The 113,819-nt window shown below is 37.1% G+C and overlaps 2 protein-coding genes across 2 annotated transcripts; both read right to left on the bottom strand.

The window, feature by feature from the left end:
- Positions 1 to 20,397: 20,397 nt before the first annotated feature.
- LOC149828991 (beta-glucosidase 13-like) lies at positions 20,398 to 46,939 on the bottom strand. Its single transcript, XM_090017189.1, has 18 exons — positions 46,889 to 46,939; positions 46,740 to 46,792; positions 45,650 to 45,828; positions 45,428 to 45,444; positions 44,767 to 44,827; positions 36,971 to 37,056; positions 36,811 to 36,880; positions 36,612 to 36,670; positions 34,834 to 34,909; positions 33,269 to 33,346; positions 33,055 to 33,142; positions 30,000 to 30,252; positions 27,228 to 27,343; positions 25,578 to 25,798; positions 24,765 to 24,796; positions 24,427 to 24,529; positions 24,231 to 24,339; positions 20,398 to 20,672 (listed from the first exon to the last, which is right to left on the bottom strand). Exons 1-18 carry the CDS (start codon positions 46,937 to 46,939, stop codon positions 20,504 to 20,506), a joined length of 1,821 nt encoding a protein of 606 aa, XP_089873315.1. The 3' UTR covers positions 20,398 to 20,503.
- Positions 46,940 to 65,822: 18,883 nt separating this feature from the next.
- LOC149828990 (beta-glucosidase 12-like) lies at positions 65,823 to 94,495 on the bottom strand. The gene is made up of 10 exons (XM_090017840.1): positions 94,435 to 94,495; positions 91,702 to 91,779; positions 90,636 to 90,723; positions 83,203 to 83,455; positions 82,112 to 82,227; positions 81,266 to 81,486; positions 80,287 to 80,318; positions 79,972 to 80,074; positions 79,778 to 79,886; positions 65,823 to 67,609 (listed from the first exon to the last, which is right to left on the bottom strand). Exons 1-10 carry the CDS (start codon positions 94,493 to 94,495, stop codon positions 67,441 to 67,443), a joined length of 1,230 nt encoding a protein of 409 aa, XP_089873966.1. The 3' UTR covers positions 65,823 to 67,440.
- Between the last annotated feature and the right edge of the window lie 19,324 nt (positions 94,496 to 113,819).

Below are 113,819 nucleotides of genomic sequence, written 5' to 3'. Positions count from 1 at the left end.
TCTGATCTTTGCGTGGTAGCACTATTTGTATGTATTAATGCATCCTAACGGCACAGTTCCAATAATTATCCACTGAATATGTGAACCGAGAAAGTGTTTGGTGTGCTTAGATCAGAGGAGTAAGCTGGTAGCCTAATCTGCTATAGCACCGGTGATCATCCTCTTCAATTGGTTTGGAATCCAAGGGCTAGGAAATCAATGTGGATTTGATAATACCTACCACCTGGTTGAAACTGGATCCAATCTGATATGAACATTTTTAGCCTAACATTGCTCACGCACGTGGGTTCAATCTAGTGGGAGTATTTTTCCATAAAATGCAAAGGCCAAGCTGAATATTGCTCAATAGGTTCAGACACATGTCAGCGTCAGAGCAAGTCAGGCCATCCCAACGGGCTCATAAGGACAGGCTCTAAATTGAAGGAAAAGGGTAGGACACACCTCTCTAGATGCTTCTCTCTCCTTTAAGAAGGAACTCGAGCTTTTTTTATTTTTAATATTTTAGACTTATGAAGAGTTCAATTCAGGATAGGACTCTGGTCTCCAATCCTAGTTTAGTTCTGGTTGCTTAGTAAGCTATCTTTTTTGGCAACTAGATAATGTTTTGAGTTTATTGAATACTTTTAATTTTATTAAGGTCAATCCTCACAGGAACAAGGTCCACTGAAGATCACCACAAGAGTCGATCCTTCGAGAACAGGGGTCAACCCTCAGGCTTGCCCACCATCTGCAAAACAGTAGGGGTCGACTCTTGTTCAGCAGGGTTCTAACTCCTACCCTTTGTAGAATAGGGTAGCTCCATAAAACACCCAAATGATCCGTAAAACTCTTTAACTCCATTCCAATTATATCACGAACAATTTCACATGCGTTATCCATAATAATCACAGGCTTAACACAAAATTTAAGCAATGATAATATGTATATGAAATTGGGCTACCTGAGCTACAACATATGCATATCCAAACCCAAAATTCATATCTAACAAGCTTTCAAACACATAATTCATTGGCCAATAAACACATTATTTTTAGCATAACTTTACTCAAAAACTAAAATATCAACACAACTAGAAGCATGTAAAACCAAGAAACATGCTCAAACATTCATTCCCATATAAAAATTTGCTGCACATTCAGTTTTTGAAAATTTTATCTTTAAAACATGAGTTTTTCTTAAAAACAACAATCTTGATTTCAAATGAAACATTATTGAAAACAACCAACTAGTTAAATCATAATTTTTGTACATGTATTGGTCACAAAAACAGATTTTCAAACATACTTTGCAATAAGAACGAGCTACAAAAAATTCTATTTATCTAACATGTACAGAACCATATTTATAAACACTTTGGAAACAAGAGAGAGTTACATAAATCGGTTTGTAAAACTGTTACAGAAAATCAATTTATGAACACTTTATGCAACATCAATTTGCATATACATTTTTCCAATAACTACAAAAACATATTTCTTTATTCTTAAAACATGACTTGAGGAAAGATTTGATAAAACACAGAGTTAAATTACAAATCTATGAAAAAAAACATGAGTGCGAAACAAAAGGACAACAAACATTAGTTCAACCAACCAATGCACAACTCTTTGGGACTGGTTCCATTAAAACTCAAGCATAACAGTCCAAAAATCGCACATAATTCATCATATTCATCACAATATTCACTCAGAAGTCAACTCTCCCAAGTACAGGAGTCAACTCTGAGCCAAACAGAACAAAAACAATATCCAGGAATCAACTTTCCTGGTTCAAGAGCCAATCCTCAGGCCAAACAACACTTAAAACAACATATAGGAGTAAACTCTCCTGTCCAAGAGTCAACTTTTCACTTCAAGAGTCAACTCACTGCATGCAGAAGTCGACTCTCAGAGTGCAAGAGTTGACGTTCAAACAAAAAGAATCAACTCTTTCACAACAAGGAGTAGACTCTTTCCAAAGGAGTCAACTCACCAAGTTGTAGGAGTCAAATCTTGGATTGCAGAAGTCTACTTTCCTGCCTTTACACCACCAAATAAATAAAACAAAGAGAAGTTGACCCCTATTCTGCAGGAGTCGGCCCTCGGGTCAACCAAAATCTATAATTTTGATAGGAGTCAACCCTTGAATAGAAAGAGTCGACCCCTGAGACCTTCAAGTTTGGTTCTACCATTTTCCAAACTCTGAAATCTCTGGGTTCGAAACACCCAACTCGCTTGAAACTCAACCCCAACACAACTAATGCTATTTCCAAACAAAAAACACCTCAATAAGCACTATAATATCATCAACAATCACATTTTTCCAACAAATTAAAAGCATTCTAAGCATGATCCTAAGCATGCTAATTCATGAAAATACATCACACATAAAAGACATGCTTTTCCATACAAATCACCACAAAATTACTTGTAGTCCTAGCATGCATACTATATACGAGGAGAAATCATGCACCTACATGACACACATTCATACCTCTTGAATCATTATACACATATCATAAAAACATATTTCTAAATACACAATCGTGCCTATGCATGCCACTACTACTATGGAAGAGATTGAGCTCCTACCACAGTGCTGCAACTTGTCCTCCACTTTAGAGACACTAAAAACCATAAAAGACGATGAAATGAGAAAGGGAAATGAAGAAGATCAAAAAGGAAAAAAACTTAGCAAGGAAAAGGAGAGGGCCGACCTACTTTGGTCGGTCCTTTCTCGAATCTCCTCCACGCAACAACACACCACCAACAACTGCTGGATGACAAAGGGAGGTGGTGCATCTCGACTAGGATGGTGGTGAAGTAAAATGGGTCATCCACCAAGAGGAAGAAGAAGGTGACAGTGAGTGTAAGAGTTCAACAAGAAAAAGAAAGAGAGATGTGTGGCCTTAAAGGGGGTTCAAATAGGGTTCCACATGAAATAGGTATGGACCTAGATAGACTGATTCCCAAAAGATGAAGATTTGGTTGGGTTCCAACCAGCCAAAACCGTGGGCTCCTAGTTAGCCCACTAGTTGGGTTAACTAGGTCCCAACCTAGTTGACCTAATCAACTAGAAGACAACCCAAAAAGAAAACTAGCAAAGTGGCACGGTCCAGCTGACTCTGGCAAGTCTAACCTACTGAGGTTGGCTAAGCTGGGTGGCAACTGCAGCGGCTGCTCCAGTCAAAATGACTAAAATGCCCCTAAAAAGAAAAATATGTTTATTCTATTCTTTTTATAAAACAAAACTACCATAATGCCATCAAAACAAAACAAATAATTCTAGATATGTCCTCTCATGAAGTTGACTGACCCGGTCAACTCTGGGTTGGATGATTATGTACTTTGGGATGAAAATACCCTGAAAACAACCCATAATTAACCGAAATACCCCCAAAACTTGTCGTATCTCAATACAACTCCGTTTTATACAAAATAAAGACAGTTTTTCTCAAAATTTTGATACAAATGCATCCCCAAGCTTGAAAATCATAAAATATGCATAAATTATTATTACATAAATTAGGAAAAACACCAAAAATGTTAGATATTACATAACTATTGAGAATCACTTTCTTTTCATACTTTTTTGATGTTTTTTGTAGATCAAACCTTATGAATATGATCATGGTTTGTTTAGTAGAAAATGAGTTTTGAATCATGTGATTGGGACATGTAAATAGATTTTGTAAGAGCTCAAAAAAACAATAGCCTACAATGCACTAAAAATTTGTGATTCAAAAAATAGTATTTTTAAATCAAAACAACCCAACCCAAGTTTTAATATTTGGCAAACAAACCATGATGAACACATCTATGTGGTCAGATTGAGTTGATAAAGCTTGAGCCTATGATTTCTAGCTCAATAGTTTTGTGCCTTGAATACCACTAAATATTAACCCACTATATATATATATCACTCCCATTCTCCTCAATGAACACCCTTAGGATTTGGTATATTCTAGGATCATAATTTTGACAAAACATTTATTTACTTGATATTTGGTTGTAGAAATGATATTCAAGATCACTTGATGTCATTGCATAGTTGTTTTTGAGCCATGTCTTCTATGTTGATGGTGATGCTCTATTTTTTTGAATGAAAGTTAATTTTATTCAGATCATAACTTCAAATGATAAGATGTCACTTGCAGCAAGTATAGAGCATTAAAAACAACATAAAATATCAAATAAATAATGGGATAGAAAGTATACACCATGTTCTTGGTTCACCCAACCAGTTAGCATTCTTGTTGGGCCATTTAAGCTTAATCATTTCCTTAAATTTTTCCTTGGTAATCACCATCAACGCCTCAACTGGAATAGCTTCGCCCCTGAATTTGTGTCTATTCCTTTCCAACCATACACCTCACCATGCAAGGAGTAACCAGTAACGCCCTGCAAACACCCATAGGTTTTGTATTGTTTTTCCAAAATAAGGGGAATTTTTTTTGGTATATAAGCATTATGCAAATAGATGTATGTTGGATTTCTCTTATTGCCCACATAGGTAGCATCTACTTGCCATGTAAAAACCATGATCATTCAAAGCTGAATCTGTTTTGACTCCCTCATTTAATTGTAGCCATCCAAACAAACTTACTCTTGTAGGTAGACCCTATCACCACAAGGCATTATAGGCTACAAAATGAAAGGTAGGGGATCTAAAGGTTTGTCATTCCAATACGCTAATTTTCCAACCTGATTAGATAAAGAACGAAAAAATCATGTAAAATGAAGGGTAAGGGCCTCTCTTCTAGAATCTTATTTGGCTGAACTGATCAACAAAAGGCTTTATAACGATGTGATTGCTTCATCTTCCTTCAACTTCAACATTAAGAATAGACAAAACTATCATATTATTTTATCGACTTCAACCACATGAGAGGGTAACATGTCCTAAATGAGCACTAAAGGCTTCAATTTAGAACTGATTATCGCACTATAAGAACCATCCTATCAAAGAAGGGGATCAGATCAAGTGATGATGAAAATCAACATCAACAGTGATTTTCAATATCCACCAAACTGATGAGAGCTAATGTTATTAAGTGATGAAAATTAATTGATAATGTAACGTTCTTTTTATGAGGACAAGGTCGTGTGAAATTTGTGGTTGAGAGTTGAAAAGTCATAAGGAGTGTGCGTTAGTGCTTTAAAAGGAAAAATGCGTGAGTGGGTAACTATACCAATAAAAGGGTTAGTGGTGCAAATACATGGTGGTGACTTAATGGTTGTATGCCTATAAAAAGGCATTAGAGGTGAGTGTAGAGGTATGTGTCATTTGTGCTCTTTGTTTCCTTATTCTCTTTTTGTTAATGCATTGAGGTATTTTAGTGTTTCTCTTGTATGTATGAGTGTGGTAGAGCTTGTATTTTTCTTTTTCTTTCAACATTTTTGGTATCAAAGCCTAGTGACGATGAAACTGGGCATAACACTATGGTGATGAAGGTCATAGGTAAAGCAGAAGATCTTCAATTGGTGCAGAGAGGTAATCATTTTTGTGGTTCATGATGTCCAATGATATGAACACACTCAACCCCACACAATCTTTGGTTCTTATTTTTAGTGGAGAAAATTATGAATTTTAAAGTATACATATTCTAACATTCTTCATCTCACAAGATCTTTGGGATCTAGTATAGACTGGTTCTCTAGGAATAAAGAGTTCTAAAGTAGAGGAGAAACTGACAGATGCAAAGGAGATTCGAAAAGGGACTCTAAGGCTTTACTTGTGTTGAATAATAGGATTTTTGAGTTATATTTTATGATTTTCAAGTTTGGGGTTGCGTTCATATCAAAATTTTGAGAAGAACTGTCTTTGTTTTGTAGAAAACAGAATTGTATTGAGGTCAGAGCGGTTCTGACAAGTTTTGGGGGTATTTCGGTTAATTATGGGTTGTTTTGAAGGTATTTTCATCCCAAAGTACATAGTCATCCAACCCAGAGTTGACCGGGTTAGTCAACTTCATGAGAAGACATATCTAGAATTATTTATTTTGTTTGGATGAAATTATGGTAGTTTTGTTTTAGAAAAAGAATAGAATAGACACATTTTTCTATTAAGGCAAAAATTTCACGATGACAAGAAGGTAACCATGGTGAAACTCCAAACTTTACATAGGAAATTTGAGACATTGTTTATAAAAGGTAATGAGTCTGTACAATATTTTTTCTATAGAATTTTTATTATTATTAATCAAATGCAAACTTTTGGAGAAAATATTATTGATCGATAGATTGTCAAAAAAGTTATGAGTTCTCCTTCAAAATTTGATCATATTGTCACTACTATCGAAGAATTTGAGGACTTGTCAACTTACTCTTTTAATAAACTAATGAGTTCTTTAATGTCTCATGAAGTAAGAATGAACAAATGAAGAATGCAATACTGAATCATACTATTAGGATAAAGCAAAACAAAAAGCAAACTTTGTCAAAGAAAAACATGATAGTAACTTATTTTTTATTTTCTTAAATTCAAATAAAAGTATTGGTGATGCATGATTTCTAGATAGTGCATGTTGTAACCACATGATATGCAAAAGGGATTTATTTTGCGGCATGAATGAATTGGTAAAATTGCAAGTTAGGCTTAAAAATGATAAGAGTGAGAAAAATGAAGGTAAAGGTAGCATCACAGTTAAAACCAAATCAGGTGATGAAAAAAATTAATGACTTCTATTATATTCTTAACTTAGCTTATAACTTGCTCAATGTGAGTTAGTTGATTAAAAAAGGTTATTTAATAATATTTCATGATAATGTGTAAAAATAGAAGTATAAAATCTAATGTTCTACATATTAAGATTCACATAGCTGACAATAAGAAGTTCCCTCTTGATATCTCACATCTTGATGAGTATCCTTTTGCTGCTAATGTAAAGAATGATTCTTAGTTATGAAATCTATATTATGGTCATTTGCACTTCAAGGGTTTGGAGTTATTAAGTAAAAATTAGATGGTACATCATTTGTTGTCTATTATTTTTTTATAATATGTGTGAAGGTTGTGTTTATGGCAAGCAACATAAATGGTCATTTCCTATTAGATGAGCTTGGAGAGCCAAAAAAGCCTCTTGAATTATTTAATGCTGATATATGTGGACTGGTACAAACTCCATCCTTGAACAAGAATAAATATTTTTTATTATTTACCTATGACTTTACCCGTATGAGTTGGGTATTCTTTCTTGTTGAAAAGACAAAGGCATTTGAAAAATTTTAGGAATTTAAAGCGCTTGCTGAAAAAGAAAGTGGGCATGCTATAAAAACTCTTCAAACTGATAGAGGAAAATTTTTATATGATGAGTTTGGTTCTTTTTGCAAGCAAAATTGTATTTACAGGACTGTAAAAAAATACTAGAACAAAATGGGGTTGTTGAGCGAAAAAATTGAACAATTATAGAAATGGCTTGAAGTATGCTAAGTGAGAAGAGACACTCGAATCATTTTTGGGCTGAATTAGTGGCATCATTAATTCATCTTTTAAACATATTACCAACCAAGGCAGTGTGCAACATGACCTCATATGAAGCCTGGTGGAAAAGAAAACCTGATATAAGCTTTCTAAATTTTTTTGGTTTTGTTGTTTATGCTTTGATTCATTCTGATGATGATTGTGCCAAATGGATAAAAAAAGTAAAAAATGCATATTTGTGGGGTACAATGCTGAAATAAAAGGTGATAAGTTATTTAATCCTATTACTAAAAAGTTGATTATTTGAAAAGATGTTTTTTATGAAAATAGTTGTTGAGATTGAAAAGGAGAATCAGTTCAACATTTAACATTTTTGGAGGATAAATTTAAGTCTACTCCATCAAATGAGAATATGTCATTCCATTGGTTTTCATTTCCTTCATCTTCAAGGACATCATCTAGTGATTTGAATGACCCTAACAACAACACTTCTCCATAGAATGTAAGACCCATGAATTTTTTGAGAAAAATTCAATTCATGATAAGAATTACATATGTATTTTTGAGGGCATACATATAACAAATATGCATATGAGACCCTAGAATGAATATATATATATATATATATATATATATATATATATACACATATATACATACATCGTAATGATATTATACCGAATCCTTAAGTTTTTATTTAAAATGCATAGAAACATTTGAATTGATCTACAGAAAAACTTAAATGCCTAAGTTCAATGTATTTTAAGAAATTCTGACAAGAATCGAGGTTTTTAAGAGAATGCTTGAGTTTTTAGAAAGTTTAGAAAGACACTTTCAAAACCTAAATGCAATTTCACACAAAAAAGATGGAATAAATAAAATAATGAAGGTTAGTAGGACCCTTCATGAATAGTACGTGAATAGTGCCTTAGAGGGGCACTATTGAAAGATTTTTAAATTAATTCAAATGAAATAAGCCTATTTGGGCGTTTTGGCCTAGAGGGTTTATTTACAAAAGTGCCATTGCCTAGAAGGGTGTGACACTTAAGTGAATGAACCACACAACCCTTCATTTTTCAGATTAAGTCTCAACCGTTGGATTAAAACCCTAACTTATAAAACCTTGAGAAAGAGAAAGAAACATCATTTTTTCTCCTCTCTTTTTTTTTCTCTTTCCCCTTCCTTTTCTCTCTTCTCTCTCCCACCGAATTCATGAACCTCCATTAGACCTACCTTGAGCTTGTGTATAGGGCTGAGTACCGAAGAGGGACTCCTCTCTACACTCTAAGCCAAGAGTAGAGTTCGGTTTCCTCCATTCCACGCATCAAAGGTGAGTTTTCTTCTATTCTCCATTTTCATTTTCATTCTTTTTCTTGAAGTAATGTATTCTCATTTCTTGTGTATACATGAAACCAAATCTTTACTTTATTTTTCGGTGTTGTATGTTATCACATGACAATAACACACACACACTCATGGTTTAAAAAAAAGGGTATGAATTTAGGTAATTGAAGCATTCGGTTGGCGCATTTTTATTTTTTTATTTTTTGGCTATTTGATGGCCCTAACCAAGGTTTGAACATTCGGTTCAGACCTGGTCCGATAGTCCAGTCTATACTCAATTTTCTATCAATAAACGAGTTTCTCAAATCTAGAGTTGTTAGAGACACCTCTGATAAATTGACTGTATCTTCCTAGATACTGGTCGGTTTTTGGTGTTCTTGGACATTCTAGAAAGCTCAGACTCAAAACTCTAACTTTGTAGTTACTTGGTCTGATTCGGTCTATATGATCTTCTAAAATCTTTGTCAAAAATATAATTTTTGTATGCACTGGTTCTTTCTGATTTTTTGGGTTGTCAGAGACAACTCTGCTAAATCGACCGTATCGGCCTAGATACTGGTTGGATTTCAGTGTTCTTGGACATTATGAAAAGCCAAGACATAGACTCTAACTTTATAGTTAAAGTCTTGGCCTGATTTGGTCCGTATGGTCCTTTAAAATCTCTATCAAAAATATAGTTTTTGCATGCACTGGTTCTTCCCGATTTTCTGAGTTGTCAGAGACAACTCTGCTAAATTGACTGTATCTCCCTGGATATAGGTCAGTTTTCCATATTCTTGGATATTATGGAAAGTCAAGACGAAGTCCTACAACTTTGTAGTTAAGAACGTTTCCTGATTTGGTTCGTAGGGTCCTTCAAATCCCCTATCAATATGTTGAATATTCGGATTTTTGTTAGTCCTTGTTCAGTCCAGAATGCCCTGGAAAACGTCCTGTATTTTCGAGATTTCTCCTGACTCCCTCAATAAAAATTTGATTGGTTTTGATTCTGTGATAAGTTAAGAGATTTCTCTACACCTTTTGTGTTTAGAGTCAGGGCTGAATCTTTGCCTAAATATCTCAAAAATATTGAACTTTCTGCTGTTGTAGGAAGTTATATTTTTTTTTATCTTGTTTGGATCTTTCTCATTTTTGGCTGAGTTGGGTGCAGCCCAACCGAGGTCCCTAGTTACCCAACTCACTAGGGTCTGCTCCAATGTGTTGATATATGCAAATATATATATGTGTGTGTGTGTGTGTGTGTGTGTGTGTGTGTGTGTGTGTGTGTGTGTGTGTGTGTTAAAGTACAACAGACCCGAGTCAAACCATTTCTTCAAATAACCATAGAAATGCATGCGCTTTCGGTAGTAGCTTTTTCGTTGCTCCCAGATCTTAGGGTTTAGTTGGAAGACATGGATTGAGGTCTGAACCATGTGGTTCAGATTTGATCAGTCCATTGGACAGGCCCTATACTGGTTCAAACCCATTCAGTTCAGACCAGGGCACTTAAGCAACCAGTTTGGGCGGTTGCTGCACAACGGGTGCACCATTCGGCTGGACCGAGTTGGGTGCACCAGCTTGCTGTCCCGAAGGCAGCCAAACACCTTGAAGATGTGCTCAGTTCGGAGGTCCGTCAGTGGGAGTTGGCTGCAATCGAAGTTACAAAAATATATTTATAGAGATATGTTATTGTGAAATGCGATGACAAGGGAAAATCATGTAGGCTTTGGCAAATCGGTTTGCATGCAAACCGATTCGATTTGTAGCCTCTGAGTGTTGACATTTTGATTGTGTAGGCTGAGTGGGTGAGCTCAGTCTAGTGGGTTAGACCAAGTGGAGGTCTGCCCCTCCTTGTTGCCGCCACTGGGTTACATGGTACCATATTGTTCTTGTACACTACATAGACGAAGTATCGGTTGACCCGTGGTGAGTTAGTGTGGGTGATGGACCCACCTCATGAGTCGAGCTTACTTATATTAAAAATATGGGGTTACACGTCTTTCATATCTTGTATGATACGTTTCATAAATTCTCATATTAGGGTTCTGACACTGGTTCGAAAGCTTTGGAATGTTTGAACTCCGTGGCGAGTAAACTTGAGCGATTGGACCCATGTTGTGAACTAAGCACACTTATCTAAGAGTATCACACCCTGAATGTTAAATGATTGTTATCGCCTTCATCGTCGAAGTACTCCTTTTGGTTTGTAGAGCTAGAGCTCTTAAATGTTCGAGTGTGACCTCAACATTTTGATCATGTTGCCCTATGAGAAACACAAGGCCGGATGGACCTAAGTACCTCAGAAGGAGGGAATGTTGTTATATATGCCTAATTAAGATTAACAGTTGATTTATGATATAATGATTTTCATCATCATAATTGCTTAAATTGTTCAGTTGCTTATTTACATAATTGCTTAAGGGCTAAAATGCTCAAGTACACTTGGTTATGCATCTAGATGCATATTTGCTATCTAATGATGTTATTCATTATTTAATATCAACCCTGTGTTTTAGGGTTGTATGTTTATGCTCTTAGTTATAATTAATGAGATGTTCATTATTGCCATTGATTGCTGATGATAATTATATAGTCATGCTAGCCATTTGATAGTAATTCGTACTGCTTCTTCACTTGTCGCAGTTACACTTGTTTAATTACTTCAAATATGCTACCTGTCTCACCACGATGCACATATATGCCCACTTGTACATATGCATTGTTTGCGATATTTTATCTGTTCTGTCATGATATATTCTCTTGTGATGTTACCTTGGTTATTTATGTTATTGGATGCATATCATGTTATAAATGCTATGTTTTTCGCAAATGGATAGTCGTGGATGATATCTCACCACCTCGTAAGAGTACTGACCCCGTTTTATGAGGATGTAGGTGCTTGACTTCTCATGGTATGATGAAGCTCGATGTGCGACGGAGGACTGAACCCACACTCTAGAACTCGAGATCTTGGTAGTTGTCTTTTTAAAAGGGAAATGATGTATATTTCTCTTGTATCATTTTGTAAACTTTGATAATAAAAATGTTTCATGTTCTTGTTGTTCACCCTGTAACTCACCCATAATTTCTAACCGATTTCCCTTATATTTTTTTGCTTTGCGCAATGTTTTAAAAAAAAAAATTACTCTAAAAATTTAAAGGATTTTCCAAGTTGGGATTTTGGGGTGTTACACAGAAGGTACAATCTTTATGTGAAATTTATGAATCATGCAATTTTGCTTTTATGGCTGTAGAGCCTACATGTTATGAAGAGGCATGTGGAAAAGAAGAGTGGGAAGAGTTTATGAGAGAAGAAATTATAGCTATTTAGAAGAATAACACATGGGAGTTTGCAGACTTACCACTTTAAAAAGATGCAACAAGTGTGCAATGGGTCTACAAAATGAAGTGCAACTCCGATAGAAGTGTAAACAAATACAAAGCAAGGTTAGTTGTAAAGTGACGTGCACAAAAATCTGGTATGAATTTCTTTAAAACTTTCTCTTATGTTGCTCAAATTGAATCCATTAGACTTATATTGACATTAGCAGCTAAGATAAAATGACAAGTTTTTCATTTTGATGTCAAGTCATCTTTTCTAAATGGTTTTTTAGAAGATGTGTATGTTAAGCAACCACAGGGATTTGTTGTTGATAGAAAAAGAGGAGAAAGTTTATAAGTTGAAGAAGGCACTCTATATATGGTTTTAAGGAGACACCAAGAACATGGTATGGGAGGCTTGATTTATATTTATAACAAAAATATTTTCGTCGAAGTAAAAATGAGCCTACATTATATGTCAAATTGGAAGGTAATAATGTTTTCATTTTTTGTGTTTATGTGGATGATATTATACATATTGGTTCTTCAAATCTTCTTGTTGAAAAATTTAAGAACAATATGATACACAACTTTGACATGACTCATTTGGGGTTCTTGCATTATATTTTTGGACTTCAAATTCATCAAATAATTGATGATATTTTAATTTCTCAAGAGAAATATGCACTTTGATCTTCTTAAAAGGCATTGATCATGCATATATTTTAGGGTTATTTCATATTAAAATATGCATGATTTCATGAGAAAATGTTTTAAAAACCCAAATTTATGTTAGTTTTGAGTAAATGTGCTAAAATGATAAAAAAATAGAAAATGCATGAAAATTAGTTTTATTTTGCAATTTAGTGTATATATTAGTGTTTGTCATTAATACATAAGATCTAATTCTTAAAATAATAAAAAAATTAGAGTTAGAATAGGCTTAGAATAGGTTTTTATAAAATATAGTGAATTTGAGGTATTTTGCAAATAAGTTTCCTTTAGGAGAGGTTTGAAAATAGATTTTTCAGAAAAAAGGACTTATAAAAAAATGTTCAAAAATTATAAATATGATACGTAGGGTTTGAGAGGGGGGTCTTTTCCCCTTTTGCTAAACCCTTCTTTCCTAACCCTTCCTCTCCACCTCTTCTTCTCCTTCTCCCTCTGTCTCTCATTCTCTTTTCTGGTGGAGATCTTCATTAGAGCGATGGCGTAAAGGTGGAAGTCCAACCTTCTCTTCCGAACCCAACCTGATACGATAAGTAATGTTCTTCTCCTTCTTCATTTCGTTTTCTTTTCTTTCTATCTTCTCCTTCTTTCTTCTTCATCATCGTCTCTCGTATCCTCTTTCAACTCATGCTGTAGGAATAGTTTATTTGAAAGAAAAATGGAAAAAAAGTTTGCATCAGTTTTTTATTTCATCTCACCGAATGTCCTGTTTGATTTCTACATCGTTGTCATTCATTTTGTTTCATCACATGAGCATAGCATCTTACCTGCATTCTGCATATTAACATCATCTCAAGTTTTCTGTTGCATCGCATCTTGCATCCATGCATAGCATCATTTCATTTTACATCACTGCATCTTTGCATCCACTGTGAAAATCATATTTTGGATCTGTCAGAACTCCTCAAGGCTTGCCGTGAAAACGTCATTGCTGGAGGGTTATTCCTCACAGTGAACCTCTACCGGATTTTTGTTCCTCATGATTAACCTCTGTCAAAATCAAATCTAATCCACTGTGAGATTCAGGAACTATTGGAAATCCTCAGATCTGTCGGTGGATTCAATTTCTCTACCGGATTCAATCCTCTGATCTGCCAGAATCAAATTTCACAATGAATCTCTGGTTCACCATGAAATACCTTGCAATCACTGTTGTTGAATGTTCACGACAATGTTTTGATTTGCATCTGTATTTGATTTGCTGTGAATATCAGTTTTTCATCACCGTGAAATAGCTATCGTGAAATCTCTGTTCACGGCTGCCCCTTTTCCACGGTATTGCACTTCACGGTATTGAAAATCATTTTTACGGCAGTTTCTATTTGTCGTGAACATATTCATGACATTGTTGTTTTTAAAAGTTCATTCACGACAAAGTGGGTTTAAACCTTTTTTCAAGGCAGTTGTTGTGAAAAAAAAATCGTTTTCAAGGCATTTGTGCTTTTAAAGTTCATCCCATGGCAGGCTTATTTTTAAACGTCTTCACAGCTGAGCACCTGATCATCATTCACTGCAAATGAAACCCTCTGCCAGCCGTAATCTGCAATCAAAGCTACCTGCCGGAATCCCCTTGTAGCTGCCAGAGTTCCCCTTGCATATGTTGTGAAATTCGGCAGCCCATCTTCACACCAATTCATTTTCACGGCTGAGCATTTTCTCAGCTGAAACCCATTTCACAGGCTATGGGTTTTTAAAACAAATTTTCACGGGCCTGTGTTATTTCTAAAACTGAATTTCATAGCAAGTGTTTGTTTTTAAATTTGAGTTTCACGATGTGCTTTTTAAAAGTGACTTTCATGGATGTGTTGATTTTTAAAACTGAATTTCACTAGTAATGTTAGTTGTTAGTTAGGCAATTAGTTAGCTATTAAGAGAAATAATTAGCATTGATTAGTTGTCTTGTAATTAAAGTACTTAGTTACTTTGATACTAGATTTACTTAGTTAATTGAGTATTAATTAGTTGTTAGTTAAGTACGATAAGTAGCAGTGTTAATTAGTTTGTAATTAGTTAGTTAGTAGTTAGATTTACTCAGAAATCATTTTCATATAAATTTGTCATGTAGATTTTTTTCATGAGTTCTTTCATGTTTTTAGCATTTAATTAGTATAATCTGCTTAGTATAATTTTTATTTCTATCTCTTGTACTGCTCGTGTTCGTTTGACTTGTGCAAGATCGCACAGGAATGAAGCGAAAATGATCGAGTGACACTGAAGCACACGAGTAAAAGATTTTTGTTTTCATTTTAGAATTAGGAATTTAATTCTGGGTTTATAAATAATGTCTTTTACGCCCTCTGTGTAGGGTATTCATTCAGTGTAATAGCCAAGTAGTTTACTTTTCTTCGTACTTTTTATTTTCGGCAATAAAGAATAGTTTAGTTGTTTGTTTGAATATGAAATATTCTTGTTCTCTAAGTTTGACCCGTTCTCATCCACTAGTGAGAACCGATTTTTATTATTTGATGTCTGATTTTCACATGTTCTCCATTTAAAAATCTTTTCAAAACTACAACAGATTTCAAAAAGACATCAGGCACAATATGTCAAATTGCAAAGAGAGTTCTATTCCAATGAACACTAATGATAAGTTGTCATCAAATAATGGAACAACATGTGTAGATCCAAGATTGTTCAGAAGCATTGTTGGTAGGTTAATGTATTTAACTCTATCTCATCCATATATCATGTTTTCTGTTAGCTTGTTCTCAAGATCCATGCATGATCTTTCAAAGCATCATCTTGGAGCAACCAAGCATATTCTTCGCTACACTCGTGCAACCAACAATTATAGAATTTGGTATAAATCAGTTCCTAATTTTAACTTAGTTGGTTTTACTGACAGTGATTGGGCTTGGGCTGGTTTTGTAGATGACAAGAAAAGCACAAGCAGATATGTTTTCAATCTTGGTTTAGGTGCCATATCATAGAGCTCAAAGAAACAGTCTTCTATAATGTTATCATCATCCAAAGCCAAATATATTATAGCTTCCGCAGCAGCTTATCAAGCTATATGGATGAAAAAAAGTTTAGAAGATGTGCAATAATCTTAAGTTTCAACAAAAAAAATTTATTGCGACAACATGGCTACAATAGCAATGACAAAAAATCTTGTTTTTTATTGTAGAACCAAGCATATCGAGCTCCACTATCATTTCATTTGAAATGTTGTTGTTGAATATTTAATTGTGTTGAAATATTATTCTACAAATGATCAAGTAGTTGATGGTCTCACCAAAGCGCTTTCATATCCAAAGTTCATCAAATTCAAAGATTCACTTGGTGTCTCTAGTTTTGCATCAAAGGGGAGTGATGAAAGTTAATGTTGTTAACTCATGAAAATTAATTGATAGTGTAGCATCCTTTTTATAAGGACAAGGTCATGTGAAATTTATGGTTGACAGTCAAAAAGTCATAAGGGGTGTGCGTTAGTGCTTTAAAAGGTAAAACATGTGAGTGGGTAACTATAGCAATAAAAGGGTTAGTGGTGCAAATACGTGGTGGTGTCTTAATGGTTGTATGCCTAAAAAAAGGCATTAGACGTGAGTGTAGATGTGTGTGTTATTTGTGTTTTTTGCTTCCTTATTCTTTTTTTGTTAATGCAATGAGGTTGTTCCGGACCGATCTTTCAGAATGAGACATGTGCAGTGTGGAGCTCTACTGAGTGAAAAATGCATTGAGTGTAGGAACACGTGGTATGCATTCACTTGATCGGTGACGTGCGGTGGTAGCACAACATGCAATAGGCATCGGTATCGTCATTAGTACATCACTGTGTGGCGGCACAGACATGGAGCATTGTTTGGTTAAGTAATGCCAGTGGATCAGAGGATGTTTGCCTTTGGAGATTTGGTTAAGGACCTCTCGACTTGCAAGAATGTCCCACACATAGCGGTTGAATGCACGGGGGTCCGTGTGGGTTATGGCTAATTTCCCTAGGGATCACATTAGGTGATTCCAACTGAGTATGGTGACTCGGGGCTGGGCGAGTGAATGACTAGGCGCCGATAAATGAGTCTGGGTGGTGCTCTTCTCTATGGTGTTCAATCATCAACTGGTCTTCGGACTGGGGGCCACAAGGTCTTGTTCCTTTAGTGGCAAGGTTTTGCAATGTCGTGCACATGAAGTTGCAATACGCTTCATGGCACACAAGGCTAAGGCAAAGTTTGTGCCTCTTTCAGAAGTGATAGTTGGTATGGGACGACTATGCACTAAGCGGCATAGACTACATGGAATGCGCATTTGAAAATACGCTTGATCAACTTCTGCTAGGCAGCTGCGCAGGGGGTGGGGTGTAGGGCCAATGAAAATAATTCAACACATGGAAAGGTGTTGGTACGCGGCCTTTGGCCATTAGGTTGGCCAACTTGGCACGTTGTGGGTTTGCGAAGCATTTTATACCCGTGACAAAGCGATAGAAATGCTTACGGCGGTAAGGAAGGACCATCGCGCCACACTGGCTTATTGAAAAAAGTAAGTCTGTGACAAATTGGCATCAGAGCAGAAAGATTTACAAAGACCTTTTTGTTCATTGTGTGTGACACTAAAGAGGACAATGATGGTTTATCTTGGTTACACAAATTTTTGCAACTGAAGTGTGGTTGACCGAGCACAAAAGCAAGATGTTGGCAGGATGGTATGTGACATCTTGTCGATGATAAGCAAAAGTGTAAGGTTGTTATTCAGTTGGCTAAGGAAACATAGATAAGCTAAAGATTCCTACCAGTTGTGCGTTAGGCTCACAGGTGGAGCGTGACGTTTGCCTTGTGCATGTAGAGAATACATGTTGGATTCAGCTGGATGGATTTACACCTTGGGTATGGTAGACTCAACTAAACTTCTAGATTCTCTCCCAAGATTGTGGGTTAACGGAGTATCCACATTGAGCAAAATGCTCATTGTTTTGGTCTCTTGAGTTGGCAGATCCTCAATAGATTGTGTGTGCAAAAAAAGTTATTATTCATGGCTCATTGTTTCCTGCGAAAATGATTTGCTGACCCTAAGAGAGAGTTACAGCATGCTCGCTCTGAGAGAAAATTTCCAGCATTGGGCCAAAGGTGCCCACATGAGGACGAGTGCCTAGGAAGATGCATTGAATGACCACTTTGGGGTGATACGCAAGAAGACATTCTCCACTTGAAGACTAGTTTGGACCATTGAAAAATTGAAAGTTGGTGCTTAAGAGAGTTGATATCCCTGTGACACGCATTTGTGGTCATCTTTCTCTGCGAGGACCACGAAAGGCTTGGAATTGCCCTTGTTGGGGTTAGAAGGCACCCCAGCTATGAGCATAAGATGACAAGTTTGTCAAACGGGCGAGGATGACCCATTTATGTTTGAGACTGCACTGGGGTCTCATGAGCAAAGAATACTCGATGTTGATAAAGCAGAAGACCGTTGTCTAAGTGATCAGAGACGCATTAAAGGTATGAGACTTGGCGTGTTAAATATTGCAACGATGGTGGATGCAATCCAAAACAAGTTGAATAGGCTGAAGAAAAGAGTAAACCAAAGATAAGTACAAAGGAAAACTGACATATCAGTGAAGACTGTATTCTTACCTACACCAGCATTGTTGAGAACGACAATGGTTTTGAGTGGGGGAGAATGTCTCAGGCTAATCTTTAAGAATGAGATATGTGTAGTGCGGAGCTCTGCTAAGTAGAAAATGCAATAAGTGTAGAAATGTGCGGTATGTGTTCGCTTGATCGGTAACGTGCGGTGGTAGCACGACATGTGATAGGCATCAATATTGTCGTTAGTGCATCATTGTGTGGCAGCACAAACATGGAGCATTGTTTGGTTAAGCAGTACCAGCGGATTAAAGGATGTTGCCTTTGAAGATTTGGTTAAGGACCTCTCGGCTTGCAAGAGTGTCCCACATGTAGTGGTTGGACACACGGGGTTGCGTGTAGGTTAGGGCTAATTCTTCCAGGGATCACATTAGGTGATTCTAACTGAGTATAGTGACTCGAGGCTAGGCGAGTGAATGCCTAGGCGCATGTGAATGAGTCTGGGTGGTGCTTTTTGCTATGGTGTTCAATCATCAACTGATATTCGGACTGGGGGCCGCAAGGTCTTGTTCCTTCAGTGGTGAGGTTTTGTTATGTCGTAAGCATAGAGTTGCAATACACTTTATGGCACGCAAAGCTAAGGCAAAGTTTGTGCCTCTTTTGGAAGTGATAGATGGTATGAGACGACTATGCACTAAGCGGCATAGACTACATGAAATGTGCATTTAAAAATGTGCTTGATCAGCTTTCGCTAAGCAGCTGTGCACGAGGTGGTGAACAAGGCCAATGAAAATGATTCAACACATAGAAAGGTGTTGGTACACGACCTTTGGCCGTTAGGCTGGCCAACTTGAGCAGTTTGGTGTGTTGCGGGTTTGCAAAACATTCTATGCCCGTGACAGAGCGATAAAAAGGCTTGCGACAGTAAGGAAGGACTGTCGCGCCGCACTGGCTTATTGAAAAAAGTAAGCCCGTGACAGAGGTATTTTAGTATTTTTCTTATATGTATTTGTGTGGTAGAGCTTGTGTTTCTTTTTTTCTTCCAACATGAACATCCTGTCCTGACGGCATCTCCATACCACCAAGACATTGAGGGAGCCCAAAGGGTGCTCTGTACCACCAAGATGTGTGGTGAATATTGAGAAATCACCATTTGTGATGATTTTCAATGTCACTTGATAATATTCCATAAAAAAATCACCAAGTGAATCTTAGAGAGAGCAAGCAATTTCGGAGCCATGAGGAGTGCACCAAGATATTATATGCACATTCGGAATACTACACTTGTTTTGATGTCCAAGATGGAATGGAAGGTTGGCTGCACACTTGGATAACCCGCGGATCAGGTATATCTAGTATAAGTAAAAAAATTCAGGTTTTTCATGGGGTTGGAATAGTATTTTGGACAGTATGACTATCATTAAACAAGAGGCTCAACAGAAGATTCATAATGGTCGGATGGTTAGTTTCTGGTTCGACCCTTGGGTGGGCCGCTATTCCTTGGCATGTCTTCTTGAAGACAAGGCTACTCATGCCATGTTGAAGAAACAACCTTTTTTCCATAATTTAATTTAGGATTCGACATATAGGATATTGATCAAATGCATTTCTCAAACAATGCCAACTTTGCAGATGTCAAAAAAAAGAGAAAAAAAGAAGAAATGAACCATACTAATATTTTGGTGCTACTGAAGGCACAAAACTATTGAGTATAAAACACCTTTTCATATTCTTTAGATTCTTTTTGTATATTGGACCTTATGGATGTGATCTACAAAGTTCTTTAGTACAAAATGTGTTTTGAATCATGTGATTCTGACATGTAAGTTTTTATTGGCTTCAAATTGCAATGGCAGACAATGCGCTAAAATTTCATGACTTAAAAAATCATATTCTTAGTAGCAAACAAACTATGCTAAACACATCTATGTGGAATTAGATTGAATTGATAAAGCTTTAACCTATGATTTTCAGCTTAATAGTTCTACCTTTAATAGCAGCAAATATTAACCCTATATATATATATATATATAATTGTAAGAATTCACAATGCACATACCACTCAGATGCTCAACTTCAAACACGAGAGAGAGAGAGAGAGAGAGAGAGAGAGAGAGAGAGAGAGAGAGAGAGTTTATTGACTAGTATGCTGGCCAGGATAACACTGTTCTGTGCATACATTATTTTAGTACATAACTAGTGCACGTGACTGGTTCCTAGGCTTGGAGAAACTTATGGAGCCAGTATGCTGAAAGCTTGGGATGCCTCTTCAATCCATTATTGTAGTCGATGAAAACCAGCCCAAATCGAATAGTGTAGCCAGAGTTCCACTCAAAATTATCAAGCAGGGACCATGCGAAGAATCCCCTTACGTTCACTCCTTCCCTGTAAAATAGATCACAATCACAAAGAAAATTACTATGCATGGAGATTAAATATTACTGAACATTTGACTATCCCAACAGTTATGCCAGGAAATTCCAGCATGCCATTTAGTCATCCTTTGTAACCTTTCATTTATTTAGATCCAAAGATAATGTATAATTGTATATCATTTGGAATGTGGTTTTCAGTCCATTAAAAGAGTAACAGCTAGTTAATCTCAATAGAGCGCAACCTTTAAAATGCTAATCATAATTTTCTTTCTGTAATTAAGAAACTTGTCCTAACCTAAGCTTGAACGATTAGCAAATTTCTTTAACTACAATTTTTATGGACTATTTGAAGGATCTCTTATGGCAACCAAACATGAGCTTTCGCCGTGTGTGTGTGTGTGTGTGTGTGTGTGTGTGTGTGTGTGTGTAGTTATAGGCTTAAGTCATAATTTCCTCTCAATATTATTTGAAGTTGTTCAAAAAAGAAATGTTGATGTGTTTCAGAAGCTCCCATTGGTTAGAAATTAGAACATTCATTATATTATAAAATAACGTACCAACTCTTGTATTAGTGGCCAGAAAAATTTGACCCCAATTAGGAGGACATTTACTAGCACATATTTAGGCATTTCGATGAGTATATAGGTTAGAGGCTTTACAAAAATCTATGCATGCCTATAATTTGTTTGAATTATCTCTAATAATTCTCGGTCTTATTCTCATTTTGTATATGGATCGCCAATGAGTTCCCTGCTTTTAACTGATTGAGGCCAACTATCTTCACTAGACAAGCCAATTGTAATTTCATGCTATGGATGCCCAAGAAATAGCCTTCAATCATTGGCCTTTACTTGACCAAACCTTGAGCATGAAAGGCACTGGATCATATCCTTGATCATCATTAGCAATTGTAAATACTTGATCAAGGGCATATATAAGCATCCTATGAGACCTGGTGGATAGAAAAAATGGTACTTGGAGCCTAAAAAATTTATGAAAATTGTACACCCCTAATTTTGAAACTTATAAAAACATATCCATACATCGAAATCAAATGCTCCAAGAAACTGATTCCTATAAAAACAAGCATATAGATCACATCTGTATGGTTATACAACAACAACAACAACAACAACTACGCCTTCATCCCAAAACAAATTGGGGTCGGCGATACGAACCAACAAAGAAAATCATTCTGGGTCTTCCACATGAATCCTTCTCCTCCATTCATTTCTATCCAATGCCATGTCCTCGGTGAGGTTCAAAGCATTCATATCCTTTCCTATCACCTCCATCCATGTCTTCCTAGGCCTACCCTCGACCTCTTTTAACTAATATATTTTCCCATTTCTCCATCCTTCTAACTGGAGCATCATTAGGCCTTCGTCGAATATGTCCATCCATGTCTTCCTAGGCCTACCACCGTAAACGATTCTTTCTCATCTTATTTTCAATGGGTGCAATGCCTACCTTCTTACGTATCTCCTCGTTCCAAATCTTATCTTTTATTGTATTTCCACACATCCATCTCAGCATACGCATCTCAGCTACACTCATTTTTTGAATATGATGTCTCTTGGCAGCCCAACATTCCGCACCATATAGTAAAGCGGGCCTAATAGCCGTCCTATAAAACTTTCCCTTCAACCGCAATGGCATTCTACGATCGCACAACACTCCAGTTGCACTCTTCCATTTCATCCACCCAACCTTTATCCTATGATTGACATCTCCATCAATTTCTCCATACTTTTGAATGATAGATCCCAAATATTTGAAAGAATCATCCACCGGTATTTCTTGCTCACCAAGCTTCACTACACTCCCATCTCTATTTCGTTGCTTACTAAACCGACATTTCATGTATTCTGTCTTACTCTTACTCAACTTAAAACCTCTTGCTTCCAATGTCTGTCTCCATAATTCTAACTTAGCATTAACCCCAACTCTAGACTCATCAATCAAAACAATATCACCAGCAAACAACATACACCACGACACATTTTCTTGAATTGATCTCGTAAGCTCATCCATCACTATAGCAAATAGGAAAGGGCTTAAAGCAGATCCTTGATGTAACCCAACCGTTATAGGAAAATTGGTTGTCACCCCTCCACAAGTGCGGACATTGGTTACTACTCCTTCATACATATCTTTAATTATACTAATGTACTTGAGAGAAACACCTTTCTTCATCATTGTCCACCAGAGAACGTCCCTAGGTACTCTATCGTAAGCCTTCTCCAAATCAATAAAAACCATATGCAAATCTTTGTTCCTCTCTCTATTTCTCTCAATAAGTTGTCTAAGAAGATATATAGCTTCCATAGTAGATCTTCCAGGCATAAAACCAAATTGATTCTCCGATATCATGACAACCTTCCTCAACCTAGACTCAATCACCCTCTCCCAAAGTTTCATAGTATGACTCATGAGTTTTATACCACGATAGTTTGTGCAATCTTGTATATCACCCTTATTCTTATATAGAGGCACCAAAGCACTCTTCCTCCACTCATTAGGCATCTTATTAGTCCGCCAAATCTTGTTAAAAAGATTTGTCAACCATTCTAAACCTTTCTCTCCCAAGCATTTCCAAGCCTCGATAGGTATACCATCTGGGCCAACTGTATGGTTATAAATTAAAAAAAAACACCAGAAAACCAATAAAACGTCCATTGGAGAGATTTTGGAGGGTTTTCCATTGGGAAGGTTTTTATTTCCCTATATATATATATATAGTAAGGGGTAAGTGCCTGCACAATGACAAATATCATGAGATTTATAAAAATCTCGTGATAATATAGCGAGAAATTGCCTGAATGTTTTAAACAACAATTTCTTGCAAGATTTTCAAAATATCGCAAGATTTATGAAAAAACATAAATACTGCAATTTAAACATGATATTTACGTTTTAAATGGCTATTTATCATGAAAAAGCCATGCAATTTTTTTTTAATAATTTTTATTAATATTTTCTTATAAAGATATTTTTTAATTAATTTATTTATTTATTGCCAAGATTTTGCCAAAAAATGCAAGATTTATGAAAAATTTTCAATTTCTCGTGAGTTTTTGAAAAATGAGATTTAATGTTTGCCACTATGAGTGCCTGATGCTTTTTTGTGCCTTCCACCTGCCTACCGAGATTGGAAAAGATTGTTTCTATTTTTTCTAAAATCTGACCATAGAGATGTGATCTACATGCTTGATTTTATGGGAATCGATCGTTCGATTCCAACACCAAGTTAGGTTTTTATAAGAGTAAAAAATCAATGATTTACAATTTTAAAAAATATTTAATGTTTAAAAAATATTTTTTCTCAAAAAACGTGATCCAAGTGTGATTTTCTAGTAAATCAATCAGGCATAACACATCTATACGGTCAGATGTTTTGAAAAACAACCTGAAAGCCCTATCCAAGCGCAATAGGCACAAAAAGCATCAGGCACCTACCCTTTTCTCCCTATATATATATATATATATATATATATATATATATATATATATATATATATAGATAGAGAGAGAGAGAGAGAGAGAGAGAGATTTAGCTTTGTTTTACCTTATAGCCTCATGTAAATAATAAAGATGTTTAGAGTAATATTCAATTCTTATTGGGTCCTTGAGTGCTTCCCCTAGAGAGAGACTATCGTTCTTGGCCTCTGAGAAACCTGTGAACATTATAAAAAAAGAGTATCAGGGAAACTGAATCTCCAATTGCCCAATATCCTAAGAAGGGCTGAAAGAAAATAACCAACCATTTTCTGTGATGAATATTTTTGGGCTGTTGTATCTTTTCTTGACATAGAGCAGCAGTTGCTTTATTCCCTTAGGGTACATATAGAGCCAAGTGGAAGCCGCCTGTACATTAATATCCCCCAAAGTGTGAAAACAATTTTTACTAGCTACTCCACAATAAAGTTGCAACTAGGTTTGCAAAATCTAATTGAATGATCAAGCAAGTAAGATTTGCAACATCTAAATGAATGATCAAAGTGAAAGAACTGAAAATATTTTCAAATTTTATTAATGATGATGAGCTAATGGGCCACATGGTATCAATAATTCTTGCATATATTGTTGGTTGAAATCATACCCGAGGACCAATGGCCACACCATTCCTTACACCTGCCACAGGGTTTTCAAATGTGAGTACATGAGAGTAGATAAATAATGCTTGTATATACTAACTAGATCTAGGGCATGCCCACATATTTAAGTTGTGGCTGGGGTGCTTATATTAATAATAGGCAAGCGTCCTAGGGAACAGTAGGCTCCATCCCCAAGACACGTGGCAGCTATTTTCTGGGGTGAATCAAACTGTGTAATGATGTCCTTTGTTAGATAGGAAGATGATGTGGTTAGGCTAAAACCGATGTTTAAGGTTTACCCTCAGTTATTCGTTACCTTACTAGTTGATCCTTTATCAACCCTGTAATTTCTTCCTTCTATTATTCTTATTAATAACACCACTTTTGCTTTTCCTAGAAAAAAAGACAAAAAAATTAACATTCATGTTCTGTAGAAATTATCATAATTTTATTATGATGTTTCCACAGTGCAATATTTTTGAAAGTGATATAATCGGCAAAAAATGTGATGTTTTCCAAAATTAACATCACCTATTTTTTAAAAACTATGATTTCATAATGACATTAATGCCAAAAAACACAAGATTTTTAGATTTTTTTGTTATTTTTCTTGTACTTTTATATTTTTCTATGTTTTTTTATTTTATATATGATCACATTTTCTAAAGTATTCTCAAGGAAAATTTCTTTCTGATACAATGCTTGGTGGCTTGGTTCATATACCTGCTGTTGAAAGGCTAATTATTGCCCTTTAATTAGAACCAGTATCACTATTGCATGATCCTGCGTATTGTCTACTACATATGTTATATGCATACCTGTAGTATTAGCTCTTGAATCAGTGGCATAGCTAGGAGCAATGACATTATAATTTGAGGGGTAGTCTGAAGCATAGTAGGTTGTGTAGTAGTTCAATCCAATGAAATCATAAGACCCGTTTATAAGTTGTGCCTCTTCTTCTGTGAATCTCGGGAGACGTTTTTTCACGAGTAGCCGCATGCTTCTTGGATAGTCACCCTTAGTCAGTGGATCCATAAACCTACCAAAATTCAAAAATCCAGTAAAATCATGAAGTTAAAAAATCTTCGATCAGTCTTAATTAGTTGCACTACGTGGTTAAAGTTCATTTGCTTTGTAAATGGCCACATGCTTTACCAATCAATACAAATTTGGTCAAGTCAATTCAAAAGTGTTGCTAGTCATCATTTCACTGATATATATATATATATATATAGAGAGAGAGAGAGAGAGACAACCAGCCAGCCCAAACATGATTTCAACCTAACAACAGAAAGGGTCAACCCAGTTGAACCCAAAGAGAACAACAGCAGAAAAATAAAAAACAGAACAGAAACAAGCAAAAGCAAAATAAATGAAAAACAAGCGGTTCACGCAGGAGCCGCAAAACCAATAAGGTTCAGAGAGAGCGGAGCGACAACAGAAGGAGATGTTAGATCAGAAAGATAAATATGCAGAATCGTGTAAACATCCACTAGATTTTTTTGCGCAAGATGATTAATGTCGACCGAAGATTCTCAAAAAAGAGCATCATTGCTCGCCATCCAAACAAACCACCAAGTGGTAAACAATCACGACCTCCAGATTAACAGCCAGCATGCAAAAACAGTGCAAAAGTGCTAAAAAGCACAATTTTTGTGCCGTTTCAAGCTTTAGAGGCAGTCCATAACCACCACTAAAAGTCCAAGTTCTGCTAGGACCTTTAGCGGTGGTCGAAACTGTCCCTAATGGCCCCAGCATTAAAATTTTTATTTTTAGAGGCAGTCAAAAACCGTTGCAAAATCCCTTTTGCGCAATTTTGAAGCTGTTTCATTGTTTTTCAGGAAAAAATGCCGGGCATCCATCACACGCATGATGGACAATCCAGCAAGGCTCCACTTGTAGCTGCGCTCCTATAGATTGCGCAGCTACACCACTATATATATATATATAGTAATGGGTCGGTGCTAAATGGGTTTTTCACCTTCTCCATGCAGTTCCGGCTCTACAAATGTGTTGGGCATGGTCGATTTGCTAAGAATCCACACCTGGATCATGTGTCTTCTGTGAAAAAAATGATGTTTGGAGCTTCAAAAATCTACAAAGATTTTGGACCATTGATTTTTCGAGCTTTATAAAAACCCACCCATGTATTGAAATCAAACGCTTCAAGTGCTAATCCCTATAAAATCATGTACATAGATCTATGGTAAGAATTTAAAAATAAAATGAAAAAAGCTCAAAAAACTATTTAGCACAGACCCATTACTCTCTCTCTCTCTCTCTCTCTCTCTCTATATATATATATATATATATATATATATATATATATGAATTGGTTCTTTCTAACCGTTCATAAGGTATGGACTATACAGATTTTCAATATTCCATAAATCAGACCCAGACAAGGATGGATTTTGCTGATGAATGCCCTGCATAAGAGAGAGAGAGAGAGAGAGAGATTCACTCACCACCCTAACATAAAGTCAACTGCTCGCTGTGCTGCGTTTGCATTGGATGTTGAAGGTGAATATGGTGTAAACCAGTGCGACACCAATGTAATCCCTATTTCTCCCTTTTGCCATTTCTGCACAAAGTTTAGCGTAATTTATCATGAGAGCAAATTTGGAGCTGTTCTTTGGGGTTCTCTGTTCATTTCGATGTGCTCTATTACTTTTTTTGTTCCATTTGCTTGTTTTCCATTCAGTTTGAAAGGGGAAAGGTTATCATGCCTAACGTTTTCCATACCTAATTCTTTCACATCTTATTGCATTTTTTTTATTGATGTTTCAAAAAAAAAAAAAATTTACCCATTAAGTGATTGTTTTTTTGGATAATTCAAGAGAAAACCCCCATCACCAACTGCACATTTGGCTGGCCTTCAGTTGGTAAAACCCTTGAGGTCTCCCGTGCTCTGACCTTGCAGCAATGGATGTCACCCGTGGGTTTCAAACTTGTGATGTTTTGTCAACTTGGTGACATTCACCAGTTGATGTGTTGCCAATACTTCTTAATTTGCATAGAAAAAACTCTTACAAGCATGGGGTTTTGCTATAAATTCTACATAACCTACTATTCATGAACAATTCTTTATATGTAACATCAATTATGGAGTCTAATTTCCAACATATTGGATATTTCCTGGTGAACAAAAGTCTCGCAATAGCATGTATTTGTATTTGAATATGGTGGGAGATCGTGCTTAAGTCCAATTTCATGGACCTTTCAAGTCAAAATTCAACTCTTTAGATGTTCTTTTTCTTGCTCCCCCCTTGTCAAAAGGAGGGCATGCAAAAAAAAAAATGCAGACTCTTATGTCATCAGGGGTGCCTAAGATGCCATTTATCTATGATGGACATTTTTTGGGAAATTTTAAAAAATACACCAAAAGTATTAAGTTTTTTTTTTTTGAAATGCAAGCTGGGGTTAGGCAGGCCCCTACTAATTATACAATGATACCATTGGGATTTGAACTTGCAACGTCCCAACACAAGGTGACGTGCAGTAGCTGCTCCTACCATGCAGACAAGCGGAGCCCCCCCCCCGTTAGTACACCAAATGTATTAAGCTGTAATAGAAAACACATCTAAATGTTGAAAATTGTTAAAAACACTTCCATCAAAGTTATTGTTGAATTTGTGTTGAGATTGCCATTTTGCCTTGAAAGGAGCGTTTTGATAAAAACAGTAGGAAATTTTAAGGTAAGTAAATTTATCATCCAAATTCAGCTTGGGTTTGAGATAACCCAAGTGAAAATGCCAAAAAAAAATGGTTTGATTAACGGAGCACAAATTTAGGTGTATTTTTAACAAATTTAAAAATCTAGTTATATTTTTTATCAACGCTGATAGTTTAGGTGCATTTTAAAAACTTTTCCTTTTTTTTTTTTTTGAAGAAATGAACATTTGTTCATAAGGGAGATCCTTATAACCATCCCCTATAAATAATGACTTATATTAAAATTTGAGCTTTTCCATAATCATCTCCATCTTATGGGCCTATAGACAAATCCATCCCTGTTTTTTTACATTTTTCAAAATAATCCTTACCATTTTCAATGATAAGATGGTTATGTCCTTTAAAGGGTGCTTTTGGAATGGTTAATGAAAAGTATTTTTTTTTTATAGGCGAGCTGGGGTTAGGCAGACCCTTACCAGATATCTATTAAGCCCCATGTGGCAGAGGGATTCGAACCTGGGCCTTCAGCTTGGCACAGGACCCGGCTTACCACAAGGGATACCGGGTGAAATAATTTTTTTAGGAATGGTTCTCCTCTACGTGGGATGAAGGTTTTTGGAATAGCCATGACCCTTCCTACTGGTAATACAAAGCAGATGAGGTCATATTATAGGTAAATTAAATGACTCGGGGTATATTTGTGTGAAGTCATTAGAATAAGAGAACTGAAAATATGAGAACTACTAATGAATTTTTTGTTCTTTTCTCTTAAATCTAAACATAAAGATGTGACCTACATGCTTGGTTTTATAAAGACCAGCTTTTGAATCATCCTATTATAATGCATAAACTAGATTTTTAAGACTTTAAAATTAACGGCTCATAATCTTCATAAATATTCAAGCATTCAAAAATCACATTTTTCATTGAAAATGCACGATCCAACGGTTGATTCTTAATAAATTTACCATGCGGAACACATCTACATGGTTGGATAGGCGTTGGAAATGCTCATATTTCTAGTTCTCATATTTTAGTGACCCCTCACAGTAATTTCTCATTTGAGAATCACAGTGCCCAAGTTAAAATGTGCAGCTAAGATCTGCATTTATAATATGGCCGGAGCCATGTAATCCGACTGATCTGCCCTCTTTTTTTTTTCTTTTTTCTTTTAAATGAAAAAGAACCCGCTCCCGCACAAGGTCACTTAAATAGACCTGCCCCTCTTCCCCTCTAGGGAGGCAAACCCCGGGTGGGGGACCTATGACCACCCTGTCTTACATGGCCCACATACCCGTGTGCCAGCGAGGTTTGATCAGGCGCCTTCATCTCAAGGCCTTCACAACCACCCCACTGGCCACCCCTGAGGTGGCGATCTGCCCTCTGTTTTTAAGCATGCCTAGACTATATTTGGAATACTTGTGATTGTTTCTAGATGCTTTTTCTAGGAATGAAAATACACATGACAACCACATTGCATCACTTGGATTTAGAAGGGTACACTACTCCCAATTAACATTAGCAGTAAAGAATGCTTTAGAAGAGATGTAACAGTCAGGCGATACCTGGTACTTCTGTTTGTAGACTTTCACTGCATGAGCATGCGCCAAGAGCAAATTATGAGCAACAGTATATGGCTCTGTTCCGGAATTCCCGGCAGTGCAATTGCCCAAGACCTTGGTGCATCGTCCTGGTGCAAACGTGCTAAGAGCATAGCCACCATACGCAAATGAATAAGGTTCATTGAGAGTAATCCAGTGTTTTACTCTATCTCCAAACTCTCTAAAGCATAGATCAGCATAGCTCTTGTAATCCTCACTGCATAGCAAAAAACCAATCACTTTTTGATACACACACACACACATATATATATACAAGGGGCGTAGCTAGGATTCATGTGAGGGGGGGGGGGGGGGGGTCTGGGTTTCGGAGGCAGCGCCCCCGAATTTTTTTTGAGATAAAATAAAAAATGGCTACAATTATTAATAAAAAATTATTTCATATGGACAAATCAAACTATTGCTGCAGTCAGGGCTGGGCTAGGACTAGGCTTTTAAATATATTTTTTTTTAACTGGGCCGGGAGGCAGTACTGGGCTACAGCCCAGTTCTGCCCCCCCAGCTCCGCATATATATATATATATAGAGAGAGAGAGAGAGATGGGTCTGTGCTAAATGGGTTTTTTTGCTCTTCCAGTGTTTCTTTTGCAGTTTCGACCCCATAAATGTGTTGGGCAGGGTCGATTTACAAGGAATCCACACTTGGTGCTAAATGGGTTTTTCTGCTCTTCTGGTGTTTTTTTTTTTCGAAGTTTCGACCCCATAAATGTGTTGGGCATGGTCAATTTACAAGGAATCCACACCTGGATCATGTGTTTTCAATAAAAAAATGATATTTGAAGCCTTGAAATTTACAAAGATTTTGGACCGGTAATTTTTTGAACTTTATAAAAACCCACCCATGCGTCGGAATTGAACATTTCAATAGTTTAGGTATTGTGTCAAAAGTTAGTGTCGTCTACATCATTGTCTTGAGTCATATAGCTTGCTTCTGGTTTGGAATTTCACAAATAAGATCCAATGAATCCAACACAAGCAAGTAATCCGATATATATTTCATTGGTTTTAAACTTGAGTTTTTGTTAGACCAAATATAGGTCATAATCAGGCCAAATCCAATCCTTTTATAGGCATACCTTTATTATGGACTACAATTACCATGCTTTTTAAAATCTTGGAGGCTGGCTTGAGAATACTAAAGGAGCATGCTTCTTTCATATTTCCAATGTTTTATGTGCTCTTCTCTTATCATCAGATTTAGATATATACTGTTTGGATCTAATAGTATCGTTAAATCCAGCTCCGACCTAAGTCAGAATTTCTCAATTAATGACATAAGCACAAAAAATTAAGGGACTTGATCAATAATAATCCACTTTAATATGATAAAAAAAACTGTGTCCTTTAAGGGGGCGTTTGTTTTTCTTCTTGTTTTTTTTTGGGGAAAAAAATTAAACTTTAAGGGGGTTGTTAAATGTATGGGTGTAACGGTCGGGTCTTCTAAGACCTGATTCTGAATCAGGTCTAAAAGTAAGACCCAAACCTGACCCAATCTAATTCGGCTTCGGGTATAGCTAGAAACTGTGAACCCATATGGGTTAACGGGTTTGGGTATACGTCAGGTCAAGTCTTTAGTAGACCTGTTTTGTTTAGAGTCAGGTTCAGGTCATAATGGGTTTGTGTTTCAGCTTGGGTCTTGATATGATCAGTATTCTTAACCTAATCACCCACTAATAAAAAATATATAAATTAATAGAATAAACTGTTAAGAAGATTATATGCTAAAAGAATAGAAGCTTAATAATTATTCTAAATAATCACAAAATCTAAATATAAAAAGAATATGTCCATTCTAACCAAACATTTTAAGTTGAAATAAAAAAAACTAATGATATATCATATTCAAAATGTACCAAATTCAAATCAGTTCTCGTGTATTATTATGAGATTCACTTCAATCTTACAATTTTCACGACAATGCGGAATAGGGAAGTATATGAAAAAATGAATTAAAGTTTATAGATTATTAAAATATAATGCATATTAATTCTTAGTTTATCATCTTTAAATGTTTAATTGAATATATAATATTTACCAATTAGAAACTTTCATATGGATTAGGTATGAAGTGGGTTTGGGTACAGGTCAGTTCAAGTATACAGTCGAGTCGCATTGGGGTTCAGTTGTATAATCGGTTTGAGTACAAAGCGGGTTTGGGTACATAATCGGGTCACGTTCGGTTTGGTTTTAAAATATGGGGAACCATTTGGTGTCCAGGTATATAATCGGGTCAGGTTCGGGTCTTCATTTACAATACACTAGACCCAATCTGTTTCCACTACAGGTCTATATTTTAGACCCAACCCAAATCCATGGGTCCACTGATATCAGTTCGGGTCGGGTATAATCGGTTTTGGACATCGGGTTGTGTCCGGTAACCCACCCAGTCATACCCCTAGTTAAATCCCACAAATGGAAGCCACTTTCCATTGAAAGGGACACCCAAGAGGGAAAGTGCTTCTTCGTGGGGGAAGGTGTGGACTCATTTCAATAGGAAGAGATGTCTCTTGTGTTTATTTATTTATTTAGTTTTGGATAAAAAAGCTAAAGTTCTCTTTGCATTTATTACTTGAACCCCACCACATATTTCTTATGGACATGTTTGTTTCACGCACTTAGGAAAGAGACCATCTTTGCTGTGAAAGAGTCTCTTTCATAGGAAAGAGTAAGAAACAAATGGCCCCTTTGCATAGTGATTTGGCATTGCATCTCAACATGGAAAAATCTGAAAAATAAATGTTAAAAAAAGAAAAGGAACTGGTGGGGCCTATTTACCAAATGGTTTTCTTAAATGAACATGAAACACTGGCTTTATATGAAAACTTTTTCTTTCGAACTGAAAATAGACTTGATTTCATGGATGCATGTATACTTGCATATATAGGTTTATTTATTTTGGGAAGGCAATGATAGTGAACCTAATTTCACAAGTTGGGTTGAGTAAGGATAACATAAGAAGTAGGTTGTTTTGCAATGTGAAAATGGAAATGAAGGAACTTACACAATCTTGGCATTCAGAAATCCACCATATTCACTCTCCAAGGCTTGAGGGAGATCCCAATGGAAGAGTGTCACATAAGGCTTCAATCGTAACCATACAACAATCATTTTTTAAATTAGTTGTTAATCAACAATTCCTCTCTCTCTCTCTCTCTCTCTCTCTCTCTCACACACACACACACACACACAGAGAGAGAGAGAGAGAGAGAGATGACCTTTTGAGAGAAGGTTATTGATAAGGTTATTGTAATAGGCGATCCCCACCTTGTTTACACCACCACTTATCTTGCCAGCTGACAAAACAAATGCAAGTAAATAAACAATTAATAGTATACTTCCAACAATAAAACGTGAGATTTTAATTTATCAGTGGGTCAATTTAGGTGTTTAGTGATAGCGAAAGCTGTGCTATTGATCAATGCAATGGTCTTTCCACAATGTTTAAGTAGATAGACCAACTAGAAACCTTCGAATTTCCAAGTAATTGAATTTTCATTGAGATTTGTGTACATTTATCAATGAAAACTTGTTAATTATTAGTGAATTTGCATTGTAGATATTGTGATAGAATAAAACTGATCGCTGCAATCTATAGTTGAGTCCCTTCATCAAGAGTGTGATTGAGAAACTATTACAATGGTTTAACATTAATTACTAACAACATTAGTGTTAGACAGCCCTATGTTAAACATGTAAAAGTGAAGTACTGAATCAGGTAGCACAAGAGATCATCTTTAAGCTTTTGAATCAATTGAGCTTTAAAAAAGAGACATGAATGCTCGTTGAAAATGGGGCTGGTAAATGAGCTGAACAAACCAAATGGGAGGTGTTTAGCCTCGCTTCATTCTTGTAGTGAGCCGAGCCGAGCTCGAGCTCGAGCTAGCTCGTTCACGAAAAACATACTTTTTAAAATGGAAAATATTAGAAATTGGATTCTAAAATACTTATCCAAGCACAAACCCACTCACTAACAAAATAAATACTTCTCAAAGCTGTAAGCGACTGATTTTTTTTTTGAAAGAAATAAGCGACTGAATTTGAACTTTATACTTATTTCTTGTAAGCCAAACTTCAACCATCTGTACTCTATAATCTAAAATATATGTAAATATATTTATTACTAGCTAACGAGCTTATACCAACCAAGCCAAGCTGAGCACTCATTGTTCATGTTTGGTCATTAAACATTGGCTAGCTGATGGCTTAATCATAAAGTATTTTTTTTGCAATGACAGTTAACACCCTTGACCTTCTCAAAATTCCATGATTATGTACCCTCTTTGCGATGAGATCAAATGATCTCATGTCACATAGCTTGCATTCTCGTGACCAATCTCATGTAGGGGTATCAATGGGTCGGATTTGGCTCGGACCCAAGTGGTCCGAACCCAGATCTGACTTCGAGGTGTTGGTACCGGGTCTGATCTGGTCCGCCATAAGAAAAACCATACCCAAGTCCTACAAGGATTACATGAACTAGGCCTGGTACATATCCAGTCTAATAATAAATTTTTTAATCTTAAAAAATCAAGGGGTCTTAATCAGAACTCGGGTCAAACCTAGGTCTGGTATCAAATTTCACAAACCATACCAGGCTTCATATATATATTGATCGGGCCCTTTGGTTCCGGCCTGATTTCTAATCGGATCTCCTTCTTTACCAAAAACCACTGACCCAGTTCAAACCCGTCCATACAATGACCTTCTCTCTAAATCGACCTCAACCATGGAGCACCTTTCAGTTTTTGTTCAAATTAGAGGTGAATTTAATGTTGCTTACATGGTAATATTCTGCTCCAAGAGATTGAGAATCGGTAAGCATCCAACCCTATGTCTTTCATCAATTCGATGTCTTCCTGCAAATCAAAGCATAAATTGAAACTACAGATTCATGCCAGTTCAAAAAGGTCATTACGTGATCCTTCAAATGAGCTACAGCCATAGTGACAAATAACGCAAGATTTATGAAAATCTCGCGACAATATGGCGAGAAATTGCCTGAAAGTAACGGCAATTTCTCGCAAGATTTTCAAAATATCGCAAGATTTGTGAAAAAAATAAATACCGCGATTTAAACAGGATAATTACATTTTACCCTTTTTAACGTTTGTCACTATGGCTACAGCTAATGCTAGAAAAGACTACTACATATGTGCAACCAAATCCAAAGAAACCAGAGTCCCAGAAAACTCCCTTGTAACCATTAGGGACACAACTGTTTTTAAGTAATCATGATTATGTTTCTCCTTCACTTAGCCTACCAAGGCTCGGTTCATCTGACAATAATTAGGCCCTGTTTGGAATCTTCCAGTCGGTGGTAGCTAAGGATGCAGTTATGGAATTCCCAAAAATTTGTGGTTTTAGCAAATCCAGGTGGTTGTTTGGGATAAGTGAAACGGATCAGCTAAGGTTTTCTTATACTTTCATTTGTGCAGCTGTTTGGAATGCAGCTGAAAAGTTGAAATTATAACTAGAAGAGCATTGGGAAGGTCGTCCGATTAGGCACCGGTGTGGGAACTGGAAGTTCCAACAAATAATCTTTCTCATGTGCTATCATTGAAAAAGCTAGGGAAAAAGGAGTTTCTTTCTCCTGAAAAAGCTATAGCGGCGCTTTGGAAAGGTTTTTCATTTTTCTAAAATCTGACCATACAGATGTGATCTATTATATGCTTGATTTTATAGAAATTGGGTATTTGATTCTCTGATTCCGACACACAAGTTTTTATAAGATTTAAAAATCAATGGTCTACAATTCACACGTGTAGATAATATGCCTCTAAAAACCGGGCCAACCATATGCCCAACTTTGGTTGGACTTGGTCAGGATTCGCCACCAGTTTTCCCAACTATGGTTCTGCAAACCGTTAATGTTAATGGGAAAGAATCTTTGGATCCAAGATCGGGTACATTTCTTATGATGAAGGACCGATCGGATCACAAAAGTAGGTCTCCGGTTACAAGATCTCCTGGTGGTACTTCACCGATGTGATCTACACTATTCATTTAGTGAAGATTGACATTAAAATTGCCAAAATCCCACTTGTGTGCAAGATCTTTTGGCGATTCAAAAATCAAGGGTCCACAAAACACAAAATTTTATGATGTAAAAAATCATATCTTTTCGTTGAATCCATCTACGAGATCACATTTGTTCAAAATAACTTGTCATCATAAGGTTCAAGAGAGGTATGAAGATAAGAGATGACATAGTGGATGCAGTGGAACCAAACCCAGCTCCACACACCACACACACACAAGCTGGATCAGGTGTGATAATGTCTTATAGCCATTTTTTGGAGATATGGCATCCTCATTGTACATTGTAACAATTTTGAGGAAGCAAAAAGATCTTTTTCTCTCTTTTTTGCTTCTATTTTCTCTTTCTTTTTGTTGAAAAAAGGGATGGTGACAATGATGGCGATGAACGGTGACAAATCAATATCACCGATTTTCGATGATATGGCATACGACCTGATCCGATCCATACACACACAAATTGAAGCAAAGCCATATAAATAAAACCAAAAAACATGTTTCCTTTCAATCAATCTAGTAAACCTTGTAACGATGGTATTGATCTACAGCTGCATCGCCATTTGATCTATCACTGATCTTCTCTGCACAAAGACACACAGCACATCCATCCATAAGCAAAACCCACTTGAGCCAAAGTAAGCATTTACGCTTGCAAGTGCATGCAGAGATGACCAGACATACATGGTTGTGGGGGTTAATTGCACTGGTGAAGAAGACATACCAGGATACTTATGGGTAAAAGTGTCCCAAATGCTAGGACCTCTCCCACCTTCATCTGCAGCTCCTTCATACTGAACCCACCATGCTTTTATACTCAATCAAAACACAGTTTACGAAAATGATGAAAATTAAATAGAACAATAAAGAAAAGATTGGGAAACCTGGTATGCTGCAGATGCAGTTCCAAAAATGAAACCTGGTGGAAAACTCTTCCTGTTAAGTGTTGAGACATTTGAAGCATCATGGGCTGTGATATCAAGGGGAAAGTATAAGAAGAAAAGCAATAACAAAAGCAAGGAGGAGAAATTGGATGACATTTTTGAAACTTCTGGTGAGTTTGTACTCTAGAGATGGTGCTAATATGCATATTTATAGAGTTTTAAGAAGTGTAGTGTACAGTTTTATGAGGGTAATTTACAGTATACTTATCATCTGACAAATCATCTTTATTTTTTTATTTTTTTGATGACGAAGGAAAACCCTCAACGAGTACCGGGTCACATCTCATGACAAACCATTCATTACTCATTGTCTTCTCCAATGCGGACAAAACCATATGACAAATGTCAATATATTTAGGATTCTTTAAATACTCATTACTCATTGTCTTCTCCAATGGGCGTTTTGAATTTCAAAATAAAGATTGGCTCGCCTGTGGATTCTTTAAATATACTGATTTGGTTTGTCTAGAACATGTCCCGTCCAGGCATGTCCATTTGTGAAATCACAGTTGGTAAACTATCAAGTTGGTACCACAGAGCTCGAAAAAGCAGCGTAAACCTAAAAGAAATGAAGCCGAGATGTTGAACACCAATTGAGTTAGAACTGTGGTCTGGAACATTTAAATCCGTCCAAGAATACAAAGGTCATAGAATCAACTCATTTTTTACCCATGTGGTCAGGCGGGTCTTGTGTCAAGTTGAAGTTACAAGATCAAATCTTGCTGGTGCGTGGGGGCTGTTGTTTTATCGCAGTTGGGACACGTAAGACTGGGTGATCGTGCCCTCAACTCGGAGTTTTACTCTAAGATGTAAGGTAGTGGCCACAAGAGGACAGTGAAAGAGATGTCTCTCTTGGGCCGAAGGGATTTCTCTAAAAGGTGTTTCAAAAACCAACCCCCTTATAGGTATACAAAAGGAGCTCTATTGAGCCAGGATAGCACAAGTGAACATACATGTGTGAACATATGATTTTTTGGGTTTACATAAAATCATCACTGTGTTGTGTAAGAGGGTTGTGAAAAACTGACCATCCTTGACGATTTGAAGCTAACAACACATGCTTCAACCCACAAAATCCACACTTTCACATAATTAAATCCCTACATTGGTACTGCAACAAGTCCATCACTGTCGTTCGTCGTGTGCGTGCATTGTCGTGGAAATCAGACACCTTCAAAAACTAGAAAAACATAAAGAAAAAAAGGGAATTTAGCGAAGAGAGGTCAGTTATATATTTATTTTTCTAGGGAACAAACAATGATTGAAATCACTGTTTGTAAAACCAGAACAAGGGATTTTTTCCTGTAATAATAAAAAAAAAAATTAAAGATTAAGGGTCGAGAATACCCGGTTTCTCAGATTCAGTGGATGGCACCCTATAATGACTGCCATCAGAAATAGAAAGAGAAGAGAGAAAGAAAAATCCAATGCATTGCTCTCACCAAGGTTTTTCCTGCACATAAAAAAAGCAGTGATGCCAGAAGTTGTCGAGCCTACGCCGGCGAGCAAGCAGCCTTCCTCTTGGTCCTTATACTATGTGAATCACTGGAAAATCCTCAAGAGAAGCCCAAAAACATAAACGTAGTAAGTGGGTTTCAAGAAAAAACTGCAAGCATATGAAACTATTGATAAGTTTAAGGCAAGATTAGTTGCAAAATGCTATTCTTAATGAGAATGAATCAATTATGAAGAAACTTACACTCTTGTAGCCAAATTGGCCTCTATTCATATTATTTTGGCATTTGTAGCTTATTTTGATCTTGACTTATATAAAAATTATCTTCTTGAATGGTGAATTAAATAAAATTATTTTCATGCAACAACTAGAAGGTTTTAAAATTTAAGGTCAAGAAGATAAAGTATAAAAGTTGAATAAATTCTTGTATGGACTTAAGAAGTCACTAAGATAGTGACACTTACATTTCATACTATTATAACTAAATTGCATTATGAGGCAAATAATTTGGACTGTGTATATGTCAAGAATAGTGAGAGTAAGTTTACTATGTTACCCCTTTATGTCAATGGCATTCATTGCAGAAAATGACATAGACATGATAAATGAGACCAGGTCATGGTTAAGTTCTCGATCTGAAATGAAGAATATGGGTGAAAGTCTCATATATCTTTAGAATTAAAATATAAAAAAATAAAAAATCAAGATTGTTATGTCTAAGTCAAGAAAAATATTTTAACCACATTCCAAGAAGATTTGGAATGAAAAGTACCAAGAAAAAAGGTACTCACATAGTAAAATCCTAAAGCTAAGTAAGAATGATTGTCCAAGATATGAATAAGAAAAGTTGAATGTTCTTTATACTTTGATAATTAAAAAAATGCTTTGCACTATACCTGATTTAAGCTTTGTTGTAAGTTTACTGAGTAGATATCAAAGCAATCTTGGGCTTTCTTATTGGAAAGCAATGAAAATAAATTTTTTGATATCTAAAGGCAACTAAGAAACTCAATCTATGTTATCAATCAAATAAACTAAAGTTTGTGGGTTATTCAAATGCTAACTTCGCTGGAGATAGAGATAAAGCAAAGTGCACATCTGATTATGTATTTATGTTATGAGGTGGGGCAATTAAATGATCATGCAATAAGCAAGAGTGTGTTGCACAATATACACAAGACGTTGAATATATTACTTGTAACATAACAACCACCTTTGGTATGCGAATAAATTGCTTTTTAAATGATTTTAAATTGGATATTCCAAGAGATCCAAATCAACTTCATTATGATAATAAAATTGCTATAAGATTGATTCAAACACGAGCAAATTGCTTAAAAAGTAAGCATATAAAAGTTAAATATTAATATATTTAAGATATGCTTATAAAGAAAGAAATAACAATTGATTATATTCCTTCAGGTGACATGGTAACAGATCGGTTAACCAAGTCAGTTACCGAAGATATTTTTACTAGACATAAAAATATAGGATATATCATTTATGGCCAAGTGAGAGATGTAAGGTAGTGGATATAGGAGGACCGTTGGGAGGCCACTCTAACGGCCACTCTCTCCCGATAGTCATAACCATTAAGACATGTAATAATTATAAATCAAACAGTTAAACTAAATTAATAGATAATTAATTTAAATATAAAATACAGTTACATGTCATAACAACAAGAGATATGCCTCTTGGCCTGAAGGGATTTCTCCTAGGGACGTGACCCAAAAACCAACCCCTTACATGTATACAAAAAGGGGCTCCAATGAGCTAATATAGCACAGGTGCACAATTTTTTGAGTTTACAAAAGATCACTTTGTTGTGTAAGAGGGTTGTAAAAGCCCGACCATCTTTAGCAATTTTGAGTATAACAATGCATGCTTCAGCCCACTGAATCCACACTTTTGCATAATTAAGTCCTTACAACAAAGAAGTGGACCCATTAAGTAACCTGTTATCATTTTAGGGTTTTTTTTTTGCCATAAAAAAAACTCATTTTTGAGTTTTTTTTTAATATTTTTTATTAACAAAGTGGGATTAGTCGGACCCCAACCAGTTACAGAATAGAAACGCATGGAACCTTACAATTAGTTTTCAACATCCCCATCCTTTCCAAACCATGGGCCACAAGATGGAACGTTTTATCAACCCGTGGGCACTTGAATTTATCAAGGTTCAATAACCTATCTTATTTTTGGAAGGAAAGGTTCAACAACCTGTCAACGAACGCTGACTCTTATCTTTGAAGTTTTCACATATTCTAAATTTTAAGTTTTGTTATTTAAAGAAGCACCTATCATGCTTATATACATATAAATATATGCATATGTAGTTTTCAAATCCTGCTCACGATCTTTTGAGAAAAGAAAAGAGCGTTCTCATATATAATTTCATGAAGGGCATATAGTACCCTGATCACGTGACAAGTAACCAGGATGACAGTGGATCGGGAAAAATCAGGCCTGCCTCACCTCGCCCCGTTTAGGCCGGGGATGGACATGAAATGAAGATGGAAGCGGGGATGGAAGTTAAAATCAAAACTCGTGCAGGGATGGACACGGGGATGAACTTATGCTTTCCCTTGCCCCCGCCCCGTCCTTGATCTCCGTTAGTAAAATAACTAAAATACCTTTAGGGATGGCAGTGGACCGGGAAGAAATGGGACTCCGCCCCACCTCACTCCGTTTAAACAGGAAATGGAAAACATGAAATGGTGATGAAGGCGGAAAAGGAAGTTAAAATCAAAACTCATGCAGGAATGAAAGCAGGGATGGAGGGCAAAATTTTGAGACGGGGCAGGGGTTAAGATCTTGTCTCCTGCCTCTGCCCCCCGTCCACTGCCATCCCTATGCATGGCAAGCCAGCACACACATGAAACACATGTGGGACACGTAAGATGAGCAAATCGTGCCCCATAGTGATCAGATGCAGTCTACTGATGTCAATGATAATTTGTAAATGTGTCTGATATCGTACTTGTCTTGTGCCTCATTGGTTTCAATTATGGACAATCCTCTTTTTGTGAAAGAAAAATTGTATTAACTTAAAGGCATGGACATGGGGATATCAACCAGCCCAAAACGGATCAGATGTGGCCAATACTATATCTAACTAATTCTATTGGTTAAATGGATTCGAATTGGGATGATGAAAAGCTCATACCATTTGTGATTTTCTACATGTGAACGGATTCGGGTATCTGTCAAATTTGATATGGATCAGATTCGGTACCACAATATCAAATTCGGCATGCTAGATTTAATAAGAGTGGACCTTTGAATAGTAAGTATTTTGTCTACCATTGATTTTTGAAAGGACAAAAAATCCTGCATAGAAGTCAGATTTTAGCAATTGAAATGTCGATCTTTACTAAATGAATTATGTAGATCACATCTTTGGAGTCCAATTTGATTAAAACAACTTGCATCAATGAAATCCAGAGGGGTATGAAGACATGGATGACATAGGTGATGAGTGTAACCAATTTGGGGGGAAAAATACCATTGCTTGGGATTATGAGGTGTGTGTCATCGGACAATATAGCTACAGGTAGTTGGGAACATTGTCCATTTTTCCTTGTAATCTCAATAGATACTGGTATTTAGCCAAGCTTGGTTGACTGGATTGAGATGATTAGTGGGTGCTATCAAGTTCGTTGAGCAGCAGTCGTTAAAATTTCTTCAACTTGTCTATGTGTATTATTGAAGACGGGAAAAATTTGTAGTCCCAAAGGGGTTTGGTGCAGTTGGGAAGGGTGGAGGGAGGCTAGGCTGCTAGATGGGGCGGTCAAGGTTCCATTCGCATGGGCGTCACACCCTTTACATTCATCTGAAGCAAGGCAACTCCCTGGGGACAAGTGGTGTGCCGATGGTGGTTTTTGTGTATTTTTAGGAGACTATCTCATATCTTGGAGGTGTAAGAAACAACATAAAGTCTTTCTGTCATCCACCAAAGCTGAATATCGAGCAATAACCACAACAACTGGAGATTATCTGGTTGATGAGTCTTTTCAAAGATATGGGCTTAGTCATCTCTAGTCCTTCTAAGATGTGTTGTGACAATAAGAGTGTTATCTATATTGCAAGCAACCACACCTTCCACGAACGAACTAGGTACATAAAGATGGACTGCTACTATGTCTGAAAAGAATTTCTATGAGGAACTATTGAATTCCCTACATGACTTTGGTATGTTAGCTAGCGGGCTTTTTCACTAAAGCCTTGCCTTCACCTCATTTTGTATCTCTTCTTAGCAAACTTTCGGTGATTACACTGTAAGTTTGAAGGGGAGAGTTAATTTATGATGTATTGTAAATGTACTATGTACATTTACATATATATAGGAAAACTTGTATCTTCGAACAAGTTTTCCTTCGAACTCGTTCGAACGCACAATATAACACCGCGTGTTCTTTTTTCTCTCGAAAAAAACAGAATTAGCGGTGGTTTTGAACCGCCACTAATTCACTGTTTTATGCCTAGAGATTTAGAGGTGGTCAAGACCAAAGTTACAAGTCGAGGAAGCGGGAGCGGGAAGCGATACAGGAAGCGAGGCACTTTCAAAAATTTAGGAAGCGGGGAAGCGTGGGACTACTTAGAAGAAAATTCCGAACCGTCTCGGAAGCGACCTAGGAAGCAAACCGGAAGCGAGGAGGAAGCGAAAAAATAGAAAAATGGGGAAGCGAGGGGAAGCGTGGGCGAAGCGCGGGAGAAGCGCAAGGGAAGTGTGGGGGAAGCGTGCATCCCATAAAAGGGAAGTGCGCTTTCCAAAAAAGGGGGATGCATCTCCTCACGCTTCGGAAGCGCGACGTTTCACGCTTCCCTTTTTACTTAGGCGCTTCTGGTAACTCTGGTCAAGACTGCCACTAAAAGTCACGATCGCGCAAAAAAATACGACAAAGCATTGCCGTTTGATCGCATGTGGTCAACGGTGACACTTCGTCCAACGTATCTTCAAACACTATGCGTTTGAAGATACGGGTTACTATATATATATTTTGTTCTTTTATGTAAACTGAAATACCCATCAAGGGTATTTCTGTCTTCACTTATGTAATATGTGTCAGTCCACAAGGGGTCCACAAGGGGTTGACTGAAAAATTATTTTTATTTTATTTTTTTAAAATATTGTATTCAATATAGCTGTTGGGCCAGTCCAACTAGACGTTGAACTGGTCCCAACGGCTATATTTATAGCTGTGGACCAGCCCATGTGTCTTCAAATGTGCCTATTTAAAGACACACTATACCTTGCATTTAGCAATGCTTTTTGAGCATTTTTCTTAAGAGAATTTATAGTTTTCATATATTGTGTTGGCCCTTAGTGGCTCTTGTTCTACTGAGTTTGTTCTCATCTGGTGATTGTATTGTCCCTTGGTGGACTAGTGCTTGTGCACTTCTTTTGTATTGTTTATTAACCCTTATTGGTTGTATTGTTTGTTAACCCTTATTGAGTTCTCTATTGTACTTCCGCTTGTTTCCTTGCAAAGGCAATGCTAGATAAAATACATTGTGAACTAGAAGCTAGTGAGCAGTTTCTCTCTCTCATTTGGTTTGTTGGACCGTAGCATTTATTGATGCACACGAATATTTGTGAAATCATTATTTCAACTAGGGGTGGCAATTTCTGACAGGACCCACCAACCGGACCCGCCAACCCGCCTCTTAGGCGGGTTCGGGTTGGGCTTAAGCCAACCCGTTTAATAAACGGGTTGACCCGCGTAACCCGTTTATTAAACAGGTCGGGTTCGGGTTGGGGTATGCCAACCCGCCAACCCGACTGACCCATTTAATAAACGGGTTAGGCGGGTGGGTCAACCCGCCAACCCGTCTGCCAACCAGCCAATCCGACCCGTCAACCCGACCCGCCAACCTGACTACCTTCCAACCCGATCCGTCAACCCGCCAACCCGACCTGCCAACCTGACCCGCGAACCTGAAAACCCGTTTACCCGACCCAACCCATTTATTAAATGGGTTGGCGGGTCGTGTCGGGTTACCCGTTTATTAAACGGGTCGGGTTCGTGTTTGCCACAGCTGACCCGTTTAATAAACGGGTCAGGTTCGGGTTGAGGTATGCTGACCCGCCAACCCGACCAGATTGCCACCCCTAATTTCAGCTGATGTTTTCACCATTTATTGGATGATAAAACATTGGGTCAAGTTGATTTCTGTATGTCCTTTTCTAAGCATTATTAATTCTAGTCTATTAAATACTAAAAGTTAAATATTAAACATAGCCTACACATATAAAGTAGGGGGGGTGGCTGCTTACCTTCAAAAATGGTCGAACAATGGACACACGAGCCGCAGATCGCAAGTGCGATCAACAGTGCCTGCATCACACAATAAAATGAGTTTTTTTGCACAAGTGCCACTAGCATGTCAATTATTCTTCTCAAAACGTATTGATTGAAATAAAAGTAAGAGTGGAACAATATATTATTGCACCAGTCATATTGGGTCTGCTCTATCACAAACTCCACATATCAGAGCAACATACGAGTCTCGTTGCTAGAACGGAAAATCATTACACCCATTAAGTACAGAAAGATAGGTAGTCCATCAATGATACACATCATGGCAAATTCTGCCTGGGCCCTCTGGAACTGCATACTTTGCCTATAGCCAATGCATTTGGATCTTAGTGTCAGAGGTAGGTGTTGAATCATAGATCACATAGTTTCACAATCGTCATCATGATATAATACACGATAGAAAACAGTAAATACAATGTATACAGCATGATTAACAAACAATCAAAACCAGGGAGCAAGCATGACCGGTTCCGCATAAAACCAAAATTCAGACAGCAGCATATGAACAAACATATACATGAAACACAATAAACATAAAAGATCCCATCCATGAAAGCCATCAACTCATCATCCGTATATATCTGCCAACTCTATAGAAGCTCAAGGTGGGTCCTATACCTTTTCTGCAAGATTTCCTGCATTCAGAATAGAAGAAAGAGTTAGCAAAATTGTTAGGCATATCCTAAGTAATGGAAGAACGATCAAAGTTGTAGGACTCACGACTCCCACTAGTGCCCGACCAGAAATATGATGCCTCTGATTAGGTAGGAAGTCTCACACTACCAGAGGAAGGAAGGACACATCAGAGCTAAATTGTTGTCATTGTCTTCGTCCCAGTACCATCATCATCACCTCCACTACAGGAATCACATCTGCTCCATGAGAGACTACTATTGCTTCCTACATTCTCATGCTCCTCAGAATCCCTGCTTCCCTTCATAACCTCCCTCATAGGTGAAACTGATTCCTCACCCACTGAACCAACAAGGACCAAGGCCTGAAGATCAGCCACATCCTCTCTAAAACTCAAAGAAGTGGCTCAGGTAAGTATTTCTAACCATATTTGTGCATTTCCTAATGACACAAGTATTTGTCATTAGCAAATTGCTAACGACACATCTGAGTGTCATCAGCAGTTAGGCAAAAAACTGTCTTAAGTGATGACGACACCTTGGTTCCCTAGAATTGTCTTGAACACTTTGGAATTGTCATCAGGAAACCTAACATCGATGATTCAATATCGTTAGCAGTCGAGGGTTTTCGATGTTCCATGCCCTTTTTTGCCAGATTTTCTATAATATCCTAAGTTTTCTTGGTTCCTAAGCATATCTAAATTGGTTCTAAACTACATTTTTTACATTTTTAGATCCAAAAAACAAAGATTTCATGCTGATTTTGAACCAAAATCGATTTGGGGCAATTATCCGGGAACCACAGCCCCCTGTGAAACAAGTGGATCCATTTCACTAAATTGTTGGTATATTATGAGATTTTTGGAAGATGCTCACAAGTTGTGAGCCATTTTATTTTCTTCTAAAAGATTTTAAATTTCATATTTTCTATGATGTCTCTTGTAGGCTCAATAAACAAAATTATCGCTTCTTTTTCATCACATATGAGTATAGTATTCTTTGGGATTCAATTCTATCAAATACATGGTTTATCCAATTGATGTTGCTACATATGCATGATTCTTTTAGTCCTATCTTTATCACGTGGAGGATGTTGTACTCTAGTTCTCTAGTCAAACTTCATTATACATAACTTATTCAAATTAACCAAGAGTTTCTCCAATTCAAATGAAAATCACGTAAAATAAAAGTGTTCAATCAGATTTACTTTGGAAGGGTTATTGATTTAATGTATCACTCGATGAAGGTGATACTCTGCCAGAGAGTCCATATGGTGAGGTTCGAATTTTGTGACCCACCGATTGAACCAATCCAGTGGTGGTTCAGAAGCCATGATATCCTTTGTATTATTCTATGAAAAAGATAAAAAATGGAAAAGAATAAAAGAAGATAATGCAAGAGGATGTCATACCATATCACCTTCCTAGATTCTATGGTACTCGTGCACCATCCTGAGGACATTAAAGCGCAAAAAGATATGCTTCTCGGTCTTCACCATGGTTGAGGGCAGAAAATATGCATGAACATAAGAGATTGGGCAAAAATAGGGCTTTCAAACGATTTAGAAGCAATAGGAAAGCCTAGCCCTTTTAAAATCTCGCAAAATGTTCTAATGACACATTGATTGTCATCAGCAGTTGCCCAGTGTCATAAGAAAATAACAAAAATGTTGTTAACAAAGGAAGCATAGTCCTGCTAGAACTCTGAGACTGGGGTGTGTCATCATTAATTTGCTAACGACACATTGATTGTAGCCATCAGTTTGCTAATGCTGTATTGATTGTCATAAGCATTTTTATAATGACACATTGATTGTTGTGAGCATTTAATTCTTTAGGATGATTTTTTTTCCCACAAGGGAGCCCCTTTCAGTGGTCATTTCAGCATTCATGCATTGCATTTTGCATTTTTCTAACTTGTTTTCTCGTAAGAATCCAAGCGGCCCTTAGAAAAGACTACACAATCCTAATTTTTATGATCATCCTTTAGATAGATGAACATTAGGTTCATAGGATGTCCCATTGATTAATAGAGCAATTCAAAGCCCATTTTAATGAGCGTGTAAACTATCCCTACCCTTTTTGTTTTCTCCAAAGTACATTTTTAAATAAAATATCATTTCAAAATGTCTTTGTCTTTATGTTTTTCTCTTAAAAGCATGTCTATATCTTTGTCTTTTTAAGAAGTCTCTATATTTTGCAAACTTGTATGCATACTTCTGTGTGTTTCATCTTTTATCTAATCTCACTTAGCAAAGACTTTCCGTTCATAGTTGTTGAGTTCAATGGAAAGCCCTCATGTGGAGCAAGGTACTGTCTCAGTTTTTTGTCTAACCTCATTTAGCAAAACTTCTCTGCCTATATAGATATGCACCACAAAAAGTCCCTCATTTTGAGCAATGTATGCACCTTTAGCTATAATCATGCACTGTCAGCCGTTAATGTCTGTCTCTTTGCGAGACTTTTTTAGAGATAACTTTGTCAGAGTTAATCTTTTGCTCTTTTCAAAGTCGGTGTCTACTTCTTTGTTATCGATCAAACTTTACACAGTCGACAACAAAAAGGGGCATCTGTAGATGCCCCATTTTTTACCAAGGAATTTCACATGTCAAAGATCCCATGTTTTCAACTTATTTCAAAATAAGGTAAACTTTGATCCAATTTTTTGCCTTTAAAATGGTTTATTCATGGTTTTTTTATCAAAATAAAAATTAAACTAGAAGATCCAAGCTATCCAACAAGCCAAAAATCAAGTCAATCTGACATTAGGATCAGAAGTTATGGTCAAAACAAGTTATCATCTTCTTACGAAACATAATGTGTCTTTAGCATTTTCATCGATCGTTGTCAGAAGTTGGCCTTGTCCTTGATGTATCATTAGGAATCTCTTAATGACACATAGTTTATCATCAATAGTTTGCTAAGTATATGATGTGTCATTAACTTGTTTCCTAACGACACATGGATTGTTGTTAGCAGATGTGTCATTAGCACTATGTGTTGTCAACAGTTCTTTTGAATTCAAAAAGTATGTGCCATTTAGAGAAACCAGCCTAAAATCCTATCTCTATTTCCCTAAAAAACCAAAAATCAGACCTATCATGATCCCAAACCACCTAGAACCTATCTAGCCCCTAAAATCAGGGTAAGAGGATTCTTGATCAATCAAAGAGGCCTATTTGAATGCTAGCCAATAGGATCTCTCAATGTCAATTTTGGAAGTTTACATATCCTAGATTTGCAGGAATCATGTCTGGATCTACTAGAAAACCTATAAATTGGGGTCCACCCCCCATTTCTGTATTTAGATTTCAAAACCTAGCAGCACCTACACTCTGCCCAAATCCCTGCACTACTAGACCAAGCAAACCTAGCCTAGTTGGTCCCACTTAGCCTAGCCTAGGACTCATATCTCCTATCTCACCTAGCTTGTGGAACCTGTGCCTAGCCGGAGTGTTGTCCAAGTTCCATCATGCTCTTTATCATCATAGAAAAGGGCTACCTAAGCTTGAGGTGAGATTTAACTTATTTTTTATGTTTATTTCATTAATTTCATTTATTTTATAAGTATAGAACTTTCTAAGCTTTGCATATTGTGCTCATTTATACTTTTTTTCAATTTTTGGTGGCCCACACCACCAAGCGCGCTTTTCTTAAGATCTTGCGTACGAGGTCCATGCACTCTAAAAAATTGAAGTCATGTTGAGGATTTTGAGCTCCTAGTGTAGCTGATCCTTGCTCAACGGAGGAGGAAAGTTGTGCAGCTTGAAAAACAGACTCCACGACTCTGAAATTTTGATCTGGTTTTTTATTTATTTTCTTTAAAAAATATTTTAAAAAACCTTATTTTGTTTCTTTTCAAAATTTGGGATCTATAGTAACCTATCCGAGCTGAGAATTGGCTTTTAAATCTAACCTCTAGCCCCATGATAGGAACCTAACCGGGTTGGGCCTTACCCCATGTGCACCTTTCATTCCTATTTTCATTGCTTGGTGTATTTATGAGATCTCCTTTCTTTTATGCATGATTATTCCTTTTTTCTCTTTTCTTCTCTCTCTCTCTCTCTCTTTTCTTCTTCTACAGTCTCTCACTCCCTCATTTGTTTTTTTAATCCTCTCACTTGAATGTCTTTGAGTCTTAGGCCTTCTCGAATCATTGATTTATTTATGTGATATATAGGATCATTCACTTATAAGTTTCATTGTGAACTAATATCCCACGGTTTCACTAGAACCCCACTAACTTTGTTATTTCAAACTATGGACGATCTAAATGAACCACGATTCTCTACCTCACTGCAGATAGCCTTTTCAAAGATAATTCTATTTATTTGCATTTTAAAGAGAATTGTCAGGATTTGAAAGTCATAGCTCTTTAGAAATGATAGGATAAGGCATCTCATAAAACTTGAGATTATTTCAAAAGTTTTTTTAGAAGTGCTCCTTCCTCTAGTTCAAGAATGAAATTTTTCCAAAATTAACTAGGTCAAGAAGATAATGACTTGCTTGATGGCAGAATGGGTCCTTCCAATCAAGATAATGCCCAAATCATAAATTTTGAAATCAAGAGATTAGTAGACTTTTCATGAAAACAACCTTTTTGAAACATCAATGCAAATAATTTCTTTTGAAAGATGTTATTTTTTTGGAAAAAATTTGGGATATTTTTAGCAAAAATCTTTTTGGAACAAAAAGGATTTTAGAATTGAGCTTAGATCTTTAAAATTTCTAGAGGATTAATTCCTTTAGGATTTTGTTAGATTTTCAATTTTAAGGAATTTTAAGATTTTCCTCATGTTTTGGGGATTTTTATAATTTCCAATTTTTATTGAATTTTGATAATTTTAAATTTTTAGAGAATTTTCTAGATTTTAAATTTGTAGTGATTTTGAAATTTTTAAAATTTTAAGATTTTTAGGAATTTTTTATTTTTTTTAGAATTAAATATGTATTGAGTTAGATCTCCTTATCAGATCTCAGGAATGGATGTTTCGGCTCTAATCACATTGGGTTTCCATGAGCCTAGATCAATGGAAAAGGATTCATTCACTCTATAATAGTTTTAATTACATGGGTTTTTTCCATCCTGTATCTATAGAGGAAGAGGAACCAATTTCCTTGTCCTTCTTGGATGCTCAGTCCTTCGAACTCAAGGACTTAAAATTTGAATCCATAAGTATCCTAGATTCCTCTTCTGGTTGGAGGAGTGATTTGATATGTAGACATTTCTAAAATTTTCTCTTCATTTTCTTTTCCTTGCTCTAACTTATTTTGAGAACATTCTGCCATTTTTTCTCCTATTTTGAGACCCTAATTAGCCTTGAAAATTTTTCTTTTTCCTTTATCTGTTTACTTTTTCTGCCTATGACCATGGTTCCAGAATTTTTTTCTCGACTTTCTGTTTTTTACATTTCTTGTTCTTTATCACCATGTCATAATATAAACTGTCCTGACTTTCTAAAATTTGAGTTGTTCTTGCTGCCCCAATCTTTTGAGCAACTGAGAATGGTGACAACTCCATTTTGAACTATTAAATATAGGACATTGGTGTAGGAAATTATTGGCTTAGGCACACTCTTGTTGAGAAAGTTTAAAGGAAAATCAGTTAGGACATGATAAATTGGATTGGCGAGGCCATTGGATTCTCTTGATGGGAACATAGATTCCAAGATGAAGTGTTGGTCACGATTTGAGTGAACTAGTTTTTGTTGTCAAGCTCACCATAGTTTTTACTAGAAGAATAGGAAATGTTGATTTGATGGGGTGGAAATGACAAAGGCATTGATTCAAAATGAATTTTGGGAGTAGGATTTGGAGTTGGTTACAGTGCCAAAAGTACAACAAAGCAGTGGATTAACGACAACCTCATTCCATCGCTAATCCATTGCTAACCGGCTTAGCGACGAAGTAGCGATGGATAACTTCCGTCGCGATTTTTTCGACGCTAACTGGTGACGACATAAATCCGTCGCCAGTTCTATTGCTAATTGCGACAGAATAACGAACGACGAATTCTGTCGCAAATCCGCCGGTACTAAACGACGACCTCGGCTTGGCGACAAATTTACAGTCGTCGCTAAGTCGTGGCTAAATTATATGTATAGCGACAGATATATCCGTCGCTAATCCGTCGCAAACAAGAAAAAAAAATTAATTGAAAATTAAATATACAATTTATATTTCCTGTACAATTTATATTTTCTGTAAATAAAAAACAAAGTACACATAAAATTTCAAATAAAAGGAAACTAAAACAATTAATCGTTCCACTTTAAAATTAACAAGTTTAATTATTTACAATTCAACAATTACATTTTCGAAACAAAAAAAAATAGAACAAATTCAACACATTAATCTAATCATCGTCAAGATTTTGTGCGTCTTCTTATTCATTGCCTTGATCTGTCCTTTCAGCTCCGCTACACTGATTATCGCTAGCAACCTACACAAGAAAAGAACAGTCAGTATTGATAAACAAAATATATTGAAATAAATTATACACTATATGTGATTCTATCATGTGCTCATATGTGTTCTAAGGTAGTAAGAAAACTCTATATGTGATTCTATCATGAATGATATGTGTTCTAAGGCAGTAAAAAAACTCTATACGTGATTATATCATGCTCATATGTGTTCTAAGGCAGCCAGAAAAACTCTATATGTGATTCTACCATGCTCATATGTGTTCTAAGGCAGACAAAAAGCTATATATGTGATTCGATCATGCTCATATGTGTTCTAAGGCAGTCAAAAAACAGAATATGTGATTATAGCATGCTCATATGTGTTCTAAGGCAGTAAAAAAAACTCTATAAGTGATTCTATTATGCTCATATATGCTCTAAGGCAAAGCAAAAAACTTTATATGTGATTCTATCATGAATGATATGTGTTCTAAGGCAGTAAAAAAACTCTATATGTGATTCTAGCATGCTCATATATGTTTTAAGGCAGTCAAAAAACTGAATATGTGATTATAGCATGCTCATATGTGTTCTAAGGCAGTCAAAAAACTGAATATGTGATTATAGCATGCTCATATGTGTTCTAAGGCAATCAAAAAAACTTTATATGTGATTCTATCATGCTCATATGTGCTCTAAGGCAGGCAAAAAACTTTATATGTGATTATAGCATGCTCATATGTGCTCTAAGGCAGGCAAAAAACTCCATATGTGATTCTACTATGCTCATATGTGCTCTAAGACAGGCAAAAAGCTATATATGTGATTCGATCATGCTCATATGTGTTCTAAGGCAGTCAAAAAACTGAATATGTGATTATAGCATGCTCATATGTGTTCTAAGGCAGTAAAAAAAACTCTATATGTGATTCTATCATACTCATATGTGCTCTAAGGCAGACAAAAAGTTGTATATGTGATTCTAGCATACTCATATGTGTTCTACGACAATAAAAAAACTGAATATGTGATTATAGCATGCTCATATGTGTTCTAAGGCAATAAAAAAACTGAATATATTAAGGCAATCAAAGTTACATGGAATCTAACGACATGCAATATATTGCATGATACTTTCATACCTGAGAGGGACATGCAATCGAAGTTCCCCTGTTCAGCAAAAAACTGTTGAACTAAGCTCGGAGAACGTCGGTGACGATTTCATGGAAGTAGTCACACATTGTGTCCTTAACGATCTGGCGTACATCATCACCGGAAAGAATAGGATGTTGATTGGAGCTTATGTCGACGGAAGAAGTCTGTGAGCCGTAACTAGAAGAAGCAATAACAGGTGAAGTGTTCATATTACTCCCAAACCCGAACACACGACCCTTTTTGGGTTCACCTGCTGTAGTCACCCATGCTGCAGGATCAAATGATGGATGCTGAGTAGCATTATCGCCATATCGCTCTACCATCTGTTGCTCATGTGCCTCATACAAAATAATGTTTAAAGTATGCATTAATAATTAATGATAACATTATGATAACTTGCATATTGCAATAATTATTAATAGAATAAATACATACTGTTGTCGTTCTCGTCTTCTCTGATACGAAGTCCCCCGTGGTCTTCCGTTTATGTGTTTCAACAAACACATCCTTATATGGTACAATGTCTTCTTTTTCTGCTTCCTGCGAAGTTAAATAATAAAAGATTTAGTTAACAAGTTTGCAACAATACTTATAAAATTAATATTATATATTGATGAGTTACCATTTTCTTCAGGTGGCTCCCAAATGTCTTAGATCCACCTGTGTGTAAATGGGCTTCGAGCATTTTCGCTCGATTTTGTGCAGCCTTCGTAGAGCGATTTCGAAATACATCCCCCACCCACTTGTCGCACATTTCATCCCAATAATCTCTCCTGATAGTAATAGGGCCATGACCCTTCCACTGTAGTGGATCATCTATTCTGCCAGATGTTTTTTTTGTTGCAGTCTTTATATTGTGCAGCATGTCTGCAAATAGATTGACAGCCACCCTCTGCCACACCTTCTTTGCATCATGTTCTTCCACCGTAGTCGCGAAGCGATTCGAGGCCTATATATATTTTCAGAAAGTTAGTAGACATGATTATAAAAAAAAAGTAAATATGAAACACATTAACTATGACAAACAACTGTATACCGTGAATTAGGACCACAATCTGTCTATCACCTCTTTTGGATACTCTTTCCATTGAGCAACTGGTCCTGGTAGATGTTAAAGAAGTGAATTCTTAATCTCGCGTACTACTTCTTATGGCTCAAACCTTGTGTTGTATATGAATTGGTACACAGTAACTATCAATATAAAATATTTATAAGATATGCAATAATTGAAAACGAAATACTTACGATCGATTATCGATATACACTATTCGAATGAGTCTTCTTGTGCCAGACTAAAAAGACCCTGTATCCTGTGTTGGCTCCTGACTTGTGTGATCAACTGGTGTAGGTAGGTTGTGTACAGGCGAAACATCATCTGTAAAAAAATACGTTACAAATTCTCAGAATGCGCATTTCAACTAATCAAGCATCCAATTAGTTAAATGGTATACCTATCATAGGAGCCCGTGAAGATGAAGGTTGGGCCTGACTACTACTGGATGAACGACCACTGTAACCTCCACGAACCATATTCTAACAAATAACAAATGTCATACAATACATTCAAATAATTCGCATCAAGTATTACAATATATTAAAATCATTCGCATCAAGTATTGCAATACATTCAAATGATTCACTACAAGTATTACAATACATTCAAATAATTCAAATCATTCACATCAAGTATTACAATACATTCAAGTCATTCACATCAAGTATTACAATACATTCAAGTCATTCACATCAAGTATTACAATACATTCAAGTCATTCACATCAAGTATTACAATACATTCAAGTCATTCACATTAAGTATTGCAATGCATTCAAATCATTCACATCAAGTATTACAATACATTCAAATAATTCAAATCATTCACATCAAGTATTGCAATACAACTCATTCATTCACATCAAGTATTATAATACATTCAAATCATTCACATCAAGTATTGCAATGCATTCAAATCATTCACATCAAGTATTACAATACATTCAAATAATTCAAATCATTCACATCAAGTATTGCAATACAACTCATTCAATCGCATCAAGTATTACAATACATTCAAATCATTCACATCAAGTATTGCAATGCATTCAAATAATTCGTATCAAGTATTACAATATATTCAAATAATTCAAATCATTCACAACAAGTATTGCAATACAACTCATTCATTCGCATCAAGTATTACAATACATAAAAATAATTCAAATCATTCATATCAAGTATTGTAATGCATTCAAATCATTCGTATCAAGTATTGCAGTACATTCAAATAATTCAAATCATTCACATCAAGTATTGCAATATAACTCATTCATTCACATCAAATATTACAATACATTCAAATAATTCAAATCATTCACATCAAGTATTGCAATGCATTCAAATAGAGGTTTGTATTGCAAGATTTTGCTCACTAGCTTGAGAATTCTTCCTCATCACTTGTTTGACTTTTATATTCTTTTTCTTCTTCATTGTTTACCCATCGACTTGGTATATAATTTGGATCACATTCTTCTATGAATGTTTCATCGGCCAATTGAGATATGACATGCATATCATGCACAACATCGTGACCATAAGAGAAGTCATAGATATCATCTAATTGTTAGTAATCACTGTCTTCAACTAACTTGTCTTCCTTTAATTGATCATACTCAGGGTATAGTTTGGACTTCACCTTGCAAACTGCCCACCATTCATTTCTATCTGACTTTTTTATACTCGGATATGAAGTATAATAAACCTGTTGAGCTTGCGAGGCTAATATGAATGATTCATATGTTCCAAACCTTGATTTATGATTCACCTTCACAATGCTTGAGGCTTTGTCGAGTCTTGTTGCAGTTGGATCAAACCAATGACACTTGAATAAAGTTACCCTATTATTTATGCCTAAGTAAGTCAACTCCATTATTTCTTCTATAACACCGTAGTAATCATGTTCATTTTCACCGTACTTGCTACCCTTGACACACACGCCACTATTCATCGTTGATTTGTTTATACCGTAATCTTTTGTATGGAATCGATAACAATTTATGATGTACCCGTTGTAGCATTGCACAACTTTGGTCAGACCATTTTCTAAATCATATATTCCTTGATCTTTAACATCACCATGGCGGACCTACGCACAAATATAAACAATGATTGTGATCACGACCAATTAGGTAACTTAGTGTTGTTTACAAGTACAAAATTTATGTTAGCGTCCTTACCAACTGTTTCAACCATTCCACAAACTTAGTTTCACGTTCTTTTTATACTTCTGCATCAGTGAGATGTGAAACTTCTTTTCGCAACTCCAGATCAAATCGTCTGCAAACCATAAATACTTATATTATCAAACCATGTATGCACGTATAGAACATAAAAGGATTTAAAATTGTGCTGCGTCTACATATACTTACTCGATGTATGGGTCGATCGCTGAGCAATTAAAAAGAATATAGATGTGTGCTGCGTCTTGCTCTTGATCTGTCACGAGCCTTGATCGGCAACTACCAAATGCATGCCCAAGTGGTTAAAATATCGACAGCTTGTCAGCTACAGTTACTTGTTCTCCATCATCGTTATGAGGCGGGCATGTGTAATGTGTTAGAATGTAAGGTTCAAAGTACATAGATGAGAAATTTGAAATCTCTTCTAAAGTGTACGTCTCACAAATAGAGCCTTCTACTCTTGCTTTATTACGAACCTTTTTTTTTAGGTCAAACATGCATCTGTCAAAAATATATATTTAAAATTTAAAATATCGGTCATTAAAGAGACAAATATAAAAAAATATATATCTTTCAAATGGGTACATCCATCGATATTGCACAGGGCCACCAACCCTTAGTTCATATGGCAAATGTATAATCAAATGTTCCATAACATCGAAAAATGATGGCGGAAAATCTTTTCTAGCAGACAAACAGTGATGATGACAGAGTCCTTGAGATTATTTACATCAGATACTACGACTTCCGATGCACACAATGTTCTAAAAAATCCACTCAACTCAAAGAATACCCCTCATATAGGTTTGTCTAACATATCATGGAATGCTAGGGGTATCAATCATTGCATAATGACATGACAATCATGGCTCTTCAACCCATTGTCCATCGTCAATCTTCACAGCTCGAGCAATGTTAGAGATATATCCATTTGAAAATCTCAATTGTCTCAACCATTGACATGCATGCTTTATTTGATCAGGTTCAAGCACGTACTTTGCCTTAGGTTTCAGTATTTTGCCATTATACACTTTGAGTTCCAATTCTGGTCTTTTACATATTACTTTTAAATTCATACAAGCCTTCGGATTATCCTTCGTTTTTCCTTTAACATTCATTACTGTATTGAACACATTATCAAACACATTTTTCTCCACATGCATCACATCCAAATTATGTCATATCAATAGAGTCGGCCAATATGGTAGTTCTCAAAAAATAGATTTCTTTGTCCAATTGTGATCCTTCCCAAATCTACGGAAAGGTGGTGGATTGCGGGCATCTGTTAATATATTTGGAAAGTATCACAATCTTCTTAGAATCTCTATGTCAGACAATCTTGCGGATGAACCTTTCATTTCAGTTGTGTCTGCTCTAAACGCATGCCTTTGTCGTCGAAATTGATGGTCGTTGGGTAGAAATCGACGATGACACTCAAACCAGCAAAGTTTTCTTCTATGCGTCAATCTAAAAGCTTTGGAATCCTCCATGCAGTATGGACATGCCAACCTCCCATGTGTGCTCCAACCAGATAGCATACTATATGCAGGAAAGTCACTGATTGTCCATAGAACAACGACCTTCATATTGAAATTTTATTTTTTGTGGGCATCATACGTGGTAGCACTATCATCCCACAATACTTTTAGTTCATCAATCATTGGCCTTAAATATATATCAAGATTTTGGCCAGGTGAAGTCGGACCAGGGATCAACAGCGACAAGAAAAGATTTGGACATTCATACACAAGTTTAGTGGAAGGTTGTATGGAGTTACAAATATTGACCAGCATGAGTATGAAGTTGATCTACCCCCAAATGGATTAAATTCATCTGTACATAGACCGAGTCTGATATTTTGCACTTCCATTGCGAAGTTCTGATGAGTATGATCAAAGTGCTTCCAAGCTTCAGCGTCAACAAGATGCGTGATCTTGTTTTCATCGTGTCGAACTTTATTTGCATGTCATCTCATGTGTTTAGCTGTCCTTGAAGACATATACAATCGTTGCAATCTAGGAGTGATAGAAAAGTAGCAGAGCGACTTGTATGAAACTTCCTTTGATCTTGTGCTACCATGGCCTCTTGTCTTTGGCTTGAACCGAGAATGCCCACATGACGGACATGATATATTGTTTTTCTGATCCTTGAAATACAACATGCAGTGATTTGAACAAGCATCAATCTTTTTATACCTCATACCTAGAGCGTTGACCATAACTTTCACACGATAGAAATTTTGTGGCAATTTCTCATCTTTGGGCAACATACTCTTCACAATCATGCACAAACGGTCAAAACATGATTGACTCAAATTATACTCGGACTTCAAATTCATTAGTTAAAGAACTGCAGACAAAATAGTGTGACTCTCACAACAGTTTCAAAGTAGCTCATCAGCATCTCTAAGTAAATCATAAAATCTACTAGCTGCATCGTTTGGTGATTCTTCATCTACGACAGTTCTTACATTACTAGAACTCATAGCAGAACCCAGTTCTGTTCCTGCACATCAAATATCAAATCCATATATGGATTATCGTGCACCACATTCACCCGTGCATCAAAATTGTTTCTAAATTCTTCTCCATGAAATGTCCAATTCTGATAATCACTCACAAAACCCTTCCTGTATAGGTGAAGTTTAACGCCATGAGGTTCTACAAATCGATTATTCTTACAAATCTTGTAGGGACACCTAATCCGACCTGTGGGATCCACTGTACAGACATTTGTCGTTGCAAATTCAATAAAATTTTCAACATCATCCATATATTCATGCTATAACTCATTGTCCACTATCTTACGGTACATTCATTCATGGTTTGCAGTCATTTTCGTATGATGTTTGAAATAATAACCTAACCAGTTAAAAAAGAACCATCAGAATGTTATGATGAAGAAAATATCAAATTCCTTCAGTCAATATATGATGTCATACAATAACAAGAATTATGATGCATGTATTGATAACTTAATATTTTTATGTGCAAACTATTAATGACACAATACATTCATTTGAAGCATGCTTTCATTATACAATTTTACATGGAAGCCATAATCAAATTGAAAGTAACTACATGCAAGCATGGATATAATTACATCAAACATTGCAATACATCAAAATCATTCATATCAAACAAATGTTAAACATGTACCTGCAGCAAACACACTTCAATATTCCACTAACTACTATCATGCCTAGCATGGAATCCGTACTCCAAAAATAAGAACACTTTTATTCTCATACATTAAAATCATGCTCAGCATGATCTCCGAAATCCAACAAAGCAGCCCTAGATATCAATAACTAAGCGAGTGTGTGAACAATAAAGTGTTACATCTAATAAATTAAATAACATGTGATGCGCTTGCATCACTTACTCATCACGGGTATTTACCTGATTTGCATTATTTTTGTCACTTACTTACCACGGGTGGCTGAGCACAAGCGAGTTCCATTGAGAAATCTGCAAAAAACATTGTTTTAAAATTAAGTCACCACCTGCAGAAAAAAAACCGAGGCAAATGAAAACATCCTGCATAGGCCTTGAGAAGCCCAACACCCAATGACCTACCGAAATGCATAGGGTCGACCCCCTCCCAGAAAACGCAGGGGGTCGACTCCCTGCCGGAACAGCGGGGGGTCAACCCCCTGCTGTAATAGCAGGGGCTCGACCCCCTGCAGAAACAGCAGAGGGTCGACCCCCTGCAGAAACAGCAGGGGGTCGACCCCCTGCCGGAACAGCACGGGGTCGACCCTCTGCGTTCCTGCAGGGGGTGGACCCCTTGCAAGAACGTAGGGGGTCGACCCCCTGCCGGAGTTTTAAAACTTACTTGTGTGTCTTCGAGCGGCAGCGAAAGGCTGACGGGGATCGACAGCCGGCGACGATGGACGGTGGGGGCCGGAGAGAAGCCGACGGGACAGATAGGGCGGTAGGAGGGAGAGGGTGGCGGGCGGGAGCGGGATCAACGAAAGAAGAAAATAAAAAGAGGGTTGGGATTAGGGGTTATGCGACATTTAGCGACGGCTTAGCGACATATTAATTCTGTCGCTAAGCCGCCATAAATCAAAACACGAAAATGGCGATAGAATATATTCCGTCGCTAAATCGCGATAGAATATTTTCTGTCGCAAAAGACGTCGCTAAATGGTGCGTTCATTACAACAAAATATTTTATCGCAAAATTCGTCGCTAATTAGCGACGGATTTTACGACGGGATATATTTCGTCGCTATTTTCGTAAATTTCATTGATTATAGCGACAGATGTGTTTCTCTCGTTAATCCGTTGCTAACTAGCGACAAAATAATTCTGTCGCTAATCACCTATTTTCTTGTAGTATATGTTTATAATGGTTGACTCACAATTGATCCTTTATAGGCCAACTACCAACTATGATTCTCAAGAGTTGGATCCACCTGAGAACTATTTTGGCTTGTATTTCTGGATCAATCTGAACCCTTGGGATAACCACAAAATTGGAAGTACAAACAATTAGAGGTGAGACCTCTATGGTAACCCATGATTTTTCCCTAGATGAGTTTCCCTCTTGATCAAAATATTTTGAGAATCATTGAACGATCCTGACAAGGAAACATCCCTTTGGTCACACCAAATTTAGATTTTTGTTGGATATGACAATGGCGTTGTAAAAGGGTAATCCTAAAGACTGGACTCATTCAAACAGTTTTTTGAAAAAGGTTATCTAAGAAAAATAACTCTGCTTGGTCAAAAACTTCTTGAGGATTTGGGTATGAAGAGTCTTGGAAAGAAGTGATTTTTGATGTTTATGTGAAAAGAAAAGATTGGAATTTCTCAAAACACCTAATTGGTTCACAATTTTTTGGAGAAAGGATAGAAACATTTTTTATTGGCTTGGGAGAGCTGGAAGGTTCACAGGGATGCCAGCTATGAATTTACTCTATCACACCCACACTATTCTGCCCTTGGTGATTTAGGAAAGGATTTTTGTAGATACCTAGATCTTGGTTTAATGTGTTGGGTTGGTCTAATTTGGTCCACACAAGTTCACCTGTCTCTAGGTTATCATAAATAATATTTTTTCACACCAAGCATTCTTTTGTGTCATGACCTATCACTTTGTGGAATTTACAGAACTTGCTTGGATCTCTTCCTTTCATGATCAATGGATATGGAATAGTAGGCAACTTTAAAATCCCAGCTTGAATCATAAAATCCATCACTTCTTTGTAGGACTGTGATATTTGAGTGAATTTTCGGTCTCGAGGCCATTGGGATTCATACTGCCTTTTCAACTAAAAAAACTAGTTTTTTCTAATCGAGAGCTATTTTCAAGGCTGGCTTTTGCTAAACTTGGTTTTGCCCATGATTTTTCTTTTCCCATTTGGGGTTCCAATTTTTGTTGTCATTTTTGTGATAGTCATCATTTTTAACGACATTCACTTGATTTTTTGAATGATTATTCTTTTTGGAAGTCTCTCCTTTGTTATTTCTTTGTACCCCCGATGAATAGAAAAGTATTTCCAAAATTCACACCCTGATTCTCGATGAGTGTGAACAAGTGAATCCTGAGTTCTGACGAGTCATGACATGACTATGTACTGGGGACCAACCAAAAAGTTGGTTCAGGAACACAAGAACATTTTGGGTGTCATATATATATATATATATATATATATATATATATATATATATATATATATATATATATATATATATATATATATATATATCGCTAAATTAGTTGTATTTAACATTAGAAGCATTCAACTTTTTAAAATAACTAAAATACCTTTAAAAGTAATGTGATTTTTTAAAATGCATTTTTACTTTTTTGAGCATTGTGAGTCTTAGATTTGTTGGGAGATTAGAAGTCAAATACCTTTACCAAAAACATAAGAATTTAGCTTCACAATTCAAATATAAAAAGTCAACATTTATCTTAAAAAATGCGAAGTCAAAGTTATTTTTTTATGTCGTAAAGTAACCATGAATTTTAAACAATGCCATTACTTTTAAGGGCATTTTAGTTATTTTAAAAAGTTAAATGCATCTAACCTTAAGTACACCTAGTTTAATGTTAGGTAAACCTTTATATATATATATATATATATATAGAGAGAGAGAGAGAGAAAAAGAGAGAATAGCCCCTCCTAACTGTCCATAAAGTGTGGGCAGTACTGATTTTCAATGTCTCAAGACATGTTTGATAAAACAAACCCCATAGATGTGTTCAACATGGTCCATTTGCTAGGATGGACTGTTTGATCATGCATTTTGAAGAAAAAAATCTGATTTCATGAGCTTTAAAATTTATAAAAATTATGAGCAATTGCTTTTTGAATCCTTATGAATTATAATCGGCTGATTCAAGAACTGGTTCATGCCAAACAGACCATGTAGATCACATTATTACTGTCAGATTAAAAAAAAAGTATGGCAGAAATGAAAAATGAAGACTAGTAATGTAGACATGATTGAATGAAATAACTAGAAATCATATTCGTGGGTCATGTTGTCTGTCTGACCTGATGCAACACATCTGGATGAGTTTGAGGAGAACGTGATGAAGACATGTTTGCACCTAGCTTAAACCAAGTTCACAGGCCGAAACACTTATTTTTTTAGTATTTTTGGGCAATTTTGAAATTTTTTTATTTTATTTTAGAAAAATACACATTATTTTTATCTGAAAATCTCTCTATAGGATTTAGATATTATTTGTGAATTTTGAGAAAATTTTTAGTTTAAAAGTAAGACTTTTCTGTTTTTTTATTAAATTATTAGATCCAGATCTAAGTCCAGTAGCTTGTTAAAATCCATTTTTGGGCTAATGGAAGGTTTATGGGGGTTATTGGGTAGATTTTTCTATTTTTTCTATTTTATTGTAATATTGAGCATGGCCTTGATTGGACCCATTGGGCGGGCCAAACCCACCATTGGATCCAAAACGAGCTGATTTGGTTTGGTGGATTACTAACTGTTGGACCGAACCAGCTCCAATTGGGTAACATGGGCGGCCTTTCTTGGCCCACCATATAGACGTTGGTCTCTCCCTTTCTTCGTTCTCTATTTCAGCCCCCAAAGAACGTGAGGATGGGGTCTTTTAGCTGTTGCGTTCCTTCCTCTACCAGCGTGGGCGTGTGGAAGATCTCCTCGCCTCGTACCTCGCAGGAGCTACTCACACCGTGAGGAGTATCACGCGGGAAGACGGCCGAGCGTCGACCACCTGGGTCCGTTTGAGCGCTATTTGGTCATCACTGACGTGGTTCCTTCCTTGGCCAGCGGCGAGATTCGCTGGAGCTAAGTAGGCGATCCTCACCTTGTTCGGTTTTCTCCATTGGTTTGGCATCACCACCGGTAGATGTATCCTAACTCAACTATGGCTTTCAAATCCCCTGTTTTGGTCGTTCACTGCCCTTCTTTCTTTTAGGACGATGATTTGTGCGTGTGGGATGATACGGAACTACTGTGAATGGTATAAACCCCTATTGATATAGTTGTTGTTCGATTGACTGTTCTCACAGAGAGAATCTGAATTTTCAGTTATTTTAATGACTGATTATTTAGTTGAATATATGCTGTTAGGACAGGTTTGCTTTCGCGAAGCTTTCATATGATATCTGCTGTTTGAGACAGTGCCTTGTTTCATGATAATTTTTGTGAGGATTGAACAGATAAAACTTTGTTTTTGATTGTTAAGGAGCGCTCACCAACTGTTTGGTGGAACGCTCCAACGAGTTTAACATAACAGTTTGGATTACGTGGGACTGTCATCATGTGTGATCCTATTTATGACTATGAATCTGAAATACTTATGTGCATGAATGCTTATTTAGTCACTGTTTAGGACAGGTGCTCATGTTGTTTTTATCGAAGTTATAAAGCGGTGTAAATTCTGTTCTTGCTGAATCTGTTTTGACGTCAAGCTGAATGTGATTAATCCTGTTTTGCATATCCTGTTTTGCATCCAATTCGACGCACATTGAATCCGATTTTTTTTACATTAAATATTAAAATATATGTCATTGTTGGACAGGTATTTGATCTTGTGTTCACAATCGTTTGTGACTGCATAAAATCTGAACTGCGTTAACATGTTTGTGCATCAATCTGAACCTGTTTAAATCTGATTTGTGTCTAATTTGATTTGGGTTCTGAATGAAATTTTAAATCTATATTAGTGGGTTGAGCAGGGAACCTCGTTTCTAGATTTATTGATTTTGTTTCATGTTGAAGATGCACAAAACTGTTCAGACGTTGAACCCGTTTTGGTGTCAATTGAATCTGTTTGTTTGGACCAGAAATGTGGCAAATGAGCCCACTTGTTTTACAGTAAGCTTTTGAATGACATAAAAATCATGAAATTCCAATATCTGTAGCAAACTTATGCCTTGTCGAAGTTACACATGTAGGTTTCCTCTTCTAATGAACCAAAATATTGTTCCAGTTAGTTCATATTATTCCAAGATTCACTTGAATCATGGGCCTACCAAATTTGTGATATTTTCTCGGTTCATAAAATCATGTTTCTTTGACAAAAGCACATGATCCAAAATCTGGTTCTTAGCATTTGGACCATGCTGAATCCATCTATGTGGTCAGACCAAAGTTACCGAAAGCTTTTTAGATAGGTGGGAAGCTCGCTTCGGAAAGGCGATACTCCTCTCTTCCGAAACTTGATGAGAACCTCTATTCCCCCATTTAGGTGGGTTATGCAAGCCAATCAAAACCTTACTTACTGTATTTGGTAAAGTTTGACCATGGTTTATCTACTTATCCAAAAGGAGCTTGAACATGATTCAAAAACCAAAATTGATGTACTGGATTCATATACATAGTTTATCTAATTAGGTAAGTTTCTCTTTTTAAACTGTTAGCAAGATCCTATCCTAATTAAAGAAAGAAAGTATAACCTAATTAGGAAATAGTGTAACCACTAGCAAAAGAAGAGAGTCTTTTTGGAAGTTAATGAAAGCAAAGAGAGCATCAACACACAATTTTGACATTTCAAAATTTCTTTTTGAGTATATATTTTGACTTACCTATTAAATGATAAGATTTTTCCTTTCCTAATTTTTGATGGAAGTTAATGAAAGCAAATAGAGCATCAGTACCCAACTTTGACATTTCAAAATTTCTGTGCGTATAACACTTGTGGAGGGGTGACAACCAATTTCCCGATAACGGTTGGGTTACATCAAGGATCTGCTTTAAGCCCTTTCCTATTTGCGATAGTGATGGATGAGCTTACGAGATCAATTCAAGAAAATGTACCGTGGTGTATGTTGTTTGCTGATGATATTGTTTTGATTGATGAGTCTAGAGCTGGGGTTAATGCTAAGTTAGAATTATGGAGACAGACATTGGAAGCTAGAGGTTTTAAGTTGAGTAAGAGTAAGACTGAATATATGGAATGTCAGTTTAGTAAGCAACGAAGTAGTGATGGGAGTGTAGTGAAGCTTGGTGAGCAAGATATACCGGTGAATGATTATTTCAAATATTTGGGATCCATCATTCAAAAGTATGGAGAAATTGATGGAGATGTAAATCATAGGATAAAGGTTGGGTGGATGAAATGGAAAAGTGCTACTGGAGTGCTGTGCGATCGTAGAATGCCATTGCGGTTGAAGGGAAAGTTTTATAGGACGACTATTAGACCCGCTTTACTATATGGTATGGAATGTTGGGCTGCCAAGAGACATCATATTCAAAAAATGAGTGTAGCTGAGATGCGGATGCTTAGATGGATGTGTGGAAATACAATAAAAGATAAGATTCGGAACCAAGAGATACGTAAGAAGGTAGGTGTTGCACCCATTGAAAATAAGATGCGAGAGAATCGTTTACGGTGGTTTGGACATATTCGGCGAAGGCCTAATGATGCTCCAGTTAGAAGGTTGGAGAAATGGGAAAATACATTAGTTAAAAGAGGTCGGGGTAGGCCTAGGAAGACTTGGATGGAGATGATAGGAAAGGATATGAATGCTTTGAACCTCACCGAGGACATGGCGTTGGATAGAAATGATTGGAGGAAAAGGATTCATGTGGAAGACCCAAAATGAATTTCTTTTTTGGTTCATATCGCTGACCCCAATTGTTTTGGGATGAAGGCGTAGTTGTTGTTGTATATCTTTCGGACAATGACATAGTTGGTACTAATTTTTGGCACAATACCACATATATCCACAAACTAGAAAATGTGACTAACATAGCTACTTTAGGAAAAATGACAAAAATGGCCAGTTTACTTTTTCCTTTATGATTTTGCCCTTTGTCATATGAAATATCAGACACCTATTTTTTCAGGCGACAACTTACATGGTGCCTGATTTTTTTTAGGTGACAACTTACATGATGCCTGATTTTTTAGGTGACAACTTAGAAAAGTGGATGCTTAACTTTTCAGCCAAAAAAAGGGCCAAGCTGTCGAGAAAATATCAATTGGCTAAATTTGTCATATTTTCTAATTCACTGCTAATCTCGATATTATGCCCAAAAGCTAGGGTCATCTACATATTTGTTAATATACCTTTGATTTACCTATGAAAAGAACCAATTTGGGTAAATTGGAGGGAAATTTTTTTCTTTTCCTAGTTTTGCATCATTTGATACATAATTCTACAGGATGGGTGTTAATTGCTAAATTTGGGGTGATTGGAAGTATACAACAATCACATGAGGTTTTTAGTGCCTATACCTTAGTGCAACCTTATAGCCAACAAAATGTAGATTATGGATTTGTCAATAGCCTTTTATCACAACTTAATTTAGGATTCCATTGATAGGAAATTGATTGAATATATTTCTGAAACATTACCAACTTTTATTGTCGAAAACCAAAGGAAATGGAAATGAACCATGCTACTGATTTGATTGTTCGTTCTGGTCAAGAAATTGATGTAGATACTCATATATTACCAAGATATCCAAACTAGATTTTCCTAGATCCACCTATAGTAGACACAATTTCAATCACTTCACACCAAAATTTAGTCTAATTATTTTATATTCATGTATATGTAACACATGAATTCACAACACAAACTCACAGGAGAGAGAGAGAGAGAGAGAGAGAGAGAGAGAGAGAGAGAGAGAGAGAGAGAGAGAGAGAGAGAGAGAGAGAGAGAGAGAGAGAGAGAGAGATTGCTTGGATAATACTACTCCATGCATGCATACATTATTTTGGTACATAAATAATGAACCAGATGAGTTTTTAGGCATGGAGAAACTTATGGAACCAGAATGCTGAATGTTTAGAATGCCGCTTCAATCCATTATTATAGTCAATGTAAACCAGTCCAAATCGAATTGAGTAGCCAGAGTTCCACTCAAAATTATCAAGCAAGGACCAAGCAAAGTATCCCTTCACGTTCACGCCTTTCCTGCACAATAGGATCACCATCACAAAATGCATTACTATGTGTGTAAATTACCCAACTTTGACTATCTCAACAGAACTTGCTCTATGCAGCTTGAGCAATTGACAAAGTTCTTTAACTACCATTTTTATTGTCTATTTGAATGATATTTTATGGTAGTCAAAGCTGAGTTTACTTTGTGTCTGTGCACATTGTACTATATGTATAGGATATGTATTTGCAATAATCATGTGTACAATCTGAAAGAATATGAGTGAGATGAGTTTCTTCACGCATCACCTGCACAGGAAACAGAAAGAAAGACAGAGAGAAGCCAAAAGGCTGGGGCGGAAGAATAATACTCGACCTCCAAGCCCTAATTCATATATATATATAAACATAAGTAATATGATATTACAATATTGCCATTAATGAAACATTATGATGCGTGCGTGTTTTGATATAACGTGCGTATGGATCTGGATCCAGATCCATATGCATACTATATTTTAACACCCTCCCTCAAGTTGTACGTGGTTTTGAAGCATGTACAACTTGCTCTTCAATAGCCAAAATTGTCGTCCTGTTATCCCTTTGGTAAACAAGTCTGTCACTTGATCTTCTGTTCGAACATGACGTAGTTCTATCTCCTTTATCTCGACTTTCTGCCGTATAAAATGTTGATCAATCTCAATATGCTTCGTTCTGCTATGTTGAATAGGATTACATGCAATGTTTATTGCGCTTTGATTATCACATAGAAGAAATGATCGAATAAGTGTCTCCCCAAGGTCACTCAATAAGTGTCTAATCCATATAGCTTCTGCCGTGCCTGCAGCCATCGACCTGTATTCAACCTCTGTACTTGATCGTGCCACTGCCTTTTGTTTTCTGCTGCTCCAGGACACTAAATTGTATCCAATGTATATACAATATCCAGATACAGACCGTCTCTCATCTGGATCTCCTGCCCAATCTGCGTCTGTATAAGTGATGAGTCCATGCCCTTTATATAGGTTATTGTTCTTGCGATAAACAAGTCCGTCTCCTATAGTTCTTTTTAAATAGCGTAAAATGCGCTTCACAGCTTCCATATGACCTTCCGTTGAAGCATGCATAAACTGGGATACCTGATTAACAACATAAACTATATCAGGTCTGGTAAAGGTCAAATACTGCAGCATCCCCACGAGACTTCTATACGTTGTAGGGTTGACACAAAGATGGCCATTTTCAGAGCTCAGCCTTTGATGTAATATACTGGGAGTACTGATTGGTTTGCAATTCGTCATCCCGACTCTTTCCAGAAGATCAAGAGTGTATTTTTGTTGCATGAGTGTCCAATGTGTCTTGTTGTCTGTCAACTTCCACACCAAGGAAGTACCTCAACTCCCCTAAATCTTTCATCTTGAAAGTTTTCATTAAAAATCGCTTCACGTCTTGCACATGGTTATCTGAACTCCCAGTGATCACAATGTCATCAACATATATAAGAAGTATAACGATGTCTGTCTTTTGATAAATAAAGAGCGAGTGATCCAGAGAGCATCTTCTAAAACCATAGCCTTGGATTTGCATAGAGAAACTTTCAAACCAAGAACGAGACACCTGTTTCAACCCATACAGAGATTTCCTTAGTTTGCACACCCAGGCAGTAGGGTCCTTCTCAGCATATCCAGGTGGTTGCTCCATATATACTTCCTCCTTTAAAGTTCCATGCAAGAATGCATTTTTAACATCCATCTGGCTAAGCCTCCATCCTCGATCGACTGCTAGGGATATGATGACACGAATTGTACCCATTTTGACTACCGGACTAAAGGTCTCATCGTAATCTTCACCATATTGTTGTGTGAACCCTCGAGCAACAAGTCACGCCTTATATCGGTCAATACCAGGGTTACCGGAAGCGCCTAGCTAAAAGGGGAAGCGCGCTTCCCCGAAGCGCGCTTCGGAAGCGCGAAACGTCGCGCTTTCGAAGCGTGGGGGGAAGCGTCCCCCTTTTTTGGGAAGCGCGCTTCCCTTTAATGGGAAGCACGCTTCCCATCACGCTTCCCCCACGCTTCCCCCTCGCTTCCCCCACGCTTCCCCTGTTTTTTCAATTTTTTTGTATTTTTTATTTTTTATTTTTTTTTTTTCGCTTCCGAGACGCTTCCTAGGTCGCTTCCGAGACGCTTCCCGAATCGGTCCTAAGTGGTCCCACGCTTCCCCGCTTCCTAAAATTTTGAAAGTGCCTCGCTTCCCGCTCCCGCTTCCCGTATCGCTTCCCGCTCCCGCTTCCTCATCTGGCAACCATGGTCAATACTACCTTCGGGTTTATACTTTGTTTTATAAACCCATTTTGAGCCAACAACATTCTTTCCTTCCGGTCGAGGTACTATTTCCCAAGTCTGGCACTCATGAAGTGCTTCCATTTCTTCATTCATAGCTTCAGTCCAATGACGGGATTGAAGGGCTTGATTAAAACAGGTGGGTTCCTCCTGTTTTGTGAGTTGAGACATAAACAACTGGAAGTCAAGGGAAAAGGTCTCATAACTCACCCATCGTTGAATAGGATGCCTAATGCGTGATAACCTTTGAGCCAAATCATTGGCGATGCTTTCCACATTCCTCGGCCCTGTATTTTTGTCCCTCCTTGTGTATATCTGTCCAGAAAAACGTTCTACTGGAGGTGACTCAACTGAAGATGGTTCAGAGTCATCCAACTCTCTACTCAAGCCGAAGGAAGGACAATTCGCCTGACATGATTCTCCTGTATTAGCAACAAGATCTGCGCTCATCCATGGATCATATACCTCTAATTCTCGAGATGGCAACTCATCGGAGTCATTAATCTGAAAATTTTGTTCATCAAAAACAACATTCCTGGAGGTCCTAATACGTTTTGTAGTAGGGTCATAACATCGATAGCCTTTGTATTCATCCACATACCCAACAAATCTGTACTTAGCGGTCTTGTCCTGAAACTTATTTCGCAGTGATGAATCAATATGTACGTAACATACACAACCAAAGACACACAACTCATCATAAGAGGGATGTTGCCCAAATAAAGTATAATAGGGAGATTTTCGATCCAGAAGTGCCATAGGAAGACGATTTATGACATAAACAGATGTGTGAAAAACTTCTGTCCGCAACATGCTCATCGCACTCTCGACAATATGCCTGTGTTTCCTCTCCGCAACCCCATTTTGTTGAGGGGTGTTGAGAATAGGTGGTTTTTTAGGTTAAGTTATTCTTTATTAGAGGTTTTCTGAAATACTTTTTTCATAAGGACTTAGATGTAATTTCTCAGTTTTTGCCTCTCTCTCTATTTAATATAGAGAGAAGCCCTAATCGTGGTTAACGAGTTCTATTATGCAGTTTTTCTCTTCTTCTCTCTCTCTCTACACAGGTGGTTGTACATCTCTTCTCATTCTACATGGTATCAAAGCTACCGATCGTATATGTGCGTATACCAATGGAGGATTATTAAATCTGGAAGAGGATGAAGTTTGGTTCGGTAAGTTCTACTGACAATAGTGTTCTTCAGGATGATGATAACAGGCCTATTGCTCTACGAAAAGGGACAAGACAATGCACCTTATATCCCATAGCTCATTTTGTCTCCCATGCCAGAATTGGACATAAGATGAAGTCTTTTATTTCAGCCTTGTCTGCTGAAACCATTCCTCTGAACTATCAGCAGGCAGCACTTGATAATCGCTGGAAGATGGCTATGCAAGAAGAAATGACAGCTTTGGTATCTCAGCATACCTGGGATCTAGTTGATTCCCCAGCAGATGCTGACATTGTTGGTTGTAAATGGGTATATACAATAAAGTACAAATCTGATGGTTCTATTGAAAGGTACAAGGCCAGATTAGTTGCGAAAGGATATACCCAGACATATGGAATTGACTTCTTTGAAACGTTTTCTCCTGTTGCACGGATGGGTACCATCCGTCTTGTTCTCTCAGTAGCTGTTCAGCATGGCTGGAACTTGTGTCAATTAGATGTGAAAAATGCATTTCTTTATGGGGATCTCTCTGAGACTGTTTACATGCAACAACCTCCAGGTTTTGAGGTTGAGGGGGAGTGTCATAAGGTGTGCAAATTGAGAAAGGCGATTTATGGCTTGAAACAAAGTTCTCGTGCATGGTTTCAAAAGTTGTTTGAAGTGATGTCAAGCTTTGGTTTTAACAGATCAGCAGCAGATCATACTCTTTTTATAAAGAAAACTAGCTCTGGCATAGTTGTTATGGTAGTATATGTGGATGACATCATTCTTACAGGAGATGATGTGAAAGCTATTGAAGCCACAAAAGCTCATCTTCACAAACACTTTGTTACAAAAGACCTTGGTTCACTCAGGTATTTTCTGGGTATAGAAGTTGCTAGAAGCCGTGAAGGGATGGTTCTGTCTCAACGAAAGTATGTTCTTGACTTATTAAAGGAAACAGGCATGTTGGAAGCTAAACCAGCAAATATTCCCATGGACCATAAAGTTCAGTTGGTTGAAGAAGGGTCAAAACCTGTTGATAGCAAACGCTATCGCTCACTAGTAGGGAAGTTACTATATGTAACTGTGACCAGACCAGTTATTGCTTTAGCAGTAAGCAAAGTTAGCCAGTTCATGGACAAACCAACTGAGGTACACTGGAATGCAACCATAATGATTATCAGATATCTAAAGTCCTCTCCTGGAAAGGGGTTACTGTTCAAGAAAGGTGGAACACTGGAGATAGTAGCTTATTCTGATGCTGACTATGCTGGATCTGTAGTAGATAGAAAGTCTACCACAGGATTCTGTGTGTTTCTGGGAGACAACTTGATTTCATGGAGAAGTAAGAAACAAAATGTGGTTTCCAGGTCGAGTGCAGAATCAGAATATCGGGCTATGGCCCAAACAGCTGCTGAATTGATATGGGTTTGCACTGTTCTTAATGATCTCCAGGTGAAGGTTTCCTCTCCAATGACCATGATGTGTGATAACAAAGCGGCAACATATATAGCAAACAATCCTGTCTTTCATGAGAGAACAAAGCACATTGAGGTTGATTGTCACTATGTAAGAGATATGATTCAAGCTGGTCATATCACTACAAAATACCTAAAGTCTGAAGACCAAGTTGCAGATATGTTTACAAAGCCTCTTGCTAGGCCTAATTTCTCCAGATGCTGTGACAAGCTGAGCATGATAGATATCTATGCTCCAGCTTGAGGGGGAGTGTTGAGAATAGGTGGTTTTTTAGGTTAAGTTATTCTTTATTAGAGGTTTTCTGAAATACTTTTTTCATAAGGACTTAGATGTAATTTCTCAGTTTTTGCCTCTCTCTCTATTTAATATAGAGAGAAGCCCTAATCGTGGTTAACGAGTTCTATTGTGCAGTTTTTCTCTTCTTCTCTCTCTCTCTCTCTCTACACACAGGTGGCTGTACATCTCTTCTCATTCTACAAGGGGTATGAGGGCAAGAAACCTGTCGACTTATTCTTTTATCCCGAAGAAAGGCAATAAACTCGTTCGATGAATATTCTCCTCCACCATCACATTGTAAATGCATAATATCACAAGAAAACTTGGTTTTGACCATCAAATGAAATTTCCGAAATATTTGGAAAACTTCATGCTTATGTTTCAAGAAGTATATCCAAGTATAACGAGAATAAGAATCAACAAAGATAACATAGTAACGACTGCCAGAAAGAGAAGGAATAGGTGCAGGTCCCCAAACATCGAAACAAATAATCTCAAATGGCCTTGAAGCTCTTTTATTAATGATATGAAACGGAAGAACATGACTTTTGCAGAGTTCACATAAGAAACATTTATTACTTTCTAAAAATGAAGATAAACTAGACTCTGGAAGAAGACCATCAGATACAAGATTTTCAACAAAGCCCCGACTACAATGTCCCAAGCGACTGTGCCAAATGTCTGGCTTATTACAATGATATGATGAATTAAAAACTTTCAATGAAGAGAAAAACAAAGGCTCTGAAGGCGAAGACACTGAAGAATGCTTGGACGACTTCAACTGGAGAACTGGGACTGAAGACGAAGACACTGAGGGAATCTCCTTGAAGACGTACATGTTCCCTTGACGCTCCCCCTTAGCGAACGTCTTCTTCGTTCGTAGATCCTTAACATAAACAGAAGAGAGAGTAAATTCGACGGAAGAATTCATATCATCAACAAGTTTAGCCACAGAGACAATGTTCTTTTTAATATTAGGGGCAAGGAGGACATCCGACAAATGAAGTGAGGACTTTGACATAGGAATATGTGCACTGTCAGTATGAGTAATGGAGTGAGAGGTTCCATCTCCCGTAATTATACTACCTTTTTCAAAATAAGGCAATAAGTGAGATAACTTACCTGCATTACCCGTGACATGAGTGGCAGCACCAGAATCAACGTACCACTCGCCTTGCTCATTTTGCTTGATCGTCATCTGTGACAATGCTGATAACAAAAGTTGTTGCACATCTGTAGATGGCGCTTTTATGTCCACAGTAGAAGTTTTATTTTCAATTTTGTTTATTGTTCCTCTGTTCTGCAGGTTAAACCAACAATCAGCTTTCACATGTCCTCTTTTGTTACATAAGAAACAAGTGAGCACTCTCCTCTGATTCCCTGCATTAGAGACACCCGAAATATTAGGTGTAGGTAAGATATCACGTCCTCCCTGTCCAAAGCGACCTCGGCCTCTGCCCCCTTGATGCCTTGCATTCCCTCGTCCAAAACCTATAGAAGTCCCCATAGTCAAAACTGAATGAGAACGAGCTGATTCATTTCCTTCTGCCCTTTGTTTCATAATCATCTCATGTTGGAGAAGTTTTGCTTGAAGATCGTCAAAATTGGGCAAGTGAGGAAGACATGTCAAAGTTGTGGTAAACATGTCAAAATCAGGGCCCAACCCATTAAGGAGTTGTTGTACTTTGTCTTTATCTGAAATAGCACTCCCAATAACAGCCAATTGGTCAGTAATACTCTTCAAGCGGCCTATGTATTCCATAACTGTCATGGAGCCTTTCTTTAAACTTTGAAACTCATTCTTTAAATACATAACTCAGGCTTCTGATATCTGAGAGTATGTCTGAGAGAGCTTACTCCATAAATCTGCCGCAGTGCAATCATCTGAAAGAGTAGCCAACACTTCTTGAGAGAGTGTTGACGTAATATACGCAACCAAAGATTGATCCCGTTTTCTCCAAGTGGTATATTTCGGATTCTTAATAGATTTGGTAAATGCATCACCCCTTTCATCCTGGGTTTCCTGCAAAATAAGCCGTGGTGGTACAAAAATGGAGTCATCCAGATGTTCATCGAGATCCTGACTCCGTATAAACGGAAGTATTTGTCTCTTCCATGTTAAGAAATTAGAATGAGTAAATTTTTCTGTAACAAGTTGATTTAAAAAACTTGCAGAGGGACCCAATGACGAGTATGAATTCATATCAATGATAACAATGAATAGGCGAACAAAAAAGGATTGAAGAAAGCAAACTAAGTTGAGATCACTTAATCAATCAACAGTGCTGCAGTAAGAATATGTACTTGTGCAACCAATACTTTGAAAGGGAATTCCTTTTTTTTTTTTGAGAACGATAATGTAATCTGTTACAGTCTGCCTATAGGCGTTGCACAGAAAACTCTGATTTCACTACTGATTAAAAAAGGATGGAAAACATCAAGACTTGGGGAAATATTAACGCACGTTAAGTGCAGTTGGGGATAAAAGAATTGATATGGAAGGAGATACAGTCAGATGATGATGTTGAAGATTTTAGAAGAAGTCGATGCCAACATATACTTAGGAAAATATTAACGCACGCCAAGATAGAACACAGTAAGTGCAGTTGGGGATAAAAGAAGTGATATCAAAAGAGGAGATAAAGTCAGATGATGATATTGAAGAAGAAGAAGGAGATGCAGCTGACGTTGAAGAAGACTTGACATACGATCTTGAAGAAGAAAGAACAGGATGACTTCACGGCTGAAGGAGTCTTCACGAGTCTTAAGAAAGAGGGAAGAGACGCAACGAGTCTTCTTCACGGCTGAAGGAGTCTTCACGCAGCCTAAGAACAGGATCTCGTTGAATGGGTGGCTGGTAGGGTTCCACAGCTATGACTCTGATACCATGAAAGAATATGAGTGAGATGAGTTTCTTCACGCATCACCTGCACAGGAAACAAAAAGAAAGACAGAGAGAAGCCAAAAGGCTGGGGCGGCAGAATAATACTCGACCTCCAAGCCCTAATTCATATATATAAACATAAGTAATATGATATTACAATATTGCCATTAATGAAACATTATGATGCGTGCGTGTTTTGATATAACGTGCGTATGGATCTGGATCCAGATCCATACACATACTATATTTTAACACAATCTAGTCAGTGTCTCATGGTCGTTTTGACTCAATCTGACATTACAAGTGTGTTATGCATGCTTTATTTTATAGAAATCAACCCTTGAATGGCTTTTTTTTACGAAAAAGGAGGCTTTTATGAGTCAAGAAATTTTGAAGCATTTATAACTATTGATTTTTGGATCATTAGAAAAAGCTGCTCACATATGAAAATCTAGGAATCCAAATGTCAATCCTTACAAAACCAACCACGTAGATCATATCTACAGGGTCAAATTTACCAAAAAACTATAAATATAAAAAGAAGGTTTTATAAAGTCCTTTGCACATATATATATTCGTGTGATGTGCATACAGTATCAATGATTTGAAACTCATAGGTCAAAGTTGTTTTGACTTAATTTAACCTTGTAGATGTGTTCAACACAGTCAATTTGTTAGAGATCAACCCTTGGATCGTGTTTTTTGACAAAAAAATTCAACCTTTTCTAAGGCCATTGATTTTTGAATTATGAAAAAAGCCTATACACACACAAGATTCCGGTGATTCAAAAGTTAATCCCCACCAAACAAAAAATGTTGATAATTTTTGTATGTTAGATTCACTTAAAAAACCACGAGCAATGACATATTGCTCGTTTCAACTCATTGATACTATATGCACATCCACACACACATATATGTATATATATTATATGATATACATGTATATATATAATATATATAGAGAGTGAGTGGTAGCTGCCCAACCCTTAGGTGTGCAACTACCAGCAGACTCATACTGTCCGTCCATCGCGGCCTTGATGGACGAGCGGACTCATACTATCTGTCCATCGCGGCCTTGATGGACGACTATCAAAAAATGCTGAAAACAGTGTTTTCTCATTTTTTTAGGCTCGGCGGTTTTTGACCGCCGCTAAAGGTCCCAATGGAAAATGGGACCTTTAGCAGTGACCTTTATTGACAGGTTTTTGACCGCCCCTTTGCGCCGACTGTCCCTCAAAGCCGCGATGGACGGCCAGCGTGAATCTGCTGGTAGTTGCGCAACTACCACTTTCTCTCTCTCTCTCTCTCTCTCTATATATATATATATATATATATAGAGAGAGAGAGAGAGAGAGAGAGAGAGAGAGAGAGTCATGTACAATAGATGAAGGAGCCTAATGTGTGGGTGAAAACTCACTGCCTGAATATAACTATGTCCACTCTCACAGGAACCAAGAATTTTTAAAGGATTTTTATCGTTGTTTTTTTAAACCTGACCACATGGAGGTGATCTACGTGGTCAGTTTTATAGGATCTGGCTCTTTGACCATCCAATCGTGAGACATAAGTAGGTTTTCTTAGTAGATGAAAATCAATAGCTCCGATTTTTTTTTTTATATTCAAGCCTTGGAATTCATTGTTTCCTTGGGAAAACACAATCCAAATGTCAATTCCTAGCAAATGAACCATTTGGAATGCATCTGCAGGGTTGTATAAGGAACACCATAAATGCTCCATTCCCATGAAACTGCACATATTCCACACACGTGCAATCAACGACGCACATTATTTTTGCAAAAACGACCGAAAAAAAAAAACGCCGCTAAAGAGTGTTTTTCCGCCTAGACATTTAGTGGCGAAAAAAAAAACAGAAAAAATACATCGGATGCGCTGAGCGTGTCCGACGCTTGTTCGATCGTGTGTGTGTGTGTATATATATATATATAGATATAAAGTAATGTGTAGGTTCCAGACTATGTCACATGGGTGCGGGTGAGAGTGCGACACGGGTGCAGCGCAATTTCAAAATTTTTGGACACGGGGACTCGGCTATATATATATATATATATATATATATATATATATATATATATATATATATATATGACTCAGTCAAAGTTGTGCCCATTAGGGGACATGTGATGAGTTGTGAAGCCTGATTCAGAGTTTTTTTCCTTACAGGAGGAGGGGGGGTTCCCCTCGATGCGGGTCCCGCTGCCCCCCCCCCCCCCCCCCCCAAGATTTTTTTTTTAAAATTTTGTAGCCCATATTTAAAAAAAAATCCAAAAATGGACCAAAATGACCCTGGGTGTGTTGACCGCACCCAGGGTCGGGTTGACCGAGTCCGAGCCGCACCTGTGTCGGTGCGTGTCGACGCGAGTGTGTCGACCTTGGAGCCGAGTCCGTGTGACATAGGTTCCAGACCATTTATATCTTAGACCGTTCCAGACCCTTTAAAAAACCCACTTACACATGTTTTTTGCATAATCCAGGCCTATAGATTTGTTTATCATTACTTATTCACAAAGAACCATCCTTTAGATCAAATCAATTTAATAAGAATTCTTAATTTTTAATTAATCAAGTTTTTGGTGTAATATGAACCATTGATCGTTTTGTTGAGCTAAAAATACATCTAAACATGAAAAATGCTTAAACTAATACATGTTTTCTACTAAATAAAGCATAGAGTTCACATCTACAGGTTTAGATTAAGTAAAAAAATACATGCAAATATGTTTTTTAAAGGAGTCTGGGATGGCTTGAAAGATAAATGGTCTGGAACTTACACATTATTCTATATATATTCTATATATATATATATATATCACTTAATCATATTTTTCTTTCATAGTATTATTTGAAATTGATACAAACAACAATGTTGTCTTTCAAGGGCTTTGTTTGATCATTACATTTATTGTATTTTAAAATGATTTACCAATGTTTATATTAGTAGCTAGAATAATTTAGCGCTAATAAGATAAAAGGGCATCTTAATAGTACAAGAAAAGGAAGGTATTGTACATGTCGAAGTTGGAGGTTTTATGAAACCAATGTATGCCTTGTATTTTCTCTTACAGTTCTTGGCCCTATATTCTTCTTTTATGATTAAGGCATAATGGGTGGGAAACATTGTTTTCTCCTTTATTAATTAATTCAGATGAACTTTCTTTGCTAGACAATCCAAGCAAAGCCACTATTTCATTTAATATGTAAGGCATAGTGTGAACAATGAACATGTCTCATATAGCTAGGTAATCTAATATGTCCAACATGGCATGTCTCCATCTGCTAAAACATTCTTTTAGATGCAGATTACTACCTCTTTGCCCAACAAGTGAATGATGTCACTTTCTTATGGGACCTAGTTTATAAATTTAGGGGGGAGAGAGAGAGGTCTCTCATGGTTTTATGCAGATCACATTCTAGTTAAACCTCTTCTTCTCTTCTTGATCCATTTACATCAAATATTAGCATGAAGACAAAAATTAACTTAGGCTAGCAATGGTAACCTAGAGAAATATTAAGCTAGGTACCCATGAATGCCTTTCATCATCACCATAATGACATTTAAAGACAAATTTCTAGAATGTCGCTTCCATGGATGAGGTCCATCCCAACCTAAGATGTTATTTGATGCTATGGATGCCAAATACATAGCCCTCCACAAGAGGCAATGTTGGCAACTCAACCATGAGTTACAATTCATGTTCGAGCAATCAACCCTTGATTATAACTGGCAATTGTAAAAGCTTGATCTAATGTCTAAATAAGAAACTAATCCTATAGGACCTAGATCAAGACAAGTCAAAGTAAGTTAATAAATCTATATCTGAAGCTATTTTGAAGACAACGACTAGTAAGTTGGGCCAATTAATAACCTTAAACTAAGCTCTTGCCTATCATGTCAAACATGGCAATCACAACGAACTATTTGTTAGACATGAAACTTCACTTTGGTGTTTATCTGTGTGTTACCATGATGCATGCACTATTTCTAAAATGGAACTACAGGAAAACTGAATATGATAGAAAGAAAAACAAGTGTTTAGCTTTGTTTTACCTTATAGCCTCATGTAGATAATAAAGATGTTTAGAGTAGTATTCAATTCTTATTGGGTCCTTGAGTGCTTCCTCTAGAGGGAGACTATTGTTCTTGGCCTCTGAGAAACCTGTGAACATTATTAAAAGAGATTAAGAGACACTGTACATCCAATTGCCCAAAATCTTATGAAGGGTTGATAGAAAAGAACCGACCATTTTCTGTGATGAATATTTTTGGACTGTTGTATTTGTTCTTGATATAGAGCAATAGTTGCTTTATTCCCTTAGGGTACATATAGAGCCAAGATGAAGCCGCCTATGCATTAATCATCCAATAAAATTTCTTTAATTTTCTAAAATTGTGACTAGATGCTCAACAATAAAACTGCAAGTAAATTTGCAATTTTTAAATAAATGATCGAAGTAAAAGAACTTGAACATATTTCCAAATTTTGACAATGAACTAATGTGACATTGCATAAACAAAATCTTTCATATATTGTTGGTAGTTTCTGGTAGAAGTCATACCACAGGACCAATGGCTACACCATTCCTTGTACCTGCCATAGAGAAGTTCATGAATTTTCAAGTGTGAGTATAATAGGAGAGTACATAGATGATGCTTATAGATACAATCTCGAACATCCTAATTTATGTCCACATAATTAAGTTGTGGCTGGTTATGCTAATAGCCACATAGCATGTTTTGCTAATGATTTATTTGCATACCAATCTTTTCTCTTTCAAATAGATGATTGAATATCAAAATCCGTTTGTTATGGTGTAGCAGTACTGGAATTTAATTGGAAGAATTAGTTGTGGCTAGATGGCTCTTTTAACAATGAAATGGCCACATAATTGGAATACCGTTGAATAATTCAATAGCGTGGGCTATGCTTGGAATGGGGTGAGTATTCATATGAATTACTAATGCAAAACTATGCATAAGAATCTAGCCATATGTACATGCAGCACCTCAACATGAACAAAGTTGACCTAGATGTGCATCCAATATGGTTTATGTGAAAACAAAGATTTTAAATTATTCAAATCATCTAAGCAAAATCTATGATGTTTTGAGAGCATCACAATTCTACTGTGATATTTTGTCATGAACATGTTGAAATTCTTTCAAAAGCTGATATAATCCCAAGAAAAAAGTGTGTTGTTTCCAAAATATTACCAATTTTAAAGTACCATGATTTCATAATGGAATTAAAGCCAAAAAATACACAAAAGCTTTTAGATTTTTATATTTTTACACGTGTTTACATATTTTCTATATTTTTAAAATGGTGTATATGATGACATTTTCTAAAGTACTCTTAAGGTGAGAAAAATTCTTCAAATTTATCATGAGATTTTCTCTTTCCAAAAAATTCCCAATACATTGATTTGTGGCATTTGTCCATAGATTTGATGTTGAAAAGCTAATTTTTCCCATTTAGATTGAATATCACTATCAAGCGATTTGGCATATTGTCTACTAGAGATGTTATTTACATACCTGCAAGATTAACTCTAGAATCAGTGCTATAGCTAGGAGCAGTGACTGTATAATTTGAGGGGTAGTCTGAAGCATAGTAGGTCGTGTAGTAGTTCACTCCAATGAAATCGTAAGAGTCTTTTACAAGTTTTGCCTCTTCTTCTGTGAATCTTGGGAGACGCTTTTGTACAAGTAGCCGCATGCTTTGTGGATAATCACCCTTAGTTAGAGGATCCATAAACCTAACAAGTTCACAAAAAATGAAGAAAAATCATGACATGAAAAAATCTTCACACAATCTTAACTAGTTGTACTACTTGTTCTTAAAGTTTGCTTTGTTAATGCCTACATATGCATTATCAATCAATAAAAACTTCGTCAATCCTATAATGAGATGCAAGTCATCATTTCATATGTATATATTCTTGCCTATGTATTGACTGTTGAAGTTTGGTGTTTACAGGGTTCTTGACCAGGTACATTTTGTCTGTGTTTGTCTTCTAATCGGATTGGGTGTATTTGATATTCAATAGTATTTAAGTCTATAAGAGTTTTGTCTAGTACATTAGTAGAAAGATTATTATCTTGTAAAACACCTCTTAAGCAATGTAGGACTCTCCATATTGGTTAAGGACATATCCACTGTTGGCTTCTATGTAGTATAGGAAGTCTTAGTTATAAATAGAAGCTATTGTGTAATGTGTTCTTCATTATGAATTAATATTGTTGAAGTTGTTATATATATATATATATATATATATATATATATATATATATATATATATATATATATATATATATATATATATATATATATATATATATAGAGAGAGAGAGAGAGAGAGAGAGAGAGAGAGAGAGACTCACCATCCTAACATAAAGTCAAGTGCACGTTGTACTGCCTTTTTATTGGATGTTGAAGGTGAATATGGTATAAACCAATGCGACACCAATGTAATCCCTATTTCTCCCTTTTGCAATTTCTGCACAAAGTTTACCATGATTTACCATAAGAAATAACTTGCCCACTAAATGAGACTAAACCAAAAATTTGATATCGTACAATGGCACCGAATTTGCATAGAAAAGCCTCTTTGGTAGCATGAGCATTTGCTACAAATCTCTACTTTTTCAGTAATTTAAATTTACCCACCTAATGTGTGGCAATTTTACATTAGCTGCCTTAATTTTCAAACATTTAAGATAAACGACTAAATTTTCAAGAAATTGCATTGATAACTGCTTCAGTTACCTTTTATGTCACCTAAATGTCACTTATAGTGTTTTTCTTTCTTTAAATTATTGAAGGTGACTACTTCTGTGGCTCCCTATTTTCGCAGCCATTTATCCTCATGATGAACATTTGTTCAAAAGGAAGACCCTTCGATGTCAACTTTTTCAAAATTATGTTGATCTTTCTCTTTGAAAAGATAAAAATACATTACACAAACTCATGAACTCAATTGTCAATTAACTACTAATTACTCTAAATAATATTTTCTCATTTTCTTTAAAAAAATGTCAAATAACTATAAGTGAAGATTTAGGAACCATATATGTGTGCCACACAAGACATTGAGGAAAATTGGTGATCCTTCCTAGTGGCTTTTTTTATTTATTTTTGGGAATGATTTTCTGTGACTGTTCTGGATAAATATATATGTAACGGACACATTGCATCATGAAGAGTTTAGGTCACATTGTATAAACCAATCAAGGGTCATATTCAGTCTCCACTTTAGACCTCACTTGGGAACTATGAGATGGAGCTCAAGCACATCTCCAGCAGGAGAGATGTGTTGTAGGAATTAAATATAATGAAGGGTCAGTTATATACAATGTGACCTGTCTTCTCCATTGTGTCGTCACTAGGATATCAACATTCAAAGGGTACTCCACCCACAATTAATAGTAGTAAAGAATGCTTTAGTAGAAACGCATGAAGAGTCAAGTTCTACCTGGTACTTCTCTTTGTAGACTTTCACTGCATGAGCATGTGCCAAGAGCAAATTATGAGCTACAATATAGGGCTCCATTGCCGAATTCCCAACAGTGCAGTTGCCTAGCACCTTGGTGCATCTCCCTGGTGCAGACTTGCCCAACGCATAGCCATTATCCGTGAATATAAATGGTTCATTCAGAGTAATCCAATGTTTTACTCTATCTCCAAACTCTCTGAAGCATAGATCAACATAGCTCTTGTAATCCTCACTGTATAGCTAAAAGAGACCTTTTAATCACTTTAATATATCTTATTTTCCTAACAAAAAAAAAAAAGAGAAGCAGATCATGAAATAGAAAGACCTCATTACATCTATTGAAATGCTTGAGAATATGACTACTACACATACAATTATGCACAAACTGAGGGGCAGATGATGAATTCCTCATGTACCATGAGTTTGGCATAAAAGTTGGGATGCAAATGGGTTGGATATAATTAGGTCATACTTTATCCAACATCAGATCTGAGTTTTGAAGAGAGGATTGAGTTTCAAACATGCTAAATGGGTTTTTTGGCTTTTCTAGTGTTTTCTTTATGATTCGGACCAGGTAGATGTGTTTGGCATGGTCGATTTGCTAGGAATTGATACACCTGGATCATGTCTTTGAAGCCTTGAAAATTTACAAAGATTTTGGGTCATTGATTTTTCGAACCTTATAAAAAACCACCCATGTATTAGAGTTGAACACTCCAAGAGCTGATGCCTATAAAATCAATTACGCAGATCACATCTGTATAATCAGAATTTAAAAATGAAATGAAAAAAGTCCAAAAAAGCCATTTATCATGTTTGCATCATTCTCCAACTGAAATCTTATAATGAAGTTCTTGGCAGTTAAGATGAGAGATCCGTTCAAACTGGATCGGCTAAAATTCTTTTAACCTATTGATTTTTTTTTTTGAAAGAAGGATAATATATTAATGAGCAAGGAAAGTGAGAGAACAAGGTGATGAGCAATCACCCGGAGCTCTCATACAGATAAGATACAAGAATCAGATAGAAATTAAGCCGGTTAAATTCGTTGGGCACCAACCCAATGAAGGTTTGTTCCTGGCCATTTCAAATGAAGACGTTGATGTCCCGCTTAATCTTATGATGCAAAGTCTGAATATACATGCGGAGGAACCTCTAAACACCCTGTTATTTCTCTCTAGCCGAATGCATCTCCACATGAGCAAAAGCCCACACCTCCACAAGAATTCCCATTTTGAGCCCAGCCTCTTTACCTCATCTGCAACAAGCAAGGATCCTAATGGAGGGTTGTGCAAGCAAGGGATATTCTTATCCCCGCAAGCAAAGGGGACCACTGACTTTATAACTGAACAACCCCAAAAAGATGCACAGTTAAACCTATTGATTTTAAGGGTAGACAATTTGGGTTATATTTCAATTTTCTCCTGGATCTTACCATACAGAATACAACCAACTACGTTTGTTTGGGTTCTGACATAGTATGGTGAGATCCAATTCAGACCTGTGTCAGAACTCGGATCCATTACAAGATGACCCCCTTCCTAACGATCGCTATGCATCTTAAAAATTGCTGGAAAAGAAGGCAGGTGTAAGCAGATAGAATTACATTACAAGTTGACCAGGTTAATAAGAGAGAGAGAGAGAGAGAGAGAGAGAGAGTCACAAGCCTATTTTTTCAACAGGCCATTGTGGCACGATGGTCCTTCCTAATCACCGCAAGCCTTTTGATCGCTCGCTTGCTGCTTGTGAAAGCTTAGATAACTCAGAGTCCCAAAGAGCGAAAGAAGAGAAAGGAAGAGAAATTGCAATCACTTGAAAGCTATGTCACATAGCACCACACCCGCATCGCACCCGCACCCAGGTAGATGCGATACTTGGATACAATGTCCTTTGTGTTAGGTAAAGTCAACCACACTGAGGTCCATTTCTATTCAAAAGTAAATTCAGTTAACCCTAATTAAGTTTATATATATATATATATATATATATATATATATATATATATATACTCCTCGAACTCGCACCCTCAACTATGTGACATAGCTTGAAAGTAATCACAACGAGGGTGAACAAAAGAAAGCTCAACATATTTGCATTCATTCACAATTTTGCCCGTAGGATCATTACAATTCAGATCTACGGGTTGACCCTTCAGGGTATTTATCAACCTGAACCAAAGTGTAAGGGTGACCTAGAGAAAGTTACAAGTGACTTGACACTTACATCAAGACTCAACCAAAGCAAAACAAACTCTAGACACAACTGTATAAAGTAGGTCACAGGAGAACATGCTCCCTCCTTCAAATCATGTGTCGCCCTCGGTGCCATCTGCTTCATGGTAGGCCCTGACTTCATCTGAGTAGAGGCTCTTTATCCGAAATGTTGGCTCTCACGTCGGTTTCACTGTCTCCTCCCACTACACAAAATACTTCTTCGCTTCACCCAAGTAATTGACCTTATGGCGAAGGATCTTGCTAAGACGCTTCTCGACCCGTTGTACTATCGGAGCCCTCTGTAGGATAGGAGCATGTTGTGGCATGTTATATTTTGGATTCCCCTCGTCTGCATAGAATGATTTCAGGTTGCACACGTGAAACATCGGGTGCACTTTGAAGTTCAGGGGCAGGTCCTGCTTGTACGCTAGGTTGCCCACTTTATTGATGATGGTGAATTGTCTCTCATAGTTCTTGATCAGTCTGTGGTGCAGTCCACAGAAGATGCATGTGCAATCCGTGTATAGTTTTACCAACACCTAGTCTCCAACACGGAACTCAGCAAATGGACGACACTTGTCTGCTCATTTCTTCATCCTCTTAGGTGCATTGTGCAGAAACGTCTTCGCCAACTCAGTCTGCTCGTGCCAGTCTCGAACAAACTGATAGGCAAATGATGGCCTTCTCTTCTCTTGTGCGGCTAGAGTGCGCGGGATCAGCGACTACTACCCTGTAGCTATCTCGAACGGGTTGTGGCATGAAAACTTGCTCTTCTAAAGATTATAGTAGAATTGGGTCGCGTTCAAGAGCTTCAACCAACCCTTCTGATTGACACTAACAAAGTGCCTAAGGTATTGCTCAAACAATCTATTGATGCGCTTCGTCTGCCTATCTATCTGTAGGTGAAAATTTATTGAAAATATCTGATCGAAATCGAGTAGCTGAAATACTTTACACCAAAATTTGTCCATGAAGCGAGTATCATGATCACTCACAATGTTTTTTGGTATACCCCAATACTTCACAACTTGCTTGACGAACAACTCTGCAGTCTTTTTTGTAGGGCACTCTTTGAAAGCTGAGATGAAGGTGGCATATTTAGATAAGCGATCTGCCACTATCAGGATGGAGCTAAAGTCATCTACCTTTGACAAACTAACAATGAAGTCCATGAAAATACTTTCCCAAGAACGTTTTGGAATAGGTAGAGGCTCAAGGAAGCCGACAGTCTTCTGGTTCGTCCCCTTGTCTTACTGGCAGATGAAGCATGCTCACACATACCCCTCCACATCGTCTCTCATTTCTGGCCAATACTAACCACTCTCAAGGAGTGCTAAGGTCTGCTCCTAACCAGAATGACCGACTCATAAAGTATCATTGCACTCCTTAAGCAATTTGCGACAAAAGCTTCTCCATCGAAGCACAAAGACACATCCCCCTTTAGTCACAAGGAGGTTGTCTCATAGACAAAATCACCAAGTCTTTCCCGCCTATGCCAGAGAGACAAGGTGTTGTGTTGTCGTATCATGTTGCATTCCTTCACGGATGCGGTCCAACAATGTGCCCTCCAAGTGAACTTTGGAAGGCCCCGTCCGCACAACTGTCAATTTTGCCTTGCGACTTAGGGTGTCAACAACAACATTGGTCTTTTCTACCTTATACTCTAAAGCGAAGTCAAACTCAGCTTGAAACATTTGCCATCGAGCTTGCTTGGGCGTCAGCTTCTTCTGCATCTAGAAATAGCTCGTGGCGACATTGTCCATCTTGACGACGAACAAGGCACCCAGAAGATAGTGTTGCTAGGTTCTAAGGTAGTGCACGATGGCCATCATCTCATGCTTATACACAGTGTATCACATCTCCACATTCTTCAACTTTCAACTCTCGTAAGCAATCAGATGTCCCTTCTGCATAATAACTCCGTCGATGGAAAAGTCTTAAGCATCTGTATGGACTTTAAAGGGTCTTGAGTGGTCCGGCAACCACAACACTGGTTCCCTCACCAAGGTCTTCTTCAATCCATCGAAGGCATCTTGACAGACTCCTGTCTAGAGCCATACCAAATTCTTCTTCAGCAAGGCCATGGGGGGCACAACAATGACCACAACTCTAGCACTTTGCTCGACGAATTCTATTCCTGTATGACTTTTATCTTCTGTCTGTTCATGTGCAGCAAACCACACCCCATGATGTGGCCAAGGAAGTTGATCTCCTCCTGGCTGAAGAGACACTTCTCTTGCTTGACATAGAGGTCATTTTCCTTCAGCACCTGAAACACTATTCGCAAATGCCCGACATGTTCTTCCATGCTGCTATTATAAATCATGATATCATCAAGATAGACCACCACAAACTGGTCTAAGAGTAGAAGATCATGTTCATCAATGTTGTGAACATGATCGGAGCATTAGTCAACCTGAATGACATCATCAAAAATTTATAGGCATTACAATGAGTAACACAAGTTGTCTTTGGCTCATCATCGTCAGCAATCTTCACTTTCCAGTAACCCAATCATAAATAGAGCTTTGAAAAGACACGAACATTGCATAGATGGTTGAATAAGTCCGCTATCAGTGGCAACAAATATTTGTTCTTCACCGTGACCTTGTTCAATGCATGATAATTCACACATAGCATTTTGGAACCATCATGTTTCACCTGAAAGAGCAACGGGGCACCAAAGGGTGCTTTAGAAGGATGAATAATGTCTGCCTCCAACATCTCGTTCAGTTGCTTGTGCAGCTTCTTCAATTCAGCTGGCCCTATGTGATAAGGGACCATGGTAGGGGGCTTTGCTCCAGGGGTCAACTTAATTATGTGGTCGATCTCGTGTCTCGGTGGCAGACGCTTCATTAGTTTCGGGGGTATCACTCCTCGAAACTCAACTAATAGTGGAGCAAGGGTCGGTGACACTGCTGCTTCCACCTTTTCTTCTTCGGTGTGCACAAAAACTAAGAATGTTTGCTCTCCCCGCTTGACACCCTTCTTCAATTACATGACTGATAGCATTAAAGACTTGCCTCAAAGAGTAAGTCACTGCACCGTGTGTGAAGAGTTTGGCCCCATGATTGTCAAGGAGTTAACCTTTGGCAACATCATTACATTCTGGCTACGAAAAAACTCCATGATCAAAATCATCCAAAAATCGTCTAGGGACACCACTGAGAAGTTGGTTTTACCGACTCAACTCCCAAATTGGATAGCCACATCCTTTGCTTCATTAAGGATTGACTTGGCCTCAGAGTTCACCGTCTTGATGGTCATCTTCTTTAGCCCAAACTTCAAGCCCAACCACTCTGCCTCTTCCCGCAAGATGAAGTTATGCGTAGCCTCAGAGTCTACCATTGTCATAGTAGACTTCCAATTCGAAATGACTTCCAAATATATGAGTTCTTTGCTAACCTGTATGCTTTCGGTTGTGCAGCTTCTAACTGCTTTTATGGTCTGCATGGCTCCTATCCAGGACTGCACGACCTAGACATCACTACTCTCTGTCTGTACTATATTGGCCTGCCTATCGTCCCTCATGAGGCGCTTTGGGCCTATCACCACAGAACCAATAAGTCACAATCGACTCTTTGTTGTCATTAGTATTATACTTTTTATAATTTTGTCTCTTGTCCAAATGGTGTTGGGTGGATGCCTTACCCTTATTGTCGCGTCAATCCTCTTTCTTGCCTCCGTGGTCCAGCTTCTTTCTAGTCTTAGTCGATGGAGTGAAGGACTTGCACTATGTATCTACTAGTCGTTCGGCCGTCACATATGTATCTTCTAAAGTTTCAGAATTGCTCTTTTTCACTTTAGACTGTGCCTAAGGTTATAGTCTCACAATAAACCAGTTGAGTCTGTATTCATCTGGCATATTGGGTACGTCCAGCATGAGCTTCTAGAATGTCCTGATGTAGTCTATCAAGGCTTCAGTGTGCTTCAATTTCAATACCATTCGATAAGCTTGGCGTTGTATATTCTTCGACATAAAGTAGTTTCGTAGCTCAGTTTTAAAAGCTTCAAAGGTATCAATTACACATTGCCCTCTTTTCATATCACTACGTTTCGTGCTCCACCAGGCTATGACATCTCCATCAAGTAGAGTTGTTGTTGCCTTCACCCTGAGGTCCTCGACCAATACATTCTGGATGTCCAAGTAATCTTTCACCTGGAACAAAAAGTTCTATATAGCCTTGCTATCCCTAGAATCATTGAACTTCGCTGGCCTCGACACATATATCTTTGATGATCTATCGTCATTTCTGCCATTTAGGGTCACTGTCTGCTGCAAAGTGCAGTTCTTCAACTGAAGCTCCCCTACTTCAGTTTGCAGGGTGGTTACTATCATAGTCAGCGAAGTAACATGTCATATCAGTAAGTTTACCTACTCTCGCAGGCTCGTCACCTTGTCCTTCAGTCCTCTGAATGATTCAACTGTGCATGAAATCGCTTTCTCATACGAAGTCACATCAGCTACCAGTTTATTGACAATCTCAACCATCTGCTCATGACCTCGAGGTGAACCCATATCCTCAGTTTCGGCAACTGCCTTACCTTTGGTGCTATGCAAGTTGTATTGGGGCGTCACAATGTCTTGCTCACAAATCGTGGTTTGTCGGTATATCTCTGAACACTGACTCTTGAGTCTCCTCTCCAGCTCGAGAATGGGTTCTGGTACTACTTGTCATGAGCCTATTTCTTCAATAAACCAGTGTGGTGCGACGATCCTTCCTTATCATCGCAAGCCTTTCGATCACTCACTTGTCGCTTGTGTAAGCTTAGATAACTCGAGTACAAGAGAGCGAAAGAAGAGAGAAGGAGATAAATTGCAATCACTTGAAAGTAATTACAATGAAGGTGAACAAAAGAAAGCTCAATGTATTTGCATTCATTCACACTTTTGCCCGTAGGCTTGTTATAGTTCAGATTTACCGGTTGACCCTTTAGGGTATTTATCAATATGAACCAAAGTGCAAGGGTGACTCAGAGAAAGTTACAAGTGACTTGACACTTATATCAAAACTCAACCATATCAAAACTGGACACAACTGTACAAAATAGGTCCGGTCATAAGGAAACAAAGAGAGAGTTTAAAGTCATTGGATGAACTTAATTTGGCAAGTTGTGGAAGAGAAAAGGCTAGTTAATTTGTGAAACATAAGGAGTCAGTTGTTTTTGAAATATGAAGAGAGGAGTCATGGTACTTACACAATCTTGGCACTTCGAAACCCGCCATATTCACTCTCCAAAGCTTGAGGGAGATCCCAATGGAATAGTGTCACAAAAGGCTTCAATCCTATCATACAACAATCACTAGTTGTTAATAGAAATTATTCAGTCTTCCAAGAAAAAACAAAACTATTCCTCTCTCTCTCTATCTCTCAAACCAGGTTCTACTCTCATTGATCTTCACCTAGCTCACCTATATTGGTCTTTGGCCTAACCAAACCGGGCCCACACCCTTCGACACTGTAACCGAATTTCTCTTCTCAACCGATCACTCTCTCAGAGCAGATCCAGTGATTGGGCTAGAGTACTTTACAAAGTAGCTTGGCAATACAAAACACAGAAAATCATGTGCAGCCATTTTCTGTATTTTGTGCTTTACACAGAAAATAGCCTGTGTAGAGTTTTTATGCATTTGCGTTTCACATAAAATCGCTACATGCATTAGCGATTATCTGTGTTTTGTGTGGCCCAAATGCTTCGTAAAGTACTCCACCTGATCACCTAACCATGTCTCTCCCCCAACCAAACTGACCGGGTCCATGTCGGGCTCATTACTCCTGTAATCTCTCTCTTTCTCTCTCTTCCTTGGCCAAACGTATCGGTTAGTACTAGGACAGTTTCCCTCATTCTCTAACTCACTTTCTATCCTAGCTTTGCCTCGTTTGGACTAGGGATGAAGGACATGAAACGAGGATGAAGGCGGGGATGGAGGTTAAAATCAAAACCCATGTAGGGATGAAGGCGGGGATGGACTTACGTTTTTCCCTGCCCTGACTCCGATTCTCTTTAGTAAGTAAAATGCTAAAATACTCTTTAAGAATGACAATGGACCAAGGGGAAACAGGACTCTGCCCTGCCTCGTCCCGTTTGGACCGGGGATGGAGAACAAAAAACGGGTATTGATGGAGGTTAAAATCATAACCTGTGCGAGATGGAGGTGGAGATTGAGGGCAGATTTTTGAGACGAGGGCGGGGGTGGAGACCTTGTCCCCTGCCCCCCACCCCAGTCCACTGCCATCCCTAGAGAGAGAAAGAGAGAGATGACCTTTAGACAGAAGGTCGTTGATCAGGTTGTTGTAATAGGCTACGCCCACCTTGCTTATTCCACCACTTATCTTGCCAGCTGACAAAACAAATGCAAGTAAATAAACAATTAATATTATACTTCCAACTATAAAACGTGAGATTTTAATTTAATTCCAACAAGCTAATATAAGCGTTTAATGATAGTAAAAGCTAAAACTGATCAACTTAATGTGTTTTCCATGCATGCAGTGTCATTCATTGTGATTCAATATCGGCTAGCTGGTGGGTTAATCATACACTATTTTTTTGGAAAATGACAGTTGACACCCTTGACTTTCTCATAAGTCCATGGTGTACCCTCTTCCCTACGCGATCAAATGATCTCATGTATCATAGCTTGGCTCCTAGTGACCAATATCATGGCATGCAATCATGAACCCCACTGCTCTATAATTTAGAACCCCCTCAAAAATAGCTCCATTTGATTTGTTCTATGACTCAAGCGATGATCAGGACTGGTAATTGAGCCGAACAAGAACGGAACAGCTCAGCTCATTTACTAGTGAATTGATCTCGTGACTTGGCTTGTATTCCTGTTTAGCCGAGCTGAGCTTGAGCTCAGCTATTTTCTGAATGAGATAGATCAGAACACGAGCAGACTTGTGTAAAAACATTGTTATTTATACATGAAACATATATATTTATATATATGGGCAATAATGACAGTACAAAATTAAGGATCCAGGAATCATAGGTCTCATAGGTGCAGGTAATTGTATCGACTCAATCTAACCATACATACAGATGTGTTCATCATGGTTTATTTGCTAAGGATCAAGGCTTGGATCGCGGTTTTCTCATGTAAAAAATATGATCTTTTGAGTTATGAAAATTTGACACATTGTGGGTCGTTGATTTTTTTGACCCTTTTAAAAACCTAATTACTTGTGATAATCACATGATTCAAAACAAGTTTCCTTCTAAACAAATCATGTAGTCGGTAACATTTGATTTAAAAAAAGTAAAAAAAAAAAGATTTGAAGAAAAAAGCGACTTATACTCATTAGTTTCCTACCTTCATTAGCCACTATTTACCATATATATATATATATATATATATATATATTAGGCTATCTTTTCTCATTCTGCCCCTTTAGGCCCTATAGTTTAAAGTTTTTTACCATAAATCTGAACCATTAGATGTGTTTAGCATGCTCGATTTACTGGGAATCAACTCTTGGATTATGTGTTTTCGGCAAAAAACTGTATTTTTATCATCGGGGAAAAATTGATGCCTTCATGGCCATTGATTTTGGAACACTGAAAAAAACTATATACTAGTCATATTCCAGTGATCCAAAAGTCGGTTCCCACCAAACAAAACCTATAGATCACATCTATGGTGTTAGATGTGAGAAAAAATACAAAAAACGATGATTTTTTAAGGAGCCTAACAAGGCAATACGAGAAAATGAGCAGAACCAGCTCATTACTCTCTCTCTCTCTCTCTCTCTCTCTCTATATATATATATATATATATATATATATATATATATATATATATATATATATATATATAGAGAGAGAGAGAGAGAGAGAGAGAGAGCATATTAGGCCCCATTAGGGATGGCAGTGGACTGAGGGAAAATGGAGCTCCCGGTTTGGACCAGAGATGAAGAGCATGAAATGGGGATGGAGGCAGGGATGAAGGTTAAAATCCATCTCCGTGTGGGGACAGACGTGCGCTTCCCCCCGCCCTGCCCCATCTCCGTCCTGATCCCCGCCCCTCCCCAATCCTTTTAAGGGATGACAATAGACCTAGGGGGAAACAGGGCCCCGCCCTGCCTCACCCCAGTTTGGACAGGGGATGGAGGCGGGGGTGGAGGTTAAAATTCATCCCCGTGCGAAGATGGAGGTGGGGATGGAGGTTCGGATTTTGAGACGGGGTGGGGCTGGAGACCTTGTCCCCCATCCCTACTCCGGTCCATTGCCATCCCTAGGCCCCATTTCTCATTCTGCCCTATAAGCTTTAAGTGTTTTATGATAGATTTGAACCATTAGATGTGTTTAGCATGCTCTATTTTGTGAGAATCGACTCTAAATCACTTAAAACCGTTCAGATCTATCATAAAATACTTAAAAACTTAACGAAAAAGAGGGCCTAAGGAACGCTACTCTGAAGAACGGGGCAGAACGAGAAATGGGGCCTAATATGTTCAGTTCTCATATATATACATGTGCTCCGGAGCCTAGAAGAGTGAGCCTAACACCTCGCAATGGGGCTTGACTCGTTTAAGCTAAATGAGCTGCTGATGGCTCAACTCGCCAGCTATACGAAGCGTTCAAGAACAAATTCATGACGAGCTTGGGTTCATTTACCAGCCTAGCCATGATGCATGAGATAGTTGGATCCCCTCTTAATTTCTTCCAGAACAGAACTAATCATCCTCATAGCTTCTAAGGATTTTTTGTTCTCCTCTGCTGATGCCAATAGGACTTGGGAAGATGCCTATTTGCTTTTTTTTTTCTCTTGATAAGGTGGAACTCACCCAGGATTGAGACACATTACGGTGAAATTTGGGCTTACAACTGCAATCTTGGTAAAGTCGTAGACGCACCATCTGTTGGTTCGATCCCAAGATGTTTGGGGCCTACGAATCCTTCACTCTCTCCCCTAGCCGGGAGGACCTCAACCATGGGAGCACCCTTCATGATTTTTATTAAAATTAGAGGCAAGTTTGCTGTTGCTTACATGGTAATATTCTGCTCCAGGAGATTGAGAATCGGTAAGCGTCCATCCCTATGTCCTTCATCAGTCTGACATCTCTCTGACATTCAAAACAAAGAAAATGAAGATACAGACAAATGGGACTTAATGCACATGGTAATTACGTGATCCACAGGTAATAATGCATATGCAACACAAGACTACTATGAATATATATATTCAGCTATAATTCGAGGAAGATGAATATATATATATATATATATATATATATATATATATATATATATATATTAGGTGATAGCCGCCTACACCTTTTCTCCTCTACCTCCACCAGCTTATCAAGCTTTTGAAGGGTTTTTATATGTTTTCTTTAAATCTTACTGTACAAATATTTTTCTAAATGTTGAATTTTATATTAATTGATCCTTGAATCGTCCAATTTTCCACATGCAGTGGAGTAATATTCGCCAGTTCAAAATGAAACTACAGTGGTTGTGTAAAAAGGGCGTGATTGACAAGATTAAGCATTGGTGGAATGAATATCAACATAGCACTAACAATGGTCAAGATGATGGACCATGCAAGGAAGCTGTTAATTGAATGGCTGAAAATAGAGGGGGCAACAAGGTTTCAACACATTGAGGCTTGGAAATAAGAGCTAAGAAGGCTACAAGATAGCTTAGGCATTAATGGGGGTGGCCCAGTGGAAGGAGAGGGTGGGAATGAAAGGTATAATTTCTTGGTTGATTTTTATCTTAGAATGAAGAGTGCAACAAGAAATCAGATGAAAAAAAAAAATCTAAGGTTCATTGGATGAAGGATGAGAACAAAAATACAAAGTTTTTTTAATTTGCATGCATCATCAATAATAAGAAAAAAAATATCATCGGGATAAGGGCCTGCATGTACAAGAAGGATAACATTATTAGGGCAGCCAATGATTTTCGTGACACCTTCACAACTCCTTTGTAAAAGCATCCTTTGACTTTAATGAAGCAAGGATAAGCTCCTTTGATGTAAGGGCCCAAGCTTCTTTGATCATGTCATTTTTGGTGGAGTAAATAAAACAAGAAATATGAGAACTTTCTAACAACAAGGGCTATTGTTAGAAAAGTTTTAAAATATAACTTAACTGTAAAATCATGATGATTTATTGTTTTCCACCAAAAGTGCTTTGAAAATGTTTAGTCCCATATCTAATTAAGAGAGAGAAGTTTTTTTGGTGGTTTAAATAGAGGGTTTGTTCTCTATTCTTTACTTTGATAATCCTTGAGTCTTTAGGTGGCTTTCGGACGTTGCTGCGCATCGTGCAACAACGGATGCATCGTTCACTCACACGTGCACGCATGCGTGTGTGTGCAAGGGCGCTTGAGGCACAATGTGGCATTTTGCACTTTGCACGCTCGTAGCGATGCGAGGTGCAAAGATCCATTTTGACTTTTCAGTTTTTGAGTTCTCCGACCATTTGAAAGGCTTTAAAATGCATTTATATAGAGATTATGATGCATTGTGGTTGTTGGACGGTTTTGAAGGCTTTTAATCAACAGTCAAAGGTGGGTGACCGTTCAGGGACCTTTTCATCCTAATTTCAAACCGTCAGATTTATGATCATTAATCTCATTTATCTCAAAACATTTTGGCCTTTCTAAAAGTCTATAAATCTCTTCGTTTTTCATCTTTTAAAACATCCAAATTTCTGACTCTCTAGTTTTTCTCCTTTCTTTCTTCCTGATTTGGCTTGTAGAGTTCAAGTGTGGGAGAGGTTATCTGTTCTTGCGCAACAGTGACTCTCTTGAGGTTCAAGCCTAGTTGTATCCTGGGAACTCAGTCGTAACAAACCCCTTTTTGCTTCTTCAGAATTCTCGAAGTGGGGCGATTGAAGTTCTAAAGATAGCGATCTTAGGAACGTGCCTCTAGGCTTTGAGATCTCCATTTTCTTAAATCCTTATTTTGTCACCTGTTTGTAGTAACAATTTTAGAACTTCAATATGGTCTCTGGTTTGACATCCAACTCTATCAATCTGCTTAGCCGTGACCTTGAAAAATTTGATCGGTTTGATGGGTCAAACTTCAAGCGGTGGCAATCAAAGGTCTCCTTCTTGTTGTTCGAGCTGCATATCGATTGTCCTCAAAAAGGCATGTCCCACTGTTGTTGCTGGAGAAGTTGAGACAGAAGAACAAAAGAAAGATCGAGAGATGTGGCATACTGACAACTACCGATGCAAATGGCATATCCTGAACACTTTAGCTGATTTTCTCTTTGACTTGTATTCTCTATTAGAATTGGATAGAGAGTTGTGGAATGCTCTCGATATCAAGTACATTGCAAAAGATGCTGGTAACAAAAGGTTTATTGTAGATCAATATGTTAATTTTTCTATTATTGATGATAAACAAATACTTACTCAAATTCATGAGATGCAAATATTGGCCTACAAGATCAAAAGAGAAGGTATGTATCTTGATGATGACTTTCAAGTTGTTGTCATCATTTAAAAATTACCGGATTCCTAGAAAGAATATGTGAATCACCTAAAACATAAAAATGAGAAAATCACTTTAGATGGTCTTCTTAAGAACATTCGAATTGAGGAGGAGACTCGTCTTCATGAAAAAAAGAATTTGATTCCTAAAGAGGGTTATCCTAAAGTGAATTTTCTTAGTAACAAGGGTGGCAAAATCATTAAAACCCAGAAAATCAAAAAGAATTTCGTGAAAGGGAAAAAGCCAACTGATAAAAAGAAAATCAGTTGCTATGTTTGTGGGAAGTTTGACCATTTTGCTAGAGAATGCAAAGAAAGAAATAGGACTGGTCCTAAGCCAAATGAGTCAGAGGAGAGGCTTGTTGCTGTAATCTCTGAAACCTTCATGGTGGCAACAAATAAGGACTGGTACTTGGATACTGGAAGCACTGTTTATGTGGCAAACGACTGAAACTCATTCAAGTCGTATGAAATAGTGGGAGAGGGATGCAATCTCTTTATGGGAAACTCTTCCTCAACTAAAGTGCTAGGAAAAGAGAGTGTGAAAATTAAGTTCACCTCCAGAAAAATCCTAACACTTGAGAATGTCCACTATGCTCCAGAAGTTTGAAAAATTTTAATCTCTATAGATTTACTGTCATGAAATGGTTTCAAGATTGTTATTGAGTCTGGGATTGTAACTGTGACCTAAGGAAAAATCTTTGTAGGAAAAAGGTTTGCCACTGGTGGTATATTCAAGCTGAGCATAAATGAAGCTATTACTTCTGTTTATATGGTTGACTCCTATTTTCTTTGGCATTCATGATTAGGACATATAAATTCTTGTTGCATTCAAAATATGAATAACTTTGGTCTTCTTTCTTGTCATGTTAGAATATAACATGATCATAAGTGTGAGACATGCATTCAAACCAAGTTAACTAAACCCTCGTTTCCTAATGTAGAAAAGAATTATAAATTACTTGAATTAGTGCATTCTGTCGTGTGTATGATGGATAATGTTTTGAGTCATGGCGACAATAGGTACTTTATTATCTTTATAGATGAATATTCAAAATTCTGTTATGTTTATTTGATAAAACATAAATCTGAAGCATTTTCAAAATTTCTCTTTTATCTTGTTGAAGTACAAAATAGGTTTAAAACAAAGATTGTACATTTAAGAACAGATAGATGAGGTGAATACTTAGGTGGAGAATTTGATAAATTCTGTAGAGATAATGATATTATCCGTCAAACATCTGCTCCTAAAACTCCTGAATAAAATGGAGTAGCAGAAAGGAAAAATAGAACACTTGTAGAAATGATGAATGCTATGCTTCTTAATACAGGTTTGCATTCCAACTTATGGGGAGCGGCTATACTTTTTGCTTGTTATATTCTTAACAAAGTTCTTTATTCCAAATCTGAAAGACCACCTTATGAATTGTATTTTGGTAAGAAACCTTATCTTAGTTATTTTCGTGTTTGGGGTTGTTTAGCATATGTTAAAATTTCAGAAAATAAAAGAAAGAAGGTTGAACAAAAAGCATTTAAATATGCATTTGTTGAATATGCTGAACATAGTAAAGTATATAGATTTATGTACATTGTTAATGATGTTATTGTAGAATCTAGATATGCTTCTTTCATAGAACATAAAAATGCATTTGATTCTCTTCTTGATGACAGTCATATTATAGTAGATGAACATCATGTTAATGACATACTTGAATATTCTAATGATTGTGCTGCTGAACCAGAAACTGAAGTTAGGCACAGTAAACACATTAGAAAACCAACTAATTTTAGTTCTGACTATTATACCTTTCTAATTGAGAATGATCCTGTGTCTTTTTTGAGAGGCGATGTCTTCTCAGAATGTTGCCTTTTAGAGGGAAGCTATAAATGATAAAATTGAATCAATTATGTCTAATAATGTTTGAAAATTAGTCGATTTACCTGTTGGTTGCAAAACTATTGGCTGCAAATGGGTTTTCAAAAAGAAATTAAAAGATGGTGGTACAATCGATAAATTTAAAGCTCGTTTGGTTCAAAAAGATTTAAACAAAAAGAAGGTATTGATTATTTTGATACTTTTGCTCCTGTAACCAGGATTTCTACTATTAGAATTCTGATTGTCATGCCTATCATATATAAGCTTCAAATCCATCAAATGGACATGAAAACAACCTTTTTAAATAGAGAATTAGATGAAAAGATATATATGGAGCAACCTGAAGGATTTGTAGTGCTAGGGCAAGAGCGCAAAGTTTGCAAACTTGAGAAATCCTTATATGGATTAAAACAAGCCCTAAGCAGTGGCATAAAAAATTTGATAGTTCTCTGATAAATAATGGTTTAAAAATATATGATGCTGATAAGTGTGTCTAGAGTAAAGTAGATTGTAACTCAATTATTATTATTTGTTTATATGTTGATGATATGCTTATTTTGAGTTCCAATAGTGAATGCATAAATCAAACAAAAAGATTTTTATCTTTCATGTTTTGTATGAAATATTTGGGTGTTGCAGATGTTATTTTAGGAATCAAAATCGTAAGAAATAATAATAGCTTTACATTATGTCAATCATATTATATTGAGAAAATTCTTACAAAGTATGGATATATTAATAGTTCATCGGTATGCACGTCATATGATCCAAATATGAAATTGACTCTATCCTAATGTCGGTGCAAGTGTTCAACAATTAAAATATGTCAATGTTGTAGGTAGTCTTATGTATGCAATGAATTGCACAAGGCCTGATATAGCCTATACAATGAGTAAGGTGTGTAGATATACTAATAATCCTGGTCATCAACATTAGAATGCAGTGAATATGATTCTTAGATATTTTAAGCATACTTTAGACTACATAATCCACTATACCGAGTTTTCTGCTATTATTGAAGGGTATAGTGATGCAAGTCAGAATACTGATTTTGAAGATTCCAAGTCTACGAGTGGTTGGGCTTTTACCCTTGGTGGAGGAGCAGTTACATGAGGGTCTAAGAAACAGACCTGTATAACTCATTCTACAATAGAATCTGAGTTTATTACTTTGGCATGCTAGTGGATATTCCACTAGGTGAAAAGTCTATATCTACTATTTCAATATTTTGTGATAGTCAATCAGCTATATGTAAAGCAGGTAATATGAAATACAATAGGAAGTCTAAACATATTAGTCTAAGATAGTTTTATAAGACAAATGATTGATGACAATATTATATTATTAAAATATGTGAAGTCATGTCAAAATTTGGTAGACCCATTTACGAAAGGCCTTTTGAGAGATGTCATCAATAAAACATCGAGAGAAATGAGAATTAAGTTAATTAATTCATCACCTAAGGATACCCAACCTAGAGCGCTGGAGATCTCACATGCCTAGATTCAATGGAAAACGAATTGGTAAATGACAGATATTGAGCATATTTATGTGAGCCCATTACTAATGTTTGTTCATGAGCTGTAACTAATATGAGGGTTGAGCTAATAGATCTTAATGAGTTTATAGGCCTTACGGCCAGGGTGTGTGTTACAGTACACCTAGACAAACTCACCTATGTGAGTATAGAAGTGTGAGCCGCTTCTTATGAGAATTGACAATTCTCTAGAGCACTCATGAATTTAGGGAAGCACAAGACTCAAAATGTGCTAACATGAAATCCACACAATTGAACTTTTGGAAACCTATGTATGATTGAAAACCCATTAACAATATAAGGAATTAAGTTCAAGGTAAGTCCACTTAGCACCTTGGTTAATTTAGGTTTTCTTTCAATAAGTGGGGGTTCAAATCATACAGACACTCCCACTGATGCATAAGTTTCTATGCAAGCCAAGTACATTTTAAAACTAGTAGGGGATTGTTAGAAAAGTTTTAAAATATAACTTAATTGTAAAGTCTTGGTGATTTATTGTTTCCCACCAAAAGTGCTTTGAAAATGTTTAGTCTCATATCTAAGAGAAAGAAGTTTTCTGGTGATTTAAATAGAGGGTTTGTTCTCTATTCTTTACTTTGGTAATCATTGAGTCTTTAGGTGGCTTGCAGACATTGTTGCGCATCGTGCAACAATGGGCACGCCGTTCGCGTACATGCACACACGCATGCATGTGTGTGCAAGGGCGCTTGAGGCACAATATGGCATTTTGATGGCGCACTTCGCACACTCGCAACGATGCGAGGTATATATGAGATGCAAAGGTCCATTTTGACTTTTCAGTTTTTGAGTTGTCTGGCTGTTTGAAAGGCTTTAAAATGTATTTATATAGAGATTATGGTGCATTGTTGCTGTTGGACGGTTTTGAAAGCCTTTAATCAACAATCAAAGGTGGGTGACCATTCAGGGACCTTTTCATCCTAATTTCAAACCGTCAGATTTATGGTCATTAATCTCATTTATCGCAAAAACGTTTTGGCCTTTCTAAAAGTCTATAAATCTCTTCATTTTTCGTCTTTTGAAGCATCCAAATTTCTTACTCTTCAGTTTTTCTCCTTTCTTTCTTCTTGATTTGGCTTGCAGAGTTCAAGTGTTGGAGAGATCATCTGTTCTTGCAATGCAGTGACTCTCTTGAGGTCCAAGCCTAGTTGTGTCCTGGGAACTTAGTCGTAACAAACCCCTTTTCATATCTTCAAAATTCCCGAAGTAGGGCGATTGAAGTTTTAAAGATAGCGATCTTAAGAACGTACCTCTAGGCTTGAGATCTCCATTTTCTTAAATCCTTATTTTGTCACCTGTTTGCAGTAACAGTAAAAGCCCAAGCTTCTTTGATCATGCCATTTTTGGTGGAGTAAATAAAACAAGGAATATGAGAACTTCCTAACAAGAAGGGCTTGGGGTGGATGGGCTCATCATTGAATTTTTTAAGGTGACATGGAAGGTGACATGGCTAGCAAGTAAGGATGATTTCGTTGCGGTTTTTAATGAGTTTCATTTCAATGCAGGCTTACCTGGTATGTGCGGAGAATTTACATTGGTCATGGTCCAAGGGGCAAACAAAATTGATAAGTTTAGACGAATTTTTCTTGCTGAGTATTGGTTTATCAAGTAGTGGGTCTCTTACAATGTGCATTTGTGCCAAAGCTAAGAATTCACGAAGGATGTTTTCAAGCACATGAAGTGGTTCACTCAATGCACAATTCAAAGAAGAAATCTGAATGAGTTCTACAGCTGGTCATGATATACACGTGTGTAGCCAGGTCTCCATGACTTCTGAATGAGTTTTTTTTTCATTTGTTTTTCATGAAATTAACCATAAAATTGAGAACCCAAAATTTCCGTAGATATTTAAGAGAGAAAAAGATCACATTTTGTTGTCGAAAAACACGTTAGACATATAGATTTGTACCAATGGACCATGCCAAACATATATGTGGGTCAGAATTACGAAAAACGAATCGAAAGTTGCCCCATCCGCATGCAGTTCCCATATCAGGATTCTTGCTGATATAGCATATCACCTTGATCCAAACCACACACATGCACACATAAATTTGAAGGAAAGCCACGTAAATAAGACCAAAATGCATGTCCTCTTTGAATTTATCTAGCAAACCTTGTAACGATGATATTGATCCACAGCAACATCGCCATTTGATCCATCACTGATCTTCTCTGCACAAAGACAAACAGCACATCAATAACCCAGCCATTTTAGCCAAAGCATTTATGCTTACCACATGGTCATACATATGGTTGCCACATATTCTACTACTAGTGAAGGAAGAGACAATACGTGCATACATACCAGGATGGTCATGAGTAAAAGTGTCCCAAATGCTAGGACCTCTCCCGCCTTCATTTGCAGCTCCTTCATACTGAACCAACCTTGCTTTTATACTCGATCAAAAGCAGAGTCTAAGAAAATGATGAAGTAAAACAACATATTAAAAAAATGTGAAACCTGGTATGATGCTGATGCAGTTCCAAAAATGAATCCTGGGGGAAAACTCTTCCTGCTAAGCGTTGAAACATTTGAATCATTATGGACTGTAATAGGGGGAAAGTAGAAGAAGAGAAACAATAAGAATGACAGGAAGGTGAAATGGGTTGGCATTTCTGAAACCTTTGGTGAGTTTGGACTATAGAAGTTCCTTATGTACATATATATAGCAGATGGTGCATCTGTAATTATCAAAGTTGTGTTCATATTCCGTTGAAGAAAAATATTGAATATATGTTTTGATGTATAGTTTCATGAAGGATATATACAAGTAGGCATTATCTCTCTATCACGGACGAAACAATTAATTAGATAGATATTAATGACCTAACTTGATTCTTCATATCTATTGATTTGGTTTATATACAACAAAAGAAAGAACAAATGTGAACAGGCTACAGATCAACATGAAGGACAAGTCCATCAAGGCATGTGGAATATTTGTGCCTCAAAGTTTCATACTACAGTTACAAATTACATTGACATGAATTGTTTCTTTAATCACCATTTTATCAGATGATAGTATCTCAAACATGTCTAATGCCTCGTGTATGAAACTTTCGATTGTGATTAGTGCTCTTGAATTATAGATATTAGGAATACCCATGAAGAATAATTAATCCCCATCTAAGATTTAGCTCTTTGAAGTTTGTGTAGCTAATTAAGGATTAAAAAGCTGACAGACAAGGATTATTCTGGCAACAGGACAAAATATGTAAAGCTTAATCTACACTACTCATCTCAGCTTTATGAGTTCACTCAAGCAAGTGGGCAATTTTAAACATCAGATTCGAGATCTATATTCACATGACCAAAAATAGGAAGGCGGGAGAAAACCTTTATTGCAAAGTTGCTTTTTGCGCGCAGACAGATCGTGTTAAACCCTCCAATTGAGTAGTCCAATGGGTTTTAAAAGCTCCATAATTTTTTTTGGGGTTTTTATGGTACTTGGATTCAAAGGACCATGGCATATGGGACCGAATGAAATAGCTGGGTGGTTAGGTTGCACTATCATAACTGAGGGCTCTCCGGTTTTCGATTGCATTCGTTTTTTTTTTTGAAAGGCGAGCTGGGGTTAGGCAGACCCCACCAGTTATACATCATACCATCGGGATTTGAACTTGCAACTCCCCAACACAAGGTGACGTGCACCAACAGCTCCTACCAACAAGTGGAGCCCCCGTTGGAAATTGCATTGGGGTTTTATCCCAAACTTTTTTATCAACAAAAAGGGTCATGACATTCGTCAGCAGTCTCTTCTGCCCAAGTTATGAATAGAAACCATGACAGAAAGTTTTCAGTTCAAGAGGCCTCTTAGCTGTTCTTGGTGGCAAGAAAAGACTGCCAAGATTATCAACGCATAAAAGGATGGAAACCTGACTCGCGCAACTTCTAAGAGCTCCCTCTCGGCATATTTTGCTAATTAATGATGCTCTGTTTTGCTTCAATGTAGTGATCTTTTTCAATTTTATATTTGAGTTTATCTTTAAATCTTTCAAATCAACTGCAGGCTTGAATATCAATTGCTTTCAATCTGCAAAGTTCCTATTCATAGACCACTCAAGGAAGCTAAGTGACCCAACAATGTGATGGGATGTAGATTGACAATGAAAGATATGGGCTTCCTCCTTTCATAGCAAATGAGTTGCTAGCAGGGCAATGCTTCACAGTGGCATCAAAGATAAGGAGCAAACTGGACAACTCAAAATGTAAGGGCAGCAAGCAAAGAAGGTGCTTTGGTGAAATTGGACATTATTTGCAGACCATGGAAGGATGGTAGATGTAAATAGCACCTGCCAGTTCCAACGTTCAAAATTTAAAAACCATATCCCTAAGGCCGGCTTGGTTTGTGCAATTCAAGATAGGCCAAAAAAGTTCAGGGATTTTCCTTTCACGTTTGTGCCTCCTTTTTCAAAAAAGAGGAAGAGACAGTGCAACATCTATTTGTAAGGTGCTCAATAGCTGTTAACATGTAGAGGGATATCATATTTAAATTATGGCACACAGGACTCCATGGCTGTCCATTATTAGTGAGTTCAAATTGCCTCAAACGCCCCTAGAAATATAGGAATGGATGGTAGGGACATGTCCTTGATATTATCATTAAAAAGTGTGCAATATTAAAACAAGGATACCAACCAAGGCATTTAAAACACCTTTGGATGACTGCTCATAGAATCAACTCGCTCTAGAAGTTTGCACATATTGGAGATTTTAAGTGCATTATTACTTCATGTGGTCAACAGGGACCCGTGTCAAGCTGAAGGTGCGGGATTGAATCCCTCTGGTCACTACAAGAAATCTGACTTAGCTTCATTAAAAGTCTGCCTAGTGCCAGTAAAGACCTTTAGCGTCAGTAGTTTCGCCAATAAAAGTGCTGCTGAAAATGCATTCACTGGTGCAAATTCATAGCACCAGTAAAAGTGTTTTTACCAGCGCTAAAATAGCACTAGAAAAATGCCTTTTCTGATGCCAAAAAGGGCAAAAATACCCTTTTTGGTGCTAAAATAGTGTCAATAAAAACCTTAACTGGTGCTAAATTAGCGTCAGTAAAAGTGGATAATAGAAAATTATAAAATCATGATTATTTTTAAGGATTCAACCACATGTTTCTTAGATTTTCTATAACTGATCTGTTTGCAATTGACAATGGCATCAATAAACAAGCAAGAAAAACCATAATTGAACACTCAGTAATTACATTGACAAAGGCATCAATAAACAAGCAAGGAGGCAGATTCTTCAGGTGTGTGTTTCCTTAGATTACAAAACCCTACTCTTAACCAAATTATATAAAAAAACTAAAAAACAACAGGAACAAATAAAAACAAGAACAGAGTCCTCAAGTATCGACAACCCACTTGTAATTTAACCAATATGTTCTAATATGACCTGCCACATAACACTCAGATCTAAAAAAAAACTCTCAAACAGATAATAACCCCAGCTCCATTCATAAGCCACATATACAGCTTCAAGATTTCCACAACATGACAAAACTAAAAGCCATCACTTCACAAGCCAACCTACTTCTGATACATAGAAAGAAAGAAAGAAATCCTTATTGCCAGCAAAAACACCTCAAGACTTTAAAAATTCAGGATCTTTGGGGCCAAAAGAAACCTCGAAATCCAGGTTTTATAGAACTACCGAGAAACAACGGAAGATCAAAAAGCAAAAAATAATGAAAAGTCTCAACAAACACAGATTAATAACAAAAAATAAAGAGAAAAATCCTATAAAAATATGAAAAAAAGGACGAATTTAGCAGCAAGAAACTTACTTGGTTCTGGTTGATGACATCGACGATCATAACAAGCCTGTCGTATTCCTACCTGTACTTGATCATCGCCACCCTCTCGATCTCTACAAACCTTTTGAACGGCTAAAAAATATAATAAAATAAAAATTAATATGAAAAAATTAGTATCAGCAATCTACTCTTCAACAAGGAAACATGAGAGAAAAACCAAAAGAGTAAAACAAAAAGAAAAGAAAAGAAAAATAAAACCTAGGATTTTAAGATAGGGCTCACCATAGTTGAAGATTTGTGGTTCAACCAAAGAGAGAGAGAAAGATGCAATGAGAAGAAATCATAAAAAAAAATGGGCAACAAAGAGGTGAGGTGTGAGAGTTGAGTCCAATGTAAATGACTTCAGCCATTCGATCTAGAGCAAGCTGATGGTTCAGATCTATGCGATGTGATTACAAAGCGAGGTGGTGGTCAGAGAGAGGGACGAACGATGGCGGCAAGAGCTCGACTGAGAGAGATTGCATGAAAGAGGAAGAGAGAGTGGACGAGAGAGATGTTGGATTTTGATCTACCGAAAAACTAAATAGATCGTTAATCTTGTTTGCACAAAATTATTGAAAAAAACAAACATAAACCAAATCTTGATGTAGAAGCATACCTGAATCCATTGGTGCTCTGGTAGATCTGTGACCGGTATGATCTTTTAGAACCTCTATACGTGGCCTTGCATTTCTCTAAACCTTATGAGAGAGACAATTTTTTCTTGATGATGATGGAGAGCCTCAGAAAATAGCCACTATATATGGTTTGGGAACCATAACCTAATTGTAACCACCTTAGGGTTAATTTCCAATTTAGCCCATCATAAAATTAGAAATTGACAGATAAGGGAACATGAGGTCTTTATACATAATAAGACCATATTATATGAGATATCACATGGCCCAACCATATGAGATCACATAATATGGGCCTTAACCTTAGACAACTTATAACGTTTGATTAAACATATGTAGGCCCACACGATTTTTTCTGACAATCTCCCACTTGAGCCACATATGTCATCTTATAATCACACATTATAACCTTATAAGCTCAAAAACATTGTCATATCAAATGATATCTCTAACAATCTGGTTCATTGATCATGTCAACATAGAACCAAAGCGGTCTTTATTACAAATATCGTAATTGCACCCATCAATGATCACGTATATTGACATAACCAAATGACATAGATCAAGTATGGATGTAAAGCATGAAAATTACATGTGATATGATCCAAACATGCCTATTTTCAACTGGTTTTTCCTTAATCTTTAGTGAGATCATAACAAATGAGTACATAATGAAACTGAAACCTAAACTTTATAATGAAGTAGTAAAATAAAACTTTATTATATCATATAACGTCCAAATACAAACTCCCACTAAACCAATATATCATTAAACGATAAAACACCAATTCGAGCAGTATGCTCTTGAAAGACCTTGGGTGGCAAACCCTTGGTAAGCGGATCCGCAATCATGGAGTTTGTGCCAATATGTTCTATAGATATCTGATCATTCTGTACTCTTTCTTTAACAAGGAACTTGATGTCAATATGCTTTGACTTCAACGAGCACATGTTGTTGTTGGAATATAGCACTACTGAATTATTATCACAAAATAACTTTAGCGGTCTTTCAATATTATCTAAAATATGCAGTCTTGTGACAAAGTTGCGTAACCATATTCTATGATTGGATGTCTCATAATAGGTTACGAACTCTGCTGTCATAGTAAAAGAAGCAATGAGTATCTGCTTGGCACTCCTCTAGGAAATAGCTCCCCCAGCCAACAGAAAAATATAACTTGACGTGGATCTGTGACTCTCTTGACATCCAGCAAAGTCAGAATCAGAATACCCAATGATCTCCAAATGATCTGACTTTCTGCATGTGAGCATATAACTTTTTGTTCTCTGTAAGTACCGCATAACCCGTTTGGCTGCTTTTCAATGATCCATACCTGGGTTACTAAGATATCTACCTAACATCCCAACATTGTACGCTATATCCGGATGCGTACACACCTAAGCATACATAAGAATCTCCACAACAGATGCATAGAGGACCTTTTCCATATCCTTAATTTCAGACTGTTGTTTGGGGGCACTGAGTGAGACTAAACTTGTCTCCCTTAGCAACAGGAGTATCACCTAGTTTACAATCCTTCATGCCAAATCTATCTAGAATTCTTTCGATATAGCTCTTTTACGATAATTCAAGAATACCCCAAGAACGATCTTGATGTATTTGGATCCCTAATATAAAAGAGGTGTCACCAAGATCTTTCATTTCAAATTTCTTTGTCAAAAATCTTTTGTTTTTGTGCAGTATGACTATATCATTACTGGCAAGCAATATGTCATCAACATATAAAACTAGAAAAATATATTTACTCCCACTGAACTTATGGTATATGCATTCATCAACTACATTCATCTCAAACCCAAAATAGAGGACAACTTGATGAAATTTATGATACCACTGACGAGAAGTCTGCTTAAGTCTATAAATAGATTTTTTTAATTTGCAAACCATTTTTTTTGCATCGCCTGAGATAAAATATTTTGGTTGCACTATATATTGTCTCATCAATGTCACCATTAAGGAATGTAGTCTTTACATCCATCTGATGCAGTTCCAAATCATAATGAGCCATAAGTGTCATCATAATTTTAAAAGAGTCTTCCATAGAAACTAAAGAGAAAGTCTTTGTGTAATCAATGTCTTCCCTTTGAGTAAACTCTTTTGCAATAAGATGACCCGTATATATTTTTACATTACCCATTAAATCCCTCTTAGTTTTCGATATCTATTTGCAACCAATGAGTTTCACACCTTCAGGTAATGGAACAAGATCTTACACATCATTGTCTTTTATGGATTTAATCTCCTCATGCATTGCATCAATCCACTTTTGGGAGTTAGAACTTTGTACAACTTGATAGAAGTTGATTAGATCATCTTTTCTTAAACCTGTATCACCCTCATGTTCTTGTAAAAAGATAATATAATCATCTGAAATTGTCCTTCTCCTCTCTCTAATGGATTTTCTTAATGACACTTATTATTGAATTACTTAAAGTGGGAACAATGTCAGGAACAAAAATCTGATCATTGTCAACCACAACTGTAGGAAGAGAAAGAGATTCTTCTTCAAAAATAATGTTTTTTATTTTATCACTCCTCCCAAACTCAGTATCCTCAAAGAAACAAGCATTTTTCATTTCAAAAAGGGACTTAATCACGGGGTCATAAAACTTATAGCCCCTAAATCTTTCAGAATACCCAACAAAATAGCAGCTAACCATTCTTGAATCCAGTTTTTTCATGTGGCCTGTATAGCCTAGCCTCAGCTAGACATCCCCAAATATGAAAATATTTCATACTAGGCTTTTTATCTGTCCCTATTTCATATGGGGTCTTGGTCACTACTTTAGATGGTACCCTGTTCAATACATAAGCTACAATCTTTAATGCCTCTCCCTAGAGAGACTTTGGTAAGGTAGAATAAGAAAGCATACTCCTTATCATGTTCTTTAGGATCTTGTTTCGTCTCTCAGCAACACCATTCATGTTAGAAGTGTTAGGCATGGTATACTAAAGGACGATCCCACATTCCTCTAAGAATTTAGCAAAGGGCTCTGGACATTGTTTACTTGATTCATTATATATACCATAATACTCACCACCACGGTCAGATCGGACGACCTTAATCCTTTTGCCAAGATGATTTTCAACTTGAGGCTTAAATGATTTGAACACATCCAGAGACTGAGATTTTTCATGAATTAAATATAAGTACCCATAACAAGAATAGTCATCTATAAACGTAATAAAATATTATTGACTATTCCAAGAGCCGAAGGGAATGACCCACAAATATCTGTATGAATTAGTTCTAAGACGTCTGTGACTTTCAGGTTTGTGTTGACTGTATAAAAGGGAAACAAACAAAAATAAGGAAATTATGTGCCGAATCAAGAATTTCACTTGTCACAAATCTTTCAATTTTTTGTTTAGAAATATGACCTAAGAGCTTAAGCCATAATAAAACAGAATTCTCATTAGCTAATTTTTGTTTTGTACCACGGAAACTAGAATACAAGGTTTCATTATATGAGACAACAATATTAAGCAAATAAGGGTTATCAACCATAGATAAAGAACCAGTCTCAATAAGATTTGAATCAATAAATAATTTAAATTGACTATTTTTAAATAAACAAGAATAACCAGATTTGTCTAATGCGGAAATAAAAACCAAATTTCATCTAAAAGACAGTACAATGAATGTTTCTTTCAAATCCAAATAACTACCAATCTTTAACAATAACTTAAAGGTCCCTATTTCCTTCACTTGAACTAATTTTCCATCGCCCACACAGATGAATTTTTCAGCATCAATTGACGTTCGGCAACTTAGGCAACCCTGCATAGACATACTTATATGAGTGGTAGCCTCAGAACAAACCAAAATCCATCCACCAAGTGTGTTTGAGTACAAAAGTTAAATTAACCTCAGAACAAACCAAAGTAAGGAGCATACATTTCTTTTCACGCCAAGCATGATATTTGGTACAGTCTTTCTTCATGTGACTCTCTCCTTTGCAAAAGAAACAACTTGACTTTAGATCCTGATGTCTCTTTTGTTTCTTCTGCGATTAAGGGTCCATTACAGTTTCTTTATTCCTTTTATTTTTCTTAAATTTGTCCTTAGAGACTATTGCCAAGTGAGCACTTTCTGTTTTTCTTACTTCATCCTTTTATCTTTTTGCACACAGTGAGAAATGAGCTCGTTAAGAGTCCATTTGTCCTTCTGGTAGTTATAACTGATCTTAAATTGACTCTATTATGCAGGAAGAAATATTAAAACTAAGTGCACAAGTAAGTCCTCATATAACTCCAACTTTAGTGTCTTTAGTTTCGAAGCAAGATGAGACATTTCCATAATGTATTTCTTGATGTTTCTTTTTCCTTTATACCTCATTGAGACAAGACTCGAAAAAAGAGTGATTGTCTCAGCCTTTTCATTTTTTAGCAAAACGCTTTTCAATTTCTTCAAGAAACTCTTTAGCATTAACCTCTTTGGACATAGTGCCCCTGAAGGATTCAGGAATTGCACGTTTCATGATCATAAGATTTATGCAATTTGATCGATCCCACCGCTCAGAGTTTCTTTTATTCTCAGCGAAACTCTTATCTGTAAGAGCAGCGGTTGATCCTCTCAAAGTGCAAGATCCAAATTCATGCATCCGAGAATGATCATAACATTCTATTTCCAGTTTTTAAAATTAGAATCACTCAAAACAGAGATCGAATTTATATTTACAGATATCATAGAAGCAGAAGTATTAACTGAATCAAGAACAAAATAAGCTCCTAATTAACATATATATTCACATGCATTAACATAAAATAACATATTTGAACTATGGTGATCCTCATCATAAGATACTCAATACAACATTGACATTTAGTCTTTGGACATAAATGTCAACTTGTAAGTGGTACTCTCATTACAGTAATCAAACATGGATAATTAATCTTGTCAAACAACGAGCCTTTCTTTAGACCGACTCATTATTCATATGAAAAATTGTACAATTATCCTATATTTATTACTGAAAAATATATATTTGGGCTCGGCCAAATAGTAATCTTCTTTTGGGTCGATCACTATTCGTATGAACCTCAAATATATAAACATCTCAATATTCCAAAGGAGTCAATCTACACAAGAGAGGTTACTTTGGTAACATATTGTTTCAATAAACTCAATTAGTATATTGGACCCTTATTCGAAAAAGAATATCATGGTTCAAATATATCAATATATGCATATGAACAAAAGAAAATACAATCATAATCTGTATAGGCCAAAAAAAATAACCGAAGATGACCCTCTAAAAAAACCCATAAAGCACACCAAATAGCTCTGAATGTATTAATAAAGTCCTCATAAAAAATTTTATTTTTTGTTTTTTTTTATTACAAGGCATGTGCATGGGTCTGGCCCATCAGATCGGGTCAGACGCATCTGTGGCTCATAGCAGAACTGACCCGGTACGGATTAGACCCAACAAACTATTGCTGAGTAAAGGCCTGCGATATCGGGTTGAGTCTAACCAAGCCTGACCCGCACAAAATCATGACCTAACTCGGTTTAGCCCCACAACCAAATGGGTACTGAATCAGGTCAGTAACCCTGACCCCAAATGATACTTAAGCTGACTTCGACCCCCAACTGGGTGCCAAACCCGGCTTGGATCGCTGGAGAGGTCAATACCTAGCAAAATATAGGGCCGAACTTGTCCCTATACAGATGACTGAACCGGCCCAACACTGATGGCCGAACTGACCCGACCAACTTTTCTGGTTGAGCGTTGCTGAACTGTTTCATGCATAATGGCCAAACCGCCTGTGCCTAATGGCCGAACCGGTTGGTGCTGTCAGCTAAAAACCAAGCCGGGACCTAACAGAAAGGTTGAATCGACCTAGCTGACCTAAGTCAGCGGATGGACACCAAATCGTCTCTCGTTAGATGGCTGAACCAGCCTGGGATGTCACACCGCCTGACTCCTGAATCAGCCCTGGGTCAGCGATCGACTAAAACACCTGAAGATCGAACCCAATGCTAAATCCCACCAATGGACGACTAATCTGGATGTTGATTCCTACCGACGGAGGGCTGAAGTAGACCTCAATAACAATCGACCTACGAAGGTCACTGATGATGGCCAAAAATAGCATTGAGTTACCACTAGACCCAAGAACGCTTCGACTGAATGGGTGGGCCGTTCGGCGATCTAAGCAGGCAAGCGCTCGTCCGACGATCAGACCTGCGAAAACTCCCCCCCCCCCTTCTCAGATGGCCTGATGAGGGGAAGCATCAGTCGTTTGATGAATTGAGTGGTTGATAGCCCCTCTCACCGTTTGACGAGTAGGAAAAATCGGGGAAGGGACGAACGACCCTTCCCGCTTGGTCCACTAAACGGATCCGGCTAACCGAAGGGGGAAGGGTTTGCATGCCTTTCTCAACCCACAAACCGAATAGGGGTAAACCCCTATGTCGATTGATGGCTAACTAGTGTTCAGAAGAGGGAGGGTCGATCGATCCTCATTGCGTTCAGGCATATCCAAACGGCACGAGTAGGGTCGATCGGCCATCCTCCGCCCGTGACCTGATATTAATCAAAAATAAAATGTCGCCACCAACGAAAAAAATATGAAATATATATTAAAATCAAATATTTTAATGATTCAACAAGAATAAGCCGCTCTGATACCAATTGTTGGATTTTGATCCACCAAAAATTAAATAGATCATTAATCTTGTTCGTGCTAAATCGTTGAAAAGAACGAACATAAACCAAATCTTGATGTGGAAGCGTACCTAAATCTATTGGTACTCCGGTAGATATGTGATGGGTATAATCTTCCGGAACCTCTATACGTGGCCTTGTCTTTTTCTAAACCTTATGAGAGAGACAATTTTTTTCGTGATGATGATGGGGAGCCTCAGAGAATAGCCACTATATATGGTTTGGGGATCATAACCTAATTGTAACCACCTTAGGGTCTATTTTAAATTTATCCCATCATAAAATTGGAAATTGATAGATAATGGCACATAAGGTCTCTACACATAATAAGACCATACCATATGAGATATCACATGGCCCAACCAT

Source organism: Nuphar pumila, chromosome 9, assembly GCF_984573655.1.
Source record: "Nuphar pumila chromosome 9, dmNupPumi1.hap1.1, whole genome shotgun sequence".
Classification (NCBI taxonomy): Eukaryota; Viridiplantae; Streptophyta; class Magnoliopsida; order Nymphaeales; family Nymphaeaceae; genus Nuphar; species Nuphar pumila.
The sequence above is the reverse complement of the archived record's forward strand: the minus strand, read 5'-3'. Positions and strand labels throughout refer to the sequence as shown.

Bases quoted from the DNA above. Each gene is read 5' to 3' on its own strand.
- LOC149828991 (XM_090017189.1), bottom strand. From the start codon at position 46,939: ATGGTGAAGACCGAGAAGCATATCTTTTTGCGCTTTAATGTCCTCAGG. The intron at 36,881-36,970 runs GTTTCCCAATCT...TGGTGGGTTCAG, and splicing joins CTGCATCTGCAGCATACCAG to TATGAAGGAGCTGCAGATGA. The intron at 24,797-25,577 runs GTATGCATATAA...ACCCTGTGGCAG, and splicing joins TTCAAGAGCTAATACTACAG to GTGTAAGGAATGGTGTGGCC.
- LOC149828990 (XM_090017840.1), bottom strand. From the start codon at position 94,495: ATGAAGGACATAGGGATGGACGCTTACCGATTCTCAATCTCCTGGAGC. The intron at 81,487-82,111 runs GTGAGTCTCTCT...TGAACTTGTTAG, and splicing joins CTTGACTTTATGTTAGGATG to GTTTATGGATCCTCTAACTA. The intron at 67,610-79,777 runs GTAAAACAAAGC...CCTATTGTGCAG, and splicing joins TATCTACATGAGGCTATAAG to GAAAGGCGTGAACGTGAAGG.